This window comes from Lonchura striata, chromosome 26, assembly GCF_050655825.1.
Source record: "Lonchura striata isolate lonStrDom1 chromosome 26, ASM5065582v1, whole genome shotgun sequence".
Taxonomy (NCBI): Eukaryota; Metazoa; Chordata; class Aves; order Passeriformes; family Estrildidae; genus Lonchura; species Lonchura striata.
In genome coordinates, this window is record NC_140728.1 from 9,663,558 (window position 1) to 9,794,119 (window position 130,562).

The following is a 130,562-nucleotide window of genomic DNA, read 5'->3' on the forward strand; positions in this document are numbered from 1 at the left end:
CCACTCCGCTGATCCCAGGTAACCACGTATTCCATGGGTCCCTCTGGGCTCTGGTAACACCCAGTTTCTGCCCTGAGCTGGCCCAGAGCTCACCCTGCACATGAGCCACCAGCTCACAGGGACGAGTCCCCTCCTCTGGATAACACATCATCAACATGTCCTGTACCCACCATGGGGAGTTCCTGCCTGGATCACTGCCTCACTGGTGTGGATAAAAAAACGTGCTTCAATAAAGAAGCATTAAGATGCTGCAACATTGATGTGGCATTTCTTTTTCCCCAGCCAGAATCATTCCCCTGCTCCAGAAGAAAATCTTTCTGCATTCTCTTTCTCCTTGTTGGGCTGCTTCTGGTTCAGTAATCTCTCTATGTGTTTCATAAAGCTGGTCTTTCTTTTCCAAGCTCAAAACCCATCTCCTCTACCCTTGGTTGGGTGGGATCCTACATGACCTCAACAGCAGCCCTGGCACCTCTCCACTGCCCCCACCCAAGCCAACCCCACAATAAGCAGGACAGAGGTGGCTTTTATTAGGACCAAAGCCCTTCAGCTGGGTTTGTTTTATTGTCACAGCTAATGAAAGGTTCAGAGAGGGCCGTGCCATGGCAGGCTGAGGTGCAGCCCCCAGAGCACTGCCAGGGAGGAGCAGTGCAGCAGGCAGCAGAGACCATGGCCAGGGGCATCAGCACCTGCCCCGCCACCGCCTGGCACCTCAGGGATCCACCTGGGAAAAGGAACGAGATCCGAGTCCTGCAAGGGCACCAAGAGAGCCCTGGTCAGGGCTGGGTGGGAAACATGTCCCTGCCACAGCTCTAATGAAGACAAACCCAGCCACATTTACAGCTGTCCCTCCACCTTGCCAAGGGACAGGTTTCCCTCAGGTTCATCATCCCACCCCACCCATGCATCTCCAGCCATGGGACAAGGAAGATCTGAGCTGGGACTCAGGACACTCAGCCCACTCCAGCCTACTGAAGTGATGCACCTTCCCTCCGTCCTGGTGCCCCATTCCAGACCTACCTTGATCTTTGTGTTGTCCTCCAGTCTGTCCTCACTTGGGCACTGTAGGAGAACACAGAAGACAAAAACCCCTTGAACTCCCCTTGTCTTACTCCCCTTTTGACTCCCAAAAGTGCTGTGTGCTCACTGCAATTTGCACTTGCACATCCCAATCCTGCACACCCCATCCCTGCACACACCTACTCCAAGCAATCCCACACTCCGCCATCACTGCCTGCTCCTGGCCAGTGTCCCCTGAGATCCCAGCCTTGGTGACTCCCAGGTGCTCAGTGTCCCCAGCACAATGCCCAGCTCATCTTCCTTGGCCAGCTGGGCTGATCCCCCAGCGTGGGCACAGGGCAGGGGGGGATTCTGCCCCTGTGCTCAGGTGAGAGCCCACCTGCAGAGCTGCCTCCAGCCCTGGGGCTCCAGCACAGGGAAGAGCTGGAGCTGCTGGAGCGAGCCCAGAGGAGGCCACAGAGCTGCTGCAAGGGCTGGAGCCCCTCTGCTCTGGAGCCAGGCTGGGAAAGCTGGGGGAGTTCATGTGGAGAAGGGAAGGCTCTGGGGAATACCTCAGAGCCCCTTCCAGTGCCTAAAGGGTTTTCAGAAGAGCTGGAGAGGTACTTTGGACGAGAGTCTGGAAGGACAGGACAAGGGGAATGGCTTCCCACTGCCAGATGGCAGAGATAGATGTGGAAGGAATTGTTCCCTGTGAGGGTTGGGAGGTCCTGACACAGGTTACCCAGAGAAGCTGTGGCTGCTCCCAGATCCCTGGAAGTGTCCAAGGCCAGGCTGGACAGGGCTTGGAGCAATCTGGGATAGTGGAAGGTGTCCCTGCCCATGGCAGGGGGTGGGACTGGGTGAGCTTTAGGATCCCTTCCCACCCAGACCATTGTTCTGTTGAGAGCCCCTGCACAGCTACACTGAGGATTTGCCTGTGGGGCCACGGGACTGGGGCAGCTGGGTCAGCACTCCTGGAGGGTCCAGCAGCAGCTCCCACAGAGCTGGGCACTGACCCTGTGCCACGCACCCCGTGCCACACCAACAGCCCTGGAGCTTCCACAGGGACTGGGGTGCTGGGGTTGCCAGACTGGAACCCTGCCTGCGTGGGAAATGGGGCAGAGCGTGTCTGGGAGCAGGACTGTGCTTGGAAGCCACAGGAGGGGAAATATAAAGACACCACCAGCACAGGAACACACAGAGGGTGTGTGGGCATTGATGCTCCCATGGGCCAAGGAGGGGCTGTGGGGAGAAACACAGGGCAGGTCTGCTCTGGATGCTCTGCTGAGGCAGGGAAACGTGAGTGGGAAGTATGGGCAGGATGTCAAGACCTAAATCAGAGCAGCCCAGATGCAGGGAAGGAGGTTCACACACACCTGGGACAAGAGCAGGGGCAGCCAGTGCTGGGCCAGGCCTCCAGCAGCTCTTCTGGCTCTGCCATTTCTGGTTTCCTCCCCATTTTTATTCCCCATGAATAAGGAAAGGTTATTTCAAGATGCTTCAAGACCATAAACCCAAGAAGCCCAAATGTGCAGCTCCACAGGGCTTCCCAGGCTTCCTCACAACCAGGATCAACAAAAAACAGGGACAAACCACAGCACTGGGAAAGTGAGACCTGGAAAAGGCAGGCAAGGGTTCCTGCTCCTCCTTCCCATAAACCATTCTCACCTTTCACATCCAGTCTGCAGTCTACTGAAGCTTCCCCCAGGGGGTTCACAGCCTTGCAGGTGTAGACACCCCCATCAAAAGGGCCAGGCTTGCGGATTTCCAGGGAGCACACACCCTGATCAATCAGTGCTATGTATTTGGGATCTTCCCGGATCTCCATCTGATTTTTCAACCAGATGATTTTGGGCTGAAAGTTTAAAGCAGGGAGAGAAATTAGAAATCTAATTGTCCCCAAAATGCAGCCACCTCTCTCTGCCTTTGCCTTGGCCCTGCCTGAAGTTTGCGGCCATGGTGGGATTCACAGTCAGAAATATTTTGAAGATCCAAATCTCCCATTTGTCAGCCCTGACCACTGCTCTACCCTTCCTCCTCCAGCACAGAGGAAGGAGGATATGGCTTAATTTAAGACCAGTCTCTCATCTCCATGCAGAAACACCCCAATGTGCCACAGTTTGACTCAGAGGGCAACTTCAGCCCCTTAACCTCAGCCAACTCTAATCCAACAGCACCAACCAACTCCCAGACACCTCCAGCCACCTTGCAAAAAAACCCACTGGTGTTCCCAGGCCAAGGTTGTACTGTCCATGGAGGAGCCACCGACCTGGGGGAAGCCCCGGACGGAGCAGAAGAGGTGGGTGCTGTAGCCCCGTGTGGTCGTTCGGTCTGTCAGGGGCTGTGTGAACTTTGGAGGCTCCATCATGTCCCGCTGGGGGATCTTCTCTGGCTGGTAAGTGGTTTCTAAGGAAATAATTAATTGTAGCTGAGGCAGACCTCAGGCTCCCAGGCTGACCAACACAGGAATTCTGGACAAGATATCCAAAACCACTTCTGTTCCCTCTTATAAGAAGCCAGATGTCATCTGGCCTGACCCAAGAACCTGGCCCTCATCTCAGAGCAGCCCTGTTTCCTCATCCAGTCATAACATGGTAGTGCCCAGGCCCTGCAAGGGCCCTGCAGGGGGATGCCAGCCCCACTGTGACATATCCTGTGTGCAGCAGGTCAGACCCAGGCACACTGTGAACCTCCCACTCTGTCCCCAAATCTCATCCACAGAAATAAGAGTTGGAGGGAAGCTCTGCAGATGGCAGAGACTCTAGGTCACTGTGTGCTACCAAGGAGCAGGACAGAAATAGATGGAAGGAGAGTAGGGCTGGTTGGAGATTTGGCACTGATCTGTGGGCTGTTCTGCCAGGGCTGTTCTGCCCCTTCCCAGCTTCTGCTTCCATCTCATCCTAGGGATGTCCATGTCTTAGTTCCTCTCAGGGGCTGAGCATGGCACAAGCTTTCCCCAGAGGAGAAATGAGGTGCAAAGAGGGGGCAGGAGACCTCTGGACCAGCCCAGCAGCATCAACACAACTTCAAGGAAGCCCCACTGCCCCAATGGTCAGGACTACTCTTGGATACCACCCTCCCCAGCCCCTCAGCCAGGGACATGTCCCCACTTGTCTTCTCGATGTAGGCCACCCCAGAGGCTACAGCAGCGCTGTTGCTGAGCCCACAGATGTTCTCAGAGAACACTCGGAAGGAGTAGGTGTTGCCAATGATGAGGTCGGAGATGGTGCAGCTGGTGCGGGTGCAGCGCTCCAGCACTGTGAACCATTTCTGGAAGGGAAAAAAGGAGGAAAAGAGAGAGAGCAGTGAGGAATGACAGACTGGGACAAGGATGGAGAAGGTGTGGGGTGGGGCAGGGAGTACAGCAGTCCCTCTCCCATCAGGGCATCACCAGCAGCAGGAGTGCCCAGGCTCACCCCACTCTTCTTGTCTGACTTCTGCACCCTGTAGCCCTTGATCTCAGAGTTCCCATTGTCCACAGGGGGGGTCCACTCCAGGGCCACGTTAAAGCCCCATACATCCACCAGCTTCAGGTTCTGGGGAGGGCCGGGTGGCTCTGCAAACACAAATGCCCTCAGGGTGATATCTCAGTTTGCTCTCCCCACATTCTGTACCTTGACCGTCCCTTGACCTTGCTTTTAATCTCTTCTCACCCTGATGCAGCACACAAGGGATGAGAAGCTGTGAGGGGCAAGGCTGGCAGAAACTCTGCATCCCCAACCAGAGAAGTTCACATGCACGATCCTTGTTGAGGATCCCACTGGAACAGGGACTCCAGAGTTCCTTGCCTTGTTGCTGTCGCATCTCATCCCACCAACACCTACTCAACTAAGGAGCTCCAGAGTGATCCTGCAGCGTCCCATCCTCAGCTTACCAACCACCTGAATGTCCAGGGTAGCCTTGTCCTCAGCTCCGTTGATCTGCACGGTGAGCTCGTACTTGCCCGAGTCACCGCGCTGGGCCTGGCGGATGTAGAAGATGGTGTCCCGAGCCGTGTTGCGGATGTTGATGCGGTTGGTGTCCAGGGGCTGCCCTCCCTTGGTCCAGCTCACCTCAGGCTGTGGCTTTCCCTGGAGCAAAAGGCAGGTCAGGAGCCACTTGGGCACATGGTCCCAGCTGGGAAGGACGGGTGGCAGAGTCACCACACTGTGTCCAAGTGCCACCTCTCCCATCCAGCAGCCCCCGGGAAAGAAGCTGCAGCTGATTCACGTCAGAGTCACTAATGGGAAGCCATCAGGCTCCAAGGATGAGGTGGGAACATGCGGGCTCCCCAAGGACCTCATGGAGCAAGTCCAGCTGTACTTGCCAGGGCACAGCTGTGCTCTCACAGCCCAGGTGCTGAACCCAGGCTCCAGCTTAACACAAGGGCTTGAACTATTCATGTCTGGAACATGGCCAGTACAGAGTCCAAACTGTCTGTGAGACATGGCATGCACAAGCCCCTCAGCTCAGGGGCCTCTCACTCCCTCTGCTTGCCCAACGCATTTCAGAGCCAGCTGCCATGGCAGAGATGCTCTGGTGGTGTCCCAGACATGAGAGAGATAGCTGAGGAGATAACCTCCAGCCTAGCCCACCAGTGTCAGTACTGCTTCACCATCACACAGCCCTGTGGCTGCCCTCCTTCAAAGGCAGCTGGTCCCCTTTAGGGACCCCAGTGCTGTGCTGTGGGGTCCCAAGGCATGTCGCCAGATCCTGGCCAGGAGCACGAGCTGAACTGGATTTATTGGCTGAGACAGCAGTAACAGCTAGTCCATGTCCTGATGGGGTTTGGGGTTGTCCCACTGCAGCATCATCAACAAAGATGTAGCAGGGAAAAAATGGACAGGAACAGGAGAGAGAGCCTCACCCCATCACCCACCCTTGGCCCATAAGACACAGCGACCAGGCCAAGTCAGAGCACAGCTGGACCCATAAACTAACCCGCAGGAGCTAATCTGGAGTGAAATGCCCAGCGGATTAAAGCCCAAATCACCCACGTACCTGAAAGGGGATCATGATGTTCACAGCATCCCCCACACGCCTGATGTAAGTCTCCCGCAGGTGCCGAGGCATGCGGATCTTTGGGAGCTCTGGGGATGGAATTCACACTGTGAGGCAAGGGACTCCCATTCCTCAGCTGGCTGACCCTCCCCATACATGCCCCTGCTTGGCCACCAAGAAAATCCACTCCAATACGGCCACCTTCTCCCTCTCATCTCCTGGACATTTCTGCTCCCCTGCAGGGCTGTGCTGGTCTATCCCATTGCCTGTATCCCAGAGTGATAGCTATCCCTGAGATCCGAAGGGCAGCATTCTGATGGATCATTCGCCCCTCTACATTGCTGCCTGGCCATGGAAGACAGCCTGGCCTCAACCAGAAGAGCCACAACACTACTTATACTGTAACAAGGCAGGGAACAGCATCTTCCAGTTGGGAAATATTTCTCCCCCTGACTTTCCAGAGGCACACGGCCCAAATTTCAGCAAGGACAAGGCTTGACCTCCACCTTCCCTGTGCAGTCCAGGCCTCTGAGACACCAAGGACGCACCTGGTGATACCAGAGTTGTGGAAGCCTAAGGCTCATGACAAAAGCAAACATCCCCGAGGAAACATAACAAAGACAAGGAAAATCCCCACTGGAGAAAGCTCATGAGCGTGTCCCCTTCCAAAGGGTGGAACAGAAGCTGTACAGCTCTGCTGGCTCAGTGATAACCAGGGATCCCTCTGGAGCCCCTCGTGAAGGAGCTAGGAGTCTGTGTCCGGGTTAAATGCACACGAGCTTAACCCTGGGGAGGGGGCCTGGTCAGAATAAACCAGGGCTGAGCCAAGCAGCTGTGAGGGCTGGGGAGCACAGGGACAGCACAGGGACAGGCCCCGCAGTCCCAGATGGCCCTCCCTGACAGCTGAGACACTGCCTGCTCTGCTCGTGCTGTGATTTCTGCGGGGATCCATCCCCCATGCTGCCACTTGGGCTCATCAGTCTCAGCAGGGCAGGGAAACCTGACCTCGGGGAGGAATGTTAATTCACGGATGTTTTCCCCAGCTCCCCAGTGCCTCTCTCAGAGGGACTGGGCTGGCCAAGGTCAGTGGCCTCCCAGTGACAAAGTGCCATGGTGAGGAAGGTCTTTCTTCCTGCCCTTGTTCCCTGCAAAATGTGACTCCCATACTCATCCTTCATCTGGTTTCTCCTTGTCTCTCTCCACCTCCCAAGCCCACTCATCCCACCTGTTGTTAAGCTCCGTGCTGTCCGATTGCTGCTATTTAAAATCCCCTGGGTTGCTATAAATGAACTGGTGAGATGAACAAAAAGCAGGCCTAGAGAAAATGTGAAGGCCAGGAGGCAACAGATGGGAAGGGAAGGGAAGGGAAGGGAAGGGAAGGGAAGGGAAGGGAAGGGAAGGGAAGGGAAGGGAAGGGAAGGGAAGGGAAGGGAAGGGAAGGGAAGGGAAGGGAAGGGAAGGGAAGGGAAGGGAAGGGAAGGGAAGGGAAGGGAAGGGAAGGGAAGGGAAGGGAAGGGAAGGGAAGGGAAGGGAAGGGAAGGGAAGGGAAGGGAAGGGAAGGGAAGGGAAGGGAAGGGAAGGGAAGGGAAGGGAAGGGAAGGGAAGGGAAGGGAAGGGAAGGGAAGGGAAGGGAAGGGAAGGGAAGGGAAGGGAAGGGAAGGGAAGGGAAGGGAAGGGAAGGGAAGGGAAGGGAAAAGACCCAGTAGATCAAATTCTGTGGGGATGTCTCAGCTCTTTGGGTTTTACATCTGTACATGTACCTGGGACAAAGCTCAGGCAGCAGGTACTGGGTGTGGAAAGCACCATCTGTGCATTTGGCATCTCATGCCAGTCCCTCACCCCCCAATTTACCCAGTTCCATGAGGTTTGGTGGGATGGTTTTGAAATCAGAGGTGAACAGGCGCAGCCAACCACCCCTAAGCCAAATTCACCTCCTCTGAGCACACTGAGAAGATGGACCCTGCAGGACCTTTTCCATGGTCTGATATTCTTCTCCAAGTCTTTTCTCATGAAAAGCTGGTAGTTCCTGGAATAACTTTTGTTAGTATTACTATTTTTAAGCAGCTGAAAAACCTGATGTGTTGAATAACAAGAAAACCTGAGCATTAATAATTCCTTCTAGAGGGAAAATTACTCTGTATTTGCTGTTTGGTGAGTGCAAACAGGCCTTGACCTCCTGCATCAGGCTCTGCACATTGGCAGCACCCTGAGAGGAATCTGAGTCTTGCTAAGCATGGGAGCAACTAATTCATTAGCGAGTTCAGCATGATTAAAGTTCCCATGCTCCAGACAACCAGCTCTTGACTTCCCTGAGCTAAATAAACAAAGCTGTCCAATGTGCGCTGTGGCATATTCAGGATATGACACTGCCAAGGGGAGGAGACGTGCTCAGGGGGAGGTGGATTCTGAGCTCTTGCCATTAAATGGGAAAATGTGGCTCTGCCTTTTGAGTCCTTCACCCCCACATTTTCAACATCAGCAAGACTGAAGAGGTCGGGAAACTTCTGCCAAGGAACTGGACACAGTCACTGAGAATAACATCTGTCAAAGTCTGGATGGGACCCGTGAGAGGCTGCTCATGCTGCAGGGGTGGGCAGAGATTTCACACAGAAATTCCACCCTCAGGAGCAGAACTCACGGAGGATCTCCCTGATGAGCACTGGCTGCTCCAGAGTGGCCGGGACGCTGGTTCCGCTGGCACTGACAGCCATCACCCGCACGTGGATCTTGTCGCCGGAGCTGAGGTTTGGGATTGTGTAGCGGGTGGAAAGAAAAGGCTCCTGGTTCACAGCTTTCCAGTCTGAACCTGCAACAGACCCAGCACAGCACTTTGGATGTGCCATGGATAGACAGACACACCCTGAGCAGCAGGATCAAGCCCCAGAAGGTGAGACCCAGAGGCAAAGAATCCTTTCCTTGGAAATGGGGAAAGATTTGGGGCACCAGCAGAAAAAGGAATTTTGGTGGGGAGGTTGGCCATCCCTGCCAAGGAATGTGGGGTATGAAGTGCTGGCAGGAGCTCAGCACTGGAGAATGAGGACATTTGCAAGCAAGAAAAGGCATCGGGCCAGCAAACACATCCCTGCTGACCAGGTGCATTTCTGAAATGAAAGATCCTTGGAGCTCCCTGCCAGCTACTCTGCTCCTCTCACTGCCCCAGGACAACACTGGGGCTCACCATGGCCTCCACAAACCCCTCCACACTGAGCAAGGTCTGCTCAGGATCTGCCCCTGGCCAGATGGACCTCTCCAAGTGTTCTTCCTGCTTGTAAGGGACATCTCAAATTCAGCTCGGAGCCTAGCCCTCCCCCAGGCCCAGCTAACCTGTTTTTGCCATGTGCCAAACCTCTCAAGATGTTTCTCACTTAGAAAATAAACTGCCCCAGTCCCCCAGGGACTGGGTGTCCCAGGTGGGCAATGAGAGTGACCCACATATGCCAGGGTGTACCAAGCCCCCATGTGCACCTTCAGAACAAGAAGGTCTTCTTGTCAATGCCATTGGAGCAGCCGAATTTCACCAGATCCTCTTTCCTTTCACCACTGGCATTGCTCAAATCAGTCCTCACTCAAATCTCACCATATTTTAGCCAACCAGCCCAAATACAGTCCCATGGCCCTGGGTGATGACAGAGGGACTGGAGTTCTCCTGTCCTCCAGCAGACCCAAAGCAAGCCAGGAGAGCATCCAGATTGGGCCCTTAGGGAGGCTGTCAGACAGATCCCTCCAGGAATGGCTGCATCTTTCCTTGTCCCATGCAAGGGCCTCCTCACGCATCCTGCCCAGTCGTGGTAACCTTTCCACCTGCAGCCCAGCAATGGAAGCCTTCCACAGCCAAGAATGTGTCCATCATGTGTGCCACAAGCTAAACAGCTGAGGATCAAGTTCCCTGAGGTCCATGGGCCACCTGGGTCTCCCAAACCACTCCAGCCCAGCTTCCCCTTGCAGATCCCCCCAGCCACACAGACCCTTCACTCTCACCCCAAAGCCCAGCAGGGCTTCAAGATAGTGCCCAAAACACAATCTCATTCACTCACCTTGTTCCACCTCCCAGCAATACAACTGGACAACCATGGGCAATTGCTGGACAACTGCTGCCACCTCCCAGCCCACCCCCATCCACCACATCCACCTTCCTTCCAGATAGAATCAAGTCTGCTGATACATGCCCAGGACCTTCCCTTCCTCATCCTCCCATTTTATCCCCATTCCTTCCATGCTTCATTTTAAGCAAACATGGGAGGGTTGAACTTTTTTCTCCTGTTTTCTTGAAATACCATCCCAGCCCTGAGCCTCTGCAGATCTGGACTTCATCAGAGACCATCCCCAGAGGTTGTTGGTCTCTGCTCCCCGCTAGAGCTAGACATAGCAGTGACTCTAAACCTCCTCCAAGCCCCTGCTGAAGCCATCACTACTGTCGGAAGGCAATGGGATTCCCTGGTCCTTCATGGAAAAAAAATAACCATTCAAAATTGATCCATTTGGGCAAAGAAAGGGAATTGTTGCTGGGGGAAACGCTCTGCTGGGTTCCACCGAGCTCCATCCCATCCCACCCCACAACCATGCACCATCTCTCCATGCTCGTGAGGCAGTAAAGACCAAACCTACTTCCATCTTTGCAGATCTCCACCACATATCCATCCAGGCTTGCCCGGCCCATCTGCTCCGGGGTTTTCCAGGTCAGTGTGAATGAGTTTTCACTCACTTCTTCCACAGCCAAGGACAAGGGGCAGCTGGGTGGCTCTGTAACAAACCCACAGTTGTGACAGCAGGGCTCGAGTACCGGGGCTCTTGGAGGGCTATCACTCATCCTCCAGGTCTGTCTTCAGTCCACCTAATCCCCAGCCCTATCCCACTGCAAAAATATCCTTGATGACTTCATCCCCCATCCTTTCTCCCTGGCACATGGCCCCTCCAAGCCTTTCTTATGCCCCCTCCCCTGTCCAGTGTTCCCCACTCACCTTCTTTTGGTTTTTCCAGTTTAGGTTCAGGGACTGGGGCTGGAGGTTCAGCTGGGGGAGGTGGGGAACCTTCTTCAGGCATTGGAGTTTCTTCTGCTCCAGCTTCCGTGGAGATGGGAGCAGGTTCATCTGTGGGGGCTGGGGGCTGCTCCGGGGGATGCTCAGGGGCTGGGGGCTCTTCAGTAGCTGGGACTGGGGCTGGGGCTGCTTCTTGCTTTGGGGCTGCTTCTTCCTTCGGGGCTTCTCCTTCCTTCAGGGCTGCTCCTTCCTTCGGGGCTGCTTCTTCCTTCGGGGCTGGTGCTGCCTTTTTCTTGGCCGCTGCTGGAGCTGGTTTTTTGGCTGGAGGTGCAGATTTGCCGGTCATTGCTGGCAAGGGGGGAGATGTTCTGGGGTCTCTGCTCCGGGGTGTCTGCTCTGTTTTGGTGTTCCTGATCCAGACAAAAGATCTCTCCTCTGGATATGGGGTCTCGGGTCCTAGCTCAGGACCAGCAGCCTTCACTCTGGACCTGTGGTCTCTGTTCCAGGACGGCTGTGCAGGAGGGGGGAACCAGGTCACTGAGCCAGAACAGGGGCTGGGTGACTTTTATAGGCTTTGGCTGGCACTTGTCACCTCCCTGCAAACCAATCTGCCTGCACAGGCGGGACTGCCAAGAATAGCCACCCAGGACCTGCACATTCAGCAGCCCAGCTGCCCCCTCCTATGGGATGGCAGGACATGGGCCCGGCCTCCCCAGCGGCCCCCTTGGGCTCACTCAGGACTAGGCCAAGGCCAGGTCACCTTTCTTTGGGGACATGGCTCCTGTCCCCAGCACCAGCACCCCTCTGGCTAAGGGCTTCCCCCCACCACTGCCACCTCCTCAGCCATCCACTCCCTCCCAGTCCCCACAGACTCTCCCTGAACACCCTCATCCCCCTTGCCTTCCTTAGCCCCTGCATTAACATCAGATCTGTCCCCCCAAGCCCTCCCTGTTAATCCTGCATTGACACCCCCCAACCCACCTGCTGCCCCTCAGATCCTCCCACAGTCCCTGTAACCCCAGACCCCTCTAGCTCTTCTGTCCCTCTTCAGCCTCATACCCAATCCCACTGGGTTGGAAGACAACCTTTGAGTCACCTGGACCAACCCAGCCGCCCATACCCCTAACCCACATTTCTGGGGAAGATAAATCACCCCCCAGCCCCACGTCATGTTCTCCAGCCTTTGTTCTGCTCAATCAACCAGCCTTGTGTATGGAGACAAGGTGTGTCATGTCACCCCAGAACTCGTGACCAGCCACCCTACTGTTACCCCCAAACTCAGATTCACCCCAAATCCCCCCAGTAACCCAGGAGAGCTCCATTAATTCTATGGGTCATAAACCACTCACCTTCTCCTTGCTCCTGTTCCCTTACTTGCTCTCATGCTGTGCATGAGATTCTACTAGAAGTGTCTCTGTATCCCTAACCTTCCTGAAATTAGAGTTGAAGGAGTGTTTTCCCCATTTTCCAGCTAATTCCCTGTCTCCAAGGATGCTGCCCTGAAGTAGACACTCAAGCCTTGCTCTTCTGGATGCTGGTCCACGGACTCATCATTCTGTGGTCCCCAGGAAACATCTCCAGACATGGACATCAGAGTCAAGAGGCATCTCTGAGACAGCCAGAGCATGAGCCATGTTCCCTGCCAGGGCCAGATAATCCCATTTTTGCTAACATGGGGCTGGTTTTCCAGGTGGGGGGAGCTGTGATCATTCAGGAATGCGAGAGAGAAAGAAGAGCAAAGCCCCATTGGCCAGGTTGGTCTTTAAATGCATGGTGACATCCCAAAAAAGAGCCTGAGGGGTGCACCCCAGCTGGAGCAGCATGACTCTTCTGCTCCAGGAGGGATATTTTCTGTCTCCTGGTTATTTGGCAGCAGGACAAAGCCAGGATATAATGAGATAATGTTAGTGCCTCGGGGAGGGTCTGTTTGCCCCAAACTCTGTGATAACCCAGATGTTCCTTGAGGAATATGAGTAATAAAAGTTCCACATTACCAAAATCCCCTTGGAATGCCTGAGGAATGAGATCATTGAGGCAGGAGTGATATGGGGCTCCCAGGTATTTGTGCTACCTGCATTGATGGGTACTGGCAGTTCATTTTCTGCCCAGAGCACCTTGGAGTGGTTCAAAGTTGCCAAGTTGGTCATGAACCAGAAAATTCCCAGCAGCTGCTTTAGACAGAGAGAGGACAAGTCCTGCTGCCCAGCACAGCAAGGAAGAGCTGGAGAGGATCATCTATCCATCCTGCTCCAGCTGTCTTTGGCTCCTGGGGGCCAATTGGAGAAGCTCTGGTTTCTCCATATCTTGGCCCACCAGGGTTTCATCATGTCTTGGATGACCTTGGCCTCCTCCTTGACCCCTCCACATGGGCCATGCCTTGATGACTCTTTCCATCAGCTCACAGGTGGCCAGTTCCAGACTCCCACAAACATCTGCTAAGGCATCTTCTCTGTGTCTTTCTCAATCATGGTGTCTAATCTGAAGAAAAAAACCCACTTCACTGCAGAAAAAAAAGGGCTTGTTTTGATTACATAAGAGAAGCAATTTAAAGATCTCAGAAAGAAAAATAAATCAATGCCGAAACTCCAGTTCCTAGGGAAATGAGCACTCAGATTTCTCTCTGAGTTCAATTTGGGGGAATGCAGCTGAAAATTAAATACATTCCCTAGGAAAAATAAAGAACATAAATGCAATAACTTCACTTAAAGTTCTCAATTTGAAAGAAACTTGGGTCTGTCAACCTGCTCCATGACGTTTGGATGCTTTTGCTCTGTTGACTCAGGGGGTGACTAATAGGTTACGAGCAGATGAATCCAAGTGGTTTGTCACCCACTCTTATCTGGGCCACGTTACTAGAGTTTATTGGCATCTTGTTTATTCACATGTTGGGCAAGTGCTGGGTGTTGAGTAAACCCCAGCAAGGAAACACTGAGGAGCTGCTGTTGTTGATGGCAAAGGCACCACAGGAGGTTGTCCCAGTTCAAAGGGTTTCCCACAGGCTCCAGAGGTGGGAGTCAACCTTTCCTTACCCACCACAATGGCTTCACTTGTGGATTCACAATGGGGATGGAGAAACTGCTGCCAGGAGGTGATTTCATCTCAGGACAGGAGTGGGCTGTCCCAGCCCCCGGTATTGGGTGAGGGAGCTCAAATTAGTCTAGTGATGGAAATGAAAATCTCACAGAGGGGGCTGTTCCTGCAGCCAACTGGGAGGGTTGAATATTAAAATTTTTGTGATATTTTAAATATTAGTACATTTTTGCCTTATACTCTTAAGTATTTCAGGATTTAGCTGAAATACAGGTTATCCATGTTTTCCAATGAGAAAAAGTCTCATCCTACAAAAATTCGTACTTTTATAAATTGGTTTTGACCCACATTTCCAGCCCACCAAGTCACTGATACATTTCCTTACTTATTTTCTGAGTGAGTGTAGGTCTAAATATAGGAAATATCATTTATGTCAGAAAGGATCAGATCCTCCTCATGCCACTGTTATTCCAAATCCCCCTGATGATGCAGCATAGTGGTCGATCATTTTCCAGCTGTTTGTTTGACAGGATCCCATTGCAAAATAGTTGAATTTGTTCCCCAAAACATCAGATCAGCCCATCCACCCAGACTCCCAGTTCAGGAAACCAGAGACCTTGCCAGATGGAATGGGGGAAGCCTCGGGGATGCCTTCCCCACCATGACAGCTGATGTGTCGGTGCAGGGAGAGAGAAGATGCCTCCGACAGCTGGGGCAAATCATGGAGGCTTCCTGAGATTAGGACCATCCCCTAAATAGGGCTCCTGGATTAGACAGGAAGTGGTGAGACCTTCCCACTTGCACATCATAAAGCAAAGGGAAGTGCCAAAGGCCTGGAATAAACAAGGAGCTTGTCAGGTAGGAAGGGCTCCCTGAAGCTGTCACATGTTCTGTGCTCATCCCCTCCTGTCCCTGTCCCCATGAACATCTTTGGAGATCCTGGTGGGCTCTTTGCACCCCAGCAAGACTGTGAAAGCAGAAGGTGGATGTCACACCCAGGCCACCACAGGCTCTGGGCATCATGGGGTCCTTGGCACAGCCATGGGCTTGGCCAGGGCAGAGGGCAGAGCACCAGTGGGTCAGAATGGGTGTCAACAAGGAGAGCCACCCACAGCCTGTATCAGGGGATACCCGGGACTGACAAGGTCCCCACCGCCAACCGCAGTGAGATAAATTCAAAGTCACCACCTCCCCAACCCTGCACACATTGTGTGGACTGTGAGACATCAGATAAGGCAAAAAAAAAAGCCCAAATCCTCTGAATTTCAGCAGAAAGGATGTGTTCAAGCCCCTTCAGGGAGGCTATTGCTGGTGGTTACTGGAACTGATTCCTGTGTGGGTCTGTGCCCTCCTTTCAGCGCCTGTTCCTGCCTTTGCCTGTCCCCTTTCCAGGGTTAATTCAGATCTCCAGAAAATTAGGGAGCTCATCTGGAAAGCACACAGTGGTCAACCACAAATGCCAGCAGGGTGTTTAGGTAGGCATGCTCAGTGCCCTACCTACCACCTCCCATATCCCACATCCCTGCCCCTGGCTCCAGCTCTGGCTCCCAGCAGCATTTCCAGCCTTGCTGTCACTGTGATATTCACAGAGCACTGAGTCAAGCAGCAGGGGCAGGCAGCAGGTGGGCTGGGACCAGGCTAGATTTCCATTTGTCTGTCACACTCAAGTGGATACTTACTTCATCCCAAAGCAATGACTGCAGGCAGGGGGTCCAGGCTTGAGCTGGAACATGGCCTCAGTTCCCCTCCCAGAGCCCCCCAGGAAAGGGCCTATCTAGGTGTCACCCTGTGAAAAGAAATTTAAGCAATATAAAATAATAAAACATTCTTGTCTGGTCCAGAAAAGTCAACCAGGTAATAAAGAGGCATCAACAGGAGCATCTCTGAGGTGCTGAGGGGTATTTCTTGCCTGGTGGACATCGCTTGGTGGGCACTGGTACAGGGTTCTAACAGCCCCTGGCTCCGGAGTTGTTCCTGTCTCTGGGTGCAGCCCAGCTCACCCCAGCAGCACTCAGCAGCACCAGTTTGATTCACTGACTCTCCAGTAATCCTTTCTTCAGGGAAAAAGTTTTTCAGCTCCACAAGCTGCCTAAGGCAGTGGTGGAGTCCCCAGCCCTGGAAGGGTTCAAAAGCCATGTGGATGTGGCAGCTGAGGACATGGGTTAGTGGTGGCCTTGGCAGTGCTGGGTTAAGGGTTGGACTCGATGACCTTAAGGGTCTTTTCCAACCTAACTGATTATGTAATTCCATGATCAGTGAGGGTTCACTCACCTCCAGGTCCCCCAACATCAGCTCACGAAGCAGCAGCGGGGGTGCCCAGACCTGCACTCTCCCTGCTGGGATCAGGAGCTGCCAGCTGCAGGCAGGGGATGCAAACACCCAGAACCAGCTTTTGGGCTGTTATTTTGGGGCTGTGATGGGTTCATTCTCCTCCAAGACAGATTCGGTAGAAAAATAGGAAAACCCATGCAGAGATGTCCTGATTTTGCCCCATGACTTGCTGGGAGCTGAGCCAGGGAGCTCCGTGTTCCCTCCAGCCTGCGACAGCACTGCAGTGGAAAAACCATCACAGAGAGGCATCAGCTGCTGCCCACAGCCAAAATGGTTTCCCAGGGCCATCTGTGGGGCCACCACAACTACAGCCACAGTACGAGGGGACAGCACAGCCTGATCAGGAGCTCCAGGGCAGTGACCTGCAGCAGCTGCAGCCAGGGCCAGCTGGGCCTGAGCGTGCCGGGCCAGCAGGAACCCTCACGCACCTTGGCACCACAGCTGTCACCTGCAGTGTGCCCAGGAGCAATGCCAGTCCTGGAGCACGGCTCTGCCTGGGGTGGGTTTTTTCCAGCCCTGGCCCACTTCTGCGGCCAGGAGCTCACCTAGGACAGAGAGCCTGCAGGGACTGGGCTGTGTCAGCCCCAGTCTTTTCAGTCTGCCCAGAGTCACCTCTACCAAGGCTTGGGGACAGCAGCTGGAGACGCCAATAAGGCTCTGTCACCACCTGCCCTGGCTGGCCCTGCCCTGTGTCAGGGAGAAGCTGCAATTAGCAGCTCAGGTTTTCCTTCGTCATTAAAACTCAGGAGCTCAGAAAGGCCTGAATTGTTTCAAATCGTTTCAAAATTGTTTGCTGGTTTATTCTGAGCATTTGTACCCAGGGACCAGAGCCACACCAGCTGCTACTCTCCCCTGAGTGAGGAGCTGGGAGGCTCTGCACAAGGGGGAGGGAACAGCTCAGCCCCAGGCCCCACCAGCACCAAGGGCTAATTTCAGTATGGATTAGGACCAGCAGGGAACTCAGTGTTAGCTCTGCATAAGGAGAGGCACCACTTCTCAGAGCTTTTCTCCTCTCCTCACCTGCGGTCCCAGGCAGGACCAGGCACGGCCACTCCCCAGAAGGGTGTCCAGCCCTGCCCTGAGGACTTTGAGAGACTGAAACTCCTGCCAGGGTGCACCATGACATTGGCCAGTAACAGCCCAGAGTTAAGACACTCATTTGACCTTCAGCATCCCCTTCATCAGTTCCCTATTCCTCCATCAAGGACTTAAGGCCACCTTGAGTGTTTTCAAGGCCATTGCTCCTACCTAGTCCCTCTTGTAGGACCAACACTGGTGTTTCCACTTCCCCTCCCAGCTCTTCCCATATTTTCTCACATCCAGCACCTCCTTTCATTGCCTTACATGCTTTCACTGGCACCCTCACCTTCCCTGTGCTCTTCTCATCCCCTCCTCCCCCCTATTCCCTTCAACCCACTCCTGGTCCCTGCAGGACTCTGCCAAGCTCCATCCTGGAGCATCCCTGTTCAGCTGAGAGCAGGTAGGGCCAGCAGGATGTCCTGCAGCCAGACCCGCCCCAGCCCTGGGGGTGGGTGGCATTGGGCCCAGCCGTGTTTCAGATGGGGCAGTGATATCCCAAGGAAGTCCTTGAGACCAGTGTGATGATGGCCGCAAGGGCTGCCTACACCTTGCAATGTCTACGGTGTTTGGGAGGGGCTGTCCCTTCCCAGGATTCTTGGAAGCAAATGGGATCTGCTCCCCTGTTGGGACAGCATGTCGTGGGCCCACCCTACAGCCCTCTCTAACCCAAAGACCTTTATTTGAGAATTTCCCTACTGTTTCCCCCACCCTGGAAAGTTTGCTGTGTTAGAGGGGCTATGAGAGGGTTTGGAGCATCCCCAAATCCCAGTGACTTGCACCCAGTCCCAGTAAACTGGGAATGCACGCCAGTTTTTGTTGTCCAACAGGGCCGAGGTGCATCCTTTCCCTACCGCCACCAGGGAGCATCATGGGGACGTTCAACCCAGCTGTCCCTGTGCTGGCTGCCGCCAAAGTCCTCCAGAGACTGAAATCTCCGAGCCAAGCTTTGGAAACGCCTGGTCCTTGGGAGTCCCTGGTATAGCCAGAGCCAGCTGTGGCCCAGCCCTGTTCTGGATGCAGGGGCTTGCACCCAGGAGCTGCTCCCTGCCCTGTTCAGCACAGCGTGACAGCCCCATGCCATCCCTGGGGGAAGCATTTCCCAAAAACACCTCCAGAGCAGCTGGGCCAAGCCCAGAGAACAACAGGGGCTTGATATGTTGATCCAATAATCTGTGAAGAAATAGCCATGGAGGATGCTCCAATCTCATCCTCCTTATCCATGAGCAAGTCAATGCCAAAAGGACACTTGGATATTTGCAGGGAAAGGCCAAAACCTCCAGCTGGACATGACCAAGGACAGTGAGAGCCAGGGATGAGGCTGGAGGTGGCTTTGGCTCTTACCCAACTCCTGGGGTTAGGAGGGGGCAGAGATCCCAAGGGGTCCAGAGACAAGAGGAAGACATGGGGGGGGGAGGGGGTCTTCTACCTCCCAAGAACTGACTCTTAAGAAGGAGGAGAAATTCTCAGTCACACAAAATCTGAAAGCAGCCCTGGGAGAAGGGCTTGGGGGGGTTGGTGCTCAGTGTGCCCCAGCTGTGTGTGCTGGGTCTCAGAAACCTCTTTGGCCAGCTGGGCTGATCCCCCAGTGTGGGCAGCAGGGCAAGGGGAATTCTGCCCCTCTGCCCCAGCCAGGTGAGAGCCCACCTGCAGAGCTGCCTCCAGCCCTGGGGCTTCAGCAGAGGAAGGAGCTGGAGCTGCTGGAGCAATTCCAGGGAAGGCCACGGAGCTGCTGCAAGGGCTGGAGCCCCTCTGCTCTGGAGCCAGGCTGGGAGAGCTGGGGGGGTTCATCTGGAGAAGAGGAGGCTCTGGGAAGAACCCTAGAGTCCCTTCCAGTGCCTAAAAGGGCAGGAGAACTGGAGAGGGACTTTGAACAAGGGCCTGGAGGACCAGGACAAGGGGAATGACTTCCCACTGCCAGAGGGCAGGGTTAGGTGGGATATTGAGAAAGAATAAGGATTCCACCTGTGAGGGTGGTGAGTCCCTGGCCCAGGTTACCCAGAGAACCTGTTGCTGCTCCATCCCTCAAAGTGTCCAAGGCCAGGTTGGATGGGGTTTGGAGCAACCTGGGATAGTGGAAGGTGTCCCTGCCTATGGTGGGTGGTGAGAATGGGATGAGCTTTGAGGTCCCTTCCCACCCAAACTAGTCTGGGATTCCATGGCACAATGAGCTAGATGCAGGGACCTACTCCTTGCTCTGTGACACAGCCGACATGCCAAGGGAGCCCCTCCTTTCTGCAGGCTGGAAATGCCCCAGGATCCCACTGGGCAGTGGTGTCTGGAGGTGTCATTCCTGCCCAGTACCTGTAAAGCCCTTGAGATCTCTTGGGGTGCTCTAACATTGCAGGAATGCCAAACGATGTGCAGGGCTGTCACCCGCCCTGGCTGGCACTGAAGGTGAAAAGCTGATTTATTTTCACAACCTGCAAAGCCCTGGGGAGGTGAACATAGCCAGGCTCAGCACCAGTGATGGCTCTTTTCTGTCCCTGGCACTGTGACTTCAACGTAAAGCATTGGGACTCTCCAAAAGTTCACATCTTCCTGAAAGCCAGGCCATGACCCAATCCCATCCCACCACCTGCACAAGGAAAAACACCTTTGCTGGTCTCTTTTTTAATGCTGCTTGTGACCTGGTTAGCTCTTGTGGGGTGCAGGAGAAGCTGTGCTGTCCTTTTGCACCCCAGCATGGCAACCAGGAGGAACGGGGGTGGACAAGGAGGGAGCTGCCAGGACCAGTTATCTGATCCCAGCAGCTCCAGTGTAAACTTAGCATGGCCTTTTGGAAAGTACTTGCTGTGGCAAAACATGCAGTAAATCACTGCTCTGAGTGCCAACAATATTTTGAGATTAGCAAATCTTAAAGCTCACTTTAGGGTCGTGGGTTGGAGCCCTGCCAGTGTAACCGGGGGGGTCTTCCTCACCTCATACCCTCCAGCTCCCAGGGATTGCACCAAACTGCAAATCCTTGCTTTTTGAAGAAGATGGGTTAAAGTCCAGGGTCAGCAGTGGATGTGGGGTCCTGCAACCCACTCCTGTGGATTCTCGCCCTTTGCTCCCATGGAGCAGGACTGACCCCCTGATTTCTTTGCCTTTTCCTTTCCAGATGACCTTGGAAAATCCCCAACTTCCTCCCTTATTTTATCAAGCAAACCCAGCTCCCATTAGTTGCCCCGACCTTTCCAGCATCATCCTGTGCTCCCTGGGACAAGTCACCATCACCTCCAGCACTATCAGCCCACTCCTCCCTCCCCAGTGTCCCCAGGGCCCCCAGCACCCCAGCACTGCTTCAGGGTAAGAAGTGCCCAGGATTTAAAAGCCACCCAGGAGGTGGGACCCTGGTGCTTCCAGACATGCCAGAAATTGTCCAAGCTCAGCTGAGGGCTTATTCTGCCTGTGAGACAAAAAGAAGGGAGAAGCCCTTGGAACTGAGCAGGAAAAGGGGCATCAAGTACTTGGGACCCCCAGCCAGGTGCATTCCAATGGAAAATCGCCACAGGCTCTGCATCCTGCAGGAGATTGACTCCTGAAGCAGCTTCCCAAGGACATAATATTCTGAAGATGGCATTTTAACACAGGATAAATCACTGGGTCACCACAGGAGGTCCGAGGGAAATCCCAGGCTGCCCCTGGGAGTTCTGTGGCTTGACCCTTTCCAGGCCATTTTGTAATCTGGATGCAGCTATATGTGTTGAGAATGCCATGGAAGAAACCACTTCAATCCAGAGCAGTATTCCATCAAAGTTCTGCAGGAATGTGAAACTGAAACCCCGATTGCTGCTGTTCTTCCATCCATGCTATTTGAGTGAACACCCTGATTTATTTCAGGCTTTCACAAAAGATTTGTGTTGGCCACAGGTCATTCCTGTTTGTATCAGGGAGAGCAGAAAAAGTTGCTTATCAGAAGGACATTGTCAGTGTAGCTGAGCTCCTGTTCCTTGTGGAAATATTAGAGAATAAAAATCCGCCAAGGTCAAGTGCAACAGTAACACAGGCTGATATTAAAAATAATGTCCCTGCTTTTTTGGCATTGTGGGACACCTCCCACCTGTGATGTTGTATGGAACTGTCCTCAGAGTGCAGGGAAAATAATTCAGCAAAAGCAGCATGGAGCTGTGTCAGGCAATGGCCAGGCTGGATCTCAGGGAAAGGTTCTTCCCCCAGAGGGTGCTGGACACCACCCAGGCTCTCAGGAATGGGCACAGTCCCAGGCTGCCAGAGCTCCAGGAGTGTTTGGACAGTGCTCTCAGGGGCACACAGGGTGGGATTATTGGGGTGTCTGTGCAGGGTTGGGGTTGGACTGCATGGTCCCTGAGAGTGCCTCCCAACTCAGGGGTTCCTGTGGTTCTGTAATCTGTGGATGCCCATGTGCCAACAGCAATACCAGCCCAGCTGGAAGCCTGTAAGCTGAGATGTCCCCTGGCCAGAAAACAGCCTCAGAGCACTTGCCCTGCACTGTATTTGCAGAGGGGCTGCGGCCCAGCATGAGCCTTCCTTGCCCACCCAGCACCACGCAACACCATGTCCATGAAATCCCAAAGATGGATTGAAATATTTGGGGTTAAAACCATGAAGTGCAAGGAAAAGTGGCCAGATTGTTTTCCAGTTCCTGGGAGCTTTGGAGCTTCCACTGCAACCACCATGGAAAAATTTGGCCCAAATCTTTTTCCATGCTTAGGCCATTTTTGGATGTGTGACTTTGACATGGGGGTCTCTGCACCCCTGCAATTATAACATGGAGGGCTTTGGGCAGATAAGGGATGTGCCTTACTAAGAAATTGTGATTTTGGTGTACCATGAGGGATGACATGTCTTTTCCTTGCCCAGTCTGGGTCTGCTTTGTTCCTGGTTGTGGCTCAAAGTGTCCCAGCTGAAGCCCCAGCAGGTCCCTCTGCACCCACAGGGAAGAGGAGCTGGCAGAGGATGTTCCGTGGCACCCTGTTTTGGGGTGCTGGAAGGGACCATGGAGCATGGAACAGGGCAGAGAGCTAAGTATCAGTAGCAGGAACAGTGCAAACATAAGCGTGCTGAACCCACACATTCTCAGCCCGAGCCCAAATGTCTCAGGAGCCAGAAAACCAGGGGGGAAAGGTCCCCTCTCCCAGAGAGGTTTATTTGCTCTAATGCCGCCATCCAGTGGGAGAAACTCCCTGACATGGGAAAGGCTGGAATAAAAGGCACTGGGTTCCCCACCCTGCTCGGGCTGCCCTCGGTGGCCTCCCTGCCAGGGATGCTGAGGCTGCACTCCATGCTCCAAGCCCCGATCCCAGCCTGGGTGCAAAACGGAAACAGCTCACGCGGCACCTGAGCTCCTCCGGCTCCCAGAGAGGGATGGGGAAGGAGGGAAGATGCACCGGGTCAGGGGAGGGCTGCAAGCCCAGAGAAAGAGGAGGAGGCTAAGGTGCAAGCAAGGTCCCAGCGATGAGGCCAGCCCGGTCCCAGGGGTGCACTCCCAACGCTCCCCTCCCGCTGGATATTTGCAATCTGAGCACACCGTCCCTGCAGAAAGCCGAATTCCAGCGCGTATTCAGCAGCACCGGCACTTCAAGGAGGGAAAAGCAGCCAAACATAAAACTCCCTGGGGTCGCTCAGGGAAGAGAAATGACTTTGGCAGCGGCCACAGAGCAGCGCGACGGCGAGCGGGGGAAGCGCGGTGGCCAGCGGCCCCCAGGATCCCACAATGAGCCCGTTTGTTTTCCCCATGGGCGGCCGGATTCCCGCAGAATGGAGCTTTCAGTGGGAATATTCAAAAGTTCAACCTCTCTCAGCAACGCAAGGTTTGCTGGATTGTGCAATGGCACAAAGGGACAGTGTTTCCTCAGGAGCGGGAGGTTCTGCGGCTGGAACGCGGCGCTTTTACTCCCGCACAGAAGCCGCCTGAGAGGAATCACGGCGTTATCGAGGCGGGATCGCAGTCAGAAACTTGCCTTAAAGGGAGAAAGCAGGGAAAAAAGATTCTGTTTATGCGTATACAATAAAAGAATTTCGGGGGTTTTCTTCTGGCTGAAAGCAGCAGCTGTTTTCCTAAGGTGGCGCCAGTTTCCAGGAAGCAGGCGTATTCCTCCAAAATCGAGGGGAAAACCCCTAACTTTTTCTTTTCCCTTTGTGCCAAGAGGAAATTTGTCCTGGGAACGAGTCCTGTGCACAAACAAACACACTGTCCTCTCCTTCGAGAAGCACAAATGCTTTCCCACCCATTCAAAATTAGACAGAAAAATGACTCCTGGACCAGCAATTCCCTGATAAGCCCAACGAGGAGGCAGCATCCTGGTTGAATCAGACGCACACGTCCCGATGGGGATGAATTTTGGAAGCATCCACCACCTCTGCAACTTGGCAAAGGCCATTCCTGGTGGCTGCAAACCCATCCTCGAGCTCCAGCCCACACTCGGGAAAGGGAGAGGAATGGGAGATGTTGCAAAATAAAAGAGATGAGGACATTTGGTGCAGGGAATCTGCTCTGCAGCTGCAAACAGCCTCACGCTGGCACTGGGGCTGAGAACTGTGCGCAGCTCATCACACCTGGAGTCTGGCAACCGTAATAGAGTCTGGTAGCTGTGCCCAAGGTCCCTCTGTATGTTTAATTAAGATCATAGAAGATACTCATTATTTCAATTTTCAGATTGGAGAATTGTTTGGTTTGGAATGGATCTTAGTAACTGCAACTTAGTTAAGCATTATCCAAAAACAGCAGAGGAAATACTGGTGGACATGCTGAGAATGGGAAAGGGGGATTTTTCTTTTTAAGGGACTTTCCCTGTTGGTGTATGCAGAGCAGTGAAACCCACCCAGCAAAGCCGAGAAGCTCTGCAGTGTCCTGGCATGCCTGAGACAGGGAAACCCCCAGACTGAAGCACCAGGACACTGCTCTTCCTTCCTGCAACGAAGGCGGATGGCAACTGGCCTCCAGCCCCAGACCTGGACGAAGCACCTCTCAGTACCTCTGGGACTGAGGATAAACCTCTGACCAGTAAAGAAACGCCAGCCTGAGGTAAAGTACACCCAGCCAGTGTGCCTGAGCAGTCAGGACAAGCTGGCAGCCCACAGCATGGGAATAAAGCACAGTGGAGTCACCGGAGTGGGTGATGGGCTGACTCCGCACCACACTGCAGTGAGAGACACCAAAACATCTGTACCCTGGAGGGGTACAGATGGTCAGTGCCATCTCTGACCCCACAGAGGCTGTGCTGGGCAGCGATGCTGGCACTGATGGGGTCCTGGGGACAAAAGGGCTTGGAGGAGGCCGGGAGGCTCGAGCAGCATTTGGGCAATGCCGTAGCACTGGGAAATGAGTGTTCTGTCCCCTGTGATGTATGTCAAACCTTGTCCCAAGTGTCCACACCCTGATTCCCACGCTGTGTCTGAGCCTCGGCCAGCTCCCCACTAAGATGCCCAGACCCATTTGAAGGGATGTTCAGCTCCCGCTGTGTCCAGTGCTCCGGGTGTCCCCATGGCTGATTATTCTGGATGTCCCATGTCTGGTTCCTCCTGGAATCCTTATAACTCAGGTTGTTCCCACTTCCCTCATTCCTGCTGCCTCCACAACCAGCGTGCCTGCTTAGTCTCAGATCCCAGTGCTCCTGTACCCCCGTGCCCGGTGCTCCTGCTCTTCTGCAGCCAGGTCTTCCCTCCTCCCCCATTCCCAGAACCTGGATGCTCCCAGGACCCCCGCATCCAGGTTCCTCCCAGGTCCTCGGTGCCTGGTGCTCCGGACTCCTCCTCCCCAGTGCTCCCAAGGACTTCCATTCCCGGTTCTTCCCTTACCGCCACGTCCTGCACTCCCGGATCCCCCATCCCCAGTTCCTCCTGGCATCCTCGGCTCCCTGCTCCCCTCATTCCCGATCCTCCCGGGCCCCCCATGCCCGTTTCTCCCGGTTTCCCGGGCTACCCCGTGCCCCAGTGCGCCCTCTCCCCGGCCGAGTCCTCCGTGCCCGGCCGGTGCCAGGTGTTGCCCGGTTCCCCGCTCCTCCTCCTCTCCGCCCCGTGCCGTCCCTCCTCCCCCGGGAAAGCGAAAGCGCGGCGGGCGGAAGCCGAGCGCTCCCCGCCGGGCCGGGCCGGGCCGGGCCGGGCCGGGACCGCGCCGGGGCCACCATGGCTTCCATCGGCGGCTTCTTGCGACGGAGCCTGCGGCGCGCCGGCCGCAGAGGTGAGGGGCGGAGGGGCTCCGGGAGGTGCCGGTGTCAGTTTCGGTGCTTGGACGGGTCCATCCCGGGGCCGCGGCTGCGGCGGAGCGGGGACGCTCCCGGGCAGGGCAGCGGCTCGGTCCCTCCAGCCCTGCCCGCTCCCACCGCAGCCCACGGGGCCGAGCTCGGGCCGCCTGCCCCGGCCTCACCGCATCTCTTGCTCCCTTCTCGGGGGTTCAGCCCATTCCGAGAGCTGCACCCCATCTCCCGGGAGCCCATCCCTTCCCAGCTGAGCCAGCCCCAGCCCCAGGGGCGGTCACACAGATCCCGTCCCCACATCCCACTGAGGAAGGCACCGCAGGGCATGAGGGCGCGGGGCATCTGGCACCATGGGGGGACCCACGAGGGAGACGGTGCCCCTCAGGACAGTTGGGTGTTGTAGAGCCTTCAGAAGACGGTGCAGAAATTGGTTCTTTGGGATTTATGACTTTCCTTAGGTGCCGAAAGGATCACTAGAGTTTCTGGCTGCCGTATCTCAAGGCAAAACAAAGCAGGCTGGAGCAGTCTGCGGGCTGGGGGGCTTAGTGCGCTCCCCTCCCTGACTGTTTTGTGCTGGCCTGGCTCCGCATGAGCTCGATATTACCCGAGGTTTGATAAAGCCAAAGCCATTCCTCTCCACTGGGGCAGGTGGGCAGCTGGGCGGCACGGGAAGCTTAGCTCCCCCGCAAACCAGGTCGGGAAACCTTGGCATACCAGAGGTCGGGAGTTTTCCGGGAGGAAAGAAACCGGTTGTGCCACAGGCAGAGAGAGTGGGGCTGAGCGATAAGGAAAGCCCGCGGCAGCCTTTGCCCTCTCCGTGCCCGGTGCATGGAAGGGTGAAGATCCACGTCACCAGCAGCCACTTTCCATCCGGGAGTTGCGAGAGCACCCGTGGCCACCCGCCTGCTTCCCTTCCTTGCAGGGGATGCTCCCACTGCTGGGGGGCTGGGGGTGCTACCTGAATCTTCCTGACACGGGCTATGGGAGAGTCATTGGCTCTTGTGACCCTGACTTACGTTCCCCGGAGACGAGGCACTGTGAGCGCTGCCGGTTTGGGGCAGCGCTGGGATCTCTGACGGCGCATTCAGCCTGCCTGACAGTTCACTCTGTACATCCCTGGAGCTCATCTTCCAGCCCAGGGATGGGGAGTTTTGGTCTTGGAGGGATTTGGGCTCTTGCCAGTGAGGGCTTTGCAGCCAGACGTGTCACTGCTGTGAGATCCACACTTCCACGTGTGAGAGGCAGAGCTGTAGCCTGGCAAGGCCAGGCTCTCCAGAGCAGCAGGTTTGGCTTGTTTGTTTGCAAACCCCATGGACAAAATGCAAATGCAGTCCTTGCTGGAAAGCAGATCTGTTGTTTTCTGAAATGCAGAATGGGACTGGATAGGCAGGATTTAACTGCACTTTCATCTTGCCCTGGTGATGGGAAAACAGCCAATGCCAGTGTCCAGCATGGATGGGGGACACCAGCAGCCCTGCCATGACACAGCCTTCTTCCCTGGGGCCCCCCCTGCCTGGGTCAGAGGTGGGAGTAGACCAAAGCCATTGCTGGAGCATCCCAAGGAAGAGTGGGAGAAGCAATGCACATCTTGTCAACTTTTCCCTGGCCTGGAGCTCCTTATTGGGCAGGTCCAGGATTATCCCCAATGAGGATAAACCAGAGGTATCCTCCGCCAGGTCTCATCCTTCACCTGCCACAAAGGGATGAATTTTTGGGATGAATTTCACCTTGCCAAAGAGGAAGGGCTTTGTATGTGGAGGTGGGGCAGCCCCAGGGTGCACGAAGGGGTGGCTTTGAGCATCCCCCCACCATGAGCTGGGAGAGGAATTTCCAGTCCCTGGGAAGGAACATCCTGTGATGGGACCATGAGTGTCATCTCCTCCTATGAGCCTTCTGTTCCCATCAGCTCCCAGTGACCTGGAACAAAGGCTGGAGAGGTGTTTCCAGACTAAAGGAGATAGCTCTGGAGCTGGAGGGACATGTGGGCAGGGTGTCCTCCAGCACTGCTTTTGGAGGAGGATGCCATACATGGAGAAGGATAATGGGAACAGCTGATCACAGCCATGCCTGAAGAGCCCAGGGACAAACTCTGGAATCTGAGGACAAGCTGCAAGAGCCAGTAATCTCATCCAGCCACATATTTATTTTCCTTGCTATTCCTAGAAGAGCATCTCAACTTTTCTGCTCCAGTTCCCCGCCATAATCAGGGATAGGACAGTTGGCGTGTCAAGAACAAGGTATAAAGGGAGGCACAAGTGGCCTCTGGAGAGGGAAGAGCTGTGGCATGGCCTGGCTGCAGTCTCTGTCCAGCATTTAACTCGTCTCCTTTCCAGCCCTCAGATCTCACTGTCCCACTGTGGTCATCCCAGGGCCCTTGGAGATGCTGGATGGGGCTCTTTTCTCTCCTATTCCTTGTTGTTCAGGATGTGACAGTTGATGCTTCCCCAGTGCCCTCCCCAACCAGCCCAACAAGTACTGAGGTGTAATCTCCAGGAATTGCTTTGCTTTGGTTTAGGGAAAACCCTCAAGTAGCTCATTTGCAGTCAGCAGTTCCCAGAACACCTGAGAGGGGGAGGTTGGGACTCATCTGATTGGAGCTTTAGGAGGTGCTCAAACAAGATCTGGGCTGGTTTTTTGCTGTTTACTTCCCCTAAGAGAATAAAGTTAACTGCTATAAACACATTCCCACACCTCCCTGTAGGTGTTTAATGCAGAGCCCATCTGCTCTCCCTCATTCCATGTGTCTGCTCTGAGCATTCTCACTGGGCTGGGGCAAAGGAAGGCTCGGAGTGTCTTAGGATTTTCCCTAAAAGACTCATAAAAGCCATTTCTTTTTCCTTTTCATGTCTCCAGCTGTTCCTTTTTGGGGACCAAAAGTCCTGGGCACCAGGACCTGGTTCCCTTCAGCCAGTTCACATGTAACTCTGCAAGTCCTCCCTTGCCCTCAGGACACCTCACACCTTTCATTGCACTCTGATTGGATTTTTATGGGATCTTTTTTGGCTTCAGAAGGAAAAGATGGGGCCTCTGCTGCAGAAAACACCCCCCCACGGGTACCACAGGGGAATCAGGGGGAGCGGAGCTCAGTCTTCTACTCTGCTGGACAGTTCTTCTTTGAGTACCTGGTGGTGGTGTCACTGAAGAAGATGTCAGATGGACATTATGAACCCAAAATAACCTACCAGTTCCCAAAGGTATTTAGTCCTGTGTTCCTGATAAGATTTGTTTTCCACATTTAGAGGAGAAAGGGATGTTGTTCCTTCCCAATCATTAAAGCTATGGAAGGAGAAAGGTGCACCATGCTCTTGAGTCACAGTCCCAGGCCCCAGGGCTTTGCCTGCCCTGGGCTGGGGTTGCTGGGACCATCTGTCCCTCCCCATGATCCCAGGGCCACAAGCCCTGGGAGGAAACTCCAGGGGCTGTCCCTGGCCTCCTGTCCCAAAAAGGGAAACTACAGTGGGGAAATCACACTCTGGGAGGTGGCACAGGAAGAGATCACAGTTTGCAGAGGGTCCTTCTGCTTTGCCTCACTGTCCTTGGGGTGAAAGTCAAAATCGGGATTTTTGGGAGGTGCTTGTCCAGACATGTGCAGGTCCCTTCTGCATCATTCAGAGCTGGGGGTCGCTTTAGGACAGACCTCATTCCACTGAATCCCACCCCATTCCTGGTGACGATGGGGACCCTCCATCTCCCTGACTCTTGGTATCGCTTCCGTCCAGCGTGAGAACTTGCTGAAGGGCCAGAAGGAGGAGGAGGAACGTCTCCTCGAAGCCATCCCCCTCTTCTGCTTCCCTGATGGCAACAACTGGGCACCTATCACTGAGTTCACCAGGTACCTGCCCCACTGCAGGGTCTGGGCTGGGATCCCCACCCCTGCTGGAGTCCTGAGGGCTGGAAGGACCAGCCCAGCCCAGCCCAGTCCATCCCAGCTCTTCCCAGCCCCATGTTTTCTTTTCTTGCAGCGAAACCTTTTCTTTTGTCCTGACAAATGTGGATGGCAGCAGGAAGATTGGCTACTGCAGGCGGCTGCTGGTGAGCCCTCCCCACCCCACACTCATCAGAGGTGTCACCCCCTCCCCATGGTGGGACACGTCACCTCCTGCCAGGCCCAGAGTTCAGCTCTTGGGGACGTGCCTCAGAAAGCCACCAGTGATGATGAGCAGCAAGAGGGTTTAAAAACCCAAAGCGGGTTTTTAAAGCTCTCTGCTGAAGCATAACTCAGATGCTGGATGGAGGAAACAACGAGTGTTCACAAAGCCTGTGGATGTGGCACTTGGGGATACAGTTCAGGGGTGAATATGGTGGTGCTGGGCTACTTTTGGACTTGGAGATCTTGGAGGGCTTTTCCAAACTGAATGGTTTCTGTGATTCCTCACTGGCTTCCACAGCTTCCCTGGCTCCTTTCCCATGCCTGCTGTGGTCAGGATGGCTGCAAATCCCACTTGGGATCAGGATGGGAATGTTAATGCAGCCATCCAGGTACCACGGAGCTAGGAGCCCTCAGCCCCATCCCCAAAAACTGCATCTGAGTAGTGGCTGTTTCTCAGCTCATGGGTTTGACCAGCTCAGGGGCTCTGAGATGCAATGGTCTTCCCTGGCTGCTGCTGTAACCAGGGACATAAATCCAGGAGGACATCTCTGTGCCACAGCCTGGACAACAGCTGGATCCACCGTCCCTTCATCCTGGTGAACCTTCCCATTTCAGCATCCAGGGATGAGCTCAGGCTGTTGGATGTCTGGAGGGCTGAAAGTGCAGAGAGCAAACAGACCCAGGATAGTCCAGTTAGAAAGGGAAAAAAATCCAAAGAACTCATCGTGATGGCCCCTGTTGTAGCAGGGGACAGGATTAACCTCAAGGATGGTGAGGCAGGATGTCTTGGAGAGTGTGTGCCTAGGTGGGAGGAGAGTTTGAAAATATGCCAAAGGACTTTGCACCAAAACAATTAACAGCTTAGGCACCCAAATCACCTCTGGGCACCCTCTGCTTTTCCAACATCAGCTACGTCATTGGCCTTGGCCCTAGCCTTGAAAATCTCCCAGTGAGTGACTGGGAATTTGAGGGGAGCAAGTGAGGATCCCTTTGGAGAGTGTGAAGCTGGTGCAGAGGGCTGGGAGATGCTCAAATCCTTTTCCCACACTCTTCCAGCCATCCGGGCGTGGTGTCCGACTCCCTGAGGTTTTCTGCATCATCAGCTGCCTGGGCTGCTTTGGGCTCTTCTCCAAGGTAGGGACATGGGGCTCTGGCCCAGTGGTGGCCCTGGCGACTGCTCCTTTATCTGCTGGGGATTCAGCTGATATCTTTCTCACCCAGATCCTGGACGAGGTGGAGAAGAGGCGCCAGATCTCCATGGCAGTGATCTACCCCTTCATGCAGGGCCTGCGGGAATCGCCCTTCCCAGCTCCAGGGAAAACTGTCACCATCAAAAGCTTCATCCCTGAGTCGGGCACAGAGGTTGGTGGGGGACCCGGGGGCACCTCCTGGTCTACATCTGGGAGCATCCTCCAACCCTGCAGCACCCAGGGGTGCTGGCCATAGCAGAACAGGGTGGGTCAGGCTGCCAGAGGCCTCATCTCTTGGGAATATGGGTGTTATCTCTCTCCTGATCCAGGAGGAGAGCAGTGAGGGTGAGGATGGAGCCCATCCCTTTGCTCCATCTTTGCCACCTCTGCAGCTCTCCCAGCCTGAGGCTGGAGCTGCAGCACAAAAAGCTCTCCATACACTGTTGGGACTTGCCTGGCCCTGATGCCAGAGCAGGATGTTGTGCCAGCGGCTGGAAGCAGAGTGTTGTGCCACGGGCTGGGAGGGGCCTGTTGTGCCAGGGGCTGGGAGCTGCTCCTGCTCCTGAGCCAGCATCAGCTCCTCCGGAAGGTTGGGAAGCACAGTGGTGCAAGGGCTGTCGTGGGCTGCAAATTTCTTCCCAAAAGAGGTGCTCAGGCACTGGCACCGCCTGTCCAGTGCAGTGGTGGAATCACCATTCCTAAATGTTAAAAAACACGTGAATGTGGCACTTGGGGATGGGGGTTAGTGGTGAACATGGAGTTCATGATCTTAGAGGGCTTTTCCAACCCTGATGATTCCATGACTGCATGATTATACTCTTCTCCATACCAATGTATTCAGCTCCCAGTCTTGATTCCTGCCTGGTTTAACCCCTCAGGCAAGTGCAGGTGTGTGACAAGCCCAGTCTTTTCCTGTAGAGAAAAGACCTGATCCAGGCATGGATGAGATGATCTCATTGCACCCACACACAGCCCAGACTTGCATGGGCATAGCTTTTTAATTTGTTTTTTCTTTCTCTTGTGGCAAAGTCAAGCTGGAAAAATAGGTAGGATCCACTCTGGCACTGGCCAAAATATCCTCAATGCTGAGCATCCCATGGATGTGCCAGGGAGGGCCTGAAAGCAGGATCCCTGCTCTCTAGAGCAATTTAGCAGATGGTGATCTAAGTGATTTCTTAATGCAGGGAGCTTGTGCAAGACTTTGCATGTTGCTCAATGCTCTGTCCCAGGGCCATGGTTGGAAGCACAGCCTAGGCTGTGGAGGGAGGAGGAATGAGGATGTTCTTTGGGCTCTGGGCAGGGTCTGGAGCAAGGAAATCACTGAGACCAGGAAAGGAGGAGAAATAAATCTTGGATACTGCATGGGGATGGGGTGGGACTTATGCTGGAAAGGGGCTGTGGAGCCCAGCCAAGCCTGATGCTGCTGGCTGAGAAGTTGCTGCTTTGGTGGAAAAGCATGTGGAGAAGGGGATTTTCTTCCTGAAGGATGGGGATTTTCTTCCTGAAGGGTGGGGAGAAGGGCCAAGGTCATGAGCTGCACAGTCCTGTTAACCTTTCAGTACTCGCCATGTCTGGCTGCCACGGGGATTGGTGGAATTGGGAGACTTGTGGGCAAATGCAGCTCAGTAGCCAGCCTACCTTGCAAATATCCATTAGATCTCTCACTTTTGGGGAATCTTAGCCAGGAATTGCCAGGCTGACCCTGCCAGAGAGACTTTAGAGGAAGGTTTTGTGGCATTTGTAGGAATCATGCCCTCCCCACTCCTCCCTTTCCTGGCAGCTCACAGATGACCTCTCAGACACTGAGATGGGACATGTCCCTGCCACTCCCTGCCAGGGACTTGGGAACACTGGAGAAAAGAGGCATTTGGGTTAAAAATCCAGTACCCAAATAAAGAGCCCCACAGTGCATGCTACTGATGGCTCCCCTGAGCTCTCAGCACTGCACAGGCTGAACCTCCTGGCAGGATGAAATGGGGTTTGTCCCTTGTATATGGACACGGTGCAGATGCTGCAAATGCTGGGTCATTAATTGCTTCCAAATCACCTTCTCAGGAAGCCAGGGCAGGACAGGGGGCGTGTTGCCCCTCCTAAGCTGGGGTTCTGTGGCTCTTCCTTGACAGCTCATTGAGCTCACACGGCCTGTGGATGCCCACCTGGAGCACGTGGAGTTCCAGGCTCTGCTCCAACGACTCAGCCCTCACCTCATCCTGCTCATCTTCGCCTCCGCCGTGTTGGAGCGACGGCTCATTTTTCTGGCTGAGGAACTGAGGTGAGTCCTGATCTCTTTATTATAAAAATGCCCATTAAAAGTGGCGTAGGACACAGCAGAGCTCAAGGTGGGATGTTCCCTCCTCCCTGCCGTGATATCACTTCTGGCTGCCTGTTCCACAGTGCCCTGTCTCAGTGTATCCACGCTGTGGCTGCTCTCCTGTATCCCTTCACCTGGGCTCACACCTACATTCCTGTGGTCCCTGAGTGCCTGCTGGACACCGTGTGCTGTCCCACACCCTTCATGGTTGGCATCCAGATGCGGCACCTGGAGCGGGTCCTGGAGCAGCCAATGGAGGAGGTATTTCATCTGGAGAGGAGGGCAGCTGGATGGAGCCATCAGTTAATCTGTGTCCCCAGGTTTGGCTTGTCCCTGGGGCCAGAGGCTCTGATTGTGCCCTTTTCTCATCCAGGGAGGCTGGAAATTAGGGTGTCCTCCATGTCCCCTCCTGTTGGCACCTGGAGCAATACCTCCACGTTCCCCTGGGATTTCCTGCGGCTCCAGGTGTTGGGGTCATCCCAGTCTTGAAGCAGAGAAAAGCTTGTGGGGACAAGCCACCAAACCTGCAGCAAAAATTGTCCTTGTGGGAAATGCCCTGGTCCCCCTGCCCAGGTCCCTCCTGCAGAGACAGGCTGATCCCTCTCCTGCCGCCCTCATGGGCTGGTGACACACCAGTCCCATCCCAAAATGGGTGTGAGGAAGCCCAGGTGACTTGGCAGGGCTAAACCTGCTCACTCCCTGCTCTCTTTCAGGCTCTCATAGTTGATCTCTGTGAAGGGAAGATCATCCGGGCGGTAGGTCTTCCCTGTGTGGGTGTGGGGCTGGGGGTGGCCTGGATAACCCCAGGAAGGGTTTTTTCTCCTTTGGTGTCAGCTACCTGGCAGCTGCCACATTTTCAAAACTGTCAGAAGGCAGGGTTAGATGGGATTTTGTGAAGGAATTCTTCCCTGTGAGGGTGGTGAAGCCCTGGCTCAGATTGCCCACAGAAGCTGCGGCTGCCCCTGGATCCCTGAAAGTGTCCAAGGCTAAGCTGGATAGAGCTTGAAGCAATGTAGTCTAGTGGAAAATGTCCCTGCCCATGGCAGGGGGTGGAATGGGATGAGCTTTAAGGTCCCTTCTAACCCAAACCCGTCTGGGATTTTGTGGTTCTATAATCTTGGGGGCAGAGCCATCTTCAGTGACACCCTCCCAGGGGGAACATCCCTTGTGGGGATGTCTACAGCCACTGGTTTTTGGGCCAGAATAGCAGGGTCCATTCACTGGATATCCCACACCCACGTCTCTGCAGGACATTGTGATGATGATTAATTAATGAGCTTTGAAAGCCCCACTGACGGGCTGCACCAACCCATGGCCCCTTGAGCTGGATTCCCTCCAGTGCTTCACAGCCCCATTGCCTTCCAGGTGGGGGATGAGGAGGAGATCCTGCCTGGAAAGTTGCAGAACGAGATCCTGCTATCTCTGAACAGGCACAACAGCAACAACAACGAGCACAGTAAGGATGTCTGTGATGGTGAAAGAGCCCTGATCTGCCCTCTCCATGGCTAGAGACTTCAGCCAAGGGATTTTCCTAAAGTCACTTGGTCTGGGATGCTTCTCCCCCTGTTTGCAGGGGTAATCCCTTGGGGTTTCCTCTGTCCTTTGAAACACGGGAGCAAGAACAGATAATTCTGCTGGAAAAATGGATTTTTGCTAATACTTAGAACATTAAGATGCTGCCACCCTGGAAAGCCAGGGTTCCTTCAGCAAAATTAGTCTGCTCCTTGATTAGTGGCAGAGGAAGGCTCTAAGCAAGCAATTCCTTGGGTTGCAAACACAGAGCACGTTAAAATGAGCCCGTCCTGTTTGTGTTCAGAGGTCTCATCCCCACCTCTCGTGCTCCGTGTCCCCTTCTAGCCTCGGAGCAGCTGAACGCCCTGGTGTCGGAAGCCTTCGTGCACTTCTTTGTGCGGCTGGTCGGGCACTACGGCTCCCACATCAAGTGGGGCAGGAGCGGCTCGGGCAGCTTCCAGGAACGAGCCTTCTGCAAGGCCATCGCCTCCAAGAGCTGCCGCAGGTTCCTGAAAAAGTTTGTGAAGACGAACATGTTTTCCCTCTTTATTGAGGAAGCGGAGAAGAGCAGGATCCCACAGGAAGGTAAGGGTCCCATTTCTCGTCCCCTCCCCTGTCGGGTGAGCTCTGTAGAACCCTGGGCTGGTTGGTTTAGGGGCAGAGATGCCTCGTGCCTGGTGAGGGATGGGATGCAGTCTAAGCTGAGGGTGCTCAGGGCACTGAGCAGATCCCGTTTGCTCTCAATGGCCTTGTCTCTCCATGTCTGTCAAGCAAAAAAAAAAAAAAAAAAAAAAAAAAAATCCTCATTTGTGACTCCCCATTCCTGGAAGTGTCTAAGGCCACTTTGGATGGGGCTTGGAGCAAACTGGTCTAGTGGAAGGTGTCCCTGCCCAGGGCAGAGTTTGGAACTGGATTAGCTTTAAGGTCCCTTCCAACTCAAAACAGCGTGGGATTCTGGGCTCTAATGATTCATTTTAGAACTTGTCACTCGCCTGGAGCTGGGGCCAGCTCACTGGGAGCTCTGTGTTGAGGCAAACAAGCAGCAGCAGCACAAACATTTGGCTTGGGCACACCAGCAACTGCCAGGAGCCTGACTCAGCTCAGCCCCTAACTCTGTGGCAGTCGGGCTGGTCTTTCCCCCTTCCCGGGGATTTACAGGGCACAGGGCAGAGCTGAGCCTCCTCCCAGCCTGGGACACAGACAAATGGGCAGTGGAGGTGGAGGAAGCCAACCAAAAACTGTATTGCAGGATGGAGACATCCTGGGCTGGGATCTGCCACCCTACCTGGGGGACTCCTGCTGGCACTGCCTCAGGTGTTGCTTCTCTGCCTTTTCATGTGAGACCTTACAGAGAAAACCCGGGAGAAAGAGAGGGATAGCATAATCCCAGTTTCCTTATTCCCTGTCTATATCACCATTCTGGCTTTTTGCTGGGTCTGCTGCTTTCTCCCTTTGTTGCTGGTAGGAAACACAAAACTGAACAGGAGTGAACACATTGATTAAAACCTCTGGCTAACCCAGCATAATAAAGCCTATTTTGGCTGAGAGGAATGGGTGGCATTGCAACCACCCCATTTCATAGACTTACAGAATCCCAAAATTCCAACAAATTGGGTTGGAGGGACCTTTAAAGGGCATCTCGTTCCACTCCCTGCTATAGGCAGGGACACTTTCCACAATCCCAGGTTGCTCCAAGACCCATCCACCTGCCTTGGACACTTCATTTCCACATTTTCCCGGGGTCCTCTGTGGGTGCAGGTGTCCATAACCCAGGAGGGTTTGGGACACAAACACTTCCCAGGATTCAGGCTGGGTAGCCCTGTATGCCCCATTCCAAACACCAGCACTTGTCCATGACCTTTTTTTCCTCCACAGCATATTTCCAGCAGAAAATAATAGAGTACCATGAACAGAAGAAGCACCGAAGGGACTCCTGAAGTCCAGTGTGGGAGCAGGGGAACAGGACTGAGATTGACACATCCCTGCCAGCAGCACCATACTGGACTCTGTTCCTGCCCACCTGGGACTCCTGAGCTGCCTGGGCAGCACTGAGCACCCTTTCTTTCTCAGGGCATCATTGCACTGGAAAACTTTTTGCACAGAACTAGCACCAGGTTGGGATTTCTTTCCTGATGGTGGTCACTCCAGGGACAGACTGTGACTCCCAGTGCTTGGCTCTGCACGGTTCTTGTCCCCCCAACACCTCACACAGGGAGAGCAGCCAGGGCTGGCTGCAGGAAAACAGGGATTTAGAGTAATTATTAGAAGGGAGAAAAAAAAGGGATGAGTAGGAAATAGTGTTACTTCTCATTAAAACAAACCAGGGATTTGCAAATAAGGAACATCCCATTGCACAGTTCCTGAGGTTTTCTTATTAACAACTGGTTTATATTGTTTTATTGAGCCATTGTTGAACACCAGCAGGAGTGGAGGCAGGGGGGCGGTGTTAGTGGTTTCCTCTCTTGCAGCTGCTGCATCACTGGTGCCACATAGAGCCAAGTTTGGCTTTCTAAGGAAACAAAAATACTCATTTCCAGCAGGTTATTTATTTGTGCTGGAGCAAACTGTGAGGGCCACATGGCTGTGAGGTGTCAAGGGGAAACAGCTAATCAACAGCTTCAACGAGGTGAGGGAGGAAGGATTTGTTCCATCCCAGAGTAAAATGTGTCACCATCCTCCTTGGGTCTGGTCTTGGTGCCACCTTCTCTTAAAACCTTGCAATTCGTCTCTGAAATGTGAGGCCAGCAGCAGATTAAAGCAAAATGACAGTTCTCCTTTTGGAATACACTCACCCAGGAAATAAATATTGCATCAGGGAAGCTGGGCTGGGACTGCAGAACTGAGTGGTCCCATCCACAGAGGCCCAACGCAGGTACTTCTCCCAGCACAGGCTGGGAATGAAGGCAAAGCTTTATTCTTCTCTCTGGGATGTTACAGCCAGGCTGTCACATCACCTGGTACCCACCAGGCATCAAAATATCAAAAATATCCTGGAATCATGGAATCTCAGACTGTTTTGGGATGGAAGGGATGTTCATGATCACCCAATTCCACCCCCTGCCATGGGCAGGGACACCTTCCACTATCCAGGTTGCTCCAAGCCCCATCCAGCCTGGCCTTGGACACTTTGAGGGATCCAGGGGCAAACACAGCTGCTCCAGGCAATCTGTGCCAGGGCGTCACCACCCTCACAGGGAAGGTGATATCCCATCTAAAAATCTCCTATTTTAGTTTAAATCCATTCCTTCCTTGTCATATCACTGTTTCCTTGTGTAAAAATTCACTCTTCTTTTTTTATAGGTATTTGTTGAGTTCTGGTTTTAATACCCTCCCTTTAATGCCCAAGACAGACTGTGTGCTGGGGACACACTAGGAAGGCTCAGCTAGAGCTTCCAGGAGCAGGGACACTGGGGCTGGGTCACATTGCAGCACATCAGCATAACCCACAGTGTATTTTTAAATCCTTCTTCCTGCTCGAGATTTGCCCAACACTTGATCCAAGCCTACAACAGTAAATAAAACAACGCCAAGAAATGTTTCCCTGAATTCGAAAGAGCTCATTTATTCTGCTAAATTGTTAACATAGTTCCCAGCAGAGCACTGGCCAACTCACACCATCCAAACAACTTGGGGCCCGGCTGGCAGGCAGGCAGCCCCCGCTGCTGATTTGGGACTCAATCCCTGCTATGCAGCTGCTCTAGGAAAGATAATTTCATACTCTGGTATGTGTCACCCTCTGCCAGTGGCCTCGGTGCCAGCAAACAGTCCTGGGAGGGTTCACCCTGCTGGAGCCAGCACAGGGTGACAGCCCAGTGCTTCCCACCACTCCAGGGCAGGAACAGCCCCTGTTCCCACCCTACTCAAATCCCACCTGGCCATAACCTTGGAACTGCTGTAGTTCTCATCCTCTGGAAATTATTAAACTCCTCTGCAGCTCCATTCCACACTCACAGCTAGGACACAGCACTGGAGGTACTGGGGCAAGCTGGGTAGGATGGGAAGAGGAGAGAAATAGTGCTTTGAAACAAAGCTGATGCTTTGATGACAAAGAGGCCCTGAGGTGTCCTGACCTGCTCCTTTCCTGTGTTAAACCCCTTATCAGAGCAAGGGAACTCCTTACACAGTTCTTAAAGAGCCAACACAACACTGAGTGGAAATTTCCAGCTTCTCTTTACAAACAGAAGAAAACCTGCAGAGCAGAACTGCATTGTTGCAGTAGGGCGTGTTCTCATTCTTAGGTGCTGCTGCTGCAGAAGTTCTCCCTCCTGAGTGTTTCCTCAACACAACAGAAAGGGCCCCATCATGAGATCAGGCTGAGCCCACAAATCCCCTGTCCTCCTTCTCAACTCCACAAGCACATCTGAGGTGACTCATGGCCTCAAACAAAGCAGGTGGAAAGGTTGTTTATTCCATTATCTGTCACCATACCCAGAGCCATAGCAGCATTTTAGAGGTCTTGGATTGCCAGCAGTGACTGTTCCCTGATAACACTGAAATTGTATCAGCAAAGAAATGAATTTTTTTCTTGGCTGGGGGCATCCAAACTTCCAGGGAGTTTCTGAGAAAAGCTCAGAAAAAGGTGTCCTATTGCATCTCCTGAACAGCAACAGGCTTTAGCTTTGCACATGGAAGTCTGGTCCTGCACAGCCTTTTAAAGGCTTTGGTTCTTCTCCAGTCTCAAGTATTAGTAACAAATTATTTGGAGTAGCCTAATCTTAAACCTCTGAGGACTGAGAGCAGGAAATCTCCTTGTTTACATGGGTAAGTGGGCACAGAGGCATTTGGTCAGAGGCTGGATTTGATGAACCACCAGACTGATTCTGGTTCAAGGACACCACTCACACTCCAGGGAGGTACTTTCCAAGCAACAGTTCTGCACCCACTTCATGCTGATGAAAGGAAACATGTGATTTGTAAAGGGCATGTTCAAACCCTTCCAGGATCTTCCCTTGCAGATTTACCTGCTGCCTTTGAAAGACAGTAGCAGCCCCTTCCCCAGCTCATTGCTGTTAAAACTCTGCGAGTTCCCTGAATTCCATTTACATCTAAAAATGTCATTCTAGAACTGTCACCTCATACATGGAGATGCTCCTGGCACCAAGGTAGTTGGAGTAGAGCTCCAGGACACTTGGGAGCTGCCCCAGATGCAGGAATCAAATCCCCTCTCTGGCTCCAGCCTGGCAGAGACCCTGACAGGACCCCCAACACAGGGCTGGGTCCCCAAAGAACTCTCAGCTGCTCTTGCCATAAAACTGCTGCTCACAAGATTCAAAGTGGGAGTGCAAGGTGGAGTAGGGAAGCCTTACAGGAGTCTCCTCCTCATCCTGAGCATGTTCCTGATTTTCCCATTGCCCCCACGCTGACAAACGACCTCCAACTCACTTGCTGACATGGTGCCACCCCATGGGAAGGAAACAAGACTCTTCCAAGCACAGAAGCCACAAGACTGGGCACTTCCCTCTGCCAAGGCTAAGCCAAAGGACTTGGCACCTCTGCTCTACTTCCTAGCACAGCCCACTAAACCGGAGCCACCTTCCTCCACGACCCCTCCAGTCCTGTCCTTGCCAGGACACAAGCAAGCTCAATCTCTCAGTCCACGGCAGCCAGACACTGAGCACGGCCCAGGGAGAGGGCACAAGGGTTTCAAACCTAAGCACTGCAGGAACTGAGTTTTCTCTCCACTTCCTGAGCACATTTTCTAATCACTGGGGTATCGCAGGAAATCCAAGACAGCACTTCCAGGAGCTGAGGGAGGTTTTGATTTATGCTTACTGAAGTGTGACGTTTTTTGGTTTGTTTTTTCTGACCATGAGCTGTGTTTAATTCCTCCAGAGCCATGTCATTTTTCCACAGGCACTGCCTTGGCCTGGGCTCCCAGCACAGGGGATTTCCTTCCCACCTCCAAAGAGATGCTCCATGGTTAGAGGGCTGGGATTCCAGAAATGGGATCCCAGTATTCCAGCTCTGAGCTCTGTCTCCAGCGCTACCCCACAGCCAAGGCAGATCCTGCTCAGAGTCACTCCCTGCTTGGTACTTCAGCCCCTTTGCTCAGGACCGAAGTTCCCATCAGTGCCAGGGCCTGTGGTACCATGTGAACTTCATTAACATGCAATTAAACCCTCCATTAATCTTAGTGTCCCTCATGCAGTTCACCACAGTTAAATGGTATGAAAACAATGACAGAAAAAAAGAAACCCAAACTTACTGCACTATATAGCAGGCAAAGCTCTCAGAGATCCTGGAATGACGTGATCCACATAAAAACACTGGAAAACTACTCTTTAAGCCACAGGCAGGTTTGTCATTCACAAGTCTAAGCAAGACAGAGCAACACATACATCTCAAGACAACTGTTGCTCTCAGAATTCTTATTTATTAAGAGCAGAAAGGAAATTTTGCTTAAGTTTTATACATAAAAAAGTAAACAGTATTTTTTTTTTCTTATAGTCTTTTCTACTGAAGAAAATTGAGAAATAAGTTGTCTTTTTAGATAATGTTTATTTAAAAAAATAAAATTAATTGACAAAGATACCACACTATTTTGCATGCTGGGCACCCCTTGGCTCGCAGGACCCTGTTCAGCATGAAACCGCTTTGTCAGCAATGCACGAGCAAAAACCACCCCAGCCTGGCTCCCACCTGGCAGCTGCTGCAGCCACACAACTTAGTGAGATATCTCTGGGTTTTTACCACCTCAGGTCTGTAGTAAATAAATTCCAAGTGGACACTAAACAAGTATTTCACTAAGAGATGATGAAATATTAAAATTAAAAGCAAGTCAGATTGCAGCTGTAATTATACTACATTAGAAACTTCAGTTGGTGGGGATCCATTCACCATATAGAGATTAATTTGTAATCAAGGTAATTACAAAGACAGAGCATTTTCTTCCTGCATGCTTTTCCGGGCTTGGAACCAACAGAGTTGACTACATGGAAAGTTGACTAGGGTGTACTTGGAATTCACTCTCTCAGGCAGGAGACTAGTTAAGGAGTGTTACTGATAACAAAGAAGAAAAGTTATACAACATTGATTATTATAAATTACTTTGTTCTTATCTGCTTTTAGCCTTAGTCTCCTACAAGTCTTCATCCATTCCTGTAGAAACCCAACTCCTTCTCCATTCCCCTGTGGCAGCTGCCATCCCTAGTGGTGGTTCGAGTGCGTGGGGCAGCCTTTGATGCGGAACACGTGGATGTGCAGGTGGGCAGCGATCTGGTTGCACACACTGACACAGTATCGGAGCAGGTCAAACAGGGACAGGATCTGCACAGGAAAAAATCATCCACATGATATATACCCACATGTTCCTTATGTGCCACACAGGGTGTAACAGCCCACACTCCACAACCACGGCACTGCGGTCCATTGAGCTGAATCTCCAACTCCAGGAATAACCACGGAATCCCAGACTGGCTTGGGATGGAAGAGACTTTAGAGCCCATCCAGCTCCACCCCTGCCATGGGCAGAGACACCTTCCACTACATTAGGTGGCTTCAAGCTCTGTCCAACCTGGCCTTGGACACTTCCAGGCATGGGGCATCACCCCCTAAAGAGTTTCTGGGAATGCTAGGCTTTCTTCCAGCATAAGACAAGACAGACTCTTAATTATACAATCAGAAAGTGGAGAAGAGTTAAAGCAGCTACAGAGATACTGTTAAATGCCCCATTACCTCTGAATGGTGATAGCCACACACACAACGTCTTTTCCCATGACCTCAACACAATTTTACTGAAAGGTTAACACTGTTTTTGTACATTAAACTTGTGCATTTGATAAGTTGAATTTAAGATGTTTATCCCAATGGGTGCTGGAGTCATGACAGACATTGCAGAGCTTAAGCCACAGCCAGAGCACCCCAGCATTGCCCATCACAGAGACCCTGCTAATGAGGCAGCAACAATCATCTGCAAAATATTCTAATTTAAGCTTTGAGTATTTGCTAAATTGCTTTGAAATTTTAAACTATCACTCATCAAGGCTGGAAGCAACCTTCAAGATCATTGAGTCTCACCATCATCCCCAGAGCACCATAATCACTCTTAACCCATGTCACCAGGTGCCACATTCAGACACCTATTGAACACTTCCAGGTATGGTGACTCCATCACTACCCTGGGCAATTTATTCCAATGCCTAATTAATTCTTTCAGATTTTTTTTTTTCAAATATCCAACCTGAACGTCCCCTGGTGCAGCTTGAAGCCGTTTCCTCTTGCCCTGGCCCTTGTTGCCTGGGAGCAGAGCCCAACATCCCCCTGACTGTACCCTCCTGCCAGGGAGTTGTGCAGAGTCAGAAGGTCAGCCTTGAGTGTCCTTTTCTCCAGGCTGAGCCCCGCAGCTGCTCCAGACCCTTCCCCAGCTCAGTTCCCTTCCCTGGACACACCCCAGCCCCTCAAAGTCTCTCTTGCCAGGAGGGGCTCAGAGCTGTCCCCAGGACTGGAGCTACCTCAGCAGTGCCAGCACAAGGAACCGTGCTGGGCCTTCTGGACACACCACGGCTGGGACAGTCCAAGTGCTGTTGCCCACCTGGGCACACCTGGGTTCATGTCCAGCCACTGTCACCAGCACTACCAGATCTTTTCCCAGCTTTCCAGACACTCCTTTCCCAGCCTGGAGCATTTCATGGGGCTGTTGTGACCTGAGGACAGGACCTGACACTTGGCCTGGCTGACCCTCCCACCGCTGGCCTTGGCCATGGATCTAGCCTGTCCAGATCCCTCCAGAAGATCTATGTCCCACCCTACCTGATGTCCTCTGCAAAGGGACACTGTGACCCTGCTCAGCTCTGCACCAGCTTCAAATCCACCCCTACTCCAGGGCACATCTGGGCATGGGCACAGCCAACACAATGTATTTGTGGCAGAGCAAATTAATAAAATAAGCTTGGACTCACCAGGGCAATCCAGAGGACAATATACTCATCGATAAAGCTGTTAAAATACTGGTCAAGGAACAGCAATGCTGGGCCTATGAATGCTGTGTCATACAGATACATCTCACTCTTGGTCATGTGGGCAACCTGCAGTAAAAAAAAAGAGGTTTAAGAAATAAACATATGCCAGTCAAGGCATAGTGATTTCAGAACATACAAAGCCAAAAACATACAGTTCAAGCCACATTACTGCAAAATACCAAATACTCAAGTGTCAGGAAAAATATTGTTTGAACCATGGTGCTCCACAGCTACAGAGATGCAAAGTTTGCAGAGAGGCATCTTCTCTTACAGCAGAGAATATAGCACTAGAAAAAAAACTAACAAGTTTTCTAGCTCACCTCTTCCTCCTCCCAGAAACTAAACAGTGAAATGGAAGCAGACTGGTAATGTTTAAAGTTGAGTGAAGTTGAGCCTGGAAACAAAAACTCACAGCTGCTGGAGCTCGAAAAGTCAAGGACACTTGTTCCTCTCTCTCCACCTCTTTTCCTCTCATTCCATAAGGATCACCACCTCTCTCTGGTTACAATTTGATAAACATTTTTGGTGTTCAAGTGTGCCCTCCTCACATCCCTACGTGCACAGAACCCATCCCATACTCCATCCTCACTGCACAGCACAGCTGGGATGGGACTGAGCACCAAAGCAGACCTGGTAAGAAAGAAACTCTTCTTCCACTGAGATCTTAAACTCTTCTTCCACTAGGAATTTAAACTCTTCCACTGTGAGTTCAGTCCAGCACTGACCCAGCTCACAGCAGCCCAACAGAGGCCTGTAGAACTCAGATGGCCTTTGAGGCAGGAGCTGTTTAGACCTCATTCATTGACACTTCTGTCCTTGTATAAACCTGTTAATAATTTTAACCCCTATTTTCCTCCAATTCTTCAAGTTAAACCCTCAGGAAGTGCTCCAAACCTCAGCAGCTCCATTACCTCCTCTCCTGCCAAACCTTCCTCCCCATGGCATCTGAGGGGGATTCCAGCCACCTCCGTTCCAGCCCAACTCTTCACACATGCACAAATACATTGCAAATGCGTGAATTAACAGCTGGGGAAGGGAGAGAATCAGCTCTGAGCTGTCTGGTGCTGCCTGTGCAACCACAGCATTAACTCCACATTTCCACTGCCCTTTCAAACAGAAAAAGACTCTGCTGCACCTCCAGACTACTTAAAGCAAAGCACAAGTATCTCTTTAGTGCACAAACAAGTGCAAGTTACTCAGTGGAATACCCAGAGAGCTCCATAATCTACAAAAGTTCTCCTGCAACAAGACTCGGGAAGGTTCTGGTGTACTCACCACCAGTTTATTTGTGATCTTGGCAGACACAAAGCCAAAAGTCAGGATGTAGAGGCAGGGGTGCCTCTCAAAGAGCTGCACAGCAGATTTCTTGTAGATCATTGCAGCCAAGGCAATCACTGAGCCAATATGGAGAAAAGGTGAGAGGACACTTGTTCCCTGTGGTGAGATTAAAGCATGAGGTTAATAAAATGTGCACATTGCCAAGAAACCTCAAAGAGCTCCTCATGTGGTGTGCAATGAAGGGTTAAAAATAAAATCACATCAGAATCATATTTCTGAATGCTGGTGGTAAAAGGTACAAAAAGTAGTGAAACTTGAGCATGCAGCAGCTGAGAATGTGGTGGAAACTTTCTAGCGCTGGGGAAAGAAATCAGATTTTAGGCAGCAAGAATACCGCAACAGAAGGTGCTTGTGCAGACACTTCCCCTTGTTCCTTTACATTGGTAATATAAATAATATAGATGTTTCAGAAGGATCAAACCCAGAATCTTCTTGAAAAATTTCTTTCTGAAAGGATTTTTGCACAGGAATTTTCTATGAACTCTTCAGTGAGGGGTGTATTTGTGTAACTTGTTTATCTCATTAATTCAAAAACAAATATCAAAGTACAATGAGTATTTTTAATCAAAAATTTTAAAACCTTTACTCCCAAATCTACAATTCTTACACACACAATATGAATTTGTTTTTCCCAAGCCAGCAAGGAGCTGAAGGGAAAATATTTTCCATGGAGGAGGGCTTATGTTAAATAGAAACTGAAGAGCCTCTGTGCTGAGGAGGAACTGGCAGCCCAAGGTACTCACTGCTATAGTGGATCCATTTTTGCCAACTCCACCCGTGAAGATCACACCAAAGTAGTTTGTACAGGAGAATATGGTTCCTGCCACAGTACAAAGAGCTGGGAATATTTTCACCTGAATATTCAGTATTGGAATCTTAATGGAAGAGAGACAAGAAGTTAAAATGTGCACAAACTCAAATTTGGGTTAATATTTCAGGTGCATTCAAACACTCCACTTTTCAACACACTTGCTCTTCTCTCTCTGCTATACAGAGATTGACATTTATACAGAGAAAAATTTATTTTCCAAAAGCTTCCATGAAGCTCCCCAGAAAGCCAAACTTATGTTCAGTTACCAGAGAAGAGACACCAAAAGCAGAGAAATGGACAGAAACCAAGAACTTGCTCTAAATCATCCCAGGGGAGAGAATCATCACCTTTCCTGAAGCTGCAGTCAAGATCAAACTGCACAGAACAAGAGTCACTTGGGGATGGTCAGATAAACCCTTTCAAGTACTGGGTCCAATCTTTTGCACAAGGCAAGGCAAGCAAAGAGACCAGACAAGTCAGATCAGAGTCAGTGACCCGTGAGAGGAAGGATGAGGTTGCTAAAGAAGGGGAGAACAAGCAGTTTCGAAAGTTTCCTTTGTTTTTTAACAGATTTCAAGCAGAACAGGAAAAACTAGAAATGAAGAGTAGTCCAAAGTATGTTATGGCAGCAAGTGCTTAGAGATAACTACCCAAAACTTCCCAACTGTATCTATTCAACTACTAAAAGCTCTTTATTCGGGAATTGAAGTCATGGTACTCAACTGAATAAATACTTGGCTCCCCAATGAGTCTGGCCAGGAACAGAAAGCCAAAGGAGGTCAAGTTCCTTCTATTTTTCTTTAATTCCACTCTCAGAGTAGCTTTCAGCAGGTAAATCATGGAATATTATGAGTTAGAAGGGACCCATCAGGAGCATCCAGTCCAACCCCTGTTCCTACACAGCCCAACAGTCCAACCCTGTGCCTAAGAGCATTGTCCAAACCCTACTAGAGCTTGAAGATTGTTCCTGAAGATCCTAAGTTTTCTACTCCATTCAACAACTGAATCTCTTCATCTTTCCAGGGCATGATTAAGAGGCTAAAGAATAAAGACAAGTAAAGAGAGGGCTTGAATGAACTGCCAGACTGGAGCACCACTTTGTAATCATCCATTAATGTCAGGAGGCTCAGGACTCCTCAAGCTCTTCTAAAAGCAGGTACCAGTGCTGGCCTCTGCCTCAGAACTTTGGTATTTAAAGGATGGGGTTGATTGACTTCTACAAGCAAAAGGAAACAGTAGCAAACTCTATTACAGGAATCAAAAGACATTAAGCTTGACATGTCCCCAAGACAAAGGGAGCTGGCTGGGAAAAACACCCTGTGAACTCCCAGCTACCACTAGCACACTGGAGAAGGAGGCTCAGGGAAGGAGAAGATAAGGCCACACTGTTGTAACACCCAGTTTGACCAATTTTGGGTTCTTAACACCCTCCTTTTGGCCTCCACAGCAGCTGCATCAGTGCAAAACATGCCTGAAAAAATTATTGAGAAACAGCCACATAGAGAAATTTGGCAGAGGAAAGCCAGGAATGGATTAAAAAGTCAGCAACTGCTGAATTTCTCTGTGTACAAAATGGGATCAACAAAGCCAGAAGAGTGAAGCAGCAAAATCAAGCAAATATCAGATTACTTTTATTTTTTCCCTCTGAATAAAGGGAGAGAGGGAAATGTTCCTACCAAGTGGCACTGCAGCCCCTGAATTTTAACTTAGAGGACACTGGAAGACAGCTGCAAGGCTTCCCTGTCTGATATTCCACGTATCACTACAGTCCCTGCAATTATTCTGCCCTTCCTGGTGATTCCAGGGGCTTCATCCAAAGTCGTATGCAGGCAGAACTTCCCAAAACCATGCCAACAATGCAGGGAAGCATCACCAGTCACATCTTTTGCAGGCAAATGATGTTCTCTGTTAAACCCTCTGAGATCAATCACAGACGGAAGGCTGCATTGCCCAGAGAGCTACAGAATTCAGGTAAACCCTGGGAAAGGAGTGTTCCAGGTTGGACAGAGCTTGGAGCAGCCTGGTCTAGTGGAAGGTGTCTCTGCCCATGGCAGGGGGTGGGACTGAATGAGCTTTAAGGTCCATTCCAAAACAAACCATTCCATGATTCCAGATTTTGTCTGGGAAGAGCCCAGGCATGGCAATAACCAAGTGGCAGTAGGCAACAGATGGAGTTGGGAGTGGTTGCCAGAGCCAGCATTAAAGCAAGTCTGGCATATTTTGCCAGCAAATTACTGTCAGGATTCCAGAGTACCTTTCATCAGTTTTGTGCAGAATTAATTGGGATTTAAAAAATAAAATTATAAGGAAATAGGCCAGAGCAGATCCCAGCTAAGAGCTCATGGAAGCAGCAGGGAGGGAGCATGTAAGAGACCACACAAACAGACACGGAGCCACTTCCTCCAAGAATTCCTCTCACCAATCCCACAAATACCACAGCCAGCTGAGCAACTTGAACCCTGCAGTCCTGCTCACAGCGCTGGATCCCAGCTGGAGTTTGGAGCTGTCCAGATAGACTGCAGTCACATCTGCCCAAGGAACAACTTCCAGAGGGCTGAATTCCAGCTTCATATTCCCAAAGTGTTTGTGCTTTTTCATATTCCAGACCGTATGGGAGAAAACTCCAGCAATTGCAGCACTCTTCTTGCTTCAAGCAGGAAAATCAACTCCAAATATACAATCTATTAAACAAGTTACCCAAAGCTTCCTTGCTCTACTCACATGCCCCAAATGATCCAAGCTGAGACATACTCAGCATCCCACAGGAACTGCTCAGCTCCAGGAGCATGGGGGGCAGCATTTAAGAGGCTTTGAAGAGAATTTACACTGCCAGCAAGGAGGGAGCCAGGATGGGCACACACAGTATCATGGAATAAAAGAAAGGTAATGAAAGCAACAATTGCCAAAATTCACAACTTTGCATTTTGCCTGTTCAGAGTGTTTTGCTTTTCCTTTGAAAAGTGGAATGTTTGAGTACACAACCACATCTACTCCGTATTTCCCCCAAACAGAAGCAAATAGAAAATACCAAACCACCAATTTTGCAATCACATCAAGTATTAAAGGATTATAGAAGGCTGGGTGAGAAGGGGTTGTGTGATTTATTTTGCTCTGCAAGCAGTAAATGAACACAAAATCTCACTCATTGAATTAAACAGAATTGTCATGGGAGACCGGATTAGGGTTGTTCTCTGGAGAAATGCTCTGTTAAACCAACCAAAATAGTTTAATATTTTTGGGAGCTGCCTTAGGCAAATGCTGCTGCAACCCAGAACTTCTAATAGTTTTCAAGATTTTGCTGAAAAGGGTTATTTAAAAGGTTGTTTTAGAGTTATTTAAGCTATTTAATAACAAAGAGATCCATTTCTAAGCTCATACAAACATTACTGAACTGTGACAGAGGTTGCTGTAGCACTGTAGTGGCTTTTTTTTTTTTTTTTTTTTTTAAGGAAACCAAGAACAGTAATTGTAAACTTCTTTTGGTAACACAGAATATTAAAGTATAGCTGCATGGGGATGTAGGACACACTAAAATGTCTGGAAAACTTGGCACCAATAAGGTGATATGTAGCCTCATTTTTATTTTCTAATCAGCCCTACCCACCCTCTTTCCCTATAGATGGTATTTACTTTGAATTAATTAAGGGCTTTGGGGTTTTAAGCTTGAAAGCAAGCAGCAAAACCAGGATAACCATGATTAGCTCTCATTTGGGATCCTCTCCACATACAGTCGCTTCATTGTTCCTATTACATAGAGCACATTAGAAATTCATCCATTTGGGGCAAAGCTTTTCGGGGACTTTTGACCATCTCTTGGTGTAACTGAAATCAAGATTTCTTTCTCCTTAAGAATTATATTTATCAAATACAGAGAGAAGATCAATAACCAGGAAGGACAACAATGCTTTGGAATTTACTTCCAGTAAATTTATATATTTTTAATTTATGTATGCATATACATGGTTTTCTGTGGACAATGCCATTTTGATAGCTCAATGTGGCTTCAGTAATACTTACTATTGTATTATTATTATTATAATTATCATTATTATTAAACTGTCAGCTGACATGGCCTGGTGAGCCTGTATCAAATACCTGTATTATATATAGATATATACATAGACATAGATATAAATAAAAGACCTGCAGCCAGCATGTGCCAGCAACTCATTTAACCAGGATCATCTTAGTTTAACAGGAAATTCCTGACAAGTAGGGGTTGTCTCCTCACATAAATCAAGAGTCATCAGCCACATTCAGGTCAAATTATCTACCGATGGCTCCCAACTTCTCTCCAAGAGTTTCCCCAAATCCTCATCCCAGTTTAATATTCCTCCACTTTTTGTTGCATGAAATTCACGTTTTGGCCAGGATTTCACCAAAGGTTTAAGTTCATGCAATGTTTGATAGCTTTTTACCTGCATGCACAGTGTATAAAATAACCTTGTTTTAATGACTCTGGTACAGACAGAATCCACAGTTAATTCCGTGGGATCTGAATTCAAAAATCTGTTTCCATTTATAAGGAAAAGTGAAACCTTCCTGCAGAAGTGAAACTGTCTCAAGATGTGCAGGAGTCCTTCAGTGACCACGGGACTATTACAAAGGATAAAATAAGAACATGAGCAAAATTACCAGAGATTGCCAAAAAGGTGGTCCTCCAATCACTGCCAGTAAATGCATGATTATTATGAAGATTTGTACTTCAGTCACATCAATTCTGATTAGGTATAAAAAGCCAAAAAAAAAAGCAAAATTATTCAAAGCAATTTCAAGTCAGTTATTCGCAAGCTCAGTGGCACAACTCTGTCATGCACAGTATAAAGGCTGAGGAAAAGCAGAAAAACTCAAATAATTTAGAAGACAAAAATGTATTTAGTTTTATTCTTCAAATTAAGAGTAATGTTGTGCTATAATTTTGTTTTACTTCACAGTGCAATAACAGAAATACATTTTATCAACCAGAAACATTGGAACTTTTCACTGCCCAGTGGCAGCTGCAGAAATAAGTATTCGATTTTAACCTTGTCCACCAAAAAAAACAAGAATTTAGTACAGATGATAAAATTCTAAAAATGCATTTTTAAACCCCATTATATTCCCTACCCTATCTTAATATGAATGTTCTCTGAATAGCATCAAGCTTTGAAAAGAAACACAATCTCTAAAGGGTTGATGGAAATGGTGCAGTGGCAGCAAGAAGAGAAACCACTTCTGGTTCCAGCAGAGCCAAGATGTGCTGCAGGAAGAATGGGAGAAAACAGGGAATTTATCACTTTGTTTTAAAGAGCATGTAAAAGTCTTGGAGGTTGAAAGAGGGGAAAACAGCTGTACAAATGAATGCCAGGAGTATATAAAAATACAAGTGAAATGAAGAGGATGGACTTGCTGGTGGGATACATATATTGGGTGCATATACACTATATATGTTATAAATAGGCTTACACATTCTATACATCTATATATAAATGCATCTAGATCTATGTTATATCTAAAAATATGTTATATATAACATACCTATTATAACTACATAATAGTATCTTGCTGTGAAGTGCTACATCAAAAATAATCCTTCAAGTAATTTTGAGACATTTCCGGCTTATCTATATTTCCAATTAGATAGTTCTACCTAAAAAACTTCAAATCCCTTCCTGAACACACAGGCTTTGCTGTGACAAAACCTTGCTGATATCACCTGCACAGAGAAGAAGCATTATGGGGTGGGCTTTCCTCTGTCTGCCTTAAATGAGCTGCAAGACCATGGAATTGATTTTAGCATCAGCTCAGTGTTTCTCCGTAGACTTTGTTTCAGTTTGGGAGTGGATCCTCTCATTTGAGGATCTCCAGTCTGGTCACAGCAGAGCCAGATGCACAAGGGATAATTCCAAGGCTGCACCTAAATCCTATGGCAGACATCCCCCATGGCACGGGTTGGAATGAGATGAGTTTTAAGGTCCTTTCCACCCCAACCCATTCCATGATTCTTTGTTTTGCCAATTTGCTTTCCACTACACAAACCTGGAGATGGAACATCCAGGAAATAACCTTCAGAGCCCTCCCATATTCAGTTTGTTCATTAACAATCCTGCAAGGCAATCGCAACTGGCTGGGGAAAAAATTAACTTCCTCTGAGGAAAGAATGTTCTAAAATATCTGTTTTCAGTCCTGATACAAACAAATTGAGCCACTGAGGTACCTTGCAATAAAAAAATAAAAATGCTCAGCAGAGATACACAAACCAACTGATTTAATGCAAATTGCTTCCTCCCAGCCCTTGGAGTCAGCATGGAAATGTGTTCTCACTGTGTCCAGACAAGGAAGGACTGGATCAGCCCCATTCCAGGAGTGCAGGAATGTGTTTTAGCCCGTTTCACTACTTCTGTCCATCTCTTAAAGAACAGAAAGAAACTGAGAAAGTTCACAGAAACAGTGACTAATAAGTCACGGAGGTAACTCAAATTTACAGCTTTCCTCAGATAGGAAACCAGGTTTCTTTTGAAAGCAGAAATTTTATGCACAATAATGTAATGTCATGTATGGAAACCCAAGTTATTCTGCCAGACAAACCTTTGCACAAGACTGAGAGCCCAACAAATACATGGGGAGCAGTGCCTGGATTGAGGTTAGGGAAACAGTTTTATCTTTACACAGCCATGACACAACCTTCACTCCCCTGCCCAGGGCTCTGCCCTTCTAAGTCAAACAGAAACAGCATCAGGCAGCCAAGGATATTTGTTAAAAACTCACCCCTGACTTACAGTAAGAATCTCCTGTTGTAGAACAAATACAAGACTTAACTTCAGTTCCACCTTAATATTCTGTATTTTTAAAACCAAATGGCTCCTTAAAACAGAAGACAAAAGCATTAAGACCTACTGAGGAGAAACCAAACATCAAACTATCACCTAAACAAAGCATAAATTCTTAATCCCAAAGAGGAAAAAGGCCTGGTAACATCCCATGCTCATTAAAACCACTGTCAAACGATTTAAAATAATAGGCTTGATATCAGTAAAGCACATGCCTGATGTTGGAATTATTCAGTGAATTTTTCTGAAGAATGTCAAGTGGCTGCTGGACAGAAAGCTAAGAATACAGAAATCCACAGGCAGCTCCTCTAAGCTGGACCACAGAAGGGAACATCTGGAAGCACAAGGTGGTAAAAGGGGCACACTGATCCTCTCTGGGTTTAACCTGAATTCAAGATAACTGCGCAACCATAGCATGAACCAGATACATATTTGATGCTGCCACATGGAGGAGTCACCCCAAGTTCCTTAAAATCTGACCACTTTCTTCCCCCAAAAACATCTGCTCAGCCCTACTTTCATGCCAGCACCATCTCCACCATCAGCAGGGTCAGAATATTGGCTTGGCTAAAACAATCCAACCAAAAAGAAGAAATTCATGTCCCAATTCCCAGCCCATCAGCTTTCCTGGTGTTTTTTTAGTGACCTCTGGAATGCTGGGAGCCTCGAGGAAAGGGCAGGGAAGGTCTGCTCAGCCCCTGGAAGCCACACAACCCAACACTGAGCCAGTGGGACTTGGCAGCTCCAGAGGGGAGGGATAAATAGGAATGACAGACAAGTGGATTGCTACCAGCCCTCATAAAAGTCCTAAACAGCCCCTAAAATGAAAAAGAAGTAAAAATAGGCCATTATAAACCAAATCAACAATAGTTTGTCAAGACAGACATGAGCAAAGCAATATCCGCAGTGCCTGAAAAGCATTAACACATCAGGTGATCCAGAGGACGTTCCTAAATTATTAACTTAAATTTATGCATTGTATCCAGGTAAAATGAGATGGCAATCAAAAAAAACCATAAATTGCTTAGGTCATCATAGAACTTTTAAACTCTGGTAGAGCTGGGAAGTACCGAATAAATGGGAAGGGAAAAGCAGGGCTGCAGGAAAGCACTTGCTCCACTTGGAGGAATGTTGGAACCCAGGGCACAGGGAATATTTCTCTGCCTGTCCTGAGTAAGTCCTGATCCCCAGGAGAATACTGCTTTTAACATTCGTCCATGGAAAGCTTCCAAGATTTTGTGATGAATTGGAATCCATAAGTGTGTGAAATAGATAGAGGTATAGTTTATTAAAGGGTGAAAACTTAAGAGTTTTAGGTTTTTTAGTATGGAGACAGACAGGAGACAAGACAGAAGATTTTGGGTGTTGTCTGATCTCCTTCTTGTTCTTCAACTACTCAATTTTCTGCAGTGTTGGGAGCATGGGGTGATTAATTAAAAAGAACCACAATGCAGATGCTGCATAGACAGAAAAATAGTTATTGGTAGAAAGGTAGAAATAAAACATGTTCTAAGAGTTAATTGGATAAAATAGCTTTAAAAGACCTTGAATCTCTGTGTCTTGTGACTTTTGGTGCCTTTTCTTTGTAAGGTGTCTAAGATTTAGATGGCGTACAGAACTTCTGATAAGAGAAAAATATACAATAATCTGAAGACTGAAAAACCAAGAGTCCCGCCCGTCTCTCATTCCTAGCAGAGAACTTTTTAGGCGTTTCCCCATGAGCGGGACCCACGAGGAAGTCTTGGAGCTAGAAAAAGGGGAAAACAGTTGTACAAACGAGGAAGGTTTCTACAGAGGGAGACTGACCAATGCCTTTCTTTTTGAGGGACAATACATCCAACTTGCTTTAGTGGATGAGGAATTTATTTGCAAAGCAGGGTGATAATGTTCCTGCTTAAATATGACATCATTAGTACCGTATTTTTTTCTACATCAAGTTCCATTGCATATTCAAGTGACTCTCCCATGGTAAACATTAGAGAAAACACAATTTTGGAGCAATGGATCTCGTTATCAAATTATAGTAAAAAACTAAGAGAAAAAAAGCAGAAAATAGGGAAAGGCCTTTGTTCCTGCAGACTGCCTCATTGAATTACTATAATCACATTTAATTGTATATAAGCAAGTACCACACACAGAGCTGTAAGAAAGCAAAACTGAAAAGAAGGGAATCAGACAGTTCAAAGATTCTATTTTCAACTTGTGTTTGTATTTATTTACTCATTTAAATACTACATGTGGAAGTCCTAAGAAAAAACAAATGGCAAGAGCAAGCAGCATGAATTCTGCAAGAGGTTCTTAAAGCCTCTGAACAGAGATATTTTTATGATGTGGGTTATTTTCAGGCATCATTGGAGCCACACTTCCCCCCAACCTGACAGCTTTGCTGCCTGATGTTTCCTGACAACCGAGTCATGTCAGCACTGCCCAGACACTGACACTGTGCGCATTGTGTGGAATATCATTAAGCCCCATGAAACGAAACTTAAACAAACCCTTTCCCCAAGACATTCCCACACTACAGCAGATGGACGGAAAATTATTGTACAAGTTCAGCGGATACAAAGAATCAAGTTCTAAAAATCTCTTCTTCAAATAAACCAGGGGCTTTTTCATCTTTTATAAAATAAACAGAAGACCCTGTATTGAGGTTTAAGAACAGCAGGAACATCCAGGCAGAGAACAAGAACAAAGAGCCAATGCTGACAACAGAGCAAAAAGCCCAGACCCAGTATTTGACAAACAAAAATGCTCAGACAGAACATCCAGTGGCAAGGTTGGGGAGAACACTCACAGTAATGCTGAGAAGTACTGATTCTGCAGCAAAGTGATGTTAGGGAAGAATAATAACCAGCAGCACTGTAGAAGGCAGGGACAGGGTCAGGCAATATCAGCACTGCACTGGGGGTGACCACAGGCTGAAAACCAGAACACCTAAGGATTTAATTCAAATGAACTCAGAGAAGTATAGAAGTTGAGAGTTTTTAAATGAACATTTCAACCCTCACTCCCTATCTGCCTAAATTCACAAGACAGGAAAGTTCCTGCAGAGCTTCCAGGAGCAGCTGTAATTCCTGTGATGACACTGTCATCCATGGATTCTCCTGCACACACTGAAGTGTTTTCATCTATTGATCCTCCTTTCCCTGTTGTGACAATTTGAAATGCAGATTATTTGCCAGTCTTCAAACTTGTACAGTCTTCCCACATAAAAGAAGATACAGAGAACCCCAGCATGGTTTGAGTTAGAAATCTGAAAGCTCATCTCATTCTACCCCCTGCCATGTGCAGGGGCACCTTCCACTATCCCAGGCTGCTCCAAGCCGTGTCCAGTCTGGCCTCAGACACTTTCAGGGATGGAGCAGCCACAGTTTCTCTGGGCAACCTGTGTCAGGGCCTCCCCACCCTCACAGGGAACAATTCTTTCCCAATATCCCATCTATCTCTGCCCTCTGGCACTGGGAAGCCATTCTGCCTTGTCCCGGCACTCCATGCCTTGTCCAAAGTCCCTTTCCAGCTCTTCAGGCACAAGAAGAGGCTCCAAGGTCTCCATGGATTCTTCCCTTTTACAGGTTGAACATCCCCAGCTCTCCCATCCTTTCCGCATAGGAGGTTTCCATCCCTCTAATCACTTCTGTGGCCAAATGTTGTCAGGAACATTATAATTTTAACATTTTGTTTTCTATAAAATGCTGAGCGGTTTCCAGATTGAATCATCATTAAGACCTTTATTTGCAACTCCTCTACATCGCTGTGCTAAACTGCATTAAAACAGCCCAATTCTGGTCTTTGAAAAATCACCAAGGCAAAATGTTCCAAACCAAAGTCACATTCTGTCAGTACAAGAACTGCTGGGTGACACTGCAGAGTTGCAGAGAGAGGGAGGCAGGGCTGAAACTCTGGCACTTCAAGTGTGAATGTGCAGAATAATGGAGTAAAGCTATTTTGATTCCCACAATATTTTTATTTTCCAGCTTTTTAAACCTTCAGTTCTTCTGAATAACTTCCCATTGGCTACAGGGATAAGTAAATGTCATTAACAATTTAAGACATTTTTCCCCTCCTTGGTGAACATAAAACTTTCCTTCCCAGCAAGTACAAGGTTAAGCTGTGCTACGAGAATTTGAAGCTACTCACTTCATACTGTCCCAGCTCCTGCAGCATTTTCAAGACAAGGTTATATTATTGTATTTTTTCACTACAGATGTTTATCACATGAAACAGCCAGAGTATGAATATACGTTTTCTGTAGCTTACCCATCTGAGATGTGCAATACTGACCTAAAAATCTGTTCTGCCTGACATCTGAGTGTGTAAATAGGTCATTATGCTTGGTGTGTCTCAGTAAACTACCTGGAAACAGCAGCATCTTTAGTTATGAGTTAAGACTAAAATTAAAGATGCCAGAAGGCATCTGAAATTAGTAATGCAAAAATTTAAATATATTTAAAAGTCTATCCTGTAACTCAGTGCCTAAAACTGCGTTAAAATAAGTGCGTGAGGAGACCTGTGACAGGCAACACCTGGGGTTCTGTCTCAGGAGCCAGTGATAAGAGCCTCAGGGACAGAAAAAGGGGGAAGTGCTTTCCCCGTTCCAGAGGGCAGGGATAAATCAGACATTGGGAAGAAGCTCCTCCTTGTGCAAGTGGTGAGGCCCTGGCACAGGTTGCCCAGAGAAGCTGTGGCTGCCCCACACCAGGAAGTGTCCAAGGCCAGGTTGGACACTGGGGCCTGGAGCAACCTGGGATAGTGGAAGGTGTCCCCGCCCATGGCAGGAGTGGAATGGGATGAGCTTTAAGGTCCCTCTAAACTAAATCATCCTGGGATTCTGTGAAAATGCCCTGCCTGGCCCATCCCCTCCCACCCTACTCCCCAGCTGGCTGTAAAACCAGTATCACCCATATCTCCTGGGATGGCAAAGGCCTCGTTTGCCAGGGAGGGCTGCAGATGGACATCTTCAGCAGCTCCAGGTCCTCTACACCTGCCCTTCCTCTCTCTTCCGCCCCATGGTAAATTGTCCTACTTCTGCTCAAAAAATTTCCTTTCATCACCCAATCTGAGTTATTTCCACCTCACAACCATCACACCAGGGAATGATTTCAGAACTCTGAGTGTTTCAGAGCTATGTGATTTTACAATTTTTTTTGTCCTAAGTGACTCCTTGGTTAGTTGATATCACAGGCTAAAAGCTTGATTTAAGCTCTTCCTTCCTTTGCATTACCACTTGCTAAACTACCATTTCCTGACACTATTTCCAGCCTTTCATAGATTATGAACAAAGTATTTTAAAAATTAAGTCACCTGACTCCCTTTAGAGCCACCCAGTCCCAACGTCAGCTGGAGACATGTCAGAATTTACCATACTGCTGATGGTGCTGCATCTAAAGCAGAGCCGGTAATTCATCTTCCTAAATAACCTCCTGAAAACAGAGATTTTGCTGAGCTACTTCATGAAAAAACAAAAGAACTATTAGAAAATAATTAGCATAAATACAGGTTTAACAAAAGCTATACAAACCAACCACCAAAAAAATAACCTCACTTTGGTTTAACATCTAATTTAGTTTTATGAAAGAGATCAAAAAGCTATTCTTATATCCTCAAATATGTCAAGGAAAAGTCCAGGCTAAAAATTCATCAACAGTAATAATAATTTATTATATATTTCAAGGAATCCTCATTCACTTTTAATGACAACATTTTATTGGGAGGGGACCTCACCCACATATAACGTATCAGAAAAAAAAAAAAAAAGAGGCAAAATAAGAAAAAGAAAGTCCTTTTTAAGGCTAGCAAACAAGGGAGGAAAAGACTTATTTAGCACAGACATAAGGAAAAGCATTTTAAAAATAAAGACAAGCTGGAAAGAAAGTTACTTCTTCATGAAGCTACAAGCACAGGGATCAAGCTGCACAGCTTAAAACAGACATTTTTAACCAGACATTTTAAGTTATTACACAAGGCACAGTTCCCTGAAAGAGCCAAGAAATTCTCCTTTTTTTGGTGGAAAGGTATCAAAATGACAGTAACAAAAGGAGCTTTTTTAAAAAGTAGTTCCAACATTATTCTATACCCACACTTAGAGCCACTTCCACAGCCCTGCTTGGCTTTTAGGTGAAGCCAAAACTGTGATAAAAAGAAGATTGATTTAAACTTTTGTTGAACAGACAGGTTTTGCTTTGGTTTCAAGTAAAATGAGATGCTTTCAAAAAAATTTGTTTCCAGTTAAATCAAATTTTTCCTATTCCTTAAGTATTTTTCCCCTTGTGTTAAATATGAAAACACTGGTGAAATCCCCTGTAGGAGCTGCTTTCCACAGAGCAGTGCATGACAAAGGTGCTGCCCTGCTCAGTCCATGCTGCTGCCAAGCAAAGGCTTTACCGTGTAATTCCAGAATGAGGGCCCCAGTGTTCCCGTGAGGAGCTGGATGGCTACTGTGCAGAGCATGGACTCTGTCACATCAAATCTACATGCGAGGGAGAGAAACAGTTCAGAACATTGTCCTGAGCAACTCCTCTGAAGGGGAACCATTACACATCTTCAGTCAGGCTAAAGGACAAAATCCAGGGTCGCGATGATTCAAAGGGCAATTCAGGGTAGGGATTAACAACCAAAAAATCCAGGAGTATTAATGAATTAACAAAACCATTCAAACCCACATAGTATTTTACGCATTTAAATCTTCATTCAGAATTTCTGCAACTTACAGTTTTACTGTATCACTCCAACACATGAGAAAAAACAATCATTCGCTGTGTGCATGAGGGAATAAATGAAATTCCTTGCTCTGAGTCATGATGAATGAAACCCATAACCAAGCACAATCCAGGACTCATCTCCTGACCTCATGCTCATGTCTGCAAATGACACTGAGGACATGAATTCTTTAGCTGAAGATGCTCCTGCATATTTCAGTGGAGCAGAAATGAAGATTGTATTTCAGTTTGACACCTCTGAGGGAAAGGAGGAAGTTTTACCTCCCTCCTCATGCAGCTCCTTGGCAAATAATGCTCCAAGAATTGAGCTCTGGACTCCTGCTCCAGGGTGGTCACACTCCATTCGGTATCTATTTATTTCTCACCCCTGACAGAAAGGGATGAAAAAATATTTTGGAGCCAACAGAGTCACAGAAACCACCCTTTCTCCTAATATAGTGCCATAAATCTGCATTTTACCATAACAAAAGTATTTTTAAATGGAATCAAATTTAAAAAATAAAACCATCTAGTTTAAAAAGAAAATAACTCAGCAGCAGCAGCAGCCAGAACACAGCCCCTGTTTATGGCTGTGCTTATCGGTGTGTGCTGGAACAGACACTCACCATGCCAAGGGATTTAAAAGCGGCAGCACAGAAAGATCGCTGAGGCCCCACTGCAGGGCTCAGGTGCAGTGACGATATGCAGACACCAGGCCTGAGGAGAGGGGCCACTGAAGTTCAGCCTGATAACCATTTTCAGTTTAATTATCACAGCACATAACACAGTAAATAGCTGGGAGAGGTAATAGTTGGTATTTTAGGGAATACAAGATGTCCAAAACCCACAGCTGCTTTGGTGCTTAACAACAGCAGCAGTTTCTATTCCTTTCTTCCTATGTTATTTTAGGTGATATTTGTAATTCAGACATGGATCCATTTTTTAAACATCATCTGGGAAGTTTAAGAAGGGGCATTGACCTTGGCATGTGCTTCACTCCATGGAGATGCTGGCACCGACAATCCCTGTGCCTGCTCTGCTGGCAGCCCTGTCAGGCTCCTGAGTCTGGAGCCACTTAACACACAGGGGATTAGTGCTGCATCCAGAATATTCCCTTGTCAGTGCTAATTTATTGAGTGTATTCCATGGGCAATTCTTAAAAGGCCCTGTTTGACTAAACAAATCATTAGACAATTGAAGAGCCACCACTGGCTCACGGCTCAGAGACAGCTGCAGTCAGTCCCTTCCTTGTGCTAACAGGGAACACAAACTGAATTCAAATGGAGAGATACCCTGAGAAAATTATCCAATGACAACCGGAAACAGACTCTTACACTGGAGATGGCCCTGAAATCAAGTAAATCACTAGCAACAATGCTGATCTAATACAGCTTTTTAAGGCTGTGTGAAACTACGGTGGGTGGAGGTTTATGCACCATCCTCCTCTTCCTCTCCCAACACACAAAACTCCATGAAAAAGTCCCAAATCACAGCAGACAAGAAAAACACTCCTGCCTCAAGAGAAAACAGAAGTTTGGAGGCTGGAAAACTTACATCTACTAGTTGTACTACTGCTACTACTCTGGTCTGGAAAATGATGATTCTTCCATCTGTCCTGTCCACATCTACTGAGCGTGCAAGTGGGATTACTAATGCTGAGCAATGAACTAGGAATCTGAGCAGGAGACAAAGGACTGTTTTCTTAAGGGAACCACAGCAGCAAGAAAAGAATGTTCAACATCAGAACACAAGAGAAAGAAAGGCTGAGAGCCACATGCCAGAAGTGTGCTTTGTTACAAAGTTATTAGAGTTTTATCCTAACTCATTCCAATCCAGCAGTTTCACTTGGATGCAATGAAATACAACAGTGTGAATAGAGCAAACTGTACAGAAAAAATGAGAACATGAATTAGAATTATTCATGCACTAGGAAATTTATGTTAAAGGGAAAAATAATATTAAAAATGGGCCATAAGCCCCCTTCCTTGTTATTATACACATCCAGTATGTAAATTTTTCCTTCTGCTGCTCGGAGGTACACAGAAGTTGCACAGGTCAGGTAATAGCCATATGCTTGTTATGTTGCAGTTCATTATTTCACAAAGCAGTGAAAACTCCAAGGATTTATCAGAATGACCAGGAGCAAAATCTCTACACATGACCAAAGGGACTGTGGCTGAAAATGCTGTTGAAGGACTTGTGGGAGGGAAGAGGAGGAGGATGTGGAAACTAACCCCCACCTTCTCTGTGAGCCCTCATCAGCTGCACAGGTTTCTGTGATGCTGCCATTGAGACTGAGAGAGCAGGGTGTACAGGTTACCAGCAGCAAACTTCACACCCACCACAAAGACACTTCAACACATCCTGCTTGCAAGTACAGAGAACCCAACACCTCCTGACATTACTTAGCCTCAGACTCTCCTCTGTAAATAACCTGGGTGCAAAAGTTCTCCAGGAAGTGTTGGAAAGTTTTAAGCTCTACAATCATGGGAATGATTGCCTTATCTCAGAGTGGAGATCCTGACGCTGTTCCCAGGAACAAGAACTCAATGTGCTAAAGTCTGCCTTGGAAGGTTTCCATCCCTGTATTTCAGTATTTGGTGTGTGCTGTCTACACAAGATAGGACATCAACTCCTCCTCTATTGAGGCTGAAGAGGAAGGTTGGCTTAGCTTTCTGAAAGCTCCCATTTCCTCACCTCTCCTTTGGACTTTAGTGGCAGCAGTGGTGATAGAGCCCAGGTGAACCAACCCATTATTTCACAGGCTCTTGGGCCTGTACAGCTGCTCCAGAGTCACTGAATAGGAAGGTTTTCCCAAATTCTCCAGCTCTCATCAAGAAAGGCTGTTTTGCTCAGCAGCCTGAATTATTTTGCTTTCTCTGGAGATTATTATTCAAACAGCAAAGTAACCATTTTTAACTTTTCAGTTATATGAAAGGTGGTAAAAAATTATTCTTCCTCCCATATTTATGATATTCCTTTGTGAAGCCTCCTTGGAAACTAATTTCCATCTCATTGTGTCTATATTTACACATACATATACACAGCTATAATTCCTACCATCACCAACTTATGGTATTTTCATTAAAAAAGATAATGCAGTAACTTGTAGGAGAAATGCTGGAGACCATGGTACAGCAGCCCCTTCATGTCTCTGGATGGACACTTGAGTGTTCAGTGCCCACTGGGTTTTTTCAATATGATTCAGCACCTCCAGCACTTCCATCATGAACAAATGCACCAGGACTTTACCTGAGCAGTTTGTGTCTCACATCTCTCAAGAGAACACCCAGGGTGGACAAGGCAGAATGGATTCCCACTGCCAAAGGACAGGGTTAGATAGGATTCTGGGAAGAAATTCTTCCCTTTGAGGGTGGTGAGGCCCTGGCACAGGTTGCCCAGAGAATCCCTGGAAGTGTCCAAGGCCAGGTAGGACAGGCCTTGGAACAACCTGGAATAGTGGAAGGTGTGGGACTGGATGAGTTTAATGTCCCTTTCCACTCAAACCAATTCCATGGTTTTGTGATTCTGTGCTGCAGAATCCAGCTCTGACAGGGATAGATGGCCCCTGGATGTGGGACAGCTCCTGCAGTCAGGCTGTGCTCTGACCTTGAGCAGCTGGAACATCCTGAGCCTGCACACACTACCGAGTCCAAGAGGGATAACTCTGGATCGGGGAAGAACCAGGTCATAACATCTGGGCTCCAGAAAACATCAAGAAAATCCGTTCAGAATTTGTGCACCGTACTCCCTAATGATCTGTCTTCCACAGCACGTTCCTGAAGTATCTCACAACTGCTCCCACAAGGACACATGGAAGTCCATCACAGCTTGCCAGTTGATTTTTGGGATATGCAGGAAAAATTCTCTGTTTCCAAAGCAGAGGTGCCCTAGTGATGGCACAGTTGCCCCAATACATGACTCAGCTCATCCTGTGCTGCAGCATAGCAAATCCATAACCCAGACAAACCAGCTCCTGTGCTGGAAACCAGGTCAGGAGAATCAAGTTATTATTTGGGCTGCTTCAATACTAAGTGTCTCTCTGCCATTCAAAATCACCTTTCTCTTTTTCAAATGTGCTGAGTATTCCTGTTCTTCCATAAGATCATCCTCAGATCAGGTGTTTTAAGTAAAACTTCTGCATTTAACTCTATCCCTGCTGTTCCCTGCTGCCTTTGCACTGCTGATATTGTTACAGTGACTTTCCTGGAGCCTTCCCCACTTGCCTCGAGACACTTCCTGCTTCCTCCTGGGGAATTTTTAAGCAATACTGACCTCTAGCTATTTGAGCTGTTCAATCAACACCAACTGCTTTTTGAACAGTACAGTGGTTGCCAGGAGCTAATGGAATTGTGTGATCATTTGAAGATGGAGACAGATCACAGAACTTTATTGACTCAATTGATTATTCTAATTCCTGGAGTAGCATAGGGACACCCCCACTGTCACGAAGAAGACAGCCTACACAGCTGGATTCAGCAATTGGGCCCAACTGAACAAAGATTTCCTCCTCCACCTGCAGAATGTGTAGAAAGCTCACAGAATGGATCCCATTTCCTTCTCACTCAGGGGAACTGATCCTGCCCTGCAATCTGATGTGCTCTGCTCAGCTTCAGGGACTTGTCAAGGTTGGTGCAATGACACCAGAGAGAATCATGGAATTGTTAAGGTTGGAAAAGCCCTCCAGGATCAACAAGCCCAGCCTGACTGACCTCCACCTTGCTATCAGCCCTGAGCACCGCATCCAGCTGTTCCTTGGGAAGGGATGAGGACTCCAGACCTCCCTGGGCAGCCCCTTCCAATGCCTGACCAGCCCTTCCTAGGAAGAAATTCCTCCTGATGTCCAACCTGACCCTTCCCTGGTACAGGGTCAGGTTGGACATCAGGAGGAATTTGCAGCTTGTGTCCTGTCCTTTATTCCCTGGCAGCAGAGCTTGACCTCATCCAGGCTGCCTCCTCCTGTCAGGGGAAGTTGGGCAGAGCTAGAAGGTCTCCCCTGAGCCTCTTTTTCTCCAGGCTGAGCCCTCCCAGCTCCCTCAGCTGCTCCTGGAGCTGCAATCCCTTCCCCATGCCCAAACCACACACTGTTCCACAAGTACACACTTTATTTGACACACTAATTTGCCTGTTTTTTTAAAGATGGACTTTTCCAGCAAGACAGGCTGATTCTGTAACTCAACATTTTGGGCCTGTGTGGAAGGAGAGAAATACAATCTCTCCCTTTAGCACCCTCTGCTCCTCTCCAAGACATTTCATTATCAAGTTCGCTCTGCACTGAAATACAATTTATTGGGCATATCACAAATTGAGTAAGTGATAACCAGCTGTCTACTCTTTCCTGCTGCTTTGGAATTAAGGCAAGTCAAAAACACCATCACATTCCTTAAAACATCATGACTATACCCTCTCTCTGAGGATTTTTGAGAGTCACAGCATATGGAGTACAGACAGGAAAAAGCTCCTGTGCATAAGGATCTTTTTGGCTCCTTTGAACAGCTGTCTCTGATCCCACTTATTCAGGATTAAGGATACCTAAGTGTGCACTGCAGTGAATCTGAAAGAGTTGATAAAATACTTTTTTTTTCAGTTTTAGATTAGTGAAACAAAAGCTTCATAAAAAAAGTGTCAAACAGTGAGAATCTGTTAACTGGATAAATAGTCTCATGGTTTATGCATTAAAATGAATATCAGCTTATGACAGTCTATTAACCTTGTGACAGTGGGCAAAAGAAGGAACAAATATGTTTACTACACAGTGCTGTGTTATCTAAATTAATGATGCACACATTTAGGTGCTTATTGCCTTATCTGAATTAGCTACATACTAATGGTCACCACATTCTTATAACATCAGGCAGAAAAATCAAATTTACTGAAAAATGCCTCCAAAATACAGACTCCTCACAAAGGAATGTCCCAGTCAACACCAGCACTGACCCAAACACTTCTCTGCAGCATAGCAGCAGTTTGGGAAGGTTGATACTTCCATCTGTAAAGTCAAGCACATGTCAAGGTCAGGCTTTTGTGTTCTTTGATCAATATCCAGAAATCTTTGATTATCAGGGCCCTGTAAAGTTCAAAGCGAGCTAAAAGCATTCAGACTTCTGGTACAGCATGAAAGTGAGACTCCTAAAACAGGAAATTGAGTCACATGTCTTATTTTAAAGATTTAAATACCAGAATGGGATCATTTCAGTCAATATGCTTTAGTGTAGTCAAGAGTTGGAACAGAAGTCTTGATTTTCTTCTTTTCTTCCTCTAATAGACATTTAAAACTGATCCAACATTTTAAATTTCTGAGCAGAAACACAGAAGTTTCTCAAGAGCATCTGTATTATTGAAACAGTATCCTGCCAATAAAAGCTGTCATATACAGGATGCCCACAGTTGTACTGTTTCAGCAGTATCTGGGTACCTATAGATAGCAATTATAGACCATAAATAACAGTCTATTAGACATCTGTATGTAGTTGTTCTGGAATTGTTTCAAAATCCCACAAGCTAAGGGCAAATTTCAGTTTCCGGATTAAAAAAAGAAAAATTCTCCAGTGCATTTATTTTAAATGTGTTTACTCTGTGAATGCAAACACAGAATAAATTCTCAACATAGAATACATTTATTTCCTCATTAAGGTTAGAGAATCCCATAGCTCTCCAAGCCCTTGTGTTGCACCTCCCACCCAGCCTCATCCAGCAGGAAACAGGATTTCTGCTCTAGACCTTCTTGGCATTGCAATTTTGGTTCCATTTATTGACAGAACCATATCTGCACTAACCAAAAGGGATTCCGAACTTTAAATTGGAGGCACAATGGCAATTAATACAGTATATTTTAAGGGTTAGGGTTAGTATTAACAAATAACTGCACATCACAATCAAGCAGAATCAAGACAGAATTTAATGAATGCTAAAGCCAGACTGCCACCATCTGACCAAAGCATTCCAGTCTTGGGATAAAAGAGCAGGTACTTTCTATTACTTATTTAGCTTTACATCACAACAAAAGCTCTAATTAACTAACAGGCCAAAATTATATTTTTACCACTCCTAACACAGGCTAAGGGACATTCACTATTAATTACAGATCCAACACCTGCCAGAAGCTCTAAGTGTGTCACTATGGATAAAAACAATTTTCTACTGCTCTGAGGAGCTGCACTATGGCCACACAAGGTGCAATTCAGAAGAACAGGGTGCCTTTCCTTTTTCCTCAGCCAGGTACTTACATGCCAAAGCGCAGTGTCCCCGAGACGTACGTCTGCCAGTGCGCGCAGTAAAACATGAATGTCCCAGCAAAACAACAAAAGAACATCCAGTCAGGGTTGGTGCCCAGCTGCACAGCAATACAAGTTCCCAAAACCACAAAGACTGCAGGAGAAAATCAGTCACAGAGTGAAAAGGCTGGATGTGTGTAAGCATCCTCACCAGAAGCAAAGCTAACAACAGGACCTAGAGGAGGGACAGTGGGAAGGTTATCCTAGCATGGTTATTTCACAGAAATTAGAGATTATTGCTTCCACTTAAAAATATACAGGCTGCACAACATAAATTTCAATCCATATCAGATTTAGAAGTCATCAATACTAAGGGTTTCTAAGAATCCTACATGTTTATTCTGTGATGTCTAATGTCATTAAAGGACTTGAGTAATTTCTGCAACTGCAGCCTGCAACAAGTTTTGGGATTTTCTCCTGCATTTGCCAGACATTTTTCCCTGTCTTCTGAATTTTTCTGATGGCATTAAGAAAATCAAAGGTCTGGATACATTCAGGATGCATAACATATCTAAGCTTTCCCCTCCACCCTTTCCATAAACAACTCTGATAAAGAATTAATAAAATTTAAAGCCTAAGACCTTTAGAATTTAAGGAACCCAAAACACGTGATCAGGAGTTGGACTCAATCTTGTGGGACCCTTCCAAATCAAGATAGTCTATGATTTTAAATTTTTTTTGCAATGGGGTTAAACTTCAGGCTGGCTCAACGAACTTCACCCACCCAGGAACTGACCTGGATGATTCAAATCTTAAACACTGACTTGTAGAGTCCCACTGCTTAGGTTTAGACCTGTCTTGGTATCACTCTGTATCAAGTCAATATGAAATAATACAGCACATTATTATGAGAATTTCTTACAGAAAATATTTTAGAACCAAGACTCTGCTAAAGCATCATATACAAGTCCTGGCTCAGGTTGAATTAGTCACATGCCTAGTTTTGTTTTCAATGTAATACAAGAGAAGACATTCAGCTGATCCAGAGCACTGTTCTATGGAAAGAAAGGTGACTTTCTTCGTTGAAAGTGATACATTCAACATTATCAGTTTTCCTTTCTTCAGTAAAGAAGCTTTTTATGGTATTGCAGATTTGATCCCTGAAACAAAGTAATTTAATACTCCTACTTCAATTAAAAATGACAACAATACCTGTGGACAATGAATCACAGCCATGATCAAAAAGCTCTCCTAACGGAGTGCTGCTATTTGTCCTTCTTGCTTGTTTTCCATCTATAGCATCCAGGGACTGGTAGATGAAAAGGCCACAAGCACAAGCAATGTATGCCCAGGGAGGTGCCTAAGAGAGAAAAGCAATCACAATAAGGTTTAAAATAATTTTCAAAAAAGAGAAAGCCAGCTCTCCCATAGCCTGACAAAGCAGTTTTCCCTTTGCACATATGTCCTCCTCTCCCAGGGACCTTTCAGCAGCTGGTCCTTGCAAGGACAGACAGAATGGGTTGTTACATGTGGAATGTAAATAAACCAGTGACAGATTAATAGCTACAGCCCCTGCTCTAATGTAGGAAGTTGCACTGTGCAGCTGGAAAAATTGTGATACTACATTTGCAAAGCAGAGCGCAACAAAGTCCTCATTAAATACATGCAAGTTGTCCCAGTGATTTCAGAAACTTGGGAACTTTTAGCCCCTAACTTTGTCACAAACACTTCACCAGTGTTCATCTTCACCAGCCCTTCACCGGTCGAGAGCTGTGTCACTGCCAGTGCCCAGACTTGGAGTCCAGGAACATTTCTAGAGTCTGCAGCACAGCCCCTCCACCACCAACTGTTCCCTCCAGTACGAGGCACCAGCAGTTTTGCCAAATCTATGTTAAGAATCTTTAATGGCCACATCCATGATAACAATTTTTACTCTGACAGGAACACAATGCCAAAGCCCTGCTATAGCAAAGATTACAATCCAAGCTTTTTTATACATTTCGAAGCATAAACCATTAAGAACACAAAAGCCAGGGAGCTGCCATTACTCCATCTCCATTTACACATCCATAAATCTGATATTATTGGCTATTTCACAATCTTCACATTTGACACACTTTACAGAAGTGAGCATTTATGAGCAGCTTCATTTTACAGACCACACCAAGCAAAACCAAATACAGCTTAATCAAGCTGACCTGCCACTCATAAAGCCCTAGGGTCCAGCTGGTTTTGGCCAACCCAACCATGACTAATTTGTAGCACATCAACTTAAATATATTTCCTTCCACAACTTGCATTGCTCCTGCCATTTACCAAAACAGTTCATTCTGCCCCAAAATCTGCCATTGTGATGTGCTTTCAGTACTGTCTGTACAAACAGCACAAGGTGAGAAAGGGGAAATGTGTCATCCAAGAGAAGAGCACCACTTTTAGCCAAGGTTCTGATGCCACACAATCCCCTCCCATTTTTATCCCTCATGTACAGATTTTATCTACCACAGTTAAATTAAATTGCATCACTCTGAAGGTTTCTCTATAAACTTAAAAACCAATCTGCTGGCTCTCATTTCTTAAAAGCTCCTTTCAAGACCAGTGTAGGTGTTTCCACCTTAGACCTATTTATATCCAAGTAACATTTCACAGCTCTCTCCTTATCCAGGTAATTTTTTTTTTTTTTTTTTTTTTTTTTAAGCTCAAGTACCATTCCATCACTCAGCACTTTTCCAGCTGGATCCTCCCAGCTAAGCAAGAAGTATTTGCATCTTCTTTACTCTCTGGCTGCACAAGGCCCTGACCAACAGCTCTGCCCTGGCTGCACCTTTCAGCAACAGGAAGGGAGGAGTCACTCTTGAAAAAAAGTGGAACTAAGGCTGAGCTACAAGGAAGAGAAAATTTATATCAGAAACCAATGGTGGTTTGGGAGGAGGAGGAGGAGAAATCCTGCTCCTGAAGTTCCAGAACCCCATTTTCTTCCCCACACAGTTCCTTGACGCTTAAAAAGTACCTCCCTGGTCATGCTGTACCATGTGGCAAATCAGATCAGGCCAAAAGCTGTCTCAGCACTAAGTTATTTTTCAGTTCAAGTGAGGAGAAAATCTCACTCACCTCACACAAAGTACTTCTCAAACTGTTAAATACCAAACAGTGCTTTCATACAGCAGCCTGCAGCTAACACTGAATTTCTGATGCTCTGAGTGCAGCTTCCTGGGCACTTCAGGAGTTTAGTTACCAACCAAGATACAACTGTTCTCCAAATTTTAAGTTCTGCTCTGGTTTAGTGACCCAAACCAGCTCTGGGTTCCTGAGAGCTGAAGTCTCTCTATCAGACCAGATTTCAGAGTCTGAGCCCCCATGTAACCCTGCTCAGAAGTAAACACCAGTTAAACTGACCCACACCACAATGCCACAGCCTGGAAAAGGAAGGACCTGCTCCAAGCATTCCCTGCTCAAACTGAACAGTCACTGTTTATCTTACACCTGCCAAATTCCACAGGTTATTGTGAAACAATCTATTTCAAAAGATTTCTAGGAGAGGCAAACATCCCTTTCCCATGTCATACGTGGAGCAGGGATGCAGTTCTGACTGAGCCAACTACGTGAGATTTTGGAGTATGGTGGGGAACAAACTGTATCCTGCTGGATTCCCAACCTCAGCTGGGAAACTTGGTTAGGAAGGAGTTCAGATGTTTTAAAAGCTGGAACTCTTGAGACATTCCCAGCCATTTGGCATGTAACGTATTTCTATACCAAATAACTCCCTTTCTCAGTGCACACACATAAAAGCAGATTTTAAGATTCAACATTCAAGAGAACTCTTCCAGTGCACAAAAATGAGTCTTAAATGCCTTAACTGGTGATAGAGGGAAGTTGAAATGCCTCAAAAAGACTTCTGTACCCCTGAAATCAGGTTAAAACAGTTCTTCTCAGGGCAGATGAGGAGCTTTTAGAGCATTCAGAACAGAGAATAAAACCACTTTTATCTGGCCTCTTCACAGCATGGCCACAGCTCAGGAACACAACTCCACCACAATGTTCCAAAGTCCTGACTGAGCTGCCAGGACACAGAACCTGTGGGGTCCAGGAAGGTGTCCCTGCAGCTCACTAAGCTGGGTTTGGTCACACCAACTTTGATATCTTAAGTGGCACTACTCTAGAGCTCAGTGCCTTGGCTCCGGTGCAGCCCCAGCGTGCCCAACCCACCCAGCTCATGTGGCAACTCTGATCCCAGAGCCGAGGGGGAGTCACCTTGCTCCAGTCACAGAAAGTAAACAGGTACCAACTCCTCCTGCCACACAGGCCAGGCAGCTGCAGAGCCATTGCTCCAACTCCTGGCAGGGCTGAGCTTTGTGCAGCAGGTCCCTCATGGCTGCTTTGGTGTCAGATCCTGCTCCATATGGGTGTGTTGGCCCCAGGAACTGCTGTCTCACTCCAGCATCCACATGTGCTCTCTCCACATGCCAGCATCATGGAGAGGCACAAACATTTACAGAGAACAGGTGACAAAAACGAGGACTGAGGGCTGAACAGCAAGAACCAGCTCACCCCAAAGCAACAACCCACCCAAAACCAGTGAAAGCAACCAAAACGAGGAGCGTCAGGAGTCCATAACTCACCTGTTCTGTAGCTGTTGGGCAGTAACATACTAATAGCAGAGTTGTAAATATATTTATTAACAGTCCGACGATGGTGATCAGGTTGGGGGCAATCCAGGCTGGAACTCTTCCAACTAACCATTCCCAGTAGCCCTGCATGAGGGGCTCAAGCAGGGACCGTCCGGCACTCTGGTATTTGTGTTCCTCTAACCGTTTGAGCTGGTGCTTGGACAGGGGCGGCGTGGGCAGCTGCACCAGTTTGCTGAGCACGCAGGCAGCGCTGGGGCCGTGGCCACAGCCTGCAGGGCCCTCCAGGTGCGACTCCCCACATCGCCTCTTGATGCTCCGGTGCCCACTCATGGGTTGGGTGGCCTAGGAATTGTCTTGGGCAGGAAGCAGCTGAGCTGGAGAACCATAAGATCCTGCAACACAAAGGGGCAGACACACCTGAGCACAAAAATGAGATTTTAGGATGTCAAAAGTTTCCAGCTGCTGCCCTAAAGAGCATTTCATTTACCATCAGCACAGGAAGATGATTTCATAGGACTAGTCCTTTGAAAGAGAAAGTTATTTGGAGAATTGCAGACGGAATGACAAGCAACAAGTGCTCCAAATGCAGCTGTAAAACCCTGCAGCCACCAGCCAAAATTCCAGCAGCAGCAGAAACTCCCAACTCCAGCAGAGTTGTGTTACAGACTAGTGCACAGCCAGACCCCTCACACTTCTCCCAGGACAGCAGGTGACACCACTCAGGTTATCAACTGACAGCAGCAAAAACTTTACTCATACTGAAAAGTGTTAGGTCAAATTGGTTTGGAGCAGCTTTGTCTCTGCAGTGATGCTTGACAATCACTTAAAAACAGTTATGCACATTTTTTTCAGATTTCTGTTCCTTGTTTCAGTTTCACTATAGCTTTTTTCCTCTCTAAATTTAACCCAGCTCATTGTCTGTTCAACTTTCAAGATGTACAAGAAAACATGCAGGAGCTGGAGAGCTTTAGCTGGCCAGAGACAGCATGAAGCAGCTCTGAAAAGAAAATACAGGGTCAGGATCAACTTTTCCAGCACCAACAAGAACCCTCACAATGTTCCATCTCCCTTCAAATGGATGACCAGAGACATGCAACTCCGCAGTAGTAGAGAAGCAGTAGATAAAGGAGATTAAAAATAAGCATTTGCTGTTCATCAGTAAGAGACAATCATGAAAAAAAAAAAAAAAAACCAAAAAAAAAAACCCGGTGGAAGTCCAGTAAATAAAGCAGAGAAAGGAAGAAGACAGAGGGTTCTAAAACCATCTGCGCTGCACGGGTAGAGAAAACCGTGCAAATCAAAGGTCATCACTGGCCTAAGAACAAGTGATCTGAGCTCCACTCTCCACACCCTCAGCAAGGCAAATTCCAGCAGTGAAAAGCCACCTCAGGCAGCCCCGTCAGAGGGAGGCGAAGAGAAAGTGGCAGGGCCTTCGCTGTGTTCGATAAGCTCGGGAGGAAGCAGAGCTGCACCTCTCCAATCGCCAGGAGACCAGAATTAGTCACTGCGGAGGTCCCTGTGGGCGTTGCCCAGGATGACCAGAAAAATTACTCCCAGTACACTAAACTGGGCTTTTCCCTCATCCTGAGGGGATGAGCCGGGGGAAAACAGCCCAGGAGCGCTTCGTTCTCCGAAACAAACACCCGGTCCGGCCGCCCCGGGACTCCCACCGGGCCTGGGAAACACCCGGCCGGGGAGGAGCCCGGGGCATCCCCGGCCCCGCCGACGCTTCGCCCCCGCCCACGGCGCAGCCCCGGGTCGCCCCGGGTCCCCCCGGACCCGGCGCAGCCCCGGGCCCAGCCTCACCTCGGGGCCCTCCCCGCTCCCCCCGCGCAGGCCGCGCCGCCGGGGCAGCCCCAGCGCTACCTCCGCTCCCGCATCGGGCGGCGCTGCTTTTACGCCCCTTTTGCGACGGCCGGAAAGGAGGCGGCGGCCGCGCGCCGGGGGCGGGGCCGGGGCAGCGCGAGGCCGGCGCGGGAGCGGCTGAGGTGAAGGGGGGGGGGGGGGGGGCCGGGCCCGAACCCGCGGCGCTCTCACCTCGGCCACCCCCTCAGAGAAGCCACAACCTCCCCTTCACCCCTTCTGCCACCTTTGTCACCCCCTAGCGACTATCCCCCGGTCTCCCTGTCACTGTGTTCCTGTCACTCCCTGTTACCCTCTCCGAGAGTCTCTGTCACCCCCTTACGGACCCCCCTTCACCCCCCTCACCGACCTTCCGGTGTCCCTGTCACCACGTCAGAGACCCCCTTGGAAGCCCCGTGTCATCCCCTCAGAGGTCCTCCCACCCTCAGTGACGCCATGGCCTCTCTGTCAGCCCTCATTATCCCTTCGGTGATCCCCCAGTGTCCCCTGACCCCTCCATGTCACCCCCACCCCACTGCAGCCCCCACCGCGTGCCCTGCAGTCCCCACTGCCCTTCGGGACCCCCAGAACCTCAGCTGTCCTCTTCCTCTCCTGACAAATCCCCCTCATCCCCTTTGTGCCCTGCTGTCAGCCTCAGTGACCCCCCCCCCCACATCCCCAGTGAGCCCCCATCACTTCCAGTAACTCCTCTGCCCCGAGAACCCCACTGAGCTCCTCTGCCCCTTCATCTCTCTGCCTTCAGCCTCCCCTTTCTCCCCTTCATTCCCTTTTCCTCTTTTCCTAAACCTGGTTCCTTTTCCCTTTCCTCTCTGATTGCCCCCAGCACCCCCACTCCCCGTGTGACCTTGCAGTGACTTCAGTCCCAGCTGTCCCCATGGGACTCTCCCAGTGGCTCAGCTCCAAGGACTCAGGTGTTTGTAGCTGAAACTGGTCAGGCAGGTGGGATTGGCCAGTTCTGTGGGTTCTTCCCTGACACAAAGCTCCTGGATCAGCCGGAGCGCCCAGCCACTGTCACAGTGTGCTGGGTGTCCCAAGCAGGCTTGGGGACATCCTGTGTCACAGTGTCCTGGGCCTGCTACTGTTTGGGTTGGCTCCAGGCCATGCTGTGTCTTCCCAGTCAGGGAACAAGACGAGGGCCAGAACATGGAGACCCCCTGGAAGCTGCCCCACAGGACTGAAAGATTTCATGGAAACTGTTTTGGTGTCTGTACTGAGAAAACACTCAAAATGGGTCACCTGTCATTACCCTGCAGCAGGGACAGCAGAGGTAATACATTTCCTACTTCCTTACGTCAGTGCTTTGAGGATCAGTGTCCTTTACCCGTGGCTTATCAGTCGGACCTGACCCGTGCAGGCTGTTCAGACACAGCCTCATCCAGCTCTGTTTGTTTAGGAAGGCACAGACAAATTCCTCTGTCCTTCCCTCAGCACTGTCCACTGGACAATTTCCTGGAGACAAAAGGAAGTGTCCCTTGGTAGGGCTTTATCTCTGCCTGTCTGGCTGACAGAGCAGCAAAGAGGCAGGCTGACAACCCAGGGATCATCAGTAATTCAGGAATTTCCCTTTTCCCCTCGTAATTCAACCATCTTTGCAGCTGTGTCATTCCAAGTAACGTGAACTTCCTGCCCTTGGTGGTCTTGTCCACCTTTCATTTTCCTTTGGAGATTCTGTCCACGTGCTCCTGCCCAGGTGGGGCGTGGCTGCATTCTCGCACTGGGAAAAGTCTTGCGAGAGGGTTAAAATCTCCTTGGCTTTCTTCACGAGCTCTTGATGTTGGAAACAATCTGTGATAGTCAAACTGGAACTTAAAAAAAAAAACCAAAAAAACCCTTAGAACTCCAAAGTGCCTGAAGATCAGGATAAATGTTTAAGAAAATTATAGTTATATGGAAAATTGAGGCTGGCCATTGGTGTTGCATAATCTGCTTGCAAGGGAGGTTATGAAAAAACAAGGAGTTAGAGTGTGTCTTTTCCTTCTCCCGGTTGAAAACAATGGGATAGGATGAGGTGTTAATAATAATTTATCTCAGGACCTTGCATCTGGCACACATGGCAATACCTTTCTGCCTCCTGGTGTTTGGAGGTGCCTCTTTCTGTACCCAGACAGAGCTTGGGAGTTGGCAGGGATGCAGGGCAGCTGCACAGCAGGAAGTTGGGATAACCTGGAGTACACCATGCCCTGACTGTGCCCAGGGATTTGCAGAGTGAAGCCTTTGTTAGAGATGTACAGTCTGCCCCCAGAACAGTGGTAAAACTGACTTGATTCCACTGTAAAATAGTTAATGAGGAGAGAGATGTAGGGAGATGAGAACTCAGGGTAGATCTTGACTGACAGAAGAGAAATTTATAAAACTGTTTCTAGTGTAAGGAGAGTTAGTGAGGGGGTTTCTGCTGGGGAAGACAAGAGAGGCAGAGCCCAACTGGTGCTGTCAGGATGATCCTCCTGGGGAGCTGCATATTTCTCCTGAAGCATGGCTCTGATCTGTGCTCTCTGTGACCAGGGACAGGACTCAAGGGAATGGCTGGAACTGTGCCAGGGGAGGGTCAGGCTGGACATCAGGGAAAGCACCCCAGAGGGTGCTGGCACTGCCCAGGCTCCCCAGGGAGAGGACACAGCCCCGAGGCTGCCAGAGCTCCAGAAGTGTTTGGACAGCGTTCTCAGGGATGCACAGGGTGGAATTGTTGAGGAGTCTGTCCAGGTCAGGGGTTGGATGTGATCCTTGTGGGTCACTTCCAGTTCAGGAGATTCCATGATTCCGCCAGCCTGTACATACACTCTCAGTAAGAAGCTGTGCCTCAACAGCGCTCTGTGGTGTGACTGAAGGTGGTCTTTGTTCCAGACCACATGAAAATTGTGATAAGTCATGTGCAAGGCTCAGCTCTGGGCACAGCAACAACTCAGGGTAGACAGATTTCCAGTCCTAACAGAGTGAGGGCTCCTCTGCTGCCTAGCTTGCTTTGGAGCAGTGCTGATGAGCTGCCTATGTGGACACGTTTATTTTGTAGTAAGGGCAATATGCAGGGAGAAATTGGGATAGCCGTTCTGCTTTACTAAGCTTATTCTACCCCAGGTAAATTAGTCTGCACTGGCATGTGAATACCCTCAACAGGTAAAGAATCTGCATTGTCTGTGAGCTTCATCCCCACAGAGCTTCAGCCCCTCTGCATCCCCAAGGCAATGCCTCAAACCCATAGGAAGAAAGTCAGGAGTTATGGAATGTCTGATTAAAGGAACAGGCTGAATCCATGGCTGAGGCCAACAGTGGGACAGTCAACAAGACCAATGCTAGGTTCCGCCCTTGGGTCACAACAATCCCATGGAATACTCCAAGCTGGGGAAGGAGTGGCTGAAAAGCTGGGAAAGGATCTGGGAATGCTGGTGACAGTGGCTGAACATCAGCCCAGGTGGGGAAATAGGCCAGTGGCATCTGGACTGTCTCAGCCGTGGTGTGTCTAGAAGGCCCAGCACGGTTCCTTGTGCTGGCACTGCTGAGGTAGCTCCAGTCCTGGGGACAGCTCTGAGCCCCTCCTGGCAAGAGAGACTTTGAGGGGCTGGGGTGTGTCCAGGGAAGGGAACTGAGCTGGGGAAGGGTCTGGAGCACCGGGAGCAGCTGCGGGGCTCAGCCTGGAGAAAAGGACACTCAAGGCTGACCTTCTGGCTCTGCACAACTCCCTGGCAGGAGGGTACAGTCAGGGGGATGTTGGGCTCTGCTCCCAGGCAACAAGGGCCAGGGCAAGAGGAAATGGCTTCAAGCTGCACCAGGGGACATTAAGGTTGGATATTGGGAAAAGTTTATTCCTGGAATGTGTTGTACAGCACTGGCATAGGCTGTCCAAGGCAGAGGTGGAGTCACCATCCCTGGAGGGATTTAAAAGCTGTGGATGTGGCACATGGGGATGTGGTTTAGTGGTGGTCTTGGCAGTGCCGAGGAACAGTTAGACTTGATGATCCTAGAGGTCTTTTCCAGCTTAAATGGTCCTGTGACACTCAGGTTGCTCCAGCCCCTCTCCAGCCATGTATTTAGCATTGCACCAGGAGGACACTGGGATGTGTGACCACAATGAAATGGGAAGTCTCCATGTTCTGTTCCCTTTCTTAGATGAAAGCTGTGGTCTTAGGCACTGTTGCATTAGGCACTTAGTTGCATTCACTTCATCTCTTGAAAGGTCTTCATTTCAAGTTAAATGGTTGTGTGGACAACTCCTAAAATCAAAGAGCCTTAAACACCAGTTTTTCTTCATTTCTACCTCCCCACTACACACAAGCTTCAATCCTTAAACCACTTGGGATGCAGGAAAAACATTGTGGGGCAAACCAACAGTCTAATCTGTGTCCAGTCAGTAGCAGTGACTAACAGAATGTACTAAGAAGAATAAACATGGCAAGAGGTACAGAAGTACTTCACATCTTGCTTATCTTCCTTTATATCTCAGAGTTAGAAAAATGAAGCAAACCTGGAGCTTCAGCAGAAAAATGACCTTGGATTCCCCTTAAGTGGCATGTCTTCTGATGCCCTTTTTCTCAGGTATGTGGAATGTGGCTGGTTGGTTCGTTGGTTGGTTGGTTTGTTTGCAGGGTATGTTAGCTCAGAAATAAAATGAAGGCACTATGAATATTTAAATGTGAAATGAAAAGTATATTCAGATGAACTGGTTGGAGCTAAGGATTACATGCCCAGGAGCATAATATTATAACAGAGAATGTCATGCAAAATCTGCATTTCTCTTTCAAATTCCCAATTTACTCATACTAGAGATGGGATTGTGAAGTTACAGTCATTACTGCTTGCAGTCTTAAAATTATGATCAGATGGCAGACTTTATATTTAGCTTAAAAATGGGCAAGAGATCAGGGAACTTGAATTCTGCCAATCTGTTCTTATTCACTACAAATTCTTAAACACCTTTACCTGTCACCAACCAGCTTTTTCACGAGCAGCTGAACCTTCACCTCTACAAGGCTGTAGTTGTCCATTCTGTGCAAGAGTTGTGAAGGTTGACCAGCTCTGATCTCTTGCAAGATTCACCCACTTTTGTTTCAACTTTTTTCTCGCCATGAGACATTCTAGGCTTGGTGCTTCCTCTTTCTTCCTTTTCTCTTTTTTCTTTCAGCCTCTCCACCCCAGGCCATGCCCTTCTAAAACCTCAGTACTTCCTTCTAATTTGTTTCAACATTCTTTTGCTTTTATCACATACAGATCTTTGCCTTGGATGCCCTTGGATGTGCACTCTCCACTATTTGCTCTTCACCTTTGTCCTTTTTCATCTTTCATTTACAGTCTCCAGTTTTAACTACGTTGAAACACTTTTTTCTCCTCTTCTCTCTAGTGACCATCAGGAAACACTTTTTCTCTGTGAGGGTGACTGGCACTGGTCATCCCAGGCTCCCCAGAAAGGTTGTGGTATCTCCATCCTTGGGGTGTCATCTGGCAGTACTGGCTCTGGTGGCCCTGCTTGAGCAGGGAGATGGCCCAGGTGACTTCCAGAGCTCCTTTCCCCACCCCCCCTCCCCCCCCCCCAGCCATTCTGAAGTAGCTCTGGTTGTGTTTGAAGCTAGTATCAAATTACTTTGTTTTTGCAGCAAGAGTAGGGAGGAGCCACAGTTCTCTCTGTGTGAGCTAACTAGAGTTAAGAGCCCTTCTTGCTCTTAGAGAACTGAGTTGAGGCACAGATTTGCTCTCAGGGTGGGATTAGGGAACTGGACAGTGTGAGTACAGAGTCATAATTTCACTGCACTGCACATGGATCTTTTCCTCCCACCTGTAGAAGAGCAACTGCTGTGGGCAACCCTTGAGTTTGAGGGTTGTGGTTGGTAGCAGTGAACTCAGATAGCTGACAGGTCTTGAAGCCAGGCTGGATGGAGCTCAGCAACCTGCTCTAGTGAAAGGTTCCCCTGCCTTGTTAATATCGGTATTGTTATTGTTGATATTACAATCCATGGGAAAGTTCTGATTCACTCTCCACAGAAGAATTTGGTTTATGTTCTCAAACCTCCATCGGTGATATCTTCCAAAACTTATATTTACAGCATAGAATAAATAGATCTAAATATTACTTCAGTTTTGATTTAATCTAAATTATGAAGGGTTTTTGTATTTTTACTGACATCCTAAACATTGATAAATTTAAAAAACAAATCAATTTTTAAAAATTGTTGCAGAATGTCAAAGTCATTTTATGTCCCACTGTGTGAGGTACCTCAGCTCAGGCTTCTCCTTGGCAATACCCAAATATAGACAGCATGGGAGGAAGAGATGTGGGGAAAGGGAGCTGTTTGCTCAACATAAACACAGTGAGCCCAGGAAACCCCTCCCCCCAGTGCTGTGAGAGAGCCCATCAGCACGTTATGGAGGGGCAACAAAATGAGACTATGAAGCAAAGAGGACTCAGAGTAGAAAATAAAACCTATGTGTGCACAACTAATGGCAGGGTTAGATGGGATATTGGGATATTCCTCCCTGTGAGGATGGTGAGGCCCTGGCACAAGCTGTCCAGAGAAACTGTGGCTGCCCCATCCTTGGAAGTGTCCAAGGCCAGTTTGGACAGAGCTTGGAGCAACCTGGGATGGTGGAAGATGTCCCTGCTCATGGCAGGGGGTGGAACAAGATGTGGTTTAAAGTCCCTTCCAGCCCTGGGACTCTACAACAGATATCAAGTCACAGAGTCTGACGGGGAATAATTGAGGGCAGGTATTAAAGTAATTTTGGGCCATTTCTTCCACATCTACCCAGCTAAGTGTTAGTAGAAGCTGGAGGCTCCATCACAGCCATCATCAATTGCAGTGTCAGTGCAGGGACATGTTCTCTGCCAGCCCACTCTGCTGACCTGTTGTTATGACACACGGCTGAGAAGAAAATTGAATCAGTTACTCACAGCGACCCACATGACCCTTTTCTGGCAGCAAAAAATCCAAGCCATGTAGAAAAATGGCAGTACTGGTTTCTAATGATACTCTAATATTTCAGAATTAACATTTCCATATTTAATTCTGCTTATTTATGATTTCTTCCGTGAAGTCAGCGTTCACTTTGGGTTTACAGGAGAGGACTGAGAGCAATATCAAACTGCTGTATGGGAAACAGCCTGCCTCAAGGAAACCCAAACTTCAGTTCTCGTAGTAAAATCCTAGATAACCTTTGAGAATCTCAGTAAACCTTTAAGAACTCTCAATAAACCCTTGAGAACTCAGTAAATTTGATAATCTCAGTAAACATTTGAGAACTCTTAGTAATATTTTTCATTTGGTTCTTCACAGTGTCTGGTGGCAGAAGTCAGCCCTGGAAATGTGGTGGTTCCAGCAAGGCCTCTCATTCCTGCCTGTGGCGCTGGTTGTGTGGTCAGCAGCATCGTTTGTGTTTTCCTACATTACTGCAATTGTCCTACACCACGTTGACCCTTTGGTGCCCTACATCAGGTCAGTGATGTCTGACCTGTGTCAGAGCACTGAACTGACCCCACTCCTGTGAATTCTTCCCAACTCCAGACTTAAATCGCAGTTCTTACCTAACAGCTCCTGTTCTAAAGTAATTCCTTATAGCCATTGTATATATAATTATGGGTGATATTAAACTGACAGAGAGGAAATTCATGTTAAATATTAGGAAGAAATTCATTCCCTGTGAGGGTGGTGAATCCAGCACAAGTTGCTTAGAGAAGCTGTTGCTGCCCCATGCCTGGAAGTGTCCAAGGCCAGGTTGGATGAGGCTTGGAGTAGCATGGGATGGTGGAACGTGCCCCTGGTTGGAATAAGATAGTTGAGATGAACTTCAAGGTCCTTCCCAACCCATTCTGGGATTTGTGTGTTACTCTATTTAAAGGTGTCTGGTTTTGTGCAAAACTCTAAGCTTTGGCTCTATGAACATACCCTTAAAATGATTATGAACTGGGGGTGCCTTACCACATCCCTGCTCAGAGTGAAGCCACTTGCTGCCTCCAGGTTTGTTGCACCAGAAAATCCATACTAAAATCTACATTGCCAACTTTATTCTATCAAGGCTGATATATATAACTCAAGCATTGCTCTTTCAGTTTTCCATGTTCTTTATTTTTCCAGTTTTAGTCCTTTTTATTTACCTTTTATGGCATCAAGACTGATATGAAAGGAAGAGTTACTCAGAGCATGATTATTCCCTGCTCCAAGGCGAGCTTGTCTTTACCATGGTGATTTCTACAGCTCTAAAACCAGCACAGCATAGTTTGAGTAGTGAAAAATTCAGTGAAAATCACCTGGGAGGCACTTTTTTTACATGTCCTTTGTAGATTGAAATAAGTAAAGTTGTGTTGGAAGTATTTTTAATATAAATAATATAGGATATGTATCACTCCATTTATCTTTTCCAGTGATACAGGGACAATACCACCTGAAAGATGCTTATTTGGGATCATGTTAAATGTTTCAACCTTCTTGGGTGAGTACAGAAAACTGTCCTTGGTGAGGTGCAGGCAGTTCTGTAATGCAACAGCTTTAAAAAAGTTCACTTCCTTCTTCAAATCATTAAACAGCCCAGAATTCTTACTCAAAAACTAAATACTGAGCAATAAATCTCACTTCTCTTAAGCAATTAAAAATGTGTGTCAGGGATGTTATCCATGAATTGCCAGTATGCAATTGCAAATTCCAGAAGGACAAAAAATGCATTCAAAAATCAAACAGAAAAGTAAAATAAATAAAAATGCAAATTCAAGGCAGTCACCTTACCTGTGCTAAAACAATGGAGGGAGGGAAAACAACCTAATATGGCTTTTAAATGAAATAGATCAAAAAAATCTAATAATTTGACTTGTTTGCCATTATATTATTTCAATTTTCACTTCCAGCCTTTCAGCTTTCCTATTTCACTGTGCCCTAAAAAATTATTGTATTTTAAAAGTTGCCTCTGTCACTCAGCATCTTCCCAGGTAAACAAGGCTCCCCAGCAGGAATCTCACTGCCTGTGGCTGTCTTTGGCAGGGATGGCCACCATGTACATCCGGTACAAACAAGTGTCTGCCCTGAGCCCAGAAAAACCCAAGATCCTCAGGCTGAATAAGCTGGGCCTCATGCTGGGATGGATGAGCTGCTTTGGACTCTGCATTATTGCAAATTTCCAGGTTTGTGCTCTGCATGCACTGCTCTGCCCCTGCCAGAGCTGTGTCTGTTCTGAGATACCTGATGTCATATCTGATAAATTGTGAATTTACAGAAACTGGCAAACTGCTTTTCTGTGAAATTCTCTACAGAGAACAGTTAAAAAATATAAGGTTTGACTTTTAATTTGTTAGTTATTTCTTATTTGCTTTGGGACTTGTAAGCAGCTCTTCATGACATTTCAAAACATTCATAACCACAAAGCATTGCAGAAACCACACTTGGATCTCCTTCCAGGCAGGTTGAAAACCTGAGGTCCAGATTGAAAACCTGCAACTGGGGCTCAGGAGAATCAGGTATCAAATAGTATAAAAAGTATTAAAAGCTTGTTACAACTAGAAGTAAAGCCAACAAAACCACCCAACCCCACAAGCCCAGCTCTGGTAAACCTGCCTTCTTGGGTAGATTTTCCTTCAGACTTTCTCAAATTTTTGAAAATTCTGCAACATTAATTCTTCTGATTTTCTCCATCCCAGGTCTGTATTTTTTCTGCTCCCCAATACTTTCCACTCAAAAAAACTCAAATCTGATATTCTGACCCATCACACCTTGAATAGGTCCCCATTGTTTGCTTTATTTGCCAGGTGATTGTATAATTTCCAGCCTTATCACATTAATTACCTGACGGATTTTGGGGCTCTGTTCTGGTGCCTGTAGCCACCACAGGCTGCAGTGTCACCTCAGACTTCTGCTGGATTAGGGACAGAGAAAACCAAAGAGGAAAAACTCTTGGCAAGCTCCACCTTTTCCCTAGCACAGCTCCTCAAGTGCTTCAGCAGCCGCTGTCTTAGAAACCTCACCACTCTCATTCTAGGCATTTTTTCTTTTGGAGGCCTCAATCTATTTACTATTTTCTAGAGCCCTCAGAGGTCCAGCCTCCCATTCCACACCCACCAAGAAGAATCCTCCAGGCTCTGCTCAACTCTATGATTTCCTTCCACTGACCTCAAGAAAGGGTTTTTTTACTTTCTTTGCATTTCACAACAGTCAAAACCCAGGAGGTGCATGTTAATTTGGTAAAAGTTCTTGTATGGTTTAATCTTGAGCAAAACAAAAGTTGGAAGTGATGCTCTTGCATATTGCCCTGAAATCCACTGGTGATTGGAGACCCCAAAATGTGAAAATGGAGAATTTCTCTCTGCTGACACCTCCCTGTACAGTACATGATTTTGGAGCACACACCTTTGCAACCTGCATATTTCTTAAATAGAAATTCTCACTGTGGATGCAGCACTTAAAATACATTTGTGCACAGAAAGTGCACAAGGAAAAGCTTGATCTTAAGAGTTACTCAGTAAGATACACAGAGAACCTCATGTTTTAGGGAAGGAAACATCTGCACAGTTGGGGTGCAGGGAGGCTGCCAGGCCTTGGCTTGTGCAACAGGTCAGATGACACTTTTTATTCCTTCTCTCTGGCTCCTGTGCTAAGCTGGGGATGAGAGGAAAGGGCTGAACACACGTGGGTTTCACACACATATATTTTAATAATAATTTTTTAGTTGAGTTGGATTTTTTGGAATATCTTCTGGTTTTAGTTATTTTTGCTATTTGACATTTGGTTCTCCTGGTGGTGTTTTTAAGTATTGCTGCTCGATTGAATGTTGTTCCCTCAGAGTATTACAAGATACTAATTTTATAAACAATCTTTATTCAAACCAGAATTCATTCAGAGAACCTCATTATTTTTAATCCAAAATTGGGTGCTAGAATTGTGTTTTATCTGTCCTGTATTACATAATCTTTATAGATGCACAGGTTCCTGGAGTAGAAATGTTGTCACTCTCACTCCCTGACTACCTGCAGAGGTTCTCTCACCCAATTCCTGTGATGTTGTCTATTTATGAGAAGAGCTCTCACAAATTCCTGTACTGAAGGTACAGCTGTGACCTGTAACTTCACCACAAGAACTTAACAAAACCAGAAATTCCAGTGGCTGGCAGGTTAGGACTTCCAGACATCTTCCAATGGGGCTTCCAAAAAAAGTCTCCTGAGGACTGCCACAGTCCCGAACTGCTTAGCTCAGAATGGGAGAAGGTCACTGAGGGGTGGATACCAGAGGTTTACAGAAGAAAACGAAACCAGGTTTTCACAGGCAGCACTTTCTTTCCCTAGAAATGCATCCTGTACTACATCCATGTGCTGGGAGCCTGCCTGACCTTTGGGGTGGGGTCCATTTACATGCTGGTTCAGACCATCCTGTCCTACCTGATGCAGCCAGAACTTCACAGCAAAGACATCTTCTGGGCCCGCCTGGCCGTGTTCCTGTGGAGCTGTTCCAGCATCTTGAGCAGTATCCTTTGCCTGGGCAGTGGCACCAAAACCCAACAGTCTCCACAGGATTTACACCTACTTGAACTGAACAACCACCATGTGCCACAAGAGGCCTGTCATCCTTGATTGTACACCCTATAGAATGCCCTGTTCTGTATTCCAGCCTGGGAATTTCAGGGAAAATGGATAATCCCTTTAATAATTTTAATATTCCCCCCTGGATATTAAAAGCAAAGGTAAGACGGACAGTTACTACCCTTTCTCCTCCCCTTTCCTACTGCACACCAGAGACTGAAAATAGGAAAAATAAGAGGTGTGACTAAATTAAGAAATACGGGGCCAAAGGGAACTGTGCTTAAGGGATGGGTGGTTTCAATGGGGGAAAAAATAGGTAAGAAATAAAAGTGTGTTCCTGAGGACAAAAATGGTGCAGAGTGTTAGATTAGGATGCAAATGAAAAAGAAACCCAGTATGTAGCACAAGAGGAAAACAGACCATGTGGAGCAGGGCTGGCTGTGCCAGCTGGCTCTGGAATAGGGATGACGTGCTGGCACTTGCCAGGGAGACAAGTCTGGAGCACATTTCAAGGGTGAGTTGGAAGGCGGGGGGACTTTGACTTCTGATCTCCTCCCTGCCCATTCTGCAGTTCAAAAGACAAGATATTTCTGACTGGCATTCTCTACCACCTTCCATCAGCATCAGAGTCCAACCCCTTTAGTTCTGAATTCCAAGTGCTGGAAGCAGCTGTGGGGTTTAGACAAAGAGAGAAACAGAATGGTTTGTGTTGAAGGGACCTGCTAATGCTGCCCTCTCTCAGTGGGAATCCATTCCAGAACATTTATCCATATATTTATATAAAAATGTGGGCAAACTCACTCAGAAATAGAGGCCATTTTCCTCTCCCGAATTATTGAAACATTTAGGAAACTGCACCAGAATAATTCTCCTGCTCACCACAATGGACTTGAAATTTGATTTAAAAATTAAACTCAGTTTTTGTGTCAAACAGGACAATAACACCAAACTTCCTGAATTCCAGGGACACAAGTTGCAAAACCCATGGCTTAAACACTGTCCCATCTGCAGTTGTATCCAGGCCACTGATTTAATCCCTACAAATCCCACGTATTTTCAGGCTGGCAGCCAATAGCAACACTAAACCATATGTCCCATTTCCCAAGGTTGGAGCATCTCCCTGGGCTCCCATCCCTGCTGCTGCAGGATTATAGAATCTGTAAGGAGTCAGAGGAGCTGGGACAGTGGGGCACAGGCTTGTTGTCCATCATGAATGACCTTCACCTGCTGAGGGGCCTTGGCAGACAAACAAGGAAATCATCTGATAAACTTAGAGAATTTTTGTATTTATCAGAAATTTTTGGTATTAGCAACCAAGATTTTCAGCTTTGAATAGGGAGGAACCAAACGGGTGTAACTAAATATGTTCTATGAACAGTATGATCTGCTGCAAGTTACGTTCCTCTTACAGATGCCAAAAGCCGACAAACCTCAGATTTGTAGAGGGTTTTGTGCCAATGTATTCTAACCAAAATTATAGGGAAGTTGTAGAAGTAATGATGTGTACATATATAACAATGAAAGAGGAAGAAAAGGGAAATTACTCTAAATTAACAGCTCATAATGTAATAAGGGAAAGATGGGGAATGGGAGAAGTCTGTGGCCTTGGGTTAAATGGTTGTAACAGGTACTGGAAGACAGAAGGAAATGTATTTTGTGTCAGCTCTGGGACAGGAGTGCCCATTCCCTGTGCTGGCACTGCTGCTGGGGCACCTCCGGTCCTGGGGACAGCTCTGGGCCCCTCCTGACAAGAGAGACACTGAGGGGCTGGAGCATGTCCAGGGAAGGGAAATGGAGCTGGGAAACGGTCTGCAGCACCAGGAGCAGCTGAGGGAGAAGATGGGGGACTCAGCCTGGAGAAGAAGAGGCACAGTTCTGGCTCTGCACAACTCCCTGACAGTAGGAGGCAGCCTGGACGGGGTTGTGCTCTGCTGCTGGGAGCAAGGGCCAGGACAAGAATAAACAGCCTCAAGATGTGTCAAGGGAGGTTCAGGTTGGATATTAAGAAAATTTTCTCCTAGAAAGGTTGGTCAGGCATTGGCACAGCTGCCCAGGGCAGTGATGGAGTCACCATCCCTAGAGAGGTTTACAAGGCATGTGGATGTGGCACTTGGGGACGTGGATTTGTGGTGGCCTTGGCCTTGGGGAAAAATTGGACTCAACCTCAGAGGTGTTTTCCAACCTAAATAATTCTCTGAATCTATGAAAATATTTCTGGTCCTGTGGTGGAATGTAACAGCAGAACTGCCAGCCCAGAGCAAGGCAGCTGATGACCCCACTGTAATGGGGGGTGGAGGGGGAAATGGGAACCAGTTATTTTTATATCACAATGATTAAATTCTTCCCACTGCAGCAGGAACTCGGGCAGATAACAAACAGCTCCTAGAGCTGCCCAGTTCAATTAAGCAGAAAATCGGGTGTCTGTGGTCCAGTCAGTAACCAGAGCTGCTAAACCACTCACATCCATTTTTAAATAAGCTTTGCAAGTCTGAGTTCTTGATGCCATGTTTGTGTTAGGAAGTCCAGCCTTGTTCACTACCAAAATTAATTTTTCACATCAGGAGGCTCTTCGTGCTTATTCTCATTAACTACTGAAGAATTTAATATCCTAATCCTATGAAAATCAGGTTGTCTATAAATCAATTATCTGAGTTTCATTTGTGGTGTAGCAGGAGCACTTTTTTGGGTACCTTCCCTCTGTAAGATGTTGAAGAAGTGACATCAAACACTCCAGAAGGATCTAGGTCTTGGATTAAATGGGGGATCATTGTCACATGGCATGAAATCCAAAGCACTTCTTAAACCTTGACTTAGAGAGAAACAGAAAAGCCAAAAATCCTCTTTGCTGCAGGTGATACAGAATTCCAACCTGTGACCCACAGCAAGAATGCAAGGTAGTTGAGGCATTGACAAGCCATCAGAGAAAGAGATCCAGACTCATTAAGATGGGAAATACCAGTAAAGTTAAATTAAAATGCTCTGTAAGTGTGCACATCTAATCATAGCTTAAACATTTCCATGAGAGCACTGTGATTGATCAAAGGAATAACAAGAGGGAGCACACAGAGAACAGAAATAATGGGTTCAGGTTCAAATTAACCTTTTCACGTGACAGTAACCAGTGGGTTGGGACAAGCTATGGGTTGAAGGGCACAATGTGAACAGTCCAGGACACCATTACTCCTCCTCTGGCTGAGACCTCATAGCCTCAGCTCAACACAGTCTGCAAGTTCCATGTTCCTCATTCTTGGCTTTGAATCTTCCTTAACCTCTTCCCTCAGTGTTTGTGTCCTCGGTTGTGTTGTACAGTGGATTGTATGGACAGAACCTGGTGCAGAAGCTGCACTGGGACCCCCAGGAAAGAGTAAGTGATTTGGGGGGGCGGGGAGGGGAGAGGGGAATGGAGACCAAATCCAGCTGGATTTGGAGGGACAGGTGGGAACTTGCTGCATGTCACGATGCAAACTGGGATGGGAGAGGAGAGAGCTGTGGCAGCCTAAGCAGCCAGCAGCTCCTTGGAATTGTGGGATCCCAGACTGTGATGGGTTGGGAGGGACCTTAAAGCCCATCTAGTTCCATCCCCTGTCATGGGCAGGGACACCTCCCACTATCCCAGGCTGCTCCAAGCCCTGTCCAACCTGGCCTTGGACTTCAGGGATGGGGCAGCCACAGCTGCTCTGGGCAACCAGTGCCAGCGCTTGCTGAAGTTCTGATTGCACAAAACTGTTGGATCTTCAAGAGTAACTCTAAATTAATCCCTCCTGCATTTTGAGGAGGGCCTTGAACCTCTCTGCTCTTTGTTAGTTGAGCTCTGGATTGAGCCTTCAGGTTTTGTAGGTGCATATTAAATTTCCAATGGGCATCATCCCAGTTAGAGCAGGTGTTTTCCTGGTCATTCTCATTCTTTAGCACTTCATTCCTGGAGATTCCAGATACAATAAGGGATTTTGGTCTCCAGTGGGAATAGCTCTGGATACCAAGATGTCACATGGGATGTCAGAAGTCACAAACCATCCTTGTGCCACTGCAGGTTTCAGAGCAGTTTTCACACAGATTTTTTTCTCCTCTGTAACATAGGGCTACACCCCCCACATCATCAGCACTGTTTCTGAGTGGTCTCTGGCATTCTCCTTCCTCAGCTTCTTCCTCACCTACATCCGTGACTTCCAGGTAAAATGAAGTTAGCATTCTCTGTTTCTGAATAGCCCAGTGTGGTGCAGCAGGGCATCCTTAGATTTTATGGGATCATGGAATTGTTTTTGTTGGAGAAGACCTTTAAGGTGATGGAGTGCAGCCATTAACCTGGCATGGATCAGTCACCAGGGCTGTAGACCCATAAGCAGCTCTAAGCGACCCCCAGAGTCTGTCCCTGCTGTTTGTCCCTGCTCCAGCATCAGTCTGGCTTTAACTAGCCTTGACTGGCCCTGACTGGCTTCACTTCCAGACCTGTCACAGACACACAGGCCTTTTTCTCCAGGACAAGGCAAATGATGCCAATCCAGAGCACAGCTAGGAGCCAGGCTCATGGTTCTTATCTGTTGGTGTTCACAAAAATATTTGGTGTTTCCTCTGGCCATGGAACTTACCATTGTCAAGGCAGTGAAGGAGCCACTCACAGCAACTCCCTTTGCTTTCCCTCCACAGAAAATCTCCCTGCGAGCTGTGGTCAGCCTGCAGGGCCAGACTCTGCATGAGAGCCCAGGGAGCTTCAGGGCAGAGGAGCAGGCACTGCTCATAGCAGGGAGCATCTGATGGATGGAGAGAACTCAGGAATTTATTAGCAATAACAGCTGTTATTTCTAAACATTTATTTTATATGCAAAAAAGTATGACATGATTGTCTTGTACTTGACATCAAGGGCTTTGCACAGCTTTGCAAATGTTACCAGTACTGTGAATGAGTCTGTGACATTTCTACATTTTCCAATGTTATGAAGGATTAAATGAAGGTTATTAATGAGTTGTGTCTCTTTGGTTGTGTCTCCACATCTCTTCCTCCACACTCAGTTTGACCTCCCTCACTGTCCTCTCTCCAGTGCTCCTTAGGCCAAATCCTTTTGGATGGCAGAGCCTCCAGCCTCACCTCTGCTCCCCTAGGGCCCAGGGGGCTGATCTATGCCCTGTAGTTTGGGCCAGATCCCAAAGCCACCCAATCCTTTGAGCAGCCCATAGGGAAAAATCTCTTCACACCACAGCCTGCTCTGGAGATCGAGGCAGCTGAGCAGCTCCCTCCTGCTGGAAGGGCAGCCCTGTGCTGGCTCTGGAGAGGAGTGACAGGGAGCAGCAGGAACCACACAGCCATGGAATCCCAGAAGGGTTTGGCTCAGAAGGGACCTTAAACCCATCCCATTCCATCCCTTGCCATGCACAAGGATGTCTTCCAGCTTGTTCCAGGCCCTGTCCAGCCTGGCCTTCCTTCCCTCCCTCTCCCTGGCAGTTGTTTGAGCTGAAAGGCAGGTTGACCCAGGAATTCTCATGCCAAGTTCTGTTAGACAGGTGGAAGAGTTGGCCAAGGCAGCCCATGTCCTGTTCCCTCTCGAGCCAAGAGCTGTCACTTCAACACCCCAGAGCGCATCCCCTGTTCTCATGTTCTCGAGATCCCTGGTGCTCCCTGAGACTCCAACGTAAGCCAGCTGCTCCTTCCTCCAGCTGCTTCCAGCAGCTCCCAGAGTGCTGACAGCACTTATCCCAACCCTGTGGAGTGTCTGTATGCTCCAGAGGCTGAGCTCCATGAGCCTGTAAGTGCCAGACACACCAGCTGCTTCCAGGGTCAATCCATAGGGACAACCTCCCACACTCATGCCCAGGCCGAGCCAGAAGCCTTAAAAACAAGTATCTCAAATTCTACCAAAGTACAGCAGATTGAGGGGATATCTGATTGCACACAGACCAACCAAGTACCTCCACAGCTGCCTCTGAGCCCTGCTTAGCAGGAATAGCTCAGTTCCCTTCCCAAGTTACTGCTCAAGGCTTGTACATGAGTTCCAGCACATTTCCTCCCACACCAGAATCCCTTACGTTGGCATCTTCCCTTCCCGGAGGAGCAGACAAAGCACCTGGAAATAAATTAATCTAAGCTGGAGGCCTCCTGGAAACCCCAGCAGTTCCCTGAGTAGCTTTTTTCTTCCAGATTTAAATGGGATGTCTCCATCCCTGTCACTGCATCTCCAGCCTGGTTCAGCCACAGTTCAGACAATCCACAGGGTGGAAACAACATCTGGGGCCAAAAGATGCCATACTACTGAGGGCAGTGGGGTGAGAAGACAGGTGGATGTGATTCACATGGAGTCACAGAGAACCCTGGGCTCCATGGCCTGGGAAGGTTTCTCAAGTATTGTATTTTACCTGCTGATGAATCCTTTGGGATCTCAGTCACCCTGGAGAGCTGCACACTTGGCTACACACTTCATAAGCAGGGAATAGGAGCCCCAGATCCCGACTAACTGCTCCAATGTAGAAAATGCGAAGTTTCAGCTGAGAGAATCCTTTGCCTCCCGCAAGGCTCATTAGATAAATGGTTTCAGCAAGAGATGGTGCCAAAAGTGATTGGATCCCTGTGGAGAAGGAGGGAGAGAGCACTTTGCCTGATTATGATGGGAGAAGAAAAAACCCCAATTGATGCATTCATGTAGCTTTCATGGAGGCTCTAGAAGGCATCTGCCTGCTCACAGGGCTTTCCTCACCTCCCCTTCAATGCTTTCGCCATGTGTTGTGGTGTGTTTTGCTTTGAATCCATGTTTGCCCCCTGTTCTCCTTCCTAATCCATTCCCTTTCCCAGTTGCCAGTTGTCCCAAGCCCTTCCCTAACCTCCTCCCTTCCAAGTTGTCAATCCTCCCTATCCCTGCCCCTTTCTCCAGAGAGTTCTGTGTCTGTCTTGTTCTGGACACCCCATTCATTACTTTGTATTATTCCCCCCCTCATTTTCCCTGATAGGCTCATAAGCTATTTGCTCCACTTTATATTCCTCCCTTACCATATCCTCACTGGTTCACTTTCCTACACCCCTACTCCTGAGTTGCTGTATAAAAACCTCTGTTCACCCCCCCTCCAGTCTTGTCTGGGAGCCCAGGGATAAATCCATCTTGTTCTACCCTAAGCCCCGTGTCATCGCTGTCTGTCCCTGCCGATAATTGGGAATTGCAGCGCTCGCAGGGAACAGCCGCGCCCCGGCACAGCCGCCCCGCACGGCGCGCACTGCAACAGCCATGGATCCCTGGAAACACAGACAGGTTGAGCCTGCCAACAGACATCCAACCTGCTGCTCCCAGAAGCAATTCCTGCCCCAGAGAACAGAAATTTCTCTGTAACGTAATGTCACTGTGATGAGTCAGGCAGGGCAGACTGAGGTTCAGGTTGGACAACAGGAAAAGTTTCTTCCCCAGAAGAGTTGTCCAGTCCTGGCACAGCTGCCCATAACAAGTCCTGGAGGGATTTAAAAACTCATGTGCATGTGACACTTACAGGATATGATTAATAGTGGTCTTGGCAGTGCTGGGGAAAATTGACTCAATTATCTCAGAGGGCTTTTTCAACCTCAAAAATTATGATTTTACTGCCCAAACCAGTACATTCCTGGGTTTACAGTTAAACACCCTAAACCTCCCTCACTGCTCTCCTATCAGCCTAGCACCATGCTGGGATTCCTGCTCAGCTACAGATCCATGGAAATTCAGCCTCAGAGCATCCAACTCTTCTCTGTTTGACAACCTCCTCAATGCCAGGAAAATTCTTTTCCTGCTGTCTCACCTTTTCCCAAGAGACAGATGAGCAGCAGTGAGGAGCAACTCCCTGCTTCCAGCTGCCCAGAGTTACACACCCCCAGTGATTCCCTGCCTTTTTCTCTTTCTTTGCAGTCCCACCAACATGAGTCATGATCCAGGGTCCGGGTTGGGTCCCACCTCCCATAGAATCATCACAGTTGAAAAAGACATTCAGGATCATCCATCAAAGTCCATCTCATACTGCCACTGTAACCCCATAACACCTAAATCACATCACCCAGAGAGATCCAGACACTCTTTAAACAATTCCAAGATGGTGTCTCCACCAGCTCCCTGGGCAGCCCCTTCCAATGCCTGACCAGCCGAGCACTGAACAAACTGACAGGGTCCATTAATACACTTGAATTGCCCTGACCAGCCTCCTGGGACTTCAGATCCCAGTACAGATCTGTGAGGGACACCACTGTCATTAATGTCCACTGGAACTCTGAGCCATTGACCACAACTGCCTGGATGTGACCATCCAACCAATTCCTTATCCGCCTGACAGTCCACCTGTTAAATCCATTCCTCCAATGTAGAGAAGGCTACTGGGGGAGAACCATCTCAAATGATTACAGAAGTCTAGATAAACTACATTTGTCAGTTTTCCGTCATCACTGATGAAGTCACTCCTATTGAGCTTCTCATCCACCAACACCCCCAGGTCCTTCTCTTCAGGGCTGCTCCATTCATCCCGCAGCCTAGAGTTGTGCTGGAGGTCACCCCAACCCAGGGGCAGGATCTCATCCTTGGTCTTGCTGAACTTCATGAGGTTCACACGACCCCACCTCTCCAGCCCATCCAGATCCCTTTGGATGCCCCATCCCTTTGGATGCCCACTGTGCTGAGGGTGCCTCAATCACACTTGTCCATGTCATTGACAGACAGCACTGGTCCCAGCACTGACTCCTGGAGCACCACTTGTCACTGGTCTCCGCTTGGACATACTTCTCTACAGCTGCAGACCACAACCCTTTGAGCGCCACCATCCAGCCCATTCCTTATCTAGTGAGTGTTCCACCCATCAGATCCATTTCTCTCCAGTTTTGAGACAAGGCTGTCCTGCAGGACAGTGTCAAATGCTTTGCATAGTCCAGGTAGATGTCAGTTGCTCTGCTGCACCTATCAGCACTGTCACCTTATCATACAAGGCCACCAAATTTCTCAGGCACAATTTCCCTTCAGAGAAGCTATGTTGGTAGTTTCCAGAAGGATCTTCTCCATGATCTTGCCAGACACCAGTTTGGTTGATTGGCCTGTAGTGTACTGCATCTGCCTTACTTCTCTTTTGAAAAATGGGGTCAAATTTCCTATTTTCCAGTCAGTGGGAACTTTACGGAACTGCCACTTCTCAAATGTGATGGAGAGTGGCTTAGGAACTTCCTCTGCCAGTTCCCTCAGGATCCATAGATGCATCTTATCAGGTCCCACAGACCTGTGCACCTTCATATTCCTTAAATATTCCTTTAATGAAGTATTTAACCAGTAGAAGCTTCTTTATCTCTCAATCCCAGAGAAAGGAACAGAGCTGGTGAAGAGTATGGAGCATAAGTCCTCTTAGGAATGGATGAGAGAGCTGGGGGGCCCAGCCTGGGGAAAAGGAGGCTCAGGGGACCCTCTAGCTCTCCACAACACCCTGATAGGAGGGAGTAGCTAGGGGAGGTCAGGCTCTGCTCCTAGGGAAACAAGGACAGGATATGAGGAAACGGCATCAAGTTGTACCAGGAAAATTTCAGGTTGGACATCAGGAGTAGTTTCTTCCTGGAAGGGGTGGTCAGACATTGAAGTCTTCCCAGGGAGATGATGCAGTTGCCATACCTGGAGGTGTCCAAGGAATGCCTGAATGTGTCACTCAGTGCTCTGGGCTGAGTGGTAAGGTGTTTATCAGTCACAGGTTGGACTTGATTACACAGGTTTGACTTGATGAGCTTGGAGGGCTTTTCCAACCTTAAAGATTCTGGAATTCCGTGGTTCTCCTAGTGTGGATGGTTCTTCCTTCTCCCAGTCCCTGCCTTTGCCCCTGCAGCTCTGGCAGTGTGACTGGGTCACTTCCTAGAGAAGACTGGGGCACAAATACTGAGAACCTCAGACTTCTCAGGCACAAACACTGAGAACCTCAGACTTCTCAACGTCCTGGGTAAGCAGGTGTCCCGCTCCCTTATGGAGAAGGCCCACATTTTCCCCTGTCTTCTTTTTATTACCAATGTATCTATAGAAGCTTTTCTGTTGCCCTTGATGTCCCTGGCCAGACTTAACTCCACCAGGGTTTCAGGTTTCCTAACCTGATCCCTGGCTGCTCAATCTCTCTGTATTCCTCCTAGGCTGCCTGTCTTTGCTTCCACACTCCTTGAGTTTGTCCAGGAGCTCCTTATTCACCCTCACAGGCCTCCTGGAGTTTTTGCCCAAATTCCTCATGCTTGGGATGCATCACTCCTGAGCTTGGCGGTGAGCCTTAAATATGAACAAGCTCTCCTGGACCCCTCTTCCCTCCAGGGCTTTATTCCATGAGACTCAACCAAGGAGATACCTGAAGAGGCATCCTGAATCCCAGGGCGCACTGTGCCTTCCTTATTGCCCTGAGGATCCTGAATCCACCATTCAGTTAGTTCAGCCCAGGCTGCCCTTGAGCTTCTCATTCCCTACCAAGTCGTCCTTGGTGGTGAGCACAAGGTCCAGCACAGCTCCTCTCCTTGCTGGCTCCTCTCTCACTTGCAGGAGTTTATCCTCAATGCATCCCAGAACCTCCTGGATCAATTATGCTCTGCTGTGTTGTGAACGTGACACTGCTATTGTCTGTCCAGAGCTTCATCTGATGGGTGTTCTTGGTACAGCCCCCTGAAAGCCACCCCCAGGTGGCTTCCTGGGCTGCACCTGGCAATGGCCAGATCTGGGTCAGTGCTGGGCTTGGCTACCTCAGATTTATGATCGGACTTTGTGATCTTGAGGGCCTTTTCCAATCTAAATGATCCAATGATTCTGTGTCTAGGATAGACCTCTGTGAAGGCTTGTGCCTCACACAGAAATTCTGGGGCTGCTGTGGTGGGTCAGGGACTGCAAGGCACCAGGTCTGGCTGATGTTGGCAACTTGCCCAGCACTATCTTCACTTCCTGATCTCTTCTGTCCAGCACTCACTGCCATCTCTGCTCTTTGGACTCTGAAATTCCTAACGGGTCTCCCACTGATTCTTGCCAGGAATTTGCTTGAAGTTGTAATTCATATCCTAAATCCATGGATTTGTATGTACTTAGCACAGCAATCTGGGTGTGTAACACTTTCCTGCCAGCCTGGGCTGCATTCAGGAATGGCCACCAGCCACCTTCACTCCTGGGGTGACAAGAACTCTTGTTCTTGTCACAGACTTCATAAATCGCAGGAATTCAAGGATGAACAGGGCAGCAAAATCCAATTCATGCTGCAGATGGTCTGGATGAGGAGCTTCTCCAACAGCCTCAAGGTCCTTGGCTGTCAGAAGCCGCTTTGCTCCTCTTGGCAAAACTTTCCCCCATCGGCACATCAAGAGGCTTCTCTTGGCTCTCAGTGATCCCTGCAACCTTGCACTGGTGGTGTTCCAAGGAAGAGCTCTTTCTTCCATACTTCGTTGCTGAACTGCACCAGATGTTTTCCATCACTATACTGGACATAGCCCATTCACCTTCTTCCATCAAATCCTGGTCACATTTCTTCAAAATTTTGCAGTGAGGCTTCTTCTCCAAATGTTACTGTCTCTCAAAAAACTCAGGCAAATGGACTACTTTGTTAGGGTAAAAGAGATTCTATGAGAAAGATGGTGCATTGTAGAATGTGGAATCCTCACGTGAAACAAGAGGGTAAGAGAACTCTGCTTCATTAATTTTTTTGGAGATAATTGGAAAATAAAGACATTTGTTAGAGAACAGTGAGCAAAGTCTGTTGGAAGAGTATCTACCAGGTGACTGCAGCACCAGACACATGACACAAGGCTGCATCCATCTCCTTCCCAAGATGGAGGAATTTAATTTCATCCTTTTAGGAGGGATGGAGTCAATGTCCTTCATGGTAGCCCCATGTCATGCCTGGGATTTTGAGGAGACTGCTGATCACAAACCCATGTTTTGAGGAGAGCTCCCACAACATCCAGATTTTCTCCTCTTGCTGTGCAACCCCTAGCAGGCTTGGGATGGACAGGAATTTGGGGATGGACAAGAAACTGGGAAGAAACACAGCCAGGACAGTCTTCCCAGACTGATCAAAGGCATATTCCATACCACAGGAGGCCATGCTCAGCAAATAAATGCTCTATAAAAGCAGGAAGATGGAAGTACATTTCCGGTCAAAGTATTTGTCTTCCAGGTGAATACTGTGCACAGTGAGACCCCAGAAATTGCCAATCTTCTGCCTGCTGACAGGACATGGTGACTGAATTCCTGATTTTACTTTTTGTGCAAGCGGCTTTTGCCTGACCTGTTAAACTCCTTTATCGCCACCCACAATTCCATTCTTCCTTTTTCCCACATGCCACAGGAGGGGAGTGAGTGGAGCAGTTGGGTGTCTGGGAGTTGGCCAAAGTCAATTCTGTCCCAAAACACCCATTCCATACACAGTGAGCCCATGGATACCAAACTACCATCCCAACTTGCTTGTTCCACCACACTTCCCTCCTACCAAGTAATCTCAATCACTGCAGAGTTTATTTCCATTATTCACCTGCCCTCCTCACCCACCACTGTGCATCTGGTCCATCACCTTGGTCTAGCTTAAGCTCTCCCCATTCCTGTAAGTGTCGCCAGCCAGGCTGGATGGGGCTCAGAGCAACGTGGGATAGTGGGAGGTGTTCCTGCCCATGGCACGGGGTAGAATGAGATGAGCTTTAAGATCCCTTACACCCCAAACCCTTCTCTGATTCTGTGATTCTTCAGAGCAGGAACTTCCTTCTTCTTGTCTTGTAAAAACCTCTCCCGCCTCTCCAACCCACTGTGAAAACTTAAATAAATAAGGAATATGGGACTAAACTCTCCAAGAAACATCTATCCTCCACCAAAAACGTATAGATAAACTGGGCATCCATGGGATAAGAAATTAAAACCCTGCAGATGAAAATTTAATTAAAATTAAACAACATAAGAATAAATACAAAATTAAGGACAGTAAAAAAATCCTTCTGTGAACACAAATCTGCAGCGGAGCTCTGCCAGGATTGGTGATGTTTAACATAAATATAAACAGACAGGAACAAAACAACAACAAACTCTGTTGGCAAAAAAAAATTATTAATCGGTGAAATGGAAACTGAGAAACTGCAGAAGGAACCTGCAAGGATCAAAGACACGGACAACATAGGACAAGGAAAAGTGTCCCTACACATAGAACAGAGCACAGTGGGGAAATACATGCCAAGTTCTACAAAAATTAGGATGCAAAGACAGTCTGAGGGCACATCCCCTATTACAAGGCAAACTAAGGTACCATAAGTGAAGGTGGCAAGAGACATGTTCAAACAACAACAAATTAAAAGACACTCATTGAGGATTGCTAAAGATACCATCCATGGATAAAGTAGTCTTTTAGCTTCAAGAAATTATTATTAACATAATTCTGTTAAAAAAAAAATACACCCCAGCCTTCCAAAACAACCGCACAACCAAATTTCCACATTGCACAGCTGGCCATGGCCTTATAAAGGCTCACAATGATGACAGAGAGAGCCATGAATCCAAACAACTGTCACAGGACTCCTCCTGCCTCTGTCTTCACATCTGGAAGAGGTTTTCTATAAACATCTGCACTGTTACTGTCTAAAGTCTATTTCCCAGATTCTTTAAATAGCATTTATTAACCATGGACTGTTGACCTCTTCTGAAAATTAATAGCTCTCAGGAATTCATCAAAATTCTCATGCACATGAGAAAAACAAACAAAAAAAGTATCTACAACTAGGGTTTGCAGCTCTAAGAGCCAGGCTGTGGAATTCGAAAGGGGAAAGTTTATTTGCTGAGACTAATACAGAACCCCCTCAATTCAAAATATGGGGAATATGCTAGTAAAAATGCCCTTTGTCTGTACTCTTGCATCATGTCCCAGAAGTAGAATTTGGTGGTCCAAGTCCCTTATTTCTGGCATTTAACAAAAACCTACACTTCTCTAAACACACACATACTTAAACTTCATCTGGTTCTTCCATCTACTAGAAATATTCATTTAAGCATGGGATTTCCTCTTGAAGTCACTGAAGAGGTGATGCACGAAGTTGGGATCCCCAGGGCAGGCGCCTCAGCTCTGATGCATTTCCCGGCGCATTTCCTCCAGTGCTGCGTTCTGCTGCCGCAGGGCCTGCTTCAGTCGCTTGATTTTTTCATCCCGTATTGTCTCATCCAAGTCTGGGGGAGCCACTGGGAAAGCATCATCTCGGAAAGAACCTTCCAGAATGGAAGTATTCTCTTCAGAAGTCACTAAAACTGAAATTTCTGGGTGGGTAGTGTCACTGTACTGGGGGAATGTGTCTTGCTCCAAGTCCCTCTCTTGGGACACTCCAACAAAGCCAGTGGGAACACTTGGCTGTGGTGAGGCTGGTGCAGGTGAAACACTCCTGTTAAGTGCACTGGAACTTGAGCTGGTGATCTCTAAACTGGGACTTGTGGCTGATTTGATCGAAGTTCTCTTCCTCTTGCCACTGTGCGACAAAGGTGAGGATTTTATTTTCCTTTTCCTAATCAAATCCTCTTCCAGATCCACAATTATCTGCACAGTTAGAAATAGACAAAATTCACTTCTGTTAAACTCAGCATCAGTTACATTATAACACCAAGTTCTCTGAGCACAAATTACAAGTTCTTTGTTGCAAGGTTGGAACTGCCTGGAAGAAGTTTCTTTCAGCAAAAGAACAAACATATTTTGGGTTTGATGTTTTTCTAGCAAAGATTCCCAGTTAACAATTCCAGACACTGAAATCCTTCCTTAGTCAATGCTGCATGTCTGCCTTTCCTGGCCATGTCCATCATCTCCTGTGGCTGTTTAAGTTAACACTACTGCAGGACAAGAACTTTCTAATTTAATGGGAAAAGTCAGTGTAGAATTCTTCTTGTCTACATTTCCAAAACCTCAATCTGAGGAGTAATGCCCATTATAAGACTAAAGTCCTCATAGATGTTTTATTATTTGAATAATGGAATCACATCCTGGTTTGAGTTCCGAGACCTTAAATCCCATTCCATTCCACCCCCTGCCATGGGCAAGCACACCTTCCATCAGACCAGGTTGCTCCAAGCTCCATCCAAACTGGCCTTGGACACTTCTAAGGGATGGGTTAATGCTAATGTTAATGTTAAGAGCACCCATGGATCTGCTCAGTTATTAGCACAAAATTAGTAAACCTGAGAAAGTCTTTGACTGAGTTCTGTACAATCACACAGAAGAAAATGTAGCTGAACAGAAATACTTAGATGGGTAAAATCTTTTCCATGCATTAACATGGAAATTCTTCCTTCCAGAAGTACTCAACCGATGACTAAGTTTGTAACAACATTTGTAATTCTAAAGATTGCACAGATCCAGAAGTAAATTCTTTTAATTTCAAGTAAACCATTCCTCTGCCTGTACCCACTGCTTTGCTAGACAAACATAACCATCTGCAGAGGCTTAAATATAAATAAGGATCCCAAGATCAGGTCCCTATTCCAACAAGGACCATCACCATAGTAGTAGGGACAGTCTTCTCAAAAGCATTTGTTGTTCAAGTTTCCTCTAGCAGGACCCAAAATTGAGAATAAAAATTCCTAAAGGGTACTTGAGTCACAGAAATCTCAAACAAGTTCTAGGAACAATTCCCATAAAGATCCAAACAACTCCTGACTCTCCTGGTGAATCTAGAGGTGGGAGGTTCCAAACACCCACAGCTCCATACTGACTATACATATGCTGCCTTCTGAGTGTGTTTAGCACTGAAAAATCCCAAGTACCTTTTCTTCTTTGACATATTCTTGATGATGACTGATTACTTCCACATCCAATGAGGATGAACTGCAAGACTCATTTTTCCTTTCCAAGCTGTCACTGGAACAAACCCTTTCATCTGGATTCTCACATGAGGCCCTTAATGGTACTCTCGTAAGGTAAACTCTCTCCTCCTTAAAGAGACCAAACTTTTTCCTTAATTCCAAGTATTGTCTCCAGTGTTTGTGCTCTTGGTGTTTGATTTGAATAATCTTTCCTGGTGAATCCATCTTTACACATTTGATCTGAAATACAGAAACAGTGAAAGAGCCATCAATCACTCTCACATTATATATATCTATAAATAGATAACATATATTGATATACAAAAAGTAGGTACTAGAACGACAGGTGAGCATTTATTTTGACTGCTATTCTTCAAGAAGATACATTTAACACAGGTAACATTTGACAAGGATAAGCCGATTTTGATAAGTTATATGCCAATTATCATAGGTCTAACACTTGTTATTTAACACCCCAAGTACATTGTGGAACATCCTGAAAATGTACAGGCCAACCAGACACCACAGAAATAAAAAAAGCAACAAGAGAATCACTTGTTCTACCCTTTCAAAGTACCAAAGAAAGAGAAGGGGAGAGCAGGTAGTGTCTTTACTCTGCAATCCAGGGCTTTGCAAATTTAGGGACAAGAACACCAAATTTGCTGAGCTATTTCTCACCAAAGTTAAAGCAAATGCAAATGCTGAGACTCCGCACCACACAGCACTGAAGCAAATAAATGGTATTTCAACCATTCTTCAGGTGACAAACCATCAAAAAACTATGTCTTAAGAGTCTGTTTCAACAATTAAATGTCTAAAATTTGTAAAAATACATTTTGATGACATTTCTGTTCTTCCTGGACAACATAAACAAATTTCAGATTTTTTTCTTTGGAGACAAATTCATTCTGGCCTTTGGAGCTACTAAAAACATGACCCCCCCCAGTCCTGTGTGGGGAGTTTGGAGATTGGAGGTTTACAACTTTTAATGTATTTTCAACATTATGACCTTAAAAGAATATGTCAATGCAGTCATTAAGGATCTCAAGAGTTCCTTCTGCCTGGCATGGACCCAGGAGAGAAGGACGTGGACCCTCCCCACCAGGGCAGGGGAGGAAGGAAACAGCTCCTGGCCACGGCTGTCAGAGCAAGTGGAGCTGGGAGCTGACAGTGCCACACCAGAGCTGTCTCTGGAGGACAAATTCTGCTCTTCCAATTTATCTTCCTCTTGTGAAGCCACAAACTCATCCTTCTCTACCCTGCATCACCCCTACAGCCCTAAGGTTGTGCTGTAAGCATGCGGCATCAACATCTAAGAGCTCAAACCACGAGCAGCCCCCCTGGAGTTCAGTTATTGCTTACCATTTATCTTGGGAAGAAATCAAAAGCCACCTTTCCTCTGCCCCTTTCTTTTCAATGCATTTCTCATTTGCACAGTGCACAATTATTGGTGAAAAGGCCATTTACTGACTAGAACCAACTTTAGAACAGCATTTCCAGGATACCTGGTTACAAAAAATGTGTGAACTCATCACAAGTTATTTTATCCACCTAAAACCAGGACCACAGAACTACTGACCAGACACTGATCAGCATGTTTATGATAGATTTATTACCTTTGGCCAGTCTTCACTGACAGCACATTCCTGCTTAGCCTGAAGTAACACAGCCCCTGCTGCTCTTGGGGAATGACTCATGTCTTTGCCATTTTGCCACACACCTTCCTGCATCCCTACTGCTGGAACTGGGATCACTTCACTGCAAGAAACGCTCTTGGTGATGGGCAAACTCTGTTTTTGGATTACAGTGGGATCCTGCTGATTAGCACTTGGTGTCAGCAGAGCTGCAGGTGTGGATTTTAAATCGTTTCTTAAGCTAACTGGTGATGAATTTTTGGAACCTGTACATGGTTTTGGGTCTTTCTGAGACAGCACCACTCCTTTGCTTTTTGACAACACCAGATTCACCACTTTGCTGGTTATTTTATTAACTTCAGTAGAATCAATTTGCTTGGGTGTCTCCTTTTTAAATAAAGCATCAGAAGAGGAAGATGTCTGCTTGTCAGCCTGGGCTGACAGAACATCAGAGCCTCTTTTGGTCAATAAATAGACTTTCCCATTGTACATGACCAGAGCATTATCTTTTAAAGGTGTGATTTTGGTTTGGCTTCCACCAGGACCATTAGAACAGAGTGGCAAAATATTTGCAGGGTTAACTTCTACATTCTTTGTGTCTGACAAAGTTTTCAGGATCTTGGAAGCCACATTATTTGAAGACTTTACAGGGATAAGACAAGCTGCTGAGAGCGGGGCAGTTTCTTGCACAATCCATTTCAAGGGAGTCTGCTGGCACTGCCGCCCCTTGGATGTGACTGGTTTGGGAGAAGAACCAGATCCCTTTTGGGCAGCTGTCACTATCAGTGTCTTTGAAACTTCTGTGGCAGGTTTGGGACAAAAGCTCTGCAAGCGCTTGGGCAAGACTTCGGAGGTTTTCACTGTGTTCACAGGTGACACGTAAATCACTGTTGGCGTTTTTGTACTCTCAGCCCCTTCAGACACATTGGTGGCTGCAGCTGCCAGGATTTTTTGCTGTATTGCAGGTGGCAAAATAGATGCTGGGACATATTTCACTTCTGCATCAGCTGGAATCTGGAGGTGGTGTCCAGAGGGCAGCACTGGAGACTTGACAGTCACTGGGAGGGGTTTGGTGTTCACCACCATGTAGGTTGTGCTGTTCTGGTGAGAGGAGCTTGTGATGGCCACGTTCTGCAAGGACACTCCATCCATGGGCACAGAGCTGCTCTGGGCATTGGCAGGTGCACTTGGAATCAAGCTTTCCTTTTCAGAACCCACCCTAGCACTTTCCTGCTTGTCTAATGTCCTTGTAAGAATAATCTCTCCAGGATTAGAAGGCTGAAAAATCGGTATCTTAACAGATGAAGGTGCAGCAGTATTGCCAATCTGTGTCTTAAAATTAAGATGGACTGGGCTAGAAACATCTGCATTAGAATTATTTGGCATGGCTGGAGACTGAACTATTGGCACAAAGCTTCCAGAAGTTTTAGAAATGGGAAGCAATTTCAGAAGGTTTTTTCCATCTGGTCCCGTTGTCTGAATGACTCGGTACATACAGCCTGCAATGCTTAACAAAGAAAAGGGAAAAGAGAGAAAAATGAAAGGCAGTGTAAGTGAATAGGCATAGGCACTTTAATTCACGAGCATCGGTGAACTCTACACCCAGGGCTGAAGTAGATTAACTCCTGGAAATGCCTGAGTTAATCTTCAGGAGCTTCCTACTGACCTACCCAGGTTTCCATTTCAGACCACCTCAGACTGTCCGAAAATAGTGTCCAAAATACTCCAGAGTAGCAAGAAATGGCATCTTTTTCAGATTAAAAGTAAGTTAAAACAGCCCAGGAAATACCTCACATTACCTCTGCTTCCCCTCATGGGGCCTTTAATTTTGAAAATGAAATTAGTACCTCCCAATTTCCCAGAGAAGCCATATTTTTCATTTTCCCACCTCCCTGTTACAATTTATATCCTTCCTGAGTGCTATGAACTATGAATTTCAGGAACATTTCAGGAAAATACAGGCAGAGTAGTTGCATGGCAAGATGGAAGCAGAAATTACTTCAGACACAACAAAGGAATTTGGAAGCAGATGCGTTTATCTTGTGGAACAAGTGGCTCCTGTGTCTCCCTCGCACCTGCCTGGCCATTCTTCAGGCAGATACAGACCACAAAGGTGGTTCACCCTCAAAGAGATGGAAAACCCTCAAATACTACTGGCTTGTAAACATTTTTGAGAACAGAAGTCTAAGTCTGGGAAGGAAAAGGCTTCAAGACCAAGGAGGAACACATGGAAACAGCACTAGGGACATCACAAAGAGAAAACAGAGATTTCTTGCAGGTAAAGGTAAGAACTCAGTAAGAGACCGACATATCTTGTCAAAACACAAGTTAGTTGCGACTGTTCCAAATGCCAAGGTTTTCTGAGTCCATGGCAAGACAAAGAAAATTTTCTAGTGTGGGGGAGTTTGCCCAAAGCAGGCTCTTCTGCAAAGAGCTCCTGGACTCTGAGCAGAGCAATCTACTGCCCAAAGCACTGCAGAGAACATGTGGGCAAACAGAGCTGCCCTCACTGGAATAAAAAGACCAAATTACTGGAAGTTATTTCCTGACAGCAGATCCACAGCAATCAAAAGGCAGAGCTGCCAACTCCACCTGGAGTCACCAAGAGCACCACCTCCATCCCATCGACCTCCTGCATCAATAAATGCCTTGGGAAGACGAACATGGGAGTAGTTCCCAGTCCAATCCCAATGACATCAGTGCTGTGTTCTGCTTACTGTCAGGTAGTTTTGAAACCAGCATTTTTTTTGTCTTTTCAGGCTTCTGACTCAGCTTGGAGCAGTGGCTGGGAGAGCTCTGTCCTGCACCCCACCACTGTGTCTGTCCAAGAGTCAGCCAATCTTTGCCTTTTCCCATCAAGTAGGAAGTCACAAGAATGCTCTTCACTCCCAAAGCTGGGCAGCTGCTGCTGCAGGGTCCCATTCCCCTGGGGACTGACACAAACACCCCACTACTGTCTGCCCAACACACAAAGGCATCAGGGACACAGAGCTTTCTTTGCTGTGACCTTGGAATTAACTCCCACGCCTAGTATTTTGGTAAAATGCCTCATTTCTGGTCACAATGTGTGAAAATTGAGATTTTTACATTTTTACATGAGGTATCAGTGCAGTGGGAAGGAAATTCTGCAGTACTTTTGTTTTTAAGGTACTGAAAATTAAAATATGGGCAATATATCCCACAGTTCCTAATGGAAGCTGTCATTGAAGGGCTTAGGAGCAAAATGGAATTGGATGCTATGGAATCAGAAATGAGACTTGAGATGGGCTAGCACTGACAGGTAACAATCCGACAGAAAACAGTTTTGCTTAAACGAAGAGGAAGTAGAAACATTTGTGTGTTTGAACATAATTAAAGCAGAGAAAAAAGACTTTTGGAGAACTTTATACCTTCTAGCACTACTGACAATGCAAATGAGGAACAGCAGCAGCTCCTGGACCACACTTGGTCTGTTCTGTGCTTTGAATCTCTCAACACTTCTTTCATAATTTCATGATCTACAGCCTCAACTTTGCTTCTACATATAAGAAGTAAAGGCAAATTCAGAAGGATTTTTTCAGCAAGTCCCACAAACATGGAAGTGCTGAACAGGGAAACCAGCACTTACCTACACCCCCAACTAACTACGGCTGCAAACTGGCACCAAGAACAAACCTCTAAAGAGGCTTGTTTCTCCACCTGTCAAAGCAAGGGGACACTTCTAACTTTTGTGCAAGAGGAGGGGGAGCAGATCAGAGGGAGAGGAAGGAAGAGAAACAGGGAGAGATGAGCTGACAATGTATTTGCATCACTGTGTTCCTCTGCCAGTTTCCAGCACTCACCTCCACATTCACCTCCAGCTCAACGGACTTAAAACCTGGTTTTGACTGTGCAACAAACAGGGACTTTAAAAGTAGACTGGGAGAAAAAGCACCAGTAAAAAAAATCTCATTTCCCTGAATTTCAGATCATTCTGCTTTTAATGATTACAGATGGCAACTGTAGCTTTTTATCTCCATGAAAAAGAGCAAGACACCCCAAAATCATAATCGTCTACAAAACAGCATTCTTTAACTTGAAATAAGTATCAGGTATTTACATGTTTGGAGAATGACAAAAAGCTAAAGGATAGGCAAGAGAGAAAGGAAATCCAATAAGATATTGAGAAGTAGAATTCACAAATATTTACTCAAACGACAGAGGAGAGAAAGAATCACGGCAAATCTTTTTAGTTCTCTAAGTTGAAAAGGCTTCATTGCAACAAATTCACATCATAAAGCCTTTCCCAGGTGAAGTTTCATGTTACCAGAATAAAATAAAGCACTGTCCCCATACATTTCTGAGTGATGAAGAAGAGAGTTAGAAGTTGTTTCCCTTCAGTCTTCAAGATCACTGCTTCCTTGAATTAATGAATCTTTAAGAATGTCTTAAGTAGAATGAAAAAAACTCCCTCAGTATTCCCTTTTTAGGGTATCAGATTAATTTGGTTAAAGAACAAGCTAATTTCTTTTCCTAGTGGAAAAAAAAAAAAAAAGAAATCTGTATCATACCAGGTTGTCCTTGGGGACTTCTCCCATAGTTATTGAAGTAGAGTTTTCTTTCTCCTCTTCATGCTCCTTCACTTCCAACCCCGTAAGAATAGATCTCCTCAAGTCTCATATACAAACACTCAGAAATAATTGTGTTGTTATGATACTTTAGAAAGGCCTAAGGCAGATCCATGAACAAACCTTGAAGGAAATAAACTCACAGAAGACCAAAAAAATGGTGGCCTGGAAAAAAATCTTATTTAACATCACCAGAGAAATTATCAAATTCAATAAAAACAATCAAATAAAATTCTGTGACATTTACAGAGGGACCTGTTAACCAGATCACATTTTTTTTACCCAAAAAGGAGATTTCTTTTGGAGAACAGTCTGTGTGTGGCAACACCAACACCTCCCTATGGATGTGGCATTAAGGAAGGCAAGAAAGCAGAGAGAACAGAAAGAGACTGGGAGAGTTATTTCTTTAATTACTTATTTCAAAACAGAAAAAAATAAAAAGAATAATCTACATTTTCTTCAGTTCACCAAAATTCCTGTTTTCTTAACCAGACACACCAGTTTTACTGTCCAGACTTCTCTCTCTGTTCATTACTCTCAGTAAGCAGCACAAAACACAAAATACTGAGTATTCAAACATTCAGTTTCTGTCCTTTATGCTTGCATTAACAAAACCACCCTTGGAATATTTTCAGGAAATAGGAATATTTATTTCTGCCAAATAAATTCATTCACCAAATCCAATGCAAACACCAGCACATGATTCCCACACAAATTCTGACAGTGCCATTAAAAAAATGCATCAGTCGAGACCAAAGACACAGATTGGCTCAATTTTGCTGCCAAGTTGTCAGAAGGAACAATGAGCTACTTTTCCATCTACCTTCACTCCCAACTGTTCTTCTAGGCACAACTTGCATCTACAAATGTGAATAAATAACCAGGGACTATGGGCCATTCCAGAGAACCAAAAGAGTTTATTTTAATGGGTTCAGTTGGATCCAGGAAGTAGCAAAGTAACTATTTCTTGTCAATTGGAAATGTGCACCCAGGGACAAAGTAAAATTAATTGATGATTGTAGTTGATACATATTTATTTGATACAGCTGCATTCATTCCATGGGTTATTTGAAAACTGTAATAAAATAATAATAGTAACGATGATAATAAATATATGGTTACATGTAATCTAGATAATATACAATAACCATTATTATCATTATCATAATGTAAAGGAAATAAAGAAATTGATGTTGAATTTGGAGAAATTCTGACCAGAATTTCAGTTCAAGCCATCTCATGATCTGAGGTTTTATCCTAAACCAGAAGCTTTCCATAGTGACAGAAAAAAACCCTTTCTGTTTGACAGTAATTGTTTCTGGGAACTCTTTTCATCCACTGTGTAATATTCCCTGGAGTAGACATAATTGTGGACGTGCAAACTGACAGGAAACACACCCTGTGCTCTACTATCAACCACAGTTCTCCTGATCCATGACTGAATCCTCCTCCACCAGAAAAGCTCTGGTAGAATCTGTGACCATCACAAACACCCAACGTGGATCTCATGGCAGCCTCGGAATTCAGAAATCACCCAGAACTCATCCCTGAACACACAAAGCCCCCTGAGAGCTCCTGAGAGACAAGGAAAGGCATCGGGAGCCAAACCATGGCTGGAGCTGCTGGGCCTGCTGAGCTCCCCAGCGTGAAGCAGGAATGGAAGCACAGAGAGCTGGGCAGCCCGGAGACTTCCCTCGGCACCATTCCTGCCAGGGCAGCCCAGCACGGAGGGACCTGATCAGTGAAACGGACCCAGAGCGTCCAGGGCAGGGAACGGAGCTGGGAAGGGGCTGAGCCCCAGGAGCGGCTGAGGGAGCTGGGAAGGCTCAGCCTGGAGCAAAGGAGGCTCAGGGGACCCGTCTGGCTCTGCACAGCTCCTGACAGGAGAGGACAGCCGGGCTCTGCTCCCTGGGAACAGGGACAGGAGGAGAGGGAATGGCCAGGGAAGGTTCAGGATGGATACTGGGGAAAATTTATTCAAGGAAAGGGTGGCCAAGCATCGGAAAAGGCTTCTCAAGGCAGAGAAGAGGTAGAGTAACCATCCGTGGAAGTGTTAAAAAAAAAGCGTGAATGAGACACTTGGGGACATGGGTTTGTGGTGAATGCGGCAGCGCTGGGGGAACCGTTGGACTCAACTGATCTTTAAGAGCTTTTCCAACGGAAATAATCCCGCGAAAGGTTTAATTCCTCTCCCCGTTTCCGGCTACCTCCAGCACACACCACCCTCACCGCGATGTGACAACAAACACCAAGAGCCCCCGACGGCAAAACACAACCAAAACACGAGCGGCGTCAAGGCGGGGACGGCACCGCACGCGGGAACTGCCCGCAGGCCGGAACGGGAGCGGGAACAGGCGAGGAAAGAGGGAGGGAAGAAGGAAAAGGACAAGGAAAGGATGGGATACAAAGGGATACGAAATAGATGAGAAAGGAAGACATAATAAAGGAATAGAGGAGAAGGAAACGAACAAGACGACGCCCTCCCGGCCGCCCCCCGCCCGTCCCGCCGGGGCCGCCACCGCCATCGCCCCCGCCCTCCCGTTTCCGCCCCCGGGCCCCGGCGGGGCGGGGCGCGGCGGGACCGTACCTGGCGGGGCGTCCCTGCGAGCCGGACCCGCGGGCCCGCCCGTGCTCACAGCCGCGGCCGCCGCTCCGCGCTCCGCGACATGGCGGGGCGGCCCCGCCGCGGCTCCGCATGCGCGCCGCCGCCGCTCGCCCCGCCCCGCCCCGCCGCTTCCGGTTCGCGGCTTCCGGGAACCGGCGCCGCCCGGCGGCCACGAGCGGCACCGCGGGGCTGGAACTTCCGGTGCGGGCGGAAACGGGCGGAAACGGGCACCGGAACGGGCACGGGCACGGGCACCGGAACGGGCACGGGCACCGGAACGGGCACCGGAACGGGCACCGGAACGGGCACCGGAACGGGCATAGACACCCGAACGGGCATGGGCACCGGAACGGGCACCGGCACCGGAACGGGCACGGGCACCGGAACGGGCACGGGCACGGGCACCGGCACCGACGGCCCGGGCGTCCGTGAGCCACGGGCTGGCCACGGGACAGCGCCACTGAGCGCGAGCGATCATTTACATGGGCAATTTGCATATGCCAATCTGTGTTATAACATGCAAGGCAGGCGTCTGTCAGAGTGGGGTGAATATATTACACACGTGAGAAGCAGTGTGTGCTGCCACTGAGCTTTATGTGTAATATGTATTGTGTAATATGTAAAATTAATAACAAAATAGATCATCTAATACTATAATGATATAGTTGTATAATAATTAATCGTGGTAAAATAATAACTTGAAATAAAAGTAATAAATGGTGAAATTTATAATCAAATATAATGAAAATTTACCATTATGCTCTTACATTTTATATAATCTGTACTATAGATTACATTAAGCAAATAGATTTTTGTATTATACAGATGCTATGAAAAGGACATCTGAGGCTGCACAGGCTACAGATATACATGTGTACATAAAAGGAGACTGTGTGAGGCTGTGATATATATACATGTATACATATATGCAAATAGATGTAATATATAATTATAGATAATGTTGTAATACAGCACCATGTGTAGTACCCAAGAGGAAACAATACCATGACAATGTGGGATGTAATAGTAAATAAAAGTACAAATAATACACTACATAACACATGGCAGATATAAAATATCCTGTGCATTTGTTATATATTCTGGGTTATTAAAGTTACATAAAGAGATGAAAGAGTGCCTGAAAGTGTGTGCATTCACAGAGTATAAATGTGTGCGTGTGTGTGTGTATGTGTGTGTGTGTATAAAATGGTGAGAGAGTGAAAATAACACAAATCACATTATATATTGTTAAGTGCTCTATGGTGTAACATTAGGAAAAAAGGATGTCTGAGGCTGTATAAACACATGGCCTTATAGATATGAATGTATGTGTATAAATACATATACTAAAGGTGTTTATATATGATGTAAATATTAGAGATATATTATATTATATTATATTATATTATATTATATTATATTATATTATATTATATTATATTATATTATATTATATTATATTATATTATTTATTATATTATATTTATTATATTATATTATATTAGTGAAATTTGTCAGGTTGACAAGGTGGGAATTGGTCACAGATTGGACTCGATTATCCTGAAGGGCTTTTCCAACCTCAACGATTCCATGACTTGCAGTGTCAGACTCTCTATTCCACGGAAGGGAAGAGTTTCAAAATCACCTGGTAAAATTTACTTTCACCAGCTGTAAATTGCCAAAGTGACACAAAATGCTGGGGACACATTTGACTGTTCTCCACAGGTGGAGGAACAGCTTTAGCAGCTGTGTCCCTCCATCTGTGTCACCAGGCTCATTCTCCTTCCTTGGCAGGGATGAGCCTGTGTGGCTCGGATGGCAAACCAGGACCATGTCAGCCCATGCCCCACTTCCCCAGAGCTTCAGCTGCTTCCCCACCCCAGAGCCAACAGCTGACAGTCACCAGTGGGGCCAAACATGGAGCTCCATGTCATGTTATCCATGAAGGTAGGCCAGGATAGATGGAGCTTGGAGCACCCTGGGATAGTGGAATATGTCCCTGCCCATGTCAGGGGGTGGGACAGGGATGAGCTTTAAAGTCCCTCCCAAACCAAACCAGTCTGGGGTTCTGGGATTCTGAGACATTACAAAACTGCTTGAGACACTCTTGTCACTGATTTTCATGTTGCTCCTTGGGAACAGACTGAAAGACCCTTTCATATTCTGTCCTCTCTCTTGCCCCATGGCCAGGATCACAGAATCCCAGAATCACTTAGGTTGAAAAAGACTTCCAAGACCATCAAGTCCAACCCGTGACCAGTCACCAGCTGAACAAGACCACTGACCATTGACCACAAGCAGTCAATCCTTGAAAATGTCCAAGGACAATGACTCTACCACCAGTGGATGCCCCATTTCCCCCCTCCACCCCAAGCAAGAGAATGAATCAAAACTCTCTGGATTTGTGATTGTCTAGATTGTGGTAACAACAGGGTGTTGGGGTAATACAGGAGAAGGTGAGTGTGTCAGGAAGAAACCACATCCATCCTATGAAGTACCCACACTGGAGCAAGAGAAATGCAAGGAAGAATAAGCAGCAGAGGGGAGTTCTTATACCCTGACCACATCCCCTATTCCCCATCCCCAAGCACTGCCCAGGCTAGAGGGAAAGAGAGGAGTTGGGGATGTGAAGCTGAGCCTGGGGAAAAAAGTGGTTTAAATCTTGTCTTGGTGTCTCAACATCCAAACATATTTTAATTTGCAATAAAGTAAATTAGTTTTTCCAACATCAAGTGTTTGCCCATGACAATTATTTGTGTCATGTGGAGATTATAGGAATTTGGCAGAAAATAATCTTCCTCTGTCCCAAGTGGCCCTCAGAGGGGCTGGGAACAGCTGGGTTAAATTTCCGATCATGACCAATTGGGCAACACAAGTCTGGTCCTGTTCAATAAGGACTTTCATAATCACAGATTCACAAACAGTAGGAATTATTGAAACAGAAATGCAGGTTTGGAATTGCCACTGATAAATGCACCAGCACCAATAGAATGATGATGATGATGATGATGATGATCAACAACAACAACCATACTAATAATGATGTGCTAACATGGGTAATAATAATTGTATGCAAAATGTTAGCAAGAAGGCATCTCTAGCTGGGAGGGGTGAGAGCAGAGTCACCCACTGATTCTCTCTAAGGTCTTCCTCCTCACTAGGGTAATTTATACCCAACCCAATAATCCTCCTCCTATTTTATGTATGGCATGTTCCAGGCAAGAGTTGAATTATAAAGTCACCCACAGAATCCTGGAATTGTTCAGGTTGGAAAAGACCCCCAAGACCATTGACTCCAACCTGTGAATGGTCTCCACCTTATCAGCCAGATCAGAGCACTGAGTGCCATATCCAGGTATTCTTTGGACACCTACAGGGATGGAGACTCCAAACCTCCCTGGGCAACCCCCACTAATGCTTGACCAGCCTTTCCATGAAGAAATTCCTCCTTGTGTCCAACTTGAACCTCTACTGGCACATCTTGAGGCTCAAGACACAGAGGTTTAGACCATCTTCTGATCTCTGTGGTTCCTGATACACATAAAAAGTTATAATCTTTAGAATTACTATTCCCTTATAAACTAAGACTGAGTTTGGAACCTGCCATGAAACCAGTGGCGGGCTTACACAGAGAGCGGTGTCATGGGGACACTTGAGAACAGTGTCTGGCATGTGACACCAGGCAAAGGCACCATGACCAGCCACAGTCTGTCCATGTCACTGCTCTGAGATGATCCTGCACTGATCCAACCCCTGGGCTGCATCAAGAGGTTACCTGGAGAAACACCCTACCATTTCAGCCCAGGAGGGAGCCTTTACAAGTCCTTGTGGGTACTTCTTTGCCAGCAACTTGGTCAATGGGATTTGCTTATATCCAAACTCATGTTTGTGAACCTCCTTCCATTTTTCTACAACACCTATAATCCTAGTCACATCCCAGAATCACTGAATCATGGAATCATTTTGGTTGAAGAAACCCTCTAAGATCATTGAGACCAATTGTTAACCCAGCACTGCCAAAGCCACCATTAAATGATAAACCCTGAACACCTCCAGGGATGGTGATTCTACCTGTGCCCTGGGCAACCTGAGAGCCAGAGCCTGACCACCCTTTCCATGAAGAAATTTTTCCCAGTATCCAAACTAAACCTCCCATGGCACAGCTGGAGACTGTTTCCTTTTGTCCAGTCCTTGTTCCCAGGGAGCAGAGCCTGACCCTACCTGGCTTCCCCCTCCTGTCAGGGAGTTGTGCAGTGCCAGAAGGTCCCCCCTGAGCCTCCTTTTTCATCAGATCCCCTGAGAAAATCAGACCACAGGCATGATGTGTCTAAGGCATTGTGACTGTCACAACAGGAAAGGTGTGATCAGAGAAGGTCCTGTGGAGCTGAGCCAACTCCCAGAGATTCGTGCTCAGTACCCCCTCTCAAGAAGGACTCAAAGGGTTGGCTGTGCATTTGTGAACAAAACAGAACAAAAAAATCTAATTTACATAAGAGGCTGCACTGTGCTAGCTATGAAAGGAAGTGGATTGGGCTCTCTTGTTCTCTTTTTCCTCTCTTTCACTTTCACTTTGTCTCACAAGCCCTGCGCCAGGAGCAAGGCAGGATCTAAGGAGTAGTGAGACCCTTTTCTGTCTTTGACAGAACCACAGAATGTCTTGCATTGGAAAGGGCCCACAAGGAGAGTCCAACCCCTGGCCCTGCATAAACACCCCAACAATCCCACCCTTTGCATCTCTGAGAGCGCTGTCCAAATACTCCTGGAGCTCTGGCAGCCTTGGGAACGTGCCCATTCCCTGGGGAGCCTGGGCAGTGCCAGCACCCTCTGGGGGAAGAACCCATGAGAACATGGTTCTCTGATACACAATCTAAGCCTCTGCTGACACTCCAGGATCCAGCCATTCCCTCTGGTCCTGTCCCCAGTCACCATAGAGAAGAGGTCAGTGCTTGCCTCTTCCCTTCACATGGAAATTGTAACTGTGATTAGTCTCCTGTCAGTCTTCTCCAGCTGAACAGAGCAGGTGCCTTCACCTGCTCCTCATATGTCTTCCCCTCAAAGCTCTTTACCATCTTTGTTTCCCTCCTTTGGATGCTCTCCAACAGCTTAATGTCTTTTTTATTTTGTGGTGGCCAAAACTGCCCCAGCACTCAAGGTGAGGATGCCTCAGCCCAGAGCAGAGCAGGACAATCCCCTCTGTGCCCAGCCATCAATGCTGGGCCTGATGCCTCCCAGGACAGGGTTGTCCCTCCTGGCTGCCAGGGCACTGCTGGCTAAGATCCAGCTGGCCATTGACCAGGACTCCTGGGTCCCTTTCCAGGCACTGCTTTCCAGCCTCTCATTCCCCATTCTGTCTGTACATCCAGGTTTGCCACATCCCAGGTGCAGAATCCAGCACTTTCCCTTGTTTAACTTCATACGTTTGGTGATTGCCCACCTCTAATTTGTTGAGGTCTATCTGTAGGGCCTCCCTGCCTTCAGGGGAGTCAGCTGCTCCTTCCCAGATTTGTATAATCTGTAAACTTGCTCAGTATCCCTTCCAGTCCTGCATCCAAGTCATTTATAAAGGTGTTGAAGAGCACAGAGCTAAGGGTGGAGACCTGTAGAACCCCACTAGTAACAGGACCCTGTGAATGCCAGCCTGGTCAGGCAGAGAGAAACGACAATTGTTTCTCACAGTGGCTTGTGAGAATTTTTAGGGAGTTGTAGGAATGTGATAACTTAGTATAAACAATCTGCAGGTGGTGTTTTTCCACCTTGTTTTTCTGGTCTTCTCAAGGATGGTGTGTGAGAAAGATGTTTTTATTAGCTAGCCAATCAAGTAGAATGTATCATATATTGGTCTATATAAGCCAGAGAATCCTTTGTATTAAAGCTTCTTTTTTCCTCTTGCAATTTGGTCTCTCATCTGTTCTTGTGTCATACTTGGAGCAAAGGTGACAAGTCCCCAGTCTGATGTTATTTCAGTTGTTGTTACCCTTTGTGCCTGACACATCAGCCAGTTGCTCACCCATTCCATGTTTTTATCCAGTTGTGGGCTGCTGGATATTTTGTCCAGAAATGTTACAAATGAGAATTTATTCAGCCAGATTAAAAATAAAAATCATTTTATTTGCAGTCAAATTCTATCTAGTCAGCCACACGGAAAGGACAGTGCTGAGCCCGGGGTCGACCCTGGGTGTGCAACAAGGAGTCAGCCTCAGCAGAGGTTTTCTCCTATGCCCACACACTTCCATCCTGGCACAGGCAGTTTTTATAGGGAAAATTCTGCCTGAGGCCAAGGTTTTAGTAATCAGTCCTTTCTTCTATTCAGAGTCTATAGGTTAATAAGATTTTCTTTTTTTCAATGTCCAGAGTAGTTGAATTCTTGATGAGAGTTTACGGGAAAGCTGCATTCACATGGATCTGTCTGAGGATTTCCATGATATCCATCTTGGACAATCCGCACCGATGATCGTGATGATCAACACCTGGAGCCCAGACATGGCCCATCTCCTGGACGAGCCACATCTTTTTTACTTGTAAATCAGTCTCTAATATACATCCAGTCTCGCCTGTAAGGGGGGGGGGAACTAATACGACGGGCATGATTTAACAAATATCCAATATTACATATTTCATATGAGGAATGGCGCAAATTATATTTATTACACATAACAATCCCCCACCTTCTATATTAACTCATTAATTCGCGCCTTAATTTCTACCTCTATTCACTCTCAAGGCAGTGTGTTGACTACCTTGAGACTGGCTTTTAGTTTACATCTGGAATATCTTGGTAAATTTTGTAGTTTTGTTCTTTTCCCTTTATTCATCTTTCAAATTTTTGCTAGAGCCTCAGCCGCCCTGCTGTGAGGAATTTCTTCTCCCAGTGTCATTATTTTTGGTATTTGATTTGTTTTTCCAAGGGCAGCTTCTGGGTCTGTGGGTAAAGCTGCTATTTGCATCCCCTGTACCACCAAATGGATGAGTCTTATAAAACAGGGGATGAGACAGGGTAGAATATGACTCCTGCTATTGAACATAAAATGAAGAAAATTATTTTCTTCCACCAAGCCCCATCAAACAAATCATCCCACCACAATGCCTGGAGAAGAGAGTTCCACTTTTGTACTGGAACATGGGCTACTTGTTTAATTTTTGTGGTTAGATTTCTAATGGTTTTTCTATAATCATCTATTTCTACACAGCACTGAGATTCATTAAATTTTCCACACACACCTCCTTTTCTAGCTAATAAGTAATCAAGGGCTATCCTATTTTGATATACAAAAGCCCTCATTTGAGAGTGTTGCTGGGATAATAATTCAAGAGTACCTGAAGTGTGATTGGATACAATCTCCACTACAACTTGCAACTTTATTAAGCGATTTAAATAGATGGGGGTTTGGTATCCCCACGACCCATGTACTACAGTTATATTCATTATAAACTGGAATTGAGATTTCCCCTGTGCTCCTTCGATGCAGTTGATGAGCTGACTGTCCGTTTTCACGGTATGTTTTTGATTTCCCCTTTAATTTGTATACCCCTTGTTGAGTGTTTGTCTCAAGATATGGTTAATTAGGCTTACCCCTGCTGCACTTCTATGAGGTGAGGGATAACTTCTCTGCGTATTTATCCCCAAGTTTCCCCTTGAGGCACATGGCTAGGCTCAGGCTCACCAGGATTACTCCCACTGCTAGGATCCCTCTGCCGTTCCCAGCGCCCATGGGGTGCCTCCAGCGGTGGGGCAAACCATCTTCTTGGCAGTAGAAATCTTCGTCTGTGGTTTCATACTCAGGCTGAGCTGCATACCTGTTTAAAAATGCCTCCCTGGTGTAGTTCAGCAGAGCCTGCACGTTGTTCAACCTATGACACTCAACAATAATAATTTTAGTTTTGCAAGTAATTTTTCCCTTAATCCGTTCTAATATGGAAAAACATCAGATTATTGAATTTAATTGAAACCATCTCAGCCTTGTGACTACTACCAGAAAACGGTTAGTCAGGTCTAACTGAAGTGATATGCGGAATAAATAAATAGACTCCACAACTCAATGTAGTTATGAAGTGGGTATGTATGCCAGCGCCCGGCACAAGTGAGATAGCTCTCCAAAGTCTTGTGCTCCGAGCTGGAGTTTGTCCCACAATTTTATTCACAAAGGTGTTCCATATGCAATACATTACACAACTTTTCTATGCATATTCAACCCCTGGCCCCGCCTGTCTTCGCCTCTCATGCTAAATAGGTCCACGCCCTTTTGGGCATGCGTGGTTTTTTGTGGTGGTCTTTAGAGGGTCTCTGGTGGTCTTCTGAGGCTGAAACTATAGCCTTCTTTTGCATTGAACTTTTGAACTCTTCTCCTCTGCGCATGCGCTTTTGGCTTTCTGCTCTGTTATCTGGATAAGTCCATTATTCTTGACAGAGGGGCCTTCTTATCTGAGTCCTTTGCATTCTTGGTCTTCTCTGGTATTTGTCTTTTTGCAAGAAGCTTTAAAGAATTTTTTTTTTCTCTCTAAGTCTTTTGCGCCATGGCAGAGGTTTCTTAAAATTCAACACATGATTTTACAAACATGATACATTCATTTTGATACATTTATTTTTGATGCATTTATTTTGATATATTCATTTTGTTAGCTCAAGTATTCTCTGGAAAATCTTTTATTTCATAACTCCTGCTCAAAGCACTCCCACATAACACACTTAGTTAAAGCAGTCTAACAGTATTCATAGGGGAAGCATACAAAGAGGATAATAGTTAAACTCCGGCCCAGAAAGTTTGATTGAGATGTTTTCAGTCAGTTACTTTGCCGGTGCAGGGTTATCATCATATCTCCAGGGCAGGAGGTGATTTTCCACTCTGGTGCCTGATCCTGGAGTTCGACTGTCTTTATCCTTGATGCATGTGTCCACCCCTTTTCTGCAGTTCGTATAGCAGTATCTGTGGTCAAAAGAACAATGAAGGGTCCCCTCCCAATGAGGCGTTAATAGGGGTTCCCTCCATGCTTTTACAAGCACTTTGTCCCCAGGTTGTATTTTATGTATCGAGAAGCTAAGAGGACTGTGCTGAATGATCACCCCCTGCTTTCACAATTTTTTAAAGATTCTTATTTAATGCTATTAGGTACGGTTGTATTTGTCTATCCTCTAATCTCGGATGCCTTACAGGCATACTGTGGGTATAAGGCATCCTATATAACATTTCAAAAGGTGAAAGTCCTGTTTCAGAGTGAGGCATAGTCCTTATATTTAATAAGGCAAATGGGAGGCATTTTGTCCATGACATTCTTGTTCAATTTGGCTAATTGGGCTTTTAGTGTTTGATTCATCCTCTCAACTTGTCCTGAGCTCGGGGGGTGCCACGGGGTGTGGTATTCCCAACGAATGCCTAAAGCATCTGCCAATTGCTTAATAATTTTTGATGTGAAATGTGTTCCCTGGTCTGAATCAATGTAGCTTACTAACTCATATCGTGGTATAATTTCTTCCAATAAGATTCTTGACACTGTTTGGGCTGTAGCCCAAGAGCTTGGGAAAGCCTCTACCCAGTGGGTTAGTTTGTCCACTATGACTAATAGGAATTTGTATCTCCCGACCTTAGGTAGATCAGTGAAATCTACCTGGACTCTTTCAAAGGGCCGGTAAGGTGCTGGGCGACTCCCCATTGTTAACCTTTGGGAGTTTGCCCGATTTATTTTTCTGCAAATTATACACCCCTGTACCTCTTGTTTAGCCAATTCGTATATACCTCTGCAGCCAAAGAATCTTAGGAATTGTTCTGCCAGAGCTCGGGCCCCCCAGTGTGTTTGTTGATGTAATCTTTTTAAAATTTTCCTGGTGTATTCCCTTGATAACAATTCCCGCCCGTCTGATAACTTCCACTTACCTTCTTCTAACCATCCCCCGATCTCTTGATAAGCCTTTATCTCTTTTTCAGAGGGGTGGTGGGGGAATTCTTGAGCTTTTCCTTTCCCAAGTTCTGGGGTACTTAGTTTTAACAAAGCAGCACTCTTTGCCTCTTTGTCGGCTAAATTGTTTCCTCGAGTCCTGAATTGCATCCCAGTTTGGTGTCCCTTTACATGGACCAGAGCAATAGCTTCTGGTCCCCTAATGGCTTTTAGGATTTGTCTAATTATTTCTTCATTAATTAGCCCTTTTCCCCATGTGTTTAGCAGACCCCTTTCCTCCCATATTTTTCCAAAGGTGTGTACTACCCCAAATGCGTATTTGGAGTCAGTGAAAATTGTTCCCTTCTTCCCTTCAAGTCCCAGCAGAGCCCTGTATACTGCATACAGCTCACAGGCCTGAGCCGACCACCCTGCACTCAGGGGCCCGGATTCTACCACCCTTCCTGTTATAAATTGTGACACGGCAATTTGAAGTGTCTTAATTCAATAAAGCAATTTTATTTAAAATTAGCAAGCGAGTAAGGCAGGCAAAATCCAGCGCTGGGCGGCCGGGGAGTCTCCTGCTCCACCAACGGCACGCCAAAATGTTATGTCCCAACCTTCCTTTTATCCCCCCCTTTCTCCTTGCAGACGTGACTCTCCAAATGTAGTCTGAGTCTGGTCGTTGTGATAGCTTCTAAGTCTCTTCTTTTGAGATACAGCAAGCAGACCAGATACACACACGCCCAGGACTTTAATCTCAACCTCCTTATCACCTTGTAAGCAAATAAGCATTTCAAAGACACACCAGTACATTCTTAGCCACTATCTTATGCAAAACAAATTAGGTTAACATACCACAGTACATTCTTATGCAAACCAAGGTAAGCAAGCATACTACAGTGAACAAATTATCTTCTACTTATCTCAATTTCCCCCTTTTCTTGTTCATCTTTATTTTGTTCACTGAATCTTTGTAACTCCTGGTGACTTAGTATTAGGGTCTCATCTACATTGTGTATGGGTTCATATTTTGCCCTAATGAGCATTAAATGTGCTGCCTCTAATCGTCCTTTTACTATTTTTATTGCCTTATTGAAGATGCATGGCCCAAAGGTCAGTCCCAATATTATCAGTATCAGAGGTCCTGCAAGGGTGGATAGCAAGGTAGTTAACCAAGGAGATTGAGTGAACCATGATTCATACCAACTTTGCTGTGCCTCTCTTTCTCTCTTTCTCTGCTCTAATCTTCTCCTTAATTCTGCCATGGTGTCTGTAACAATTCCAGTATGATCAGTGTATGCACAGCATTCCTCCTTTAGGGCTACACATAATCCCCCTTGTTGTAATAATAGCAAGTCTAAACTCCTTCTGTTCTGCAACACTACCTCAGATAGGGACCTTAATGATTTTACCAATCCATCGATGGCCTGCTCAATTTTACTCAGATCTTCATCTACTGAAATTCTTAATGCTTTAAATTCCTTTTGTTGATTTACTAGGGATGCCACCCCAGTTCCAGCTCCTATTCCCCCGATGGTAAGGAGAGTTGCAATAGTTAGGGCAGTGAGGGGTTCCCTTTTCATTAGATGGTGTTCTGGCACAGTTTGTTGTTCATATATGTAGTCACTTGTATGGTAGGTAATTCTGGGCATAATCGTTACCTGGATGCAGTAGTCTTGGCTTGGATTAAACAGTTTCAGTGAGATGCACGGTGTGACACCCAGAGTGTTACATACCCACTTAGTGTTAGCTGCTGGCAATAGCCAGTCAGCCGGTTTCTTTCCACCTGTTTCTATTACTCCACAAAGGTATTCTCTTTGTGTTGGGATTTTTCTTATGCATCTCCCTTTCCCTGTTACCTGAGCCAAGGTAAGCCCCGGTGTTGTCTCTTTACCCTTTTTCCAAAAACACTGATTCGGATTAGTTCTATTCACTCTTCTGGGCTTTGCAGTGACCCCTATGGCTTCATAAAATGGGGGTCTTAAATTATAGCACAGCCAACAGTCTTCCGTCAGTTTTGGGTTGGTTCTATTTAGGACACCATAACTTGCTTTCATAACCTTCCAGAGTATATTACCCTCCTGGGTTTTTTCCTGTTCGTCTCCTGAAGTGTTTTCATTCTGAATTTTATTTTGGGTCTGATCCCTTTCTTTTGTTTGGTTGGCTAAAACAACCTTCTTTTCTAATAACACTGGGTTTGGCCCTACAGGTTCAGGATCAGGGGGCACAAGTTCCTTCTTTATAAATATTAAGCTACCAAAATTGCCAAAATCAGCCGAATATAAGCGAACGCTCCAAGTTTTTCTAATTAACCATATACTATCCTCTGGCCTTAATGCAGTAATTTGTATATTCCTGCAAATATTTTCTGGGGGTTTATGACCTGTCCAGTAGCCGGGAGGAATACAACCATCTGGCTTCCAGACCACCTTAATGTATGGATCAGGAGTGGGGGGGTCCCATGTACCAGCTATTGTTTCACAACCCCAATATGCACAGTAATATTGTCCAGGACTATTGCAATACCCTTTACCAGGATTTGAAGTAGGACACATATAAAACGATGAAACCCAATGGGAACCCCAACCAGTACCTAAGGATGCCACAGGTAACTGGAAAGTGGGAGCTCCAGCTGTAGTATTGCTCCTTATAACTCGTGAATACTCCCATTTTCCTAAAGTCCACTTGAAAGGTTCATGAGTTGTTACTTCCGCAGTATTACAATATATACAAAGGAAAATCACAAGCAGTAAGCAAATGGCATGTGGGGTCTGGTTTCTCACACTGCAACAATTATACCCTTGAGCCCAAAAACTATTTCTGCCTTTGTTACTCCCAGTCCCGGGGTAGTTCCGCAAATATTGCTTGCGTATTCCATCCTGAGGGCTCCTTCCTCCACAGCTGTTTACTCCTTTGCCTCGCCTGTCGACTCGGGTGCTTCGAGCCACAGGGTGTACCATCTTCTTGGCAGCAAGAGTATTCTTCAGGAGGGGATTTATGCCCTCTGGTGCCTTGCCGCATGCAATAAGAACGCCAATTCTGATCTTTTACCTCTGGTGCGGTACAACTGACCCCTTTTAGGTCTTTCTTACAAAGGCCTTTTATGATCTCTGCCACAAATGGGCTCGGCTCGTTTGTATGGTAGCAGTAATTTGAGAAAATTTCCCACCACTCTTTAGATTCCAATCGGATTTCCCCTCTAGTCACTTTACAGGTCAGTACCCAAGCTGTAATCTCTCTTTGTACGTTCTAACAGGAATTGCAAGTTCCTCGTGGAGGATACCCTCTGTTGCAATGTGACCACCACCGTTCCCCACACACCTTACAGATATAGCATACAAAAGGATAGCAATTACAATTTTGATTTTTACACTTTACTCTAACACTTGAATTACTAATTAGCCCACTATCTAAGTAATATAAGTCTGATGTGTATTCAATCTGATAAGAGTCCATTAGTTTCTCTGTAACTTCAATTTCAGGTTCCCGGGAGGACTGGTTACTTGCCACACAGTGTTGTTAACTGGTCCTTTTACTCGACTGGCATGTGTCCATCCTCTTTCTGCAGTCCGAATTGCAGTTTCTGTAGTGAGTAACACAAGATAAGGACCTTCCCATTGTGGGGTTAGTGTAGATTCTTTCCAGGATTTTATTAACACATAGTCTCCTGGGTGTATTTTATGTATTTTTAAATTTAAAGGGGGTCTTTGCGTAATGATTCCTTTTTCCTAAAGTTCATTGCGGCGTTTCATTAAGGCAATAATATATGAGGTTATTTTATAGTCTTTTAACCGGGGGTGGTCTCGGGGTTCCTCCAAATCATATGGCATCCCGTATAGCATTTCAAAAGAGGAAATCCCAACATCTGCTCTGGGTCTTGTTCTTATGTACAATAGGGCTAAAGGGAGACACTTGACCCATGTCAATTTTGTTTCTATTATTAATTTGGTTAATTGCTTTTTTAGTTCCCCATTCATTCTTTCCACTCTTCCCGAACTCTGGGGATGCCATGGGGTATGGTATTCCCACTTAATTCCCAGAGCATGTGAGATATCTTCAGTTATTTTGGACACAAAGTGAGGTCCCCTATCAGAATCTATTGTTTCTACTATCCCATATCTAGGGATTATTTCTTCTAATAATATTCTGACCACTGTCTGAGCAGTAGTCCGAGTAGTGGGGTAAGCTTCTACAAAATGGGTGAGATGATCTACTATTACTAACAAATATTTATATCTACCCACTTTAGGCAATTCAGTGAAGTCTATTTGTATTTTGGCAAAAGGCCTGTGAGCTAATTCTCTTCCTCCCATGGGTCTTTCCCTAAGATGTTTTCTGTTTACTTTTTGACAGATCAGACAATCTCCCACTACTCTTTTAGCCAAATCATAGATTCCAATACTCATATATTTAGTGGCAAATTGATCTACTAATGCCTGAGTTCCCCAATGAGTCTGGTCATGCAATCTTTGCAAAATTTCTGAGGCCTTGCTTTTAGGTAAAACAGTTCTCCCATCTGGGAGCTTCCATTGTCCATCAGACCCCTCCTCAATTCCCATCTTTTGTAATTTTTCCTTTTCTTGAGTGGTAAAACTATATATTTGCCATTTTTCTTTGGGGGAGTCCACAGATACAGTGTCGCTCTGCCCCATGTTCCCCTGAGTTCGTAGGGCTGCTGTTTTGGCTTCTTGGTCAGCTAAATTATTTCCTCTGTTTCTAAAGTCCAATCCTCTCTGGTGTCCCCTTAAGTGGACCACAGCAATTTGAGCCGGGCCCCTTAAGGCATTTAAAACTTGGACAATTAGCTCTTGATGAATTAGATCTTTTCCCTGTGAGTTTATAAGTCCCCTTTCTTCTCAAATTTTTCTAAATGTGTGCACTACCCAATATGCATATTTAGAGTCTGTGTATATTGTTCCAATTTTTCCTTTTAATAACCTTAAAGCCCTGAGTATTGCATATAATTCACAAGCTTGTGCAGACCAGGAGTTACTTAGTGGTCCGGATTCAATTACCTTTAAATCTTTTTCCCCAATTATAGCATATCCTGACTTTCTTTTTCCTTTTACAACCCGAGAAGAACCATCTACAAACAATCGCTCCCCTTCGTCTAATTCTTCCTCTTCCAGATCGGGTCTAATTTTTGTTTGACTTTCAATAGTTTGAAAACAGTCATGTGCTAACTTTTCATCACAGGGTTTCCCATACAAAAATTGGGCAGGATTTTGCGAGGTAACCACTTCAAGTGACAAATTGGGGGAATCAATTAAAATACCTTCATACTTCAGAAGTCTAGAATCTGTAATCCATTTATCAGCTTTCTGTTGTAAGATTCCTCTGATATTATGTGGGGATAACACTTTCAATTTTCCATTAAAAGTTATTTTATGAGCCTCTTCTACCAAAAGGGCAGTGGCTACTATAGCCTGCAAGCATGTAGGCCATCCTCTGCTCACCGGATCCAGTAATTTAGATAAATATGCTACAGGCTTCTTTTTATCCGCCCATTCTTGGGTTAAAACCCCGTATGCTGTTCCTCCCTCCGTATTAACAAACAAATAGAAGGGTCTTTTTAAATCAGGTAGGCTGAGGACTGGCGCGTTTACCAAATCATTCTGGAGCTCCTGGAGTCGCTGATCATCCGTGGGGCTCCATTTCATTAGGCTATCTTGGCTTAATTTATCATAGAGGAATCTGACCTTCTGACTGTAATTTTCAATCCATTGTCTGCAATATCCAATTAACCCTAGTAGCTGACGAACTTGCCTTTTATTTCTGGGGGCTGGAATCGAGAGGATTCCTTTTACTCTTTCAGGATCAATCTTCTTTACCCCTCCACTTAAATAATGCCCCAAATACTTCACCTCCTCCTCTACAAACTGTAATTTAGATTTGGATACTTTTAGTCCTTTTAGGCTTAGGAAGTTTAGTAATTTAATACTTTCTTGCCTCACTGTTTCTTCTCCTGTCCCAGCAATAAGCAAATCATCCACATACTGAATCAGGGTCGTCCCTTTATCTACTTTATATTCCTGAAGAATTTGTTCCAAAGCTTGGCCAAATAAGTTAGGTGAATCCGTGAATCCCTGCGGCAAAACCGTCCACCTTAATTGCTGCCGCCGGTGTGTTGCCGGATCCTCCCATTCAAATGCAAAATAATCCCTACTTTTCTCATCTAGGGGGCATGCCCAAAAGGCATCCTTTAGATCAATAACACTATACCATCGATTTTCAGGTCCCAGACGGCTCAACAAAGTATATGGATTTGCAACTACTGGAAACCGGGCCAAAGTCCTCTTATTTATTTCTCTTAAATCGTGTACCAATCTGTAGGACCCATCTGACTTCTTTACAGGCAGGATGGGAGTATTGAAAGGAGACATACAGGGCTCTAAAAGCCCTTTTTCTAATAACCTATCTATTTCAGGTTTTAGTCCTAATTTTCCCTCCCTAGGGATAGGGTATTGTTTTATTCTTACGGGTTTGCCAGGATCACTTATTTCCACTGAAAAAGGCTTAATCTGCAATTTTCCCAACGTTTCTGGGGTATACCACACCTCAGGATTAATTTTCTTTTCATCCTCTACCCTTAAAGGGCAGAGCTTTATCTGTAATTCTTTATTTACAACTTCTAAATTAATACCCAATTCTATTATCAGATCTCTCCCTAATAAATTGTAATTTGTTTCAGGTACCAGTAGTAAAGAACCTATACCAAATTTGGAATCAGTTTCTACCATCACATCCTTGATAACAGATACCTCAAAGGGCTCTCCTTTTGCCCCAATTACATGTACAGTGTCAGATGACTTTTTACATCCAAGCGGCAAGGCTTGCACCGTGGATCTTTCAGCCCCGGTATCCACTAAAAATTCCATCTCTTGTTGTTGGGGTCCTACTTTAAGCTTTACCAAGGGCTCCTTATGATGTTTCTTCCCCAACAAATAGAGCCCTTGACACCCCTAATCTTCCTTAAAGGCCTTCTCATCCGCTATCCGTTGTCTGCATCCCCTCTTCATATGTCCCTTCTTTCCACGGTAGAAGCAGACAATTTCATGACCTCTTTCTTTTCCTTCCCTAGAAATATAACTCTGCTCCCGATTCTCCCTTTGTTCTACATTCCTTGCACGGAAATTAGGGTTAGGCCCTTCCCGCACAACTGCAGCCATAATCCTCGCCTGTCTCTTGAAATTCTCATCCTCCCTTCTCACAAAAACCTTCTGCGCTTCCCTCAAGAGCTCCTCTAATCCTCTAGTCTGCCATCCGTCCAACTTTTCCAGTTTCCTCCTAATATCTACCCATGCATTTGCCACAAACTGCATTTTCAACACCGCCTCTCCCTCCTGGGTATCAGGGTCTATCCCAGAATACAAGCGGAAGGCTTTCCTTAAGCGCTCTAACCATTCCGTGGGATCCTCATCTTTTTTTTGTTGTAATCCAAAAGCCTTCTTCACATTCTGCTCCCGCGGAACTGATTGTTTTATTCCCTGAATGATGATGTTTCGCAAATCACCCATGTGAGTGCGATGCAAGGGATCCTGATTATTCCACTGGGGATTTTGTAGGGGCCACTTTATATCTGCTTAGGGTCCTTGGTGGTGTTCGTCATCCCATATCCTCATACCCGTTTCCCTTATCATCCTCCTTTCCTCTGCCGTGAACAAAATCCTTAGTATTGACTGTAACTCCTCCCATGTGTATACATTGGGCCCCAAAAATTGGTCCAACCGTTCTGCCACTCCTAGAGGATCGTCCAACAAATGTCCCATTTCCTTCTTAAAGTCCCTGACTTGCCCAGAGTCTAAAGGCACAGTTACATAGGCAACCCCTGCTATTTGGGGTGGCTGACCTTCCTGTCCCGCTTGGGGATTCGGGATCATACCAATGCTTTGTTCTCTTAGGGGAAACATCCCCAATTCCTGTTCCTTTTTCCTAGTCTGACTTCTAGTTACTCTACGATTGTTTTCCCTTGTTCCTCTACTCTCTGCCTCATCATCAGAGTCTGAAGGAGCCGTGGGGACCCCGGGGCCAACCAGCTCCGCAGGCAGCTGGGGATATATATTTTGACTGGCAGGGGGTGGGAGTGGAGGAATATATGGAGGAGGAACGTAGGGGGGCATATTATCTTCCTCCTTGTTTTTCTTGTTCTTTTCCCTGGCTGATAAGGCAAATAGTTTTGTCCTTGTCTCCCCAACTGTCCACAGGGAAGCATATTCGCTCTCTTCTGAATCAAAGGCTTCCTTTGAGTTAACATATATATTTAGAGCCTGACAAATCCAATCCTCAAAGGACCCGAATACCGGCCAATACAAATGGTCTCCCCTAATTTGTTTCCCCCCCCACACTTCCATACAATAATGTATCATTTTAACTTTGTCTTTCCCTTTTCTAGATGGGAAAGCATCCCAATTAATTATCATCAAACCCAAGGGGCTATCCCTGGGAATCTGGGGAAGCTTAGCATGGGTCCCCTCTCCCATGGGACCAGAGGGCTTGCTTTTCCTCTGTCCCATCTTCCGGAGTGCACTCAATTTCTCACACATGTGCTCCCCTGGTTCATGGCCCAGCCCCTCGCGGGGAATGGAAAACGCACTAATACAGAGTCCGCACTCACTTGGTCTCCACGAGACCTCTCACACACAGCACTCCGGGAAAACCACCCCAAACCGAGCGGGAAACCGGCCTATACTCACGCGTCCTACGTCTTCGCTGGTTCTTCGTGCACAAAGATTACAGGGGTAACCGGTTCTCTTTTGCCCGTTACTCAATTTAGGTTTGTCGGTGGAGAGTGATCAGAAAGCCTGGGGCAGCCGGGCCGCCATAAGGGCGGGGCGCCTCCCGATCGTCCCGTAGCGACTGATCTACTTCTCCATCCGAGTCACGGCACCAAATTGTTATAAATTGTGACACGGCAATTTGAAGTGTCTTAATTCAATAAAGCAATTTTATTTAAAATTAGCAAGCGAGTAAGGCAGGCAAAATCCAGCGCTGGGCGGCCGGGGAGTCTCCTGCTCCACCAACGGCGCGCAAAAATGTTCTGTCCCAACCTTCCTTTTATCCCCCCCTTTCTCCTTGCAGACGTGACTCTCCAAATGTAGTCTGAGTCTGGTCGTTGTGATAGCTTCTAAGTCTCTTCTTTTGAGATACAGCAAGCAGACCAGATACACACACGCCCAGGACTTTAATCTCAACCTCCTTATCACCTTGTAAGCAAATAAGCATTTCAAAGACACACCAGTACATTCTTAGCCACTATCTTATGCAAAACAAATTAGGTTAACATACCACAGTACATTCTTATGCAAACCAAGGTAAGCAAGCATACTACAGTGAACAAATTATCTTCTACTTATCTCATTCCCGTCTTCCCGTCTATGACTGCATATCCTGACTTTCTTTTACCTTCCACAATTTTTGCAGAACTGTCCACAAACCATTTTTCCCCTTCTTCGAGTCCTTCTTCTTCTAAATCTGGTCGTATTTTGGTCTGTAATTCTACAATTTCAGCGCAGTTATGGAGGGGGTCCCCTGGGACTGCCCCAAACAGGAATTGGGCAGGATTTTGTGCCGGGGTAGTCTTTAGCTCCAGGTCCTGGGAGTGGATTAGAATGGCTTCATATTTCAGAAGCCTGGCGTCTATCAGCCACTTGTCAGCTTTTTGCTGCAAGATGCTTCTTACATTATGGGGGGAGTAGATGGTTAATGAAGCCCTGAATGTTACCTTTTTGGCTTCTTCCACTAATATTGCTACTGCCACAATTGCTTGTAAGCAGGTGGGCCAGCCCCTGCTGACAGGGTCCAGAAGCTTGGATAGATAACCAACTGGTTTCTTGGCCCCTGCCCAGTCCTGGGTCAGAACCCCGTGGGCAGTGTGGTTACTAACATCCACAAAGAGCTGAAAGGGCCTTTTTATGTCAGGAGTACTGGAGCTGCTATGAGGGTTTCTTTTAATCCTTGGTAACTCTCTTCGTCTTTTTTTAGTCCACTTAAGTCTGTCTGTGGTAAGTTTGTCATGTAAAAACCTTACCTTTTCACTGTATCCTTCGATCCATTGTCTGCAAAAGCCCAAAAGTCCCAGTAATTGCCTGATTTCTCTTTTTGTCTTAGGAGAGGGTAATGCAATTTTCCTGGGCCCGGTCTGGATCTAGTTTCTTTTTCCGTTTTGTTAACTAGTGCCCTAAATATTTTACTTCAGGTTCAGTGAATTGTAATTTAGACTTTGAAACTTTCAACCCTTGTCCTCCCAGGAAGTTTAATAAAGCTATGGTTCCAGCCCTGACTTCTTCTTCCTTAGAGCTAGCTACTAATAAGTCATCTACATATTGTAACAGTTTGGTCCTATTCTCATTTTAGGCGTAAAATGCACAGCACAACTTTATACTGACTAGCAACAAAACAAGTTCACTACTGACTTCTAAAAATTGTGGTTGAGAAGCGAAACGCGCTTAGATTTCAACCCTGTAGAGCAGCAGCAGCTTGTGCTGCTTTTAAAACTGCCACCTGCAGGAACGGGGATTTCCCACACCACGTGGCCGATCCGGGCTCCCCCCGCTGTCCGTGCCCGTCAGGGAAGCCCGATCCGGGCTCCCCCCACCGCCCGCGCTCCCCGCCGCCTCCGGGATCCGCCACCGCCTCCCGCCGCTATCGGGGTAGGTCGGAGCCCTTTCCCCCTTCCACCACGGAGAAACCAAAGCCGCTCCGCACCGCTGCGAAGGGCAGGGGCAGGCAGAGCCCCCCGCTCCCTCTGAGCCGGCACCGCCGCCTCTGCCGCTGCCGCGCGGGTTCTAAAAACTGCAGAGCCACGCTGCCTGCGGCTGCACGGGGCTGTGCAGCCTTTTTAAAACATTAACCCAAGGGGCATTTTACTGCTCCCCTGTCCCATATTTAAAAGTTTTCCTTACCATATTCTAAGTCAGTGTCTGTAAGCTGTTCCAAGAATTCAGCAACCCGCGTGCTAAAATGTGTATTTTGGTCCTGTCCCAGACTGAGTCTTACCAAGTGTTTAAACCGGTCTATTCCCGACCAAAACTTGCCAACCTAGTTACCTCACGGCGAACAGGTCCGTGGGTTTTCAGTTGGAAGAACAGTGAGCTCTCTTTTACCTTTTTGTCGGGCTCCCTGAGCCCGGGGCCAGTGAGGTTTACCATTTTCTCGAATCCACGAGAACGTACCTTCCCTCCCCCGACCCATCCGTGGGTGGATCCCCGGAACTCCCCGAGTTTCAGGTCGTATGCGTGTTGTGAGTATACCGGAATCCTTTCGCTTCCCCCGTGACCAACAACCTCCCTCTCGGGCTAGTGGAACTGCGGTTCATTGGGGTCCGAATTCGCGCCGTGACTATGTCACGTTTCACACACACACCCACTCACGCCCCACTCAACCACGCGATACTCACGGCTCCTTTTCCCGCGTGGGTTCTTCGTGCACGTTGATTTTACGAGTGAAAGTTTGCTGCTGCAGCCTCGGAGATTTAGCTCCGAGTTCCGAGAGCTCTGGGCCCGTTTATACCCTTTCCTTAACGTGGCTTTTTTGGCTGTTTTCGGAATCTGGTTGTTTCCGTGGAGTTTCTCAGTCCTGTCCGGCCGCTGAAATCAGCGGGGTGCCGCCCGGATCAAGGATAGGGGAACCCCCTGGACACCCCCAAACCAGACCGCGTCGGGGTCACCAAGATTGTTATAAATGAGAATTTATTC

The 130,562-nt window shown here is 47.4% G+C and overlaps 5 protein-coding genes across 19 annotated transcripts; 2 read left to right on the plus strand and 3 right to left on the minus strand.

Moving 5' to 3' along the window:
* Positions 1 to 518: 518 nt before the first annotated feature.
* MYBPH (myosin binding protein H) lies at positions 519 to 11,439 on the minus strand. 2 transcript variants are annotated; one of them, XM_085561555.1, is made up of 11 exons: positions 10,935 to 11,439; positions 10,582 to 10,716; positions 8,615 to 8,782; positions 5,977 to 6,065; positions 4,871 to 5,066; positions 4,413 to 4,552; positions 4,107 to 4,266; positions 3,266 to 3,402; positions 2,665 to 2,851; positions 1,018 to 1,059; positions 519 to 721 (listed from the first exon to the last, which is right to left on the minus strand). In XM_085561555.1, exons 1-10 carry the CDS (start codon positions 11,296 to 11,298, stop codon positions 1,049 to 1,051), a joined length of 1,587 nt encoding a protein of 528 aa, XP_085417681.1. In that variant the 5' UTR covers positions 11,299 to 11,439; the 3' UTR covers positions 519 to 721; positions 1,018 to 1,048. The 2 variants fall into 2 exon arrangements, with proteins under 2 accessions (XP_085417681.1, XP_085417682.1); XM_085561556.1 differs by having other exon boundaries at positions 519 to 747; positions 10,935 to 11,329.
* Positions 11,440 to 25,369: 13,930 nt separating this feature from the next.
* Positions 25,370 to 38,198, plus strand: DENND2D (DENN domain containing 2D). Of its 3 annotated transcripts, XM_085561477.1 has the most exons (12): positions 25,371 to 25,533; positions 28,559 to 28,743; positions 29,269 to 29,381; positions 29,512 to 29,581; positions 30,696 to 30,773; positions 30,861 to 31,001; positions 32,953 to 33,101; positions 33,224 to 33,401; positions 33,854 to 33,895; positions 34,506 to 34,596; positions 34,998 to 35,237; positions 36,528 to 38,198. In XM_085561477.1, exons 1-12 carry the CDS (start codon positions 25,479 to 25,481, stop codon positions 36,587 to 36,589), a joined length of 1,404 nt encoding a protein of 467 aa, XP_085417603.1. In that variant the 5' UTR covers positions 25,371 to 25,478; the 3' UTR covers positions 36,590 to 38,198. The 3 variants fall into 3 exon arrangements, with proteins under 3 accessions (XP_085417604.1, XP_085417603.1, XP_085417605.1); XM_085561478.1 differs by lacking the exon at positions 33,854 to 33,895 and having other exon boundaries at positions 25,370 to 25,533; XM_085561479.1 differs by lacking the exon at positions 25,371 to 25,533 and having other exon boundaries at positions 28,252 to 28,743; positions 36,528 to 36,994.
* Positions 38,199 to 41,001: 2,803 nt separating this feature from the next.
* CEPT1 (choline/ethanolamine phosphotransferase 1) lies at positions 41,002 to 73,943 on the minus strand. 5 transcript variants are annotated; one of them, XM_085561482.1, is made up of 9 exons: positions 73,809 to 73,943; positions 71,093 to 71,493; positions 67,689 to 67,836; positions 66,489 to 66,630; positions 50,394 to 50,478; positions 45,691 to 45,822; positions 44,885 to 45,043; positions 43,550 to 43,675; positions 41,002 to 41,918 (listed from the first exon to the last, which is right to left on the minus strand). In XM_085561482.1, the coding sequence occupies exons 2-9, from the start codon at positions 71,429 to 71,431 to the stop codon at positions 41,799 to 41,801; spliced, it is 1,251 nt and encodes a 416-aa protein (XP_085417608.1). In that variant the 5' UTR covers positions 71,432 to 71,493; positions 73,809 to 73,943; the 3' UTR covers positions 41,002 to 41,798. The 5 variants fall into 5 exon arrangements, with proteins under 5 accessions (XP_085417608.1, XP_085417606.1, XP_085417610.1 ...); XM_085561480.1 differs by lacking the exon at positions 73,809 to 73,943 and adding an exon at positions 72,968 to 73,014; XM_085561484.1 differs by lacking the exons at positions 50,394 to 50,478; positions 73,809 to 73,943 and adding exons at positions 58,949 to 59,033; positions 72,968 to 73,014.
* On the plus strand, positions 73,056 to 89,400 carry DRAM2 (DNA damage regulated autophagy modulator 2). Of its 4 annotated transcripts, none has more exons than XM_085561486.1 (9): positions 73,056 to 73,089; positions 77,400 to 77,491; positions 80,221 to 80,379; positions 81,306 to 81,373; positions 81,853 to 82,055; positions 84,207 to 84,384; positions 87,722 to 87,804; positions 88,518 to 88,610; positions 89,085 to 89,400. In XM_085561486.1, the coding sequence occupies exons 2-9, from the start codon at positions 77,466 to 77,468 to the stop codon at positions 89,190 to 89,192; spliced, it is 918 nt and encodes a 305-aa protein (XP_085417612.1). In that variant the 5' UTR covers positions 73,056 to 73,089; positions 77,400 to 77,465; the 3' UTR covers positions 89,193 to 89,400. The 4 variants fall into 4 exon arrangements, with proteins under 4 accessions (XP_085417612.1, XP_085417614.1, XP_085417615.1 ...); XM_085561488.1 differs by having other exon boundaries at positions 81,916 to 82,055; XM_085561489.1 differs by lacking the exon at positions 73,056 to 73,089 and adding an exon at positions 74,082 to 74,231 and having other exon boundaries at positions 81,916 to 82,055.
* An 8,029-nt stretch (positions 89,401 to 97,429) lies between these two features.
* Positions 97,430 to 109,106, minus strand: LRIF1 (ligand dependent nuclear receptor interacting factor 1). Of its 5 annotated transcripts, XM_085561473.1 has the most exons (6): positions 108,982 to 109,081; positions 106,338 to 106,517; positions 105,416 to 105,486; positions 101,791 to 103,315; positions 100,136 to 100,414; positions 97,430 to 98,918 (listed from the first exon to the last, which is right to left on the minus strand). In XM_085561473.1, the coding sequence occupies exons 2-6, from the start codon at positions 106,362 to 106,364 to the stop codon at positions 98,451 to 98,453; spliced, it is 2,370 nt and encodes a 789-aa protein (XP_085417599.1). In that variant the 5' UTR covers positions 106,365 to 106,517; positions 108,982 to 109,081; the 3' UTR covers positions 97,430 to 98,450. The 5 variants fall into 5 exon arrangements, with proteins under 5 accessions (XP_085417599.1, XP_085417601.1, XP_085417600.1 ...); XM_085561475.1 differs by lacking the exon at positions 106,338 to 106,517; XM_085561474.1 differs by lacking the exon at positions 105,416 to 105,486.
* Between the last annotated feature and the right edge of the window lie 21,456 nt (positions 109,107 to 130,562).

Coding starts and splice junctions, on each gene's coding strand:
- CEPT1 (XM_085561482.1), bottom strand. CDS start 71,431: ATGAGTGGGCACCGGAGCATCAAGAGGCGATGTGGGGAGTCGCACCTG. Junction 50,479..66,488: donor GGGACACTGCGCTTTGGCAT/GTAAGTACCTGG, acceptor ATACCTAATCAG/AATTGATGTGACTGAAGTAC. Junction 41,919..43,549: donor TTGTCCTCTGGATTGCCCTG/GTGAGTCCAAGC, acceptor TTTCCTGTGCAG/ATCCTGTCCCTGTTTGACCT.
- DRAM2 (XM_085561486.1), top strand. CDS start 77,466: ATGTCTTCTGATGCCCTTTTTCTCAG. Junction 77,492..80,220: donor TCTGATGCCCTTTTTCTCAG/GTATGTGGAATG, acceptor GGTTCTTCACAG/TGTCTGGTGGCAGAAGTCAG. Junction 82,056..84,206: donor GCATTATTGCAAATTTCCAG/GTTTGTGCTCTG, acceptor TTCTTTCCCTAG/AAATGCATCCTGTACTACAT.
- LRIF1 (XM_085561472.1), bottom strand. CDS start 109,091: ATGCGGAGCCGCGGCGGGGCCGCCCCGCCATGTCGCGGAGCGCGGAGC. Junction 103,316..108,981: donor TCGCAGGGACGCCCCGCCAG/GTACGGTCCCGC, acceptor TTCTTTGTTAAG/CATTGCAGGCTGTATGTACC. Junction 100,415..101,790: donor TCAGTGAAGACTGGCCAAAG/GTAATAAATCTA, acceptor TCTGTATTTCAG/ATCAAATGTGTAAAGATGGA.
- MYBPH (XM_085561555.1), bottom strand. CDS start 11,298: ATGACCGGCAAATCTGCACCTCCAGCCAAAAAACCAGCTCCAGCAGCG. Junction 6,066..8,614: donor GCTCATCAGGGAGATCCTCC/GTGAGTTCTGCT, acceptor TTCCATCCCCAG/AGCTCCCAAAGATCCGCATG. Junction 4,267..4,412: donor AGTCAGACAAGAAGAGTGGG/GTGAGCCTGGGC, acceptor TTTCCCTTCCAG/AAATGGTTCACAGTGCTGGA.
- DENND2D (XM_085561479.1), top strand. CDS start 28,393: ATGTCTCCAGCTGTTCCTTTTTGGGGACCAAAAGTCCTGGGCACCAGG. Junction 30,774..30,860: donor GCTTTGGGCTCTTCTCCAAG/GTAGGGACATGG, acceptor TTTCTCACCCAG/ATCCTGGACGAGGTGGAGAA. Junction 34,597..34,997: donor CAGCAACAACAACGAGCACA/GTAAGGATGTCT, acceptor GTCCCCTTCTAG/CCTCGGAGCAGCTGAACGCC.